The sequence below is a fragment of the Pistacia vera genome, unplaced genomic scaffold, assembly GCF_008641045.1.
Source record: "Pistacia vera cultivar Batoury unplaced genomic scaffold, PisVer_v2 Contig530, whole genome shotgun sequence".
In the NCBI taxonomy this organism is placed as follows: Eukaryota; Viridiplantae; Streptophyta; class Magnoliopsida; order Sapindales; family Anacardiaceae; genus Pistacia; species Pistacia vera.
The window spans coordinates 162,204-293,335 of record NW_022196369.1 but is presented as its reverse complement, the minus strand read 5'-3'; the positions used below and the strand labels follow the sequence as shown (position 1 = coordinate 293,335).

At 33.8% G+C, this 131,132-nt stretch overlaps 6 protein-coding genes, 1 long non-coding RNA gene, 1 other non-coding gene and 1 pseudogene across 10 annotated transcripts; 5 read left to right on the top strand and 4 right to left on the bottom strand.

The window, feature by feature from the left end:
* Positions 1-10,895: 10,895 nt before the first annotated feature.
* Positions 10,896-13,642, bottom strand: LOC116107254 (lipid phosphate phosphatase 2-like). Of its 3 annotated transcripts, none has more exons than XM_031393549.1 (9): positions 13,512-13,642; positions 13,207-13,292; positions 12,879-13,109; positions 12,694-12,781; positions 12,496-12,605; positions 11,936-12,029; positions 11,653-11,841; positions 11,474-11,533; positions 10,896-11,278 (listed from the first exon to the last, which is right to left on the bottom strand). In XM_031393549.1, exons 2-9 carry the CDS (start codon positions 13,240-13,242, stop codon positions 11,085-11,087), a joined length of 1,002 nt encoding a protein of 333 aa, XP_031249409.1. In that variant the 5' UTR covers positions 13,243-13,292; positions 13,512-13,642; the 3' UTR covers positions 10,896-11,084. The 3 variants fall into 3 exon arrangements, with proteins under 3 accessions (XP_031249409.1, XP_031249410.1, XP_031249411.1); XM_031393550.1 differs by having other exon boundaries at positions 11,474-11,552; positions 11,705-11,841; XM_031393551.1 differs by having other exon boundaries at positions 11,705-11,841.
* A 5,225-nt stretch (positions 13,643-18,867) lies between these two features.
* On the bottom strand, positions 18,868-20,426 carry LOC116107253. The gene is made up of 2 exons (XM_031393548.1): positions 20,099-20,426; positions 18,868-19,343 (listed from the first exon to the last, which is right to left on the bottom strand). The coding sequence occupies exons 1-2, from the start codon at positions 20,424-20,426 to the stop codon at positions 18,868-18,870; spliced, it is 804 nt and encodes a 267-aa protein (XP_031249408.1).
* Positions 20,427-26,371: 5,945 nt separating this feature from the next.
* Positions 26,372-29,368, top strand: LOC116107243. The gene is made up of 3 exons (XR_004124422.1): positions 26,372-26,705; positions 28,190-28,412; positions 29,281-29,368. It is a non-coding gene; the product is annotated as an uncharacterized LOC116107243 (long non-coding RNA).
* Positions 29,369-31,951: 2,583 nt separating this feature from the next.
* LOC116107252 (disease resistance protein RPM1-like) lies at positions 31,952-35,452 on the top strand. Its single transcript, XM_031393547.1, has 2 exons — positions 31,952-34,770; positions 35,409-35,452. Exon 1 carries the CDS (start codon positions 31,952-31,954, stop codon positions 33,362-33,364), a length of 1,413 nt encoding a protein of 470 aa, XP_031249407.1. The 3' UTR covers positions 33,365-34,770; positions 35,409-35,452.
* On the top strand, positions 33,448-34,398 carry LOC116107250 (disease resistance protein RPM1-like). The gene has a single exon (XM_031393546.1). It carries the CDS (start codon positions 33,448-33,450, stop codon positions 34,396-34,398), a length of 951 nt encoding a protein of 316 aa, XP_031249406.1.
* A 24,607-nt stretch (positions 35,453-60,059) lies between the features above and the next one.
* LOC116107249 (disease resistance protein RPP8-like) lies at positions 60,060-73,066 on the top strand. Its single transcript, XM_031393545.1, has 3 exons — positions 60,060-60,108; positions 60,303-61,241; positions 72,450-73,066. The coding sequence occupies exons 2-3, from the start codon at positions 60,335-60,337 to the stop codon at positions 73,064-73,066; spliced, it is 1,524 nt and encodes a 507-aa protein (XP_031249405.1). The 5' UTR covers positions 60,060-60,108; positions 60,303-60,334.
* Positions 73,067-90,849: 17,783 nt separating this feature from the next.
* LOC116107260 lies at positions 90,850-93,676 on the bottom strand (annotated as a pseudogene).
* A 5,300-nt stretch (positions 93,677-98,976) lies between these two features.
* Positions 98,977-100,948, bottom strand: LOC116107248 (7-deoxyloganetin glucosyltransferase-like). Its single transcript, XM_031393544.1, has 2 exons — positions 100,432-100,948; positions 98,977-99,914 (listed from the first exon to the last, which is right to left on the bottom strand). The coding sequence occupies exons 1-2, from the start codon at positions 100,928-100,930 to the stop codon at positions 98,977-98,979; spliced, it is 1,437 nt and encodes a 478-aa protein (XP_031249404.1). The 5' UTR covers positions 100,931-100,948.
* A 10,228-nt stretch (positions 100,949-111,176) lies between these two features.
* Positions 111,177-111,283, top strand: LOC116107265. The gene has a single exon (XR_004124425.1). It is a non-coding gene; the product is annotated as a small nucleolar RNA R71 (small nucleolar RNA).
* Positions 111,284-131,132: the final 19,849 nt, after the last annotated feature.

Here is a 131,132-nt window from a genome sequence, read left to right as displayed (position 1 = left end):
TCAATGTATATTATATGTCGAAGGTTTGTATTAAAAAATGGGGAGTTGAATCACAGCTTTCAATGGAGATCACCAGATTGATGTTACTGATGACATGTTGGGTGGAAGAAGATTATGGATAATTTTGGTTCATTATTTTGATACTTTTTAGAATAATATTTTGAAAAAAGTTAAATTAGGTGAGTATTACGATGTGGGATATGGAAATTAACAAAAATATCTTCTATATTTGTTTATTTACTAAACACCCATATAATAAAATATTAAAAGTTAACAAAAATACCCCCAATCTACTCATTAAATACGGACAGCCGGCCACCACCGAAGGGTGGTCGGAGTCGTCGTATCGGTGCATGATCGGCTGGATCTTGCTCGTCGATGGATCTGGTTGGAAAAGGCCAGATCTACAGCCAAAGATCTAGCCATTAATGGCCAGATCTAGCCATTGATAGCCAGATCTAGCCGCATTTGGTTGTCACCAGATCTTTGGCCGTAGCCAGTCGTCAACAACGGCCATGTCTTAGCCGTCGTTGACGACTGGCTACGGCCAAAGATCTGGCCTTTTTCGGCCAGATCCGCCGTGGATCTGGCCGGAAAAGGCTAGATCGACACACTACTAGCCAGATTCGGCCAGTAGTGCACCATTATACCAGATTCCAGCCAGCTTCCGACAGTGGTGGCCAGAATCTGGTAAATGTGGGTTGTTGGGGTGTTTTTGTAAATTTTTTAAATAAATTTGGGAGTGTTTAGTTAAATTAATAAATTTAGGGGGATTTAAAAGAAATTGAATAATATGAAATAATATTTTGAGAATAAGCCAATTTTACTGTTTAACTTTATTGGAAAAACCCAAAATACTATTTAAAATAGTGAATCAAACAGAGCCTATATATCCCTCAAGCCCATTATATAGGGCTTGATCATGTCCAAACCCAAACAAGACAAGGACCTATTACAATCCCAGACAAAAGTGACTATAATACCATAATAATGTGATCTTAAATAGAATTTACTTTTAAAATCTAACTCAATAAATGAGAAAACCCAACCATATATATGCATATAAATAAATTTATTATAATCATCAAATTTCAAAACGGTTTTTCGTTTAACGATTATACATACAGTCAATCAACGAGAATAAGTGGTATTAATACACACAATTGTTATTGATTAGTTATGGCCTATGGGCATGCGTTCGTAGAACCTTGTCTTAGCAAGGAGATCTAATATTTTGTAAATTATTTACTCTACTAAAATTATAGTGGAAACCGGCCAAGCTCATATTTATTATTAATCAAAACATTGTATCTCACAATCAAATAGTTAAGAGTTACAAGCAAAGGCTGGCTGCCGTATGCAATAATATTATACTTACATTGGTTGTCTAGCTATAGGCCACTGTAGTTTATTACAACAATAATGGATATCAATCAATTCATTGGTAAGATATATAGAGTCGGAACGAGAAATTTATTTGGGGGCTAAAAGTAATGTTCAATGAATGAGGGGACCAACTGGAAGTTACATTTATGGGGGTTAAAGGTAATTCAAGAACTTTAGGGGTACAAATGAGATTCAAAATGTATAGTGACTAAATTGTAATTTTCACAAATGTTTAGTGAGCCATTAAAATTTATGTTGTTATGAATTAGTAAATATTATCAAATTGTTTTTTTACTGTATATTTACACCTAATGACAGGGAGATTTATGTTATTTCCACAAGCTCAAGAGGATTTTGTACTATATTATAACTTGGGGGATTAATGTATTGACTCTATAATATACATTGATCTTGCTCGTTGATTAAGACGAACCGAGATCCTACAAATTTTTTTTCATAATTTGCATGTGAAAATACCAATCGCATCCCGAAAATCTTCTTTTATTTTGGCCTTCGCATTTGTTGAATTTGACATTTTGACACCCTTAAAATACAACTTCCAAATTGCTTTTTTTTCCTCTGTCCCCCACATTTGTTAAACATTACACTTTGAACCCCAAATTCAATTTCCTGGCTCTGCCTCTACATACTTAATTGCTTATTGTGCCAAAAACCGATTTAGATCATTATTATACTTGAATTAGATGCCATGAATACAAGATTTTTACACCTTTAAGAATCACAAAACCTTGAAGAATTCAATTAACCTCTTCAACATTACAATAAATCACACAAACAATATTAATGAATTTAGCTGCTTTTATTGAAAGTGCTTCCCGCTTATAACAATTCATCACCACTGCTTGATTGTCTTGTAGCTGCCAACTTCTTATACATCTCCATCACCAATCTGCTGTCAACAACTTCTTCACTGGAAGAAACCAAAGCAAAATGTCGAGCTTTCGCCACTCTTCTTCCTCCCAAAAACCCTCCAATACTATTAGGGTTCACCACCTTCTTCGCTACACTGATCATTATATCAACGTACTTATCATGGAACTTGGCCAAGTATTTAATGGGCGTTGAAACAATCTTGCAATGCAGCTTCGGGGTTCTTCTTCTTATTCTCCATAGCCGGCGAGTCGAATTAATTCTACACCCTCCAAGCCTGGAAATCTTTAGCTTCTTTTTGTTGAGCTGATGAGTTGGTGATGATGATGATGATGATGATGAAGTACTGTCGAGTCTCTGGTACTTTCTTCTGCGTAAGAATCTCTTCAAGTTTTCGTAATAAGCAAGAGGAAGAATCTCCATTGTTAATGTTGTTTGTGTTATTGAGAGATTTGTGAAGACAGGAGATGAGGTTGAGGGGGTTTATATGGGAGAAAATTTTATTGGGAGTTTGAATGCAAGCTTGTAGTTATCGATAATTAAAAAATGGAGAATTTTGTCTTTCTAAATTTAGGGCTAATTAAGTAATAAAAACATTTTAATTAGAAATATTAATTCTAACTAGAAATATATGGAGGGAGCTATGAAGAATAATACGAGAAAATATATATTTTCAACCTCACATTTAGTAGAATTTGTAACTAAAGTGTCGAAACTAATTACGCACACTGTCAATGGAAAAACCCACTTAAACGGCGATATTCAAATAAAGAATCAAACTTAAGACCGTTGCACTTATCCACCCCTATCTTCAATTCGCACATAACTATATAGACTACCACATATAGGTGCATTTTTAATTTTTTCTTTTTAGAAGTTTACCATATTACTTAAGGATCAAAACATTATTAAATCGACATTGTAAAATTGATTTCCTTCTTAATGACAGAAAGAAGAATAGGCTTTTTTAAAAAAAATATGGACTAATTCGGAACGGTGAATGTCGACGGACTAGTCAATTGGTTCAATTAAATGTCATTAACAAATAAATCCCAGATATAAAAACAAATTGAAGAACTTCAAGACCCTAAGGAAGCCCGAACAAGAGATAATAAGAGAATAAAAATGACACCTAAATTCTTAAAAGGACATTCCCAAAAACTAACAATGTTTCATTGTGAACTGTCTATATGTAATTAAATTTGGACAATTTCAAAGCGAATTAAAATCTATTATTATAAATTGAAAGAAAGCGTATGTGTTACAATCCATAGGAGACTCTTTCTTAATGATTGTGATGGAGGTGAGATATCGTACTATAAATGGAATCGACGAATCAGTCACCAAAATAATAAGGAACAAAAATGGATCAATAGGTTATGTAATAATGTAATTGAATCAGGTTTGTTTATAATTTTTTAATCTCCCATTCATTTTTATATTTTATTAAATTGCCTGCAATCGGATTGTCAAAAAATTATGAAGGATTCTACCAAAGCCACCCAAATCAATCAAATGTAAAAAACTGTACAAAATTAGTAAGGAAAATAGATCTGACGAAGACACGGTTCAGATTTCATGAGCGGAAAATTTGATCAAACATCTGGTGATATAAAGGAGTATTTTGTTCTACTGATATCAAACCTGGTATTTTATGTCCATTCTTATTACAGTGGCATTGGACGAAAAGAATTGATATGTCAGCGTCTCCTTCCATCTTCCGTTCATGCATGATAATCGGGCTAGTGTCCTGAGTAGTGGATCTTGACATTTCCCTCCGGGGTTGAGATTCGACACATACGCTTTCAAGCTCCGATGCATGGTTACATCAAGACGGCTGTGGAGTTGTTTGAACCCCATTTCGAGATTCCGACAACATCTGGAAATATGCAAAAAAGGTCCCAACCTACATTTCCAAACGGGTAGCATGGGTATTAGGCTCAATCCTAAGGACAAAGCATTGGAAGCAAAACAGCCTATTTTCTCAAGCAATCTGAGTGTCAATTTACAGAGGTCAAAGTAACAACATGCAATATAGAATGAGCTAAAGATGAAAAGACATACCATCCGAATCATATGGCGGGTGGAAAAGGAATTGCAAGTAACATAATGGTAGGAGACTGTTATCCCTGTATAAAGGAATGCAAGAAATTCACTGTGAGAGAGTGTATGTATTCCGAAAACAGTTTTGGTTTCTATTGAAAAATAAATAAATAAACAAGAAAATTAAAAGAGAGAGAGAGAGAAAAGAGGAAAGAAAATGGCAAATAAGCAGACCTATAAATTGCTCCCCAAAGACATCTTGCCAAATGATGCCACAATAGTCATCGACTCGAGAAAAGGCTACCATAAGCAGCACAAGTAAAGGTAGAAAAGTAAAGACAGAGCTTTGCGACATGGCCCTTACGATCAAAAACACCGGATTTTCCCGACAAGTACAATGCAAGAAAACAAGGCCGGCAAAGGCCCTGCATAGTTACAGTCAGATTCCTCTGGTTATTATTTCGCGTAGTAAGAGGAACTGAAAATTGATAACATAAATAAACCCACCATATGAAATAAGCAATTCCTTCGATAAAAAATCAAATGTAAGTGTATAAAAATGAAATAAATCTCCTATACACAATAACATTGTCCAAAAAAATTGTCTGTTAACAACTTTTGATGTTCTTCAGCATCTCAGTGCATGAGAATTAGAACAAACAGAGGATCCATGAATGAACCTGGAATTGATCATTCTAGAACCAAATAATTCGCACAAATTTGAAGGGATACTTCTATATTGCAAAAACTATTAATTAGCATGTTTAGCATCTAAGTACATGGTAATGAAATCGGAAGAGATAAGATTATCTCTATTACAGATAAACGACAAACTGATATATCATTTAAGGAAGAGGCAAAAATAAATTAATAATCCACCATTCTTCAAAATGTAAAACGCTTTGGAAATTGAAAAAAGGACAAAACAAGGAACATAAGCTCTCACAAAGTAATGAACTGCTTACAAGAAGTAGTCCCTTGGAAAACTTTTGTGTCCTTCCTTAATAACACTCTTATCTCCAGTACCACTAACATTCTTTGTGACAGGATCATAATCTGGAAATGGACATGGACAAGTTATTTGAAATAGTTAGAGCTAATAAAAACATAAAGAACAGACTACTTTGAACTTGAATTAAACAATCTAAATAAAAACTAGCAAAGTGAAGAATCAGAGGAACCACCCCTGTGCATTTGGGAAACAGCGCCAAAGAAGTCTGGGCGAGGGTCGACCAACACCATCTTTAATTGATCAGTTATAACACCAGTTATAAGCGTAGAAACAGAAGGCCTGAAACACATGTTACCGTTGATTAAATCTATGACCAAATATCAAAACATAAAAAAACTGAGGTGCCCAGACTAATAAAAATCGAAAAAGAAGGTACCTAATATGGATTGTGAAGATCTAGACATCCTTCTGAAGGAATAGTACGCATTAATGATAATACAAGGGAGCACAATTCCAATCATCTGTTACAGAAATGAAATAATATTAAGATGTTTTAGTCTTGTCATTAAATTTAAATGGCATGAAAATTCCAGATGAAGGAAATTCATCCAATTTATTTCTAGAGCCAAGAAATACAGGAAACAGCCCAAAAGGGAACAGTGTTTGGTTTCATAGGTATGTCAGGTCTGCCATCATATCCTTTCGACAAAGCGTGTGAATGGTCTATGACATTCAAAACGATCTCTATATGCACAAGAGTATAGAATCAGCCAGTCATACAGTATCCGAGATTTGACGTCCATGGGATCTTACAGTTGAACCCAATACATCTCTGGCATTTTTAATAAGCTGGAGGGGCAGAAAAAAAGAAAAGGAAAAGACTTATCAGATTAGCATTATACGAAAATTTGAAGCACAAGTAATAAAAAAAAATTCTTCCCTAAGCTAACAGAACATCACAGTAAATAAAAAAAGTAATAGTCAATGCAATAAGATTAAAGCAATTCGTTGAAGCATAGACAGATATTTGGAATATATTTTGATATCCTATATAACAGACGATACACTAGGTGTGTATTTTGGTAGTCAGAAATTGTAGAACACAAATTCCAGCAGATGGCTAAGGGATTTGAATCTTGGGTCAAGGTAAAACCACTCAATCCACTCTTCAGGGCACAGCAGTCTAAACACTTAACAGATGCATTATTTTCTGGTACAAACCAAAGTACAATTAATCATTACACGTATGCAAAGCATACCATATTGCGAGCTTACCAAGGATGTGTTGCAACTTTGCATTATTAACTCTAACTTTTCACTAAGACTACATTCTACGAGCTCGAGGTCCCATGAGACAAAACCAATGGAAACAATACAAGAACCTTCAAAAAATTTCAACTCTTTCCCCTAATATGAGAATTGCATAAATAAGGCATTGAAATACTTAAGAAACTAAGAAAATATAAGCTGGACCAATATCCACGTTGAGCTGGATTTTAATGCAAACCAAATCCAAAGCCAAATAGTACAAGTAGAAGCCTGTGACACCAAGGTTGTCAACTCACTAAAAGGTCATAACATCCCATGATAAAGTATGGAATGCACCACTATAAAAGATTCTTAAAATTATTCCATCCAAGCTTAACTAGATCTCTAAGTTCACCACTGAATAGACTAACGTTTATGGGACTTACTCATACCACAACTTCCAATCTAAACCATGGTATGGAAAGAAGACATACTCACAAAATCTGATATACGTACAACATCAATTATATCTTTTTAAGCTGACAAAAGAAAACTTGCTTCCGCAAAGATGGAGCAAATTCAATGAACACAGAAAACGTACCAACTATTTTCAAAAGAAAAATGGTTTGCAAACAGCATTTCAACTAAAGATCGTTCCCATAGTCCAACACCAGAAATAAGACAGGGAGAAAGAAGGAATTACTCTAAGCAATCTAAAATTACCAATCCAGCAAGAATGTGATTCCATCAATTAAGCAACTATGCTTGCACCCTCAGGAAGGAAAGACACAGTAGACCCAGAAACTTTACAAACACAAACCACACATTTTTTTTTTGGAGTAGGGTGGGCATAACTATGAATATAAGACAGCACTCAGCTAAAGTAACTTATATAATTGAAACAGAAAACCACACACTGCATTTACATGAACAGATATGATTACTTAGCTAAAGTTTAGTTGAGATCATAATGCTCAGCTTAGTTAATCCCTGAAACTAAAACACGATAATTAGAGTTCCTCTGTCACTTTATAATTTTACTATCTCATGGCAAACTAAACAGCTTGAATTAGCTACTTATCCCATAAGCAATAAAATTTTCCACATACCCAACAACTCCTTTCCCACAACATCAAACAACATGTTAACAGAACGGAATATAACTTTTAGTGTAATAACATATCAAAAGCAGGAAGCAACCACTGAAGACAATCAACACAAGCATGAAAACAAACGTTAAAGTTTAAACTTCTAGTTCGCAACAAAACGACTATTATCCCCAAACAACTCAACTTTGACCGAAAAGTCAACATCTTAAAACAAAAATTAAGCGCCATAAAGACAAATACTTTATATAACTCTTTAGATCACCAATTCATAAATCACAAACAAAACTAAAAACTCAAAGTACAGAAAGCAAAAAGTTAGGGTTCTACAAGAAAATTTAGCGAATACGTCCGTATCGAACCTAAAAGGTAACAAACAGAAGCAAAAATAAACGAAATAAAAATTGACCTCCAAACATAATAATACAAACCTAAAAACTCAGAATTCACCTCCTTTTCATTTTCCTCAACATTCTCGGTAAACAAACAGCCACAAACAGAGATTAAAATCACAATCACACCACTGTTTCCGTTACTATTTCTGTTTTTCTTTCCAAACAAAACAACAAAATAGCATATTTTTCTTTTCTTTCTTAATTTTCCTCCACTTTCTCAGCAAGCAAAACACACATTACCTCTAAAACATCAAACAAAATATCAAAAAAAAAAAAAAAAAACGCTTCAACTCCGCGGCTCCATAGTAAGTTTGAAACTGGAGTGCAAAACAAAAAAAAAAATGAAAACAAAAAAACAAATTGAATCTAAAGAAGCATGAGAGGATTAGTTCAGAAAATGGAGTGACCTGTAAACTGTAAAGTGAAGCAGCTCAGAGTTTTGAAATGAATTTTGAAAATTGAGTGGCGAGTTTTTGAGTAAAGATAATACGGATTATCCAGCGAGTGAAAAACGAAAAAAAGAAAAAAGCGCGTGTTGTGTAATATTATATTTTATACTTAAAAAGAACAAAAAGAAATACGTGGACGACTGGACGTTGGACCATACCATAAAACAAAAAAATAAAGACAAAATTATTAGTGAAAAGTAATTATGTTTTTTACAAACTAAATTAATTTAGTATTTTGAACTTAATTATTTTTTCTTGAGCCTTGTGAGTTAGTTTATTTTAATTAAACTAATTTCAAATATTTATTAATTTTTTTTGGTTATATGAGAACAAATATTTGTTGGAATTCATTTAAAATTAACATTTTAGGTAAATAAAAGTTGTTAGAATTAATTTCTAAATCAGAGAAAAATACGACTGATTTGTTAAGAAATGGTAATAAAAAAACTCTAAATAATAATTTTTATTTATAAATATCACTTTTATTAGTCAACAAAATAATGGGTACTTTCAATTTGGTTGATTTAAGAGGCTAGCCTCTCTACTAATAATGGGACAAGCCGACAAGGTCTAATCATATTATTTTCTAGCCAATTATTATCATTTATTTGGAAAAATAAAATAAAATAAAATCTAAATTTGCGGTGGATATAAGAAGAGAATTTATTGGTTTATACACACATGTGGAGGAGATCAATATTTGCAAAAGCAAAATGTCCTTTTCTTTCATATATTTAAAATCCAATTAACATCATTAATCTTGAATCATAGAATTTTTTGACCTTCAAAATGCATTATCAATAACACTTTCCACTTAATTTTTTTTGTACTTTGTGGGTAACTGGGGTCAATTGTCAAGACTCAAGACTTTCTTATTCCTTGCTTGTTCTTGCAATTTTCTTCTTTATTTCTCGGGATTCAATCCCTTTGACAAAAAGGTCAGGCAGCTACTCGACACTTCTGTGGATCAGAAACAAATCTCTATCTATTTGTTCTTTAGTCAAAGTTATATGAAAATTTCCGGTTACGAGCAGTTAAATTACCGACAAAATACAAAATCAAAGCTCATGACCAATTAGACTTCTGAATACTAGTTTACACTTCAAAAAACCGGATTAACAAAATGTATAATTAAAGTTGGTGATCTGCCGCATACCCAATTTGCGTTTAAATGAAATCATGACGTGTTATGCGTAAAATCCGGAGAGGATAATTCTTTATTAGGAGAGAAGATATTTAGATTGACTCAATTTAAAAAAAAATGATATTAGTCAAAGATCATACAACTTCTTAATTCTATGTATTTGAATCTTATCTCAATTTTATCATGTAAATAGGTGTTATATAAACTCATTATAACTTATTTTTAAGGGGGATTGGGCAATTATTTTAAACAATTTTTCCTAAGAATTATACTGTTCCTTATAAACTCTCAAAAACAATAAAATACAGTGGACGTAGACTGTTAACCTGACTGAACCACTTTAAAAATCTCTTTATTTTGTACCAACAGTCGATCTTTATATATAATTATATATTTAACTTCTAAAATGATTAGGTTAGAAATTAATAAGGAAATGGAGGTTTCAAATTGTTTCTTAAAAGGAATCATTTCCTAAAGGAAAAAGATAAAAGAAATAATATGATTCAATTCTAAGAAAAATAGATGCTTTAAATTGAAATTAAAGCCACTTGTTTGTTGGTAAGCATAGGCTTGTATCATTAAAAATCAGAAAATTTTAGCGATGACAGCTCATTTGAGATCATAAAAACAAAAAAAAAAAAACAAAACAAAAGTTATTTTAGTAATATTATAATAATATAATCAAGGAAAATGTTACATTATCGAGGTAACAATAATTAAGGATTTTAATACACTATGTTATTGGGATGACGTTATAATCAGCAAGAAGGAAGCATGGAGGCCCATTGATGTCTTTTCAACATAAACATTGGGTGGCCAGAACCACGTTGCAATGTTAGGATTTCAAATATTTCAATTATTTTAGTGTATGACTTGGATTCAATTATAGAATGAATTGATGGTAAAGCTTATCTAGGGAAGTTTTATCTCAAAATATAGTCACAACTGATGAAATCTACCTGGCTAATTAGCATAGTTTGATTGGTAAGTTATTAATATATAAATAAGTCAATCAAATTGAAATAGGAAAAGGTCTATCCAAGTGTCACCGGCCTAGAGTTTAACGTAGTAGAACGGCCCGTGTGACATCCCCGACATCACACTTGAACATGATATTGCAGAATAAGGTTGTGACATAAGGGAAACCAAATAGATAGTGAAATACATGTTCTTTGATTTTTTTTTTTTTTTTTTTTTTTATGCGGATTTCTCGATTAAAGATTAATTGTACTCATGATTATAGTTACGTGTTTAAGTGTTTTAGATAATTTACTAGGGGGGTTAAATAAAATTATCAAAATTAAAATCTATTTTTACAAAGTTAAAGCCCTAAAATAGTATACAATCAACACTAAGAAATTGTGGAATCATGAGCTAATTAAGTAAAAAAATAATAACAAAAGAGATAAACAATAAGAAGCTACCCAGAGAATTAAACCCAAAGCTAAAAATAAACAATTACATGATCTATCACCTCCTTCCTGCCTCCATTGCATCTATTGTTGTTCTTGAAGGGCTTTCAACATGTAATGGCATAAACGAATTACCATTTTGATTCACAACATTCTCCCTTGACCGAATAGCGAGCCCATTTACTGGAAGAACCGTGCTTCCATTACTGTTTGACTCCTCTCGCGCCCGAAAATATGCGTAAGGTCCCCATCCTGGGCAAACAGATTAGGCAGAATTCAAAACAATTGTGTTATATATATATGGAGAAAAGCAAGAAAAATATGAGCAATTCATTGTTTAGACAGCAATCCTGAAATCTGCACTTTTGAAACAGTTGATTATGTTTTGCTACTTTAGTCATCAGAACTAAAGGTCTCATGTCCGGTTTCTACGAAGATTAATCTTACCTTCATCATGATATGGAGGTGGGAAGAATTGTAGATAGCAAATGCTCGCCACAACCAGCCCTGCAAAAAGTATAAACTCCTATTTATCAGTGTTACTTTGATTGAAATATTTTGTCTTTTAACGTTATCAGATAATAATAAAACATCTTCAAAAGAGTGAGCTTGGTACTAAAACAGACCTATAATGCCACCAGCAAACACATCTTGCCAATGGTGCCAATAGTCACTCACTCGAGAAACAGCAACCAGAGCTGCGAGGAGGAGAGGAAGAAGAACAAGGCAAAGCTTTGCCACATGCCCTCTTTGATCAAATGCCTTGATTTTTCCTGACAAGTACACTGAGAGGAAACCTAATCCTGCAAAGGACCCTGTATAGCAAAATCCAGATTTTGTTTCAACTATGAATTTCACAGCATTTTCAAAGCAAAATGTTGCATTAAACTAGTGCCAAAACTTGCTTACATGAAGTATGCCCACTTGGAAAACTCTTGTGTCCCTCTTTTATTTCACTTTCTTTGCCATGACATAGCACATCTCCAAACCGTCCACCAAAATTCTGGAAAAAAGAGTAAATAAAACTTAGCATAACTCAAGAATCACAAAGTACATAACAGAGAATAGTCCGTCTTTCCTACAGACCTCGTTAATTGGTCAATGGTAGCTAATGGTTAGCTACGTACCATCATCTAACTCTAAAAGGTATCTCTTGTAGACCTCATTGGTTGATCGATGTAGCTATCGGTTAGTTACCATCAACTAATATTAGAAAAACAAAAATCTAGATTGAACTTTCTGAATTGAAGACTCTGAAATTTGGTATTTTATTGTTAGCTATCATAGGTAACCGAGGTCCTAGGAAAAATAATGCTTATGTGCATCCGATGCACGTACAACCATCCAATAAAAATGAGTCACGTTATCATGTATGTATGACATCCATTCTCTCATTGGATAGTTATACGTGCGTTGGATACAAGGAAGAATTGTTCCTGCAGGGAGAAAGTCTGAGGCAATTTTTTTACCTCAATTCCATCAGGAAAGCAGCGCCAAAAGAAATTGGGGCGAGGGCGGCCGGTTGCAACTTTAATTGCATCAGTAATAACCCCAGTAATCAGCACAGCATAAAGAAGGCCTGCACAAGATAAAAAATTTCATGAGTCAAAAGGAATTGACACATTTCAACAAATAAAATGACTGCAAAATTTGCTTGAAATTATCACCTAAAATGCCGTGGTGCAGATCATACACACATCTCCTACGAGAATAAATTATCAGGAAAATAAGTATTGGCATCAAAACTGCATAAATCTGTCCATCAAAATCCCCAAACAAAAGAAAAATGGATGTCAACACTTTACATTATTCATGAAAATTTCTGGGAAATTCAAAAGAAAATTTAACTTACAGGCACAGCCCAAACGGGCACTGTGTTATCTTTCATCGGATATTTGAAATCCGCCATCATGTCCTTCCCCACAAACCGGTAAAATGGATGAATAAGATTCAGAATGATATCGGTAACGCCCAGAACAACCAATATGATCCAATCATGCATATGGGTTTTCGCCACTCTGGATCCATGACTTCTTATTGTATGTGAACCAAGATCAATCTCTCTCATTCCTCCTCCTCCTCCCTTCATCACAACACATCAAATTCAAGAAAATCAGACAAAGATTCTCAGTTTGAAAATAGATTATCACTAAAATATGACTATTAAAATAAGAACTAACCAGAAAGAAGCTTCGAAAATTTGGTAACCAAGCCATGGATGAGAATTGAAAGCCAGCCGTTCACAGCAACAACCGTCCAAAATTCTCTGAAAAACAAAATAAACCGAAAAATAAAAACGGGATAAATAGGATGTAACGTTGAAACAAGAAACAAAAAAAGGATAATCTAAAATTAATTAATAAAAATAGTTTTCACGAACCACGTTACAGTTTTGAATATTAAATACGATATGAACACAGACTGATAGCAATGAAAATAGTATTTTATTATTAAAAATAAAATAATTAAAAAAAGAAAAACGAACCAGGGTTTGGTGTGAAACCGAAAAAGGGAAGCACAGGAGAAGAAGGAAAGAACATAAACGGAACTCAGAGATGACTCAGTCAGTGACTCGGTGAGTTGCATGCACGAGTAAAATATTTTATTTGTTTATTGTTTGAAACTGAGAGAAATGGCGCCGGTTATCGGGTTTTGAACTTTTGATTAGGGGGTTGAAATGGTCAAACTAATGCGTTGACTGGGGTGGGTGGGGGATTGGTTAATCTTCACCGTCTGATTGTTTGACTTTTGTCACGCCAAATTTGACGATTTAAAACTACCCTTCGGATACTCCAAGTTGGAACTTCCACTTCCTCCAGAAACTGAATACAAGTAAAAACGACGTGCCGTTTCACTTTTAGTAAAGATAGACTTGTTGACAGACTTGATGTTTCACTTGGGATCTTTTTCTTCTTAGTAGATTCTGTACGTTTGATTCTAAAAATTGTGAATCTAAGTGATGATCAAAGGGTTAATATTGAAGAGAGAATTACAGCTTGAAAGAGCAAGTCAGTTGCAAAGAAATTTCTAAGATTATATTACTACATGTCGGATGATCCATTTTGTTTTTTCGTTTTTCGTTTTCTATTTGTTTTTTTATGCGTATAATATACGATCTTAATAAACTATTTATCGTACAAGACTCCAGGTATTACTATTTAAAATATACACTTTGTATTTATTTACATGTTTGGGCTGTAATACGTTAATTAATAAGGATATTATAATACATAATCTGTTTATAAGAATCGGATGCCTTCAAATTGTAGTATTTTTGTAATATGTTAAAATAAATAAAACAAAACTTTTAATATTGTAACATCTGCTCCCTACTACTATCTTATAATATATACTATGCAAATTATAAATATACATAGCGTATAGAAGATAGTGGGCTCAAACTTTTCTTTACTCATAAATTATAATTCTTTACATAAACAAAATACTATGTATTAAAAACTTTCTACTTAATACAAAATATCATAACTAGTGGACAGTAGTGTCAATACTCTCCGCTCCTCGACGTCTATCCGACCACTACTCCTATTTCCTGCAAAACAGGGAAGAATAATGGGGTGAGCATAACAATGCTCAGTAAGTAAATCCTCTACTACATGTCCCCGCAACTCACTCTTTGGTTCTTTCCTTACTCTACCGTTCTTCTATTTCTAATTCTCACTGTTTTTCTCTTTCTTTCTAATACTTTTATTCTCCTTTCACTCTGTTCTGCTCTTTTTATTCTTTATTTCTCTCTGTTCTTATTCTCTTTTCTCCTTCTCTTATTCTTACTCACCATAAAGGAAAATCATGGTTCTCTCTTAGTCTCATCATACTCACCATGAAGGAAAATCATGGTTCTCTCTTATTCTCATCATACTCTCACTAACCATGGAAGAAATCATGGTGCATGCATGTATGAGATATACATGCAATTAATGCAAAAGAACTGCATGTTTCTTTCTTCTACTCTCTATTCTTACTAGCTCAAACTCTCTCATTCTTTCTCATACTCTCTCTTTCTATCTCATTCTTTCTCAAGCTTTCTCATTCTTTAATTATCTATATTATCTCCTTCTCATTTCTCATAATTCTTTTCTACTAACTCTCTCTTTGAATTATGTCACGGCCCCATCTTACCGAAGGCACGATCGGGACTTCTCCCGCTCTACGTGACTTCTACTGATTCTCTTTCTGTCTCTCTTTCTCATAACTCTTCTCTGTTAACTTTCTGTTATAGGTTACGGCCTCATCTTACCGGAGGCACGGCTAGGTACTCATCTCACTCTTCGTGACCTTACTCATTGTCTCTCTTTATTCTTTCTTATGTTTGCTCATTCTTCCTCATTTGCATGTCACGACCTCATCTTACCGGAGACACAGCCGGGTGGAGATCACGAAGCACCAACCCACTCTTCGTGACTTCTACTTATTCTCTGCCGATCGGACTCGGTCATGCATGGATTCGAAACCCTTGGCCAAGTGAGTGTATTCTCTCTCTCTCTGAATGTCACGGCCCCATCTTACCGGAGACACGGCTGGAACCTCATGTTCCACTCTTCGTGACGGTCACGGCCCCATCTAACCAGAGGCACGGCTAGGGATCACAAAGCACCCACTCTCGTGACTTTACTCATCACTCACGGGTTCCCCATCGTACAACCTACTCTATTCTCTTCTTTTACTCTTAGAGTAGTTTATTCACAAAGATCTCTACTCTTGCTCAAGCTAATACTCATCTCTTTCTCAAACTAGTACTCATAGTATAGCTTAACTCTTAGAGTAGTCTATTTACAAAGTTCTCTACTCTTTCTTAATCTATTACTCATAGTGTAACTTATACTCAAAATTCTCTACTCTTTCCCAAGCTACTTCTTAAATGCACAATTAATGCATATGGATGGCTCATGCTCATTAATGCACTCATGAAATGCCAACATGCAATGTTGCAAGAATTAAGGTTCTCTACTCATACTCATGCTTCTCTTAGGCATTTCATCAAACAACTCATGTGTATACAAAAACTCTACTTTATTGAGAACTCTATTTCTCTCTTAGGCCATCCCAAAATGGGAGGAAATTCTCTTGCATGATCTCATTCCCTGTCAAGGAAACATACTCCCAAAAATCTACTCCAACTTCTTCCAATCTCAATCAAACTCAACTCATCATCATGCAAGTAGAACACTTCTCATAACTCAAATATATTCACAATCAACATAAATAGCTACTCATATCATCTCAATCTCTCCACAAGCATAATATAAACACGCATAAAGAAATCTCTACTCAATAGATTCCTTAAATATCAACTTGAGTTGGATTTACTTACCTCATACTTGAGTAGTCTTCACTAAAACTCTCTACTCTTGTTGGACCTTAGCTTTCCCTTATTTCCTAAGCATAAACTTAGTAAGAACTTAACCCTTACATAAATAAAACTCATATCTAAAGTAACGATTCTTACCTCTTCTTTCTTAGGATCAATTCTTTGTCAAATTCTAACTCAAAACTCTCAAAAATCCCTTGGAAAATTGAGTGAGGAATTGAGAGAAAATGAAGGATGAAGAGGCGGTGGAAATGGGTGAAATGGAGGGGTTTAGAGAACTAAACTCTTATTAGCTCATATAATATATACTCTTTCCCATTTTGCCCTTACTCTTTCTTGAAATTCCACCTTTATCCTTTAATTCTTTACAAACTCACGCCTATTTTACACTATTCTCCATGAAATTTCCTTGCATTTTACTCCCCACTTTCCGTCGCCCCGGTGAAGAATTACAGAACCAACACCGCCAACACAAAGCTAACGTCGCCGCGGCGAAGCTTCTTCCTCGCTCCGGCGAAGGCTGCAACTCCAAAATCCGTCAAGTCTTGATCAATTAAAGGGTAAACACTCAACCAAACCCAAAACATAAACTCAACCAAGGGCCAACCAAACAATATGAATAATATACAAACTCATTTTAGAGCAATTCAATAAACTTTTAGGCCATACCATAAATAATGGCTACGTATCTCAACTGAGGCGTTACAAATATAAATTTTACTGAATTCATAACTTGCTAGTAGCTGATGGAAACACACTTATCCATGATTTTTATTTATTTAAATGTATATTTAATTGATACTTTTGAATGTATTATAGTTCTAAGTTTGAGTTAATAGGGTAATTACTAGATTTTAGTTTGAGGATTTCGAAAAATTAGTTAAAGTATTTATAAATTTCGTATTATTTAAAAAAAAGAAAAAACGGTGGCGTGTGATAATTGTTTAAGGGGAAACATCGTTATTGAACAGGCTGACCATGGGTGGACCAGAAGCGAACCACGCGTAATTCAGATCTGCTACCTTTGCTTGCTGGAACCGCACAAAGCCTTGTTATTAACAGGGAAAATTCCAACAATACTAAAAGCCAACCCTCATATGCTGACAATTACATCAATTTGATATTTGATTTGGTGAACACATTCACAGAATCATTTTCCCTCTTCCTTTGCGTGTTAGATTTTCATTTGTAAATTCTAATTATGCAAATCCAAGACAACCCAACATGTTAATTTGCCATTAAGGTTAAACAAACAAAGTTTAATTGAGTATCTTTTAAGTACACAAATCGAGTCTAGATGAAGTGGAGATTGAATTGAATCATTAAGAAAGTGTTAATTATAATCATAAATTAATGTATTTATTAATTTTTTTATTTACCCATTTTGTTGGGATTTTACTGTCATTCGAATTCCACTTAAAAGGTTAGTAATTAAAAGCAAAAAGTGAAAAAAATAGGATTGAAATGAAAACTATTTGCATCAAAGTGGAACTGTTGCATTTGATCATTAAGAATTGAAAGTGGAGCAAGTAATATTCAGCATTAATGGTGGTGGGGTAAGTTAATTTAGTTGATGCAAATCGAAGAGTTAGTACAAGAAACAGTTTAATTTATAATTGGATTCCTTAAGTTGTGTTTATGATGTCCCATTTCTTGTTCCTTAGCTTTCAGTACAGCAGATTGGTAGGCCCTTAACAAATCAGTTCATTCGGTTCCGTTTTGAGTCATCTGGGGACCATTTCAGTTTGTTTACCAAATATTAACCGAAAAAATAGGCACCCAACAAACCCTCATCGGAAATGGTTGGTATGCCTAAAACCCAAAACCTAAAACCCTAAATCTAAGAATTTGAAAGTTGAAACATGTTGATGTTTAATTTTGACACCAACGACTCGCACGTGCAAAGTGTTAAGAGAGTCCTAAAAATTACACGTGATGGATTCATGAAATTTGAATCTGGAGTTGAGATTATATATGTTTGCATAAACATAAATAAATGATTGACAAGAGAGGTTTTTATAGTGGTTCAGATGCAGTGGCGGAGCCAGGATTTTTGCCCGAGAGGGCCTCCACGGCTCCGCTATTATTTGCCAAACAACTAGTGAAAACTTTTAAAAAACCACCAAACCTTAAGTAAAAGAGTTTACAACAACCACAACCCACAAAAAATATTCCACACAAATTTAGGGGTCAATCACAACTCTAACACAAGTAAAATACATAAAAGTTTACAAAGAGATAGATTAAAATCACCAGAGAAGCAATCAAACTTCATATTGTATAACTCCAAATCCAGACGTTAATATCAAAACTCAACCGTCTAGATTAAAGACCCACACATCCTCTGCGTATTGACCAAAAAATCAAGTTAGAATGGTATACCTAAAGATTTAAATATATGAATATTGATTGTTTAAATATGAAAGTAAGTTAGAATGGTATACCTGAAGATCTTCAATTTAACACGATTTTCCACTTTGATATATTCTGAAAGTGTTCAATGATATCTTTATTTTCACTTGTAGCAAAAACTTCCTTTTTCAATGTAAACCACCAAGCAATTGTTCATCCAGTCGTCTCCCATTCGATTACGTAAACTATTTTTCACAAGATTCATTGCAGAGAATACCCTTTCAACTGTTGCAGTAGCCACAGGCAAAACCAATGCTAATTTAATAAGCAAGAAAACTTTGTTGTAAGCAACATCTTTCTTAAACTCAACCATTTTTTTAGCAAGGTCGGCAATCCCTTCGAGATGAGTGAAATTGGCGTTGGTGCTAACATCCTCATAATAGTTTTCAAGTTGATCATCGAGCAACCAAATATCGTGTTGAGGAAAATCGGCAGGATAGAACTTTGCAAATTCAAGTAATCTATCTTTGTTAAATGCAACAAAAGAATTACTTGGATCAAGAGATGACATACATTGAAACAACCTCATATTTACTTCATCAAAACGATTATTGAGTCCTTCTTGAATGTTATCCAAAACTGTATACATCAATTCTACCTTAAAATGATGTTTATTTATAATTGGGGAATCCCCCGTTTTGTCCTCCCAAAGTTATCTTCCATATTCTCCAAGATTGGTATGTCATTATCTTTGCACATATCAGAAGCTTCTTTTAACAATATGTCGAAGCAAGTGTCTTCATTTCTCATTTTATGCAATCGACGCTTCGAAATTTGTACAAATTGTATGGCATTAAGAAGATCTTGATCTTTTCTTTATAATGCTTGTGATAGTTCATTTGTGATTCCGAATACTCTTTTCATTAAGAATAACAAAAAGACGAATTCAAAATTCTCCATGATTCGTAATAAACTCCTTGCTTGACTTTTGTTTTGCCAATCGTCTCCTTTAATCTCAATCACCCTAAGCACATCAACAACAGAAGAAAATAAATTTATGACACTATGAATTGTCCCTATATGTGAACTCCAACATGTATCTCCTGGTCGTTTAATAGTGCATTCTTGATTCAAACCTCATCCCATATGAAGATCAACATTAGAAATCAAAGATATCACATTTTCATATTGTTTATCATGTAGAAGATCTCTGCGCTTACAAGATGCCGCTATAGTGTTTGATAACATAGAAAGAGATTGAAAAAATTCACCCAATGTCGAATGGTTACTTACAACTTTGACCAGCGCCAGTTGGAGTTGATGAGAGAAATAATGAATGTAGAAAGCTGGTTTATTTTCTCTCAATATCAAAATCTTCAAACCATTGAACTCACCTCTCATATTGCTTACTCCATCGTAACCTTGCCCCCGTAAACTTGTCAAACTCAATCCATGCTTTACAAAAAAATGATCTATTGCAATTTTCAAAGACTTTACAGAAGTATTCTTAACATGCACAACCCCGATAAAACGTTCAATAACACAACCTATTTTGTCCACATAGCGAAAAACAATAGCCATTTGTTCTTTCACTGCCACATCACGAGATTCATCAACTAGTAAAGAGAATGGTTGTTTAACTCTCACAATTTCTGCAATAATTTTCTTAGTAGTCAAATGAGCACAAACACTAGTTAATTCCCTTTGGATGTTGGGGGCCATAATTTGATGGTTTTTCGGAGCATTTTCTAGTACAACTTTTTTTATGTCGTCATTATAATTGGATAGAAGCTTCAATAGTTCTATAAAGTTACCTTGATTTTCAGATTCAACCGACTCATCATGACCACAAAATGTCAATCCTTGATGTAAAAGAAATCTAATGCAATCAATTGATGCATTCAAGCGAATGCGATAGTCCAATTTGGCCTTTTTTGACACGCAAACAAGATTTACATCAATGTGTTGCCTTTGGTTTATCAAATCAACACACTTGGCATGACATTGGCTATGAGTACTAAAATGATCTCTAACATGTTTTTTTCACTTTCGCTTTATCTTTCCAATTATTAAATCTCTTACTCACAAAAACTTCACCACCTGCTTGGTCACCATAATCAGTTTTGAAAAGATAACAATTTAAATAAAAGATGCAATCTTTTGCCACACTATATTCCATCCAACTTGGACCTTCTTTGTACCACTCTGGTATAAACCTATGATTTTTATCTTCGAAAAGAGTGAAAGGAAAGTTTTGATCTTTAGGTTGGCAAGGACCTTTCAACAAGTATGTTCTTCGAACTTCCTATTTTTGCTTGTCAGTACAACAAATCTCGTTAATTGGTATCTTCAATCCTGGATCAGTTTCAAGCTCATCTAAATTGAACATCTCGACCGAAGGTTGAGCTTCTTTTACTTGGTGTTGTTGTTGCTGATGTGGGACTTCTTTTTCTAATGGGATTTGATTAACCTCAATATTAATAAAGTCTCCATCAACAATTTCTGCTGGAATTTTCTTTAATTTCTTTAAATAATTGGATGTCATAGCTATCAAATAAAAAAAAAAAAAGATAATATAATACATGTAAAGAAAGACCAATGAAACTTTAATTAATAAAATTACAAAGACTGACTTATCACGTTTTTAGATGTAACAATTAATCTAATTAAAATATTATTTTAAAAATTAATTAATCATTTTATTGTGTTCATTTTCTTATATTTAAAATCATTTTAGTGAAATTTAAAAACTTATATAATTTGTTAATCAATTTTTTGACTTATTTAAATTATACGCATAGATCAACTAGATTTAATTTAATTACTATTAGAGCATACTTAGTCAACTAATCACATTATAAAATAATAAAAATATTATTATTAATATATTAATGATTGGTGTAAATCAAGCTGTCCTCTAATTATATAAAATATTAATTTTATAAATGTATTTTTGATATCTAAAGTCACAAATTAATAATAAAGTTTTCAACCAATTACAAAATCAAACAAACACAAAATAAACTCACAAGATTTATACTTTTTCTCATCAGAATAAAAAACCTCCATAAAAACAAATATGATTTAACCCTAAAATAAACTAAATTAAAATAAGTAATATACATACCTAAAACTGATAAAGCATAAAATAGTCTTCAAAAGTTGTAACTTCAACTGAGCCAGTAAGACAAAGAGAAAGAGAGGCGCACTCACTAAATAAAATTAGGGATACAAAAATTGTGATTTTATAGAGATTGGCCGCATATGGCAACTAGTGGGCCTCACAATATTTATGACGGATGAGCTGCTGCATTAACATATTATAGCATTTAGTTTGATTGTGGATCATATGTATTGTACCTTTTTGATATAAAAATCATTAATTATAAATATTTGCAATTTTTTTTCAAAATCTGAGGCCTACCCTCAAGGATGTTGGATCCACCCCTGTTCGGATGCTTAAAGCAAATTCTGTATTCACTGTTATTTTATTATTCTCTGAATATTTCTATGATATTGCCTATAAGACATACAAAGATGAAGAAATACTTTACTTAAAGAGAGAAATAATGAAGCTCAAATATTTGTCTAGCTCTCATCTGGCCAGCCTCTCTTTTTCGTGAAGATAGGTGCCAATTTATACACCTTTGAGATCAATATAATAAGTGTTTTTGCAAGTTGCCTTGACACATAGAGAGCTCTCATCCGACCTTATCTTAAAATGAGATAGGGTTGGTATAAAATATCTCTGAAGCGGTATGAGCTTGCTTGACAGTTAGTATATTTTATCTTTTAGGCACTTATTAAGCTGACATCAGTGTGACTTTTTAGGCACAACAAAACACTCCAGGCTTTTTCACGTGGGGGCTCTTTCAGATTTGTCACTGTCACACTTTAACTAAGAAGGGCTTAATGAAAATCTCTTTTCTCCAGCATCACTTGTCTTGTAGAGTCTCTATTCAGGAAAGGAGAATCTAATACGTCATTTTGGTGTAAAAACACCAAAATGACGCAAATTTGAAGTCCAACCCACCGCTATTTTCTGCGCCAAATGGATGTGGAGCTACAGTGCCACGCCAAATTTGGTGCAGCACTGTAGCTCCACACCAAATTAGGGTGGCACTGTAGCACCATTAATTTTTTTTTTTTTAATTTTGTTAAGTTAATTTGATTATTAAATGTTACACCAAATTTGATTGTTATTTATATTAATATTTATATAATAAATTCATAATAATGATATAATTCAAAAAATGATGAAAAATTAAAAATAAAACTTTATTCAATACAAATACTAAACTACAATAACTCAAAATAAAAATTAACACAAATTTAAAAACACTAAAATTAAAAGAACAGATGGAAGCGTCAACTCCCGAAGTTGAAATTGTCGTAGATGAAAATATTCGATTTCAAAATTTTCTTGCTCGACATAGACAAATCAACAATACATAGGCTCACCATGTTTTTGAAATGCATTAATTGATCATTTGTGGGAAGAATATACTAATTTAGAAAATTAAATTACTATCAATATGGAATTTTACTTTTGTGTTGTTGTTGTCTTTTTTTTTTTTATCATTTTATATTAGATGTAGTGTTTTTCTATATTAATTGTAATGTTTATTTGATTAAATAAATACTTAATTTTATTAAATTAGTATAATTTTCAAAGTAATTATTATTTAATAAAAATATCATTCATAATCCTTTAATTAATAAGATATTAAATTTTATAATATATTATATATATATATATATATATCTATATATATATATATATATATATAATATATAATGAGTGAAATAGATTAATTATTGGTTATTACAATAAAAGAAAAAAAGAGAATATTCTAAAAAATATTCATTTTGGTGTAATATTTGGTGCAATGGGTTGGAGATGCAATAGTGTTTTACACCAAAAATCACATCAATTTGATGTGAAACTTGCACCAATTTGGTACAATGGGTTAGAGATGGTCTTAGACACTATTAGTCTTCACCAAGATACACCGCACAAATTAAGTACACATGTTTTACGTCAATTGAGCAACATGTATTTGAATTTTTATACTTATAACAATCAAATCAATTATTTAAATCAACATATTTTTTTAGGTGTGTTTGTTTGGTTATTTGGAATAGTATTTTCGGAATATTATTGGTAGGTAGAGTTGGATGATTTTACAAGGTAAAATTTAAAAATTAACAAAAACAAAACTCCTAAGTTTGTTAATTTAACTAAACACCCCAATATATAATTTTTTTTGTAAAATGACAAAAACAGCCCCACCCATCCATAGTTGCCAGATTCTGGCCACCACAGCCAAAATTTGGCGTTACGATAGACGATCGACAGGATCTGGCCAATCGTGCGCCGATCTAGCCGTTTCGGCTAGATCCACCACGGATCTGGCTAGAAAATACCAGATCGGCGCATTACAAGATAGTTCCAACTGGTAATGCACCGTTGTGAAAGATTTCGGCCACCACCGACGGTGGTTGCCGGAATTTGGCAACTATGGGTGGGTGGGGGTGTTTTTGTCAATTAACAAACCTAGGGGGTTTAAAAAAGTTTCTTAATTGAGGATATGATTTTAAAAATAGGGAAACAAATGTGCATTTATATTTGGAATAGGGACAACATAGTGGTGAAATAATGAAACAAACACAGGTGCATTTGTTTTCCAATTTTTTTCCTATCATATTCTTATCCTATCTAAAATACACATTTGTTTCATATTCTGAAAATACTATTATATTTTATTCAATTATTGTTAAACCCCCTAGGTTTATTAATTTAACTAAACATCCAAAAAAAGTTTAGAAATTGACAAAAACACCTCCACCAACCCACACTTGCTAGATTTCGGCCACCACCGTCAGAAAATGGCCAGAATCTGGTATAATGACGCACTACCGGCTGGATCTGGCCGGTAGTGCACCAATCTAGTCTTTTTCTGACCAGATTTATGGCCAAATATCTGGCCGTTGACAACCAGATCTTTGACCGTAACTAGTATCACTACAACATTATAGACATATAGCTACGAAAATTAGCTGCAGAAAGGAAAACTGTAGCAAATACATATTTACAGCTACAAAAGTCAATATTTATAGCTAATTGAAATAATTTTAGTGATAAGATTTCCTCCCTCGAAGCTAATATTCATCTCTTGCTTTAACTTATTAAAATCGTGGCAATAACTAGTCATCTAGCTACAATATATTAGTTATGGTTCAATAATGTAGCTAATTAATGTATTTAGCTATAAACATTTAATTTACATGGCATATAGTATCATTATCGGTTACGAGTTTAACTATATAGCTATTATTTATGAATTAGCTATAAAATATTGAAATTTATAGCTAATTAAGGTATTTAGCTATACAAATTTTATTTTCATGGTAGTAACAATATTATAGTATCATTATTAGCTACTAGTTTAAATATATAGCTAATATATGTGTGTATTAGCTATAAATTATTTGAATTTGTAGCGAAATAAAGAATGTGAAAAGTAATCTGCTATAATTCTTATAGTATGCTGCTATAGATATTCTAATTTATCCCATGAGTACTTATATTTTTATTACTTGTGAATTAATCACATAGCTAAGGTTAATAATAAATTATAACCTTCAACCAATAGCTAGCTTAAAAGAACTTTTTCCAACTTATCAAGTTTAGTTTCAATACAATTTAAATATGCCGAGCAAAATATTAGACTCTCTTCCATAATGTACCCTTCTGCAGTAGAACCTTCTGGTTGACTTTTATTACGAACATAACGCTTCAATTTTCCTAAGAACCTATACAAACGTTTCTTCAACTAATTAATAACTTATTATAACCACACATTAATAAAATTTAAAAAAAAAATGTAGATATATGAATTAATGAAAACAAAATATTGCTATCCCTTTGGCTATCCATTTGAGTGTCTAATGCTCAGCTTGTTCTATATACTCATCTGCTACACGTTCCACATCAGTAATCAATAAGTTGGAGATCAATTTGCAAGTTCGTTCTATGAACAAAAAATAAAGAATTCATTACGGAGCTTAGCAATGGTAAGATTTAAGTGGCTCTCATCTCCTTATGATTTAATAAATTGTTTAATAAATCATTCTCAATGTATCAATTGCAATTGATTTAAACCACTCGGAATTTAATTCACAATATATTATCGTATTGTTTAAAATAAGAATATAAATTTGCTTATAAAAATTGAATTTAGTGAATCACATGAGACTATGGTTGGCTTGTGTAACAACCCCACTATGTAAAGATTATTTATCTTATTCATCATTTATCATTCAAATTATTTATCTTAAATATGTAGAATTTAATTTTCTTCATCATAATTTATGTAATTTATCTTTTAAATGTGAATAATTTGATAAATAATTTATATACATTACTAATTATAAGATTAATTTAATAAGATAAATTGTTTAACCTTAGTTATGGTTAACCTTATTATTATTTAATTAGGTTAAGTCTATTGTTGTTGTTTCAATTAAAAATTATATTTACACTTCAAATAAGATAAAGATTATATTTTTTCCCTCCTTAATTTTCATATTGCGCCTTTTATTTTTATTTTTTTGGTAAGGTTTTTTTCTTAAAGTGTTTAATATAAAACAAGGAGCAATGACTAAAACCTTTGGAAGAATTCCCAGGCAAGATTCAGTCTTCAAATGTCAGTTTTTCTATTTCCTTTCAATTAGGTTTTAATCCTTTGATCTAAATTACCATAAATTAGGTTCTATTCCACCGAGCTTCTTGACACCCAAATTTGTAATTCAAATTGCAAATGCACCACTTAAAATCGAATTAAATTTCTCTTTGTTGTCATAAACCTCATAGCCATCTTTTCGTTAAACCCTACACAAGTAGCTACTTCCGCATCTTAGATTCACATTCGAATTTTCACTCATCTCCATTTAAAGACAAGAAACTCAGAAAAGAACCCAATTTCGTCGATTGTATAGGTATGCATTTCTTTCCAAATCTAAAAATTTCTTTTTTTCCCTCTCTCTTTAGTTGTTTCTTAGTTACGAATTCTTCGTGGGTTTATGTTGACTTTGCTAGATATTCGGAAATTGGAAGCTGGGTGATGAGTTGCGTTAATTTTTGGAAGTTTGCAAAGAACTTTTTATGTGTTTGATGAAATGCCTCTGAGAGAAGAGTTTTGATGGTTATGATTTAGAAGTTATTAGTTTGAATCTTTAATACATTTTTTGGGTGTTTATTTATCTTTTTAGTGTTAGAACGAACTAAAGAGAATGAAATTCCTTCGATAATTGAACCAGCAAATTATGAGATTTTGATAACTTTTAACAAGTCAAAGTTAATAATGTACCTTTATTTTTTATTTTTTTTGCTGTGGAAATATATAGTTTTGGATAGAAAAGTAGGGGGCTGTAGAACTGGTTGAATGATATATTTACTGAAGGAGTATTGAATTTCTTTGTGCTAGAACAAATTAGAGAGAGTTATTTTATTTTTCTATGATTGTTGTGTTTTCAAGCAGTTTCTGATTCTTTGGTTATAATTCTTGCTCTCGATGATTTGAGTAATTTTGTGATGAACAATTTGGTTCTTGAATTATATTAAAAGAATACGAGATTTTGTGTGATTACTATTTTTCAAGAACATTGTATCCTATTGATTATAGAAAAATCTTTGAATTTCATGTAGAAGTGGGTTTTGCATAGGAGGGTTGCCCATATTAATTAGCTCTTTCTTTGGTTTAAGGGAAAATTGAGAGAAAATAAAAGTAAACGAATGGTGAAGTTTTATGTCTTCTGCATTTTTTTTTTTTTTTTTTTGTATAGAGAATAGGTTTTTATAGTGGATGAAATATGTTGCATGATTTAGTGAGTTGAATAATAAAAAGAGCTATGGCTCCGTTTGGTTCACAATTTTGTGTTTTTGGGAAAAGTTTTATGAAAAAAGTTAAAAAAAAAGTTGAATTGGGCGGGTATTACGATGTAGGATTTACAAATTGCTAAAATACCTCCTATGTTTGTTTTTTTACAAAACACCCCTTATAATAAAACATTAAAAGTTAACAAAAACACCCCAAATCCACCCTCAAATACGGACAGTCGACCACCACCGACGGAGGGTGGCCGGAGTCACCGTAACAAAAACATTAAAAATATTTAGGGGTATTTAATTGAAAAAAAAAATTTAGAAGGTTTAAAAAATATTGAATAAAGTTGAATAATATTGTGAGTTTTTGGGTATTTTACTGTTTAACTTTTTTGGGAATACTAAAAGTAGTATTCCCAAAATCTAACCAAACGAAGCCTATGTGTTTTTTGGTAGAAACTTTAGGTGAAATCATTACTGATAGACTAAATGTTCAAGAGTATCCGCTATATAATTTTGTAAGATAATTGCTTTAGAGTTCTTCAGCGAAAGACTTCTTATGTATATGTTGTTCTTTTATTCTCTTTCTTATTTGCAGTTCTTTAAATGTAGTTGGTAGACAAAGATCCAAGCAGGGCAGTTTCAATGTTCTAGGCTGCTATAAATGATGGGGACCAAGTTAATAGTGCTCTGAAAGACATGGCAGTTGTGATGAAACAGTTTGATCAGATAAGGCAATTGAGGCGATCAAATCTTTTTGTCATCTCTGCCCTTATGATTCTCAGGAATCTCTTGACAATGTTCTTATCAAACTTTACAAAGTAAACTATCATTCTTTTACCCTAATTTCTTTACATTTTACTAGCGCTTTTCTTTCATTTTCTGATTTAAGTAGTTGCTGCTGGAAGTATAAGACTACTAGTGGAGGTTGGGTAAATCTGACTGCTTTTGATTTGAGGCATATGTGTGTCATGTTTGATAAGATTTTTTTCCTTCCTTAATCTTCCATTTACATCAATTATTATCTGTAATTTATCGGAAAAGTATAATTCAGATTTAGGAGGGGGTTAAGGGATCTTCATAACACTTACCACTTTTTATCTGCTCCAAAGAGGATCTCGGTGAGACAAAAAAGTTAATTGATTTGTTTTGTAACTTTTTACATCTAACCAAGATTTTTTGAATCCATAAGCAAGTATTTATCATTCAATATGAGATTAGAATGAAAGTAGATGAAGAACTACTTAATGGTTTCTTAAAGCATATGTGAGTAATATTTTGATGTCTTCACTACACTTCAAAGGATCCATGCTTTATATGAAGAAACTGAACTAGGCTTAAAGTAATGTAGTATCTCACTACAAGTTTGGATTTTAGGAAATTGTAAAGGCAAGGCATTAGTTTCTTTTTCCTAACTGTGAAAGAGCAATGTGACTATTTAATGAGTATTGAAAATTTAATTGGAATAGTGGATAGATTAAGTTTGCAAATGCACACGAAGCTTTATGGGGAATTGTGGAACTAAGAAGCATGAATTTACTTCTTGTGACATGCAGCTGAATCAAGCAGTGTCAATGAGGCTATGATAAATCTCACTATTCTTATTTTAACCTCTTTGCAACTACTTCTGAAAAAAAAAAAAAAAATCATGTTAATATTCAATATTTATTTATTTGTTTGTTTTGGCAGAGGTCTGGAAAATTGCAGAAGTGTAGAAATGCTACGGTGCAAATTGAAAAAGATAGGAGAAGGTATAGCTTTTGGATATGATGAAGGGAGTTTAAATGCGTGTCATCTGGACCAAGAGCAACTTCACAGTTTTCTCCACTTTCGTGTTCGACAATAATTGGAGGAAACATATGATCTTGAAAACCAAAGTGGAAGGTCTGGTTTTGCTGTTACGATAAGGAACATTGGGCTAGTTTGATGATATAAAACAAGTTCATGATGATATGTATCTTTGCTGGTATGAAACAAGTACAAACAACTAGAGGAAGCAAATGAGAATTAGAAGAAGTAAAAAGGCAAATGGAGGAGATGAATAGACGATGGGAAGAGAATTTCATGATGACGCTTACAACTCAAGGTCAAGAATCTTCAACAAAGAACCAAATCCCTTATGATGAAATTGTAAGTTATTTGAAAATTTTATATATACTATGAAAACCAATTTTCTTTACATTAATAAAAGTGATAACAATGATTACATTAGTCTATATGATTAATATTATTATTTTTTTTTTTCAACTTTGATTTGCAGGTTTGTGTAAATTCTTAAATGGGCAAGAAAGGTGTTTATGACATTGAAACATTCATATTTTGTTAAAAAAAAAAAAAAATTAGTTGATGACATTTTAAATTACTAGGATGAAGGATTTTATGAATAGACAATTATTTGGTTGAAAATGACTTTATTAATGTTTATTTTTTATATTATATATTTTTTTAAGACGTCATATTACTATTTAATATAAAAATTACTATAAATTTGTAATTATTATTAAATTTGTTAATTATAGTAATATTTGTTACAATTAATTTTAATCGAAGCAATAAATTATATATTCTTGATATAAATTATTTGTCCATTCAAATAATTATAATATTTAGTTACAAATTAAAGTATTCATAGCAAGCAATTTCAATATTTAGCTATTAACATATTATGTTCATATCATATCTTTTCATATATAAATATGATTTTTATATGTTCAAGCAAATAATTTAATATTTAGCTACCAATTTTTTATACGTGTCGAATAATTTTTTTATTTAGCTCGAATTCAATGGTTACGTACAGTGGCGGATTTACTTATGACGAGGGGACCACGCCCCCACTCAAACTTTAAAAACCTTACAGATTGTATAGATATTTATATTTAGTTGTATTTTCCCCCTATAAGACTTTGACATTTTGCCCCCACAATTTTTTTGTTTATTTTTTGCCCCCATCGAGTGAAATTCCTGGTCCGCCACTGGTTACGTAGCTAAAATGTCTATATATTTGCCACAAGTATTATTGTTGTAACAGGAATTTTCAAGCTTTTAGTTATAAATTTATATTTATGTAGCTAAATGCAAACATAGCTATACAATCTATTCGTCATGGCTATAAGGCAAAGCTTTTGCTACAAATTTTTATTCTTATGACAAAAACAATTAAGTTTTTAGTTACTATTAATCTATCTATAGCAAAATATATAACTGTTAGCTATGTAAGTAAAATTCATACTTTTAACTACAATGAATGTCATAGCTAGAAATGCGTAATGTTCGACGTATTTCAACGATGACTATATCTTTGGCCGTCATTGACAATCAAACGTGGGTCAGATCCACATAGATCTGACTGGAAATTGTCATATTGGCGCACGATCGTCATGTCCAATTGGTCATGCGCCGATACGGCAACTCCAGCCATCCTTTAACGGTGATGGTCGATTGCCCATATTTAATGGGTAGGTAAGGGTGTTTTTATTAATTTTAATATTTTATTATAGGGTTGTTTAGTAAATTAACAAACTTAAGGAGTGTTTTTTTTTTAACTTTTAAATCATACCTTGTAATAACCATCCATTTTATTTTTTTTCAATATTATTATAAAAAATATCAACTAAACTAATGAACCAAATGCCTTGTGCAGCCATGCATACAGTCAAAAGATTTAGTTTATTTATTAATTTTTTTTTTGAAAAATCTTTAAATGGACGATAATTTCCCATATTATTTTTAATCTTAGCCATTGGATTATAGGTTAAGCATCACTCAACGGGCTTTCATAGTACCAAACTTTCTCTCCCCATCCACATCTTTCGTCATTAAATAATCCGTCAAATCTTGAACATCTTCAAGGCACTTTTGCCTTCTGCAATGACTGGAATACAGTAATCAAGAAAATTAAAGGGTTTAACTACTAATACATCTTCTAAAAGTTTTTTAATTACTAATTAATAAGTCTATTTTACACCAGCTGTTTACAACTAAGAGAAAAAAAATATTTTCCCTTACAAGTTCCAACCAATTCCCACGTCCTGAAAACTAATATTTCTAAGTTAAACAACCGATAATAGTTTGAATTCTATTTGGTTGTTGAGAAAATTTTGAAGGTGCCAGTTTTCTGCTGTTTTCGCAAAGGTAATCAATTAAACTTAGCTTCTTTGGTAGTTATAATTTATGAAGCAAATATTTTAACTCAATTTATTGTTGAACTGATATGCTTATTTATCATGAATTTTGACAATTATATATTTCATAACAAAATCATTGTAGTTTTGAACAAGATATTTTAGTTTACCATGAATTTTAGAAACTTTTCATATCAAATGCAGTGAGTAACAAGAAAAAAGGTGAGATAGGAGATATGGCAGAGTTTACAGTGAACTTTGCTATAGAAACCTTGGGTTCATTGCTTGTCCAAGAAACCAAGTTGTTGAGAAGTGTAAAGAAAGAAGTTGAAAGCATCAAAAGAGAATTAGAGATCATCAGATCTTTTCTCAGGGATGCAGATACAAGGGCAATAGCTGAAGAAGAAGGAGAAAGCAATGGAGGTGTCGTAAGTACTTGGGCAAAACAAGTAAGGGAAGAAGCTTATCACATTGAAGACGTCATAGATGAGTACATATTTAATGAAGCGAAGCACCATGAACATGATGGCAAAGGTCTCACTGTTTTTCTTCATAAAATGTGTTGCTTCATGAATGAAATTAAGGTGCGTCATGGAATTTCATCTGAGATTAAAGATATCAAATCATCACTTGTTGATATACAGAGAAGAGCAGAACACTATAACTTGAGGCACATAGATCAAGGAGATGTTGTTCCACACGACTCTCAAGTTGGTTCCTTTTTCATCCAAGACGCTGAAGTTGTGGGCATTGAATCTACTATAGACCAATTGATTGGTTTGGCGGTAAGTGGAACATCCAACCGTTCAGTGGTTGGACTTGTGGGCAAAGGAGGTCTTGGTAAGACAACTCTTGCCGGGAAAATTTATAAGAATGATACAGTGAAGAAGCATTTCGATTGCCAAGCTTGGATCACGGTTGGAAAAGAATGCACCAAAATGGATATACTAAGGAAAACTATACAAGAATTTGATCGTGTGACAGGGTTTACTCATGGAGAGATGGATAAAATGGAAGAGAATGATATGCTCACCGCACTGGATAGACAATTAAAGGACAAGTGTTACATAGTTGTGTTCGATGACGTGTGGAAAACTGATTTTTGGGGATATATAGAGTATGCTTTAATTGAGAACAACAAAGGCAGTAGGATTATTCTCACAACCAGAAACAGGGGCATTGTTGATTTGATTCCTTTTGTTAATGTCCATAGGCTACAACCCTTGCCTTCAGATAAGGCATTTGAACTTTTTTGTAGAAAGGCTTTTGGTCCTCAGGGGTGTTGTTCCCCCAATTTGGAGAAAATATCTCATGACATCCTTAAAAAATGTGGAGGTTTACCACTAGCAATTGTTGCAGTAGGTGGTCTTCTCTCAAACAAGAACAAGGTTGCTTTTGAATGGAAAAAGTTACTTGATAACTTGGGGTCACAGTTGGGAAGCAATTCCCATCTAAAAGATTGCAACAAAGTTTTATTAGAAGGTTATTATGGTCTACCTCACCATCTAAAATCTTGTTTGTTGTATTTTGGTTTCTTTCCAGAAAGCTACTCAATCAATTGTGCAAGACTGATCCGTCTATGGATTGCTGAAGGCTTTGTCCCATACTCCAAACGCCGCACATCTGAACAGTTGCTCAAGAATTCTTGATTGATCTCATTAACAGAAGCTTGGTACAAGTAGTAAAGACGAATTTCATTGGAAGACCTAGATATTGTCGAGTCCATGATCTAATGCATGAGATTATCCTTAGAAAGACCGAATATTTGGGCTTCTCTCATATTGTGAACAAAGAACACTCAAATCTCTTTGGCAAAATTCGACGTATTTCAATACAAGGAAGTGTTGATAATGTTCTCGAGAGCATCAACAACTCAAAGATACGTTCTGTTTCCGTTTTCAATGTTGATAGGATGCGTAACTCTTTCATGACAAGACTTGTTTTGGATTTTAAGCTGATAAAAGTGCTAGATTTTGAAAATGGCCCTATAGAGTATCTTCCTGAAGGAGTGGGAAACCTGTTCCATTTGCACTACTTAAGTGTGAAAAATACAAAAGTAAAAGTACTTCCCAAGTCCATCGGTAAGCTTCTCAACCTAAAGACCTTGAATTTAAAACATTCTCTTGTCACTGAGCTTCCAAGTGAGATCAATAATCTAAAAAAATTGCGTTATCTACTAGTGTACCGTTTCGACAGAAGTGGTAATTATGAATATGTAAAAATACCAAAGGGGTTTGGCCTTTTATTGGATTTGCAGAAGCTAGGTTTTGTGGAAGCTAACTTTGAAGTACTCAGAGAGCTTAGGAAGCTAAGGCATATGAGAAAGCTTGGAGTTAGGCTGAAAACTGGAAATGGAAAGGATCTTTGTGCTTGCATTGCAAATATGGAAAAACTTGAATCTCTGATTGTACAGTCGACAAGTAGAGACGGAGTTCTTGATATAGAATCTATGGCTTCTCCACCTCATTGTCTTCAACGCCTCTATTTAACAGGAAATATGAAGAAGCTGCCAGACTGGATATTTAAACTTAAATGTATAATCAGAATTAGTTTGAACTTGTCAGGGTTAACTGATGATCCCATAAGAGTCCTTCAAACCCTGCCTAATTTATTGGACCTTAGGCTATGGGACACATGCCATGATAACAATTTCATTTCAAAGAAGATTGGTTTCCACAACTGAAAATTTTGTTCCTCTTTGACTTTAAAGAAGTGGAATCCATGATTATAGACAAAGGTGCAATGCCTAACCTTGAAGATCTGCGTATAGGACCATGCCCTCGATTGAAAGAGATTCCACATGGAATTGAACATCTAAGAAACCTAAGGATTCTTGTGTTTCATCTTATGTTGAAAGAAATTTGTTATATGATAAAAGATGTGAAGTGGAAGAAAGTTACCCAACAGATACCGGAAGTCCGTATCAATTTCAAAATGGAAGGAAAACTATTTTATTACACTACTAAGTATCTCTCATCTGTCTTGCCTATGGATTTTGAGCGATTTATTGAAGAACTGGAGCGAAATAACGAGTCCTCTCATATGTGAACAACAGGTATCTTGTTTAAATTATAAGACTTAATGTGATTTTGATTTTATATCTTCTATTAACCTATAAAAGGAAAAATCTTATAATTTTTTCATGGCAATGATTTAGGGTGTGTTTTGACTTTTCACTTAATAGAAAAAATATAATTTTGTAATTTACTTATAAAATCTAAATTATTTTTTTTCATGAATACACAAGTCTAATTATCATAATAAATGTAAACTTAAATAAAAATATTAAAAGAACTCTTATAATTTATTATATTAATTTTTTTTTAAATTACCTTAATTATTTGATTAAGTTCCCGTTGCCGACTCCGGTACCAACAGTTGCGAACCTCGTCGTCGAATTTTTTTTGGCGATATTAGGTAACAATATTGCTATCAAAATAATTCAATTTTAACAACCTATCTATATCTATATTTACCTTTAGCAATATATGCAATGTCTAGTCGGGATCTAATGAAGAAAGTTCAGGTGGTTGCACTTTCTAGGTTAGATCCAAGCCAAATGTAATCATTTTTCTAATTTAAAATTATATAGATAAATAGATCGTTTAGAAATGAACTTCTAACACATATTATATGATTTTTTGTTATCCTATAAATAATTAAGGCTTGTGTTTTTTCTATTATCATTAACAGGAGATGTATCTTGGATTGTGAGAAGATAATGATTAAATTGTCCTTCACATGAATAAACAAGGTAATTCTAAGATTTTATACACTTCTTTCTTGTGAATGATGTAGTACTAGTAGCGATAACTGGCAATGTGTGATTGTTGTATTCTCTGGATAATGATAGTAGAGATGGAAGTATTAACTTGCAGTTGTTCATCAATTTCATTGTGTAATGCATAAAATACATTTGATTTGATTTGCTAATGTTGTTGTAATGGTTGTTATGGTTGTTTGTGAACAATGAAGGTAAAAATGAATAGGATCACACCGAAAACTATACTAGTTGAGAGAGACATAAACTGTTTTTTTCCTTTTTTCTTTTTTCTCATAGGAGAGAGACATCAACTACTAAAGCACATAAATCAGTTGAGTAAACTCAGATATTATTTGGTATTCGTTGGATGGTCCTTGATAATTATAAAAATCCCAAAAGACTGCATTGTGTTAAACATGTAGGATTTCCCAAAAGCACAGAGCAAAAAGCTTGCTTTCCAAAAGCACTTACTTTCCAAAAAGAAGGCAGAAAAGAGCACCACAATGATTCATAGCACTAAGTTTAGTTTAATGTAAGAAACAAATTTCAGCACACAAAAAAGAAAATCAATCTTATTAAGCACCACAATGATTCAATCTTATTAAAATCACACTAATAATTTACTCACATTGAGCAGGTTTCTTTCCCTCTTACTCAAAAATGTAGAGACAAAATGTAAGAAAATGATTCACCTGAACCAAAGCTTTACTGATTGCTTCTTAAAGGATGTGGGCTTCCATTTAGGGTTCAATGGTTGTGCGTATTGGAGATTTTAAGCTAAAAATTTGATAAAACCAATGATTTTTACTAGATTTTTATGAATGAAGATGATTAGAGTAGGGTATTTTGTTTAATGAGTAGGTTGGTGAGTTGAAAATGCTTTAGTGTAGGGTGGGTTCCTTGACATAACGAAAATTGTGTTAGAAAGAAGGCTTGGAGCTGAAATTTTGTTAAGAAGCAAATTGAAAAAGTGGCGTGAATTGGAGAAGATGGGTGAAGAGTTGGCGTGAATTGGAGAAGATGAGTGAGAGGGTGGCGTGAATTGGAGAAGATGAGTGATAAGGTAGGGGGCAGGGAATTTTGTTTGGCGGGTAGACAAATTTTTTCCCGGTTAAAGTTTGGAAAATAAAATTGTTATTTATTTTGATTTAGTAACACTTTTAAGTGTTACATATTTTAATTAATGAAATCAATATGATTCAATACACGCAAATTGCCTACTGGTCGGGACGCGCTACCCCCTGCACCCCTACCCATTGACCGAGCAACGAGACTCCCGAATGCTATAGTGTGACTCTTATTGTTGAAGTGGTGGACAACTCCAACACTTGGGAGACGAAACGACACCAAAAAGTGACGAAATCACACCAAAGATTAAGGTGAAGAGTCAAGACAGTGAAATGGTTTTTCAAGCGAGATTTCGAGTCAACCAAGCTTACGGAAGGTGGATCTAACCTTAGGGGTATGGACCAGCCCTAGGATGTCTAGAAGTTGCCAAAAAAACTAAGAAATTAAAGTCATCAAGAAGATGAATGGTCACAAATAGAGGAAGCTTAATGGTCGTTGGATCCAGGAATGTGTTACGTGATGACGGCCAGCATTGGAGAAGGAAAATGGTCATCGAAGGTGGAAGTTGGATGGTCTCCGGAAAATGGATGAGAATGGGTGGACGTTTTTGGCTTTGCATTTAACCTTCCATCTTCCTTGTATACTATTTGTAAAAACATTTGTTTGGTCCCTACATGAATGAGATGTACACAAGTAAACCCAAATAGTAAATTTGACCCCTAAACAATAAAAATGAGACAAACAATCTCATTCATATTGGCGGAATAATATTTTGTTTTCGGTAAATAATTTTGTTTATGGTAACATTATAAAATGTTACTGTATTTGATTATTTGGTACATTATAAAAAAGTTACTATATTATTAGGTTTATTGTAACACTTTAAAAATGCTACTGTAGATATATTTTCCATAACATTTAAGAAGAAAAGTTACCATTGATAAAAAAATGTGTTACAAAAAGTTAAAGTGTTACATATAAAAATTGTTATCGTAACATTAAAATCAAGTGTACTATAGATAGTTACGATAACACTTTAGGAAAAGTGCTACTATCAGTGTTACCGTAGGCCATTTTTGTATAGTGGCACCCTGTGCAAGCCATGCATAAGTCAAAAGATTAGTTTATTTATTAATTTATTTTTTTGAAAAATCTTTGAAAATGGACGATAATTTCCCATATTATTTTAATCTAGCCATTGGATTATAGGTTAAGCATCAAGCTCAACTGGGCTTTCAAAGTGCCTTGACAGTGCAAAAGTGAACATCTTCAAGGCACTTTTGCCTTCTGCAATGATGGAATCAGGTAATCAAGACAAATTAAAAGGGTTTAACTATAATACATCTTCTAAAAGTTTTTTAATTACTAATTAATAAGTCATTTTACACCAGTGTTTACAACTAAGAGAAAAAAATACTTTTCCTTACAAGTTCAACCAATTCAGTCCTGAAAACTATATTTCTAAGTTAAACAACGATAATAGTTTGAATTCTTTGGGTGCTGAGAAAATTTTGAAGGTGCCAGTTTTCTGCTGTTTTCGCAAAGGTAATCAATTAAACTTAGCTCTTTTGGTAGTTATAATTATGAAGCAATATTTAACTCAATTTATTGTTGAACTGATATGCTTATTTATCATGAATTTTGACAATTATATATTTCATAACAAAATCATTGTAGTTTTGAACAAGATATTTTAGTTTACCATGATTTTAGAAACTTTTCTATCAAATGCAGTGAGTAACAAGAAAAAAAGTGAGATAGAGAATGGCAGAGTTTACAGTGAACTGCTATAGAAACCTTGGGTTCTTGCTTGTCCAAGAAACCAAGTTGTTGAGAAGTGTAAGAAAGAAGAGTTGAACATCAAAAGAGATTAGAGATCATCAGATCTTTTCTCCGGGATGCAGATACAAGGGCAATAGCGAAGAAGAAGGAGAAAGCAATGGAGGTGTCGTAAGTACTTGGGAAAACAAGTAAGGGAAGAAGCTTATCACATTGAAGACGTCATGATGAGTACTATAATGAAGCGAAGCACCATGAACATGATGGCAAAGTCTCACTGTTTTTTCATAAAATGTTTTGCTTCATGAATGAAATTAAGGTGCGTCATGGAATTTCATCTGAGATTAAAGATATCAAATCATCACTTGTTGATATACAGAGAAGAGCAACACTTAACTTGAGGCACATAGATCAAGGAGATGTTGTTCCACACGACTCTCAGTTGGTTCCTTTTTCATCCAAGACGCGTGAAGTTGTGGGCATTGAATCTACTATAGACCAATTGATTGGTTTTTGGGTAAGTGGAACATCAACCGTTCAGTGGTTGGACTTGTGGGCAAGGAGGTCTTGGTAAGACAACTCTTGCCGGGAAAATTTAAAGAATGATACAGTGAAGAAGCATTTCGATTGCCAAGCTTGGATCACGGTTGGAAAAGAATGCACCAAAATGGATATACTAAGGAAAACTATACAAGAATTTGATCGTGTGACAGGGTTTCTATGGAGAGATGGATAAAATGGAAGAGAATGATTGCTCCCGCACTGATAGACAATTAAAGGACAAGTGTACAGGTTGTGTTCGAGACGTGTGGAAAACTGATTTTTGGGGATATATAGAGTATGCTTTAATTGAGAACAACAAAGGAGTAGGATTATTTCACAACCGAAAAAGGGGCATTGTTATGATTCCTTTTGTTAATGTCCATAGGCTACAACCCTTGCCTTCAGATAAGGCATTTGAACTTTTGTAGAAAGGCTTTTGGTCCTCAGGGGTGTTGTTCCCCCAATTTGGAGAAACTTCTCATGACATCCTAAAAAATGTGGTGGTTTACCACTAGCAATTGTTGCAGTAGGTGGTCTTCTCTCAAACAAGACAAGGTTGCTTTTGAATGGAAAAAGTTACTTGATAACTTGGGGTCACAGTTGGGAAGCAATCCCATCTAAAAGATTGCAACAAAGTTTTATTAACAATACATGAATAATTATAGGTAAACATGGCAAAATATTATGAAAACAACAAAACATAAGTTGAATGTAACCAACATAATATGCAAATTCCATTGAACAATAAAATAATGCTTACTCTTCGAATACTTAATGGTTGTAGCTTATTAACTCCAATCCTTCTTGGTACCTTCAATGCTTTCCACAGGTTTAGCTGGAATTTCTTCTACCTGTCCCACAAAAGAGTGAAAATAAATGAATTTCTAATTTGGTGTATACACAAATATAAACAATCAGAGAATTTTACTCACAGTACTCAGCCGTATCTCATTGTTGCTTTGAATCGCAATCGCCTCCTCAATCTGCAAGATCTCAGATTCTATTGTATAAACTCGCTCCAAGACCTCTGGAGTGCTCACAAATAGACTCCCATATCGAATTCTGGCATAAGAAAGTCAATGTAGCACCAATTTGACTCCAAAAATTCTAAAAGAGTGACAAATTCAGCACTCAGAGCACATACGACTGCAAATTCAATGACCAGTTCAACAATGAATGTAGCTCACATTGAGAACTCTACTAGTTCAGAGAGACATAAACTGTTCTTTCCTTTTTTCTTTTTTCTCATAGGAGAGAGACATCAACTATTAAAGCACATAAATCAGTTGAGCAAACTCAAATATTTTTTGGGATTCGTTGGATGGTCCTTGATAATTATAAAAATCCCAAAAGACTGCATTGTGGCCTTGTTAATTTTGCAAACTGCAAACTGCAGTCTGCAGTTTACAAACTGCAGCTGCCAAAACCGTAGACTGCAGTTTGCAAACTGCGGACGCTGAACATTATAGTAAGATATATATCTTATTTTACAATACCTTCAATGCTTTCCATAGATTTAGCTGGAATTTCTTCTACCTGTCCCACAAAAGAGTGAAAATAAATGAATTTTTGATCTAATGTATACACAAATATTGAAAATCAGAGAATTTTACTCACGGTACTCAGCCCTATCTCATTGTTGCTTTGAATCGTAATCGCCTCCTCAATCTGCAAGATCTCAGATTCTATTGTATAAACTCGCTCCAAGACCTCTGGAGTGCTCACAAACCTAGGAAAAACAAAATATAATAGACTCCCATATCGAATTCTGGCATAATAAAGTCAATGTAGCACCAATTTGACTCCAAAAATTCTAAAAAAGTGACAAATTCAGCACTCAGAGCACATACGACTGCAAATTCAATGACCAGTTCAACAATGAATGTAGCTCACACCGAAAAAAACTCTACTAGTTTAGAGAGACATAAACTGGTTTTTTCTTTTTTTTTTTTCTCATAGGAGAGAGACATCAACTACTAAAGCACATAAATCAGTTGAGTAAACTCAGATATTATTTGGTATTCGTTGGATGGTCCTTGATAATTATAAAATCAAAAAGACTGCATTGTGTAAACATGTAGGATTTCCCAAAAGCACAGAGCAAAAAGCTTGCTTTCCCAAAAGCACTTAACTTTCCAAAACAGAAGGCAGAAAAAGAGCACCACATGATTCATAGCACTAAGTTTAGTTTAATGTTAAGTAAAACAACTTTAGCACACACAAAAGAATAAATCAATCTTATTAAGCACCCACTGATTCAATCTTATTAAAATCACACTAATATTTACTCACTTGAGCAGGTTTCTTTCCCCTCTTACTCAAAAATGTAGAGAAAAAAATGTAAGAAAATGAGTCACCTGACCAAAGCTTTACTGATTTGCTTTAAAGGATGTGGTTCCATTTAGGGTTCAATAGGTTGTGCGTATTGGAGTAGAGCTAAAAATTTGATAAAACCAATGATTTACTAGGTTAGAGATGAAGATGATTAAGAGTAGGGTATTTGTTTAATGAGTAGGTTGGATGAGTGAAAATGCTTTAGGTGTAGGGTGGGTTCATGACATACGAAAATTGTGTTAGAAAGAAGCTTGGAGCTGAAATTTTAGTCAAGAAGCAAAATTGAAAAGTGGCGTGAATTGGAGAAGATGGGTGAAGAGTTGGCGTGAATTGGAGAAGACGTGAAGATGGTGGCGTGAATTGGAAAGATGAGTGAATAAGGTAGGGGGCAGGGAATTTTGTTTGGCGTGTAGACAAATTTTTCCGGTTAAAGTTTAGGAAAATAAAATTGTTATTATTTTGATTAGTCACTTTTAAGGTTCATATTTTAATTTAATGAAATCAATATGATTTCAATACACGCAAATGGCATACTGGTCGGGAACGCGTACCCCTGCACCCCTACCCATTCGAGCAACGAGATCCCGAATGCATATGTGTGACCTCTTATTGTTGAAGTGGTGGACAACTCCAACAATTGGGAGACGAAACGACACCACAAAAAGTGACGAAATCACACCAAGAGATTAAGGTGAAGATGCAAGACAGTGAAATGGCTTTTTCAAGCGAGGATTTCGAGTCAACCCGCTTACGGAAGGTGGATCTAACATTAGGGAGTATGGACCAGCCCTAGGTGTCTAGAAGTTGCCAAAAAACTAAGAAATTAAAGTCATCAAGAAGATGAGATGGTCACAAAATGAGGAAAGCTTAATGGGTCGTTGGAATCCCGGAATGTGTTACGGATGACGGCCAGCCATTGGAGAGAAATGGTCATCGAAGGTGGAAGTTGGATGGTCTCGGAAAATGGATGAAGATGGGTGGAGGTTTTTGGCTTTGCATTTAACCTTCATCTTCTTGTATACTATTTGTAAAAACATTTGTTTGGTCCCTACATGAGATGGATGTAACAAAGTAAACCCCAAATAGTAAATTTGACCCCTAAACAATAAAAATGAGACAAAATCAACTCATCATATTGGCGGAAATATTTGTTTCCGGTAAATAATTGGTTTATGGTAACACTTATAAAATGTTACTGTATTTTGATTATTTGGAACATTATAAAAAAGTTACTATTATTAGGTTTATTGTAACACTTTAAAAATGCTAGTAGATATATTTCCATAACATTTAAGAAGAAAAGTTACCATTGATAAAAAATGTGTTACAAAAAGTTAAAGTGTTACATATAAAAAATTGTATAGTAACATTAACATAAGTGTTACTATAGATAGTCTACGATAAAACTTTAAGGAAAAGTGCTACTACCAGTGTTACCGTAGGCCATTTTTGTTATAGGGGACTTGTGCAAGCATGCATAAGTCAAAAGATTTAGTTTATTTATTAATTTATTTTTTGAAAAATCTTGAAAATGGACGATAATTTTCCAATTATTTTTAATCTAGCATGGATTATAGTTAAGCATCACGGCTCCACTTGCTTCAAATCCTTGAATCAGTCAATGACATCTTCAAGGCACTTTTGCTTCTGCAATGACTGGAATACAGGTATCAAGCAAAATAAAAGGGTTAACTACTAATACATCTTCTAAAGTTTTTTAATTACTAATTAATAAGTCTATTTTACACCAGCTGTTTACAACAAGAGAAAAAAAATACTTTTCCTACAAGTTCAACCAATTCCACGTCCTGAAAACTGATATTTCTAAGTTAAACAACTGATAATAGTTTGAATTCTTTTGGTGTGAGGAAATTTGAAGGTGCCAGTTTTCTGCTGTTTTCGCAAGGTAATCAATAAACTTGCTTCTTGGTAGTTATAATTATTGAAGCAAATATTTTAACTCAATATTGTTGAACTGATATGCTTATTTATCTGAATTTTGACATTATATATTCATAACAAAATCATTGTAGTTTGACAAGATATTTTAGTTTACCATGAATTTTAGAAATTTTCATATCAAATGCAGTGAGTAACAAGAAAAAGGTGAGTGGAAGAGATATGGCAGAGTTACAGTGAACTTTGCTATAGAAACCTTGGGTTCTTGCTTGTCCAAGAAACCAAGTTGTTGAGAAGTGTAAAGAAAGAAGTTGAAAGCATCAAAAGAGAATTAGAGATCATCAGATCTTTTCTCAGGGATGCAGATCAAGGGCAGCAGCTGAAGAAGAGGAGAAAGCAATGGAGGTGTCGTAAGTACTTGGGAAAACAAGTAAGGGAAGAAGCTTATCACATTGAAGACGTCATAGATGAGTACATATTAATGAAGCGAAGCACATGAACATGATGGCAAAGGTCTCACTGTTTTTTCATAAAATGTGTTGCTTCATGAATGAATAAGGTGCGTCATGGAATTTCATCTGAGATTAAAGTATCAAATCATCACTTGTTGATATACAGAGAAGAGGAAACTATAACTTGAGGCACATAGATCAAGGAGAGTGTGTTCCACACGACTCTCAGTTGGTTCCTTTTTCATCCAAGACGCTGAAGTTGTGGGCATTGAATCTACTATAGACCCATTGATTGGTTGGGTAAGTGGAACATCCAACGTTCAGTGGTTGGACTTGTGGGCAAGGAGGTCTTGGTAAGACAACTCTTGCCGGGAAAATTTATAAGAATGATACAGTGAAGAAGATTTCGATTGCCAAGCTTGGATCACGGTTGGAAAAGAATGCACCAAAATGGATACTAAGGAAAACTATACAAGAATTTGATCGTGTGACCGGGTTCTCTGGAGAGAGGATATAAAATGGAAGAGAATGTTGCTCCCGCACTGATGACATTAAAGGACAAGTGTTCATGTTGTGTCGATGACGTGTGGAAACTGATTTTTGGGGATATATAGAGTATGCTTTAATTGAGAACAACAAAGGAGTAGGATTATTCTCACAACCAGAAACAGGGGCTGTTGTTATGATTCCTTTTGTTAATGTCCATAGGCTACAACCCTTGCCTTCAGATAGGCATTTGAACTTTTTGTAGAAAGGCTTTTGGTCCTCAGGGGTGTTGTTCCCCAATTTGGAGAAACTTCTCATGACATCCTTAAAAAATGTGGGGTTACCACTAGCAATTGGCAGTAGGGGGTCTTCTCTCAAACAAGAACAAGGTTGCTTTTGAATGGAAAAAGTTACTTGATAACTTGGGGTCACAGTTGGGAAGCAATTCCCATCTAAAAGATTGCAACAAAGTTTTAAGAAGGTTATTATGGTCTACCTCACCATCTAAAATCTTGTTTGTTGTATTTTGGTTTCTTTCCAGAAAGCTACTCAATCAATTGTGCAAGACTGCCGTCTTGGATTGCTGAAGGCTTTGTCCCATACTCCAAACGCCGCACATCTGAACAGTTGCTCAAGAATCTGATTGATCTATTAACAGAAGCTTGGTTCAAGTAGTAAAGACGATTTCATTGGAAGAACTAGTATTGTCGAGGCCATGATCTAATGCATGAGATTATTCTAGAAAGAAGAATATTTGGGCTTCTCTCATATTGTGAACAAAGAACACTCAAATCTCTTTGGCAAAATTCGACGTATTTCAATACAAGGAAGTGGTGATAATGTTCTGAGAGCATCAACACTCAAAGATACGTTCTGTTTCCGTTTTCAATGTTGATAGGATGCGTAACTCTTTCATGACAAGCTTGTTTGATTTTAAGCTGATAAAAGTGCTAGATTTTGAAAATGGCCCCTAGAGTATCTTCCTGAAGGAGTGGAAACCTGTTCCATTTGCACTACTTAAGTGTGAAAAATACAAAAGAAAAGTACTTCCCAAGTCCATCGGTAAGCTTCTCAACCTAAGACCTTGAATTTAAACATTCTGTCACTGAGCTTCCAAGTGAGATCAATAATCTAAAAAAATTGCGTTATCTACTAGTGTACCGTTGACAGAAGTGGTAATTAGAAGTAAAAAATACCAAGGGGTTTGGCTTTTATTGGATTTGCAGAAGCAGGTTTTGTGGAAGCTAACTTTGAAGTACTCAGAGAGCTTAGGAAGCTAAGGCAATAGAAAGCTTGAGGTTAGGCTGAAAACTGGAAATGGAAAGATCTTTGTGCTTGCATTGCAAATATGGAAAAACTTGAATCTGGTTGTACAGTCGACAAGTAGAGCGAAGTCTTGATATGAATCTATGGCTTCTCCACCTCATTGTCTTCAACGCCTCTATTTACAGGAAATATGAAGAAGGTGCCAGACTGGATATTAAACTAATGTATAATCAGAATTAGTTTGAACTTGTCAGGGTTAATGAGATCCCATAAGAGTCCTTCAAACCCTGCCTAATTTATTGGACCTTGGCTAGGGACACATGCATGATAACAATTTCATTTCAAAGAAGATTGGTTTCCACAACTGAAAATTTGTTCCTCTTTGACTTTAAAGAGTGGAATCCATGATTATAGACACAAGGTGGCAATGCCTAACCTTGAAGATTGCGTATGGAACATGCCCTCGATTGAAGAGAGTCACATGGAATTGAACATCTAAGAAACCTAAGGATTCTTGTGTTTCATCTTATGTGAAAGAAATTTGTTATATGATAAAGATGTGAAGTGGAAGAAAGTTACCCAACAGATACCGGAAGTCCGTATCAATTTCAAAATGGAAGGAAAACTATTTATACAATACTAAGTCTCTTCATCTGTCTTGCCTATGGATTTGAGCGGATTTTTGAAGAACTGGAGCGAAAAACGGTCCTCTCATATGTGAACAACAAGTATCTGTTAAATTATAAGACTTAATGTGATTGATTTTATATCTTCTATTAACCTATAAAAGGAAAAATCTTATAATTTTTCCGGCAATGTTAGGGTGTGTTTTGACTTTTCACTAATAGAAAAAATATAATTTTTTTGAATTTACTATAAAATCTAAATTATTTTTTCATGAATACACAAGTCTAATATCTAATAAATGTAAACTTAAAAAAAATATATTAAAGAACTTTATAATTATTATATTAATTTTTTAAATTACCTTAATATTTGATTAAGTTCCCTTGCACTCGTACCAACAGTTGTGAACCGCTCGTCTAATTTTTTTGGCGATATTAGGTAACAATATGCTATCAAAATAATTCAATTTTAAAATCTATCTATATCATATTACCTTTAGCCATATAGCAATGTTGTCGGATCTAATGAAGAAAGTTCAAGGTGGTTGCACTTTCTAGGTTAGTCCAAGCCAAAGTAATCATTTTCTAATTTAAAATTTATAGATATAGATCGTTTAGAGAACTTCTAACACATATATTAGATTTTTTGTTATCCTATAAATACTAAGGCTTGTGTTTTTTCTATTATCATAACAGGAGATGTATCTTGGATTGTGAGAAGATAATGATTAAATTGTCTTTCCATGAATAAACAAGGTAATTCTAAGATTTTATACACTTCTTTCGTGAATGAGTAGTAATGTGCGATAACTGGCAATGTGTGATTGTTGTCTTCGGAAATGTAGTAGAGATGGATAGTATTAACTTGCAGTTGTTCATCAATTTCATTGTTAATGCATAAAATACATTTGATTTGATTTGCTATGTGTGTAATGGTTGTTATGGTTGTTTGTGAATAATATGATAAAATAAAAAAAAGAATAATACTAATTGCAAGGCTATAAAGGAAAATAATGTGATTCTAAAGAATGATAAAAAAAAAAATGAGTCCCCACCACGAATGGACTATTTAAGAAGATTATTAATAATAATAAAAAGAAAAGCTATTGTTTATTTTATTTTATTTTTGAAAAATCTTTGGAAAATGGGCGATAATTTCCCATGATATTATTAAGCTTAGCCATTGGGTTTTAGGTTAGGCATCAAGCCCAACTTTGGGCTTTTATAGTAGATAACTTGAAGGCCCATTTCAACAAAAAATTATTCTATCGAATAGATGTTGTTACTCTTCTCTTCATCACAATTATTTCTTCTGAGTCAAAATTGTGGCCCCCACCGCCATAAATAACAGGAGTCACCGTTATGGCTGTCACCACCGCCGTCTTATGTCACTAATTTTGGTGGTAAGAAAGTCTCCTCCCACCATTATAGTACTAAAATCCAATAATAATATAATGATTGATTAGGGACAATTCTTTTTGGGTATTATAAAATATAAATGAATAAACAAACTCTTTTTTATTGTGACCCTGCACCACCACTATTCTCTTCCCAGAATATCACTCATCAAAATCCCTCAAACTCTACTCCCGTCAACCCTGTCAATCGCGAGTAATCGAACAATTAGGGTTTGTGCGACCCCACAACACCACCATTCTCTTTTCCGATCACCACTTGATTACCACATTTGGTTGTTAAGTAATATAAGATTTTGGTAATCTTTCAAAACCAATAGTATTTACTGTTGTTAATATATGAGGTAATTTGATTACGTCTATTTTCTTAGGAATTTTAAGATTACTTGGTAATCTTATTTTTATTACAATTTTACCCCTTATTAATAATTTTTTTAGACAATAATGTCCTTATTTTGAAATTAATTTACATTAATCTGTCATTACAATTGTATCATTATTTAATTAAATTTTTAGACGATAATGCCCTTATATATTGCAGGCCACCTAAGATCACTACCGTCTACCAACCACCATCGCCGGCAGTTCCAACCACCACCAGCCTCCAAAAGTGGTCGTTGTGCACTGATATGGCCATAGATCTAGTGGGAAATGTCCAGATCTATGGCTTCTGGCCGTTAACAACGACCAGAACTCTGGCTGATAATAACAACCAGAACTTTGGCTGTTAATGATGGTTGGTTTTGGTAGTAGATTTGGCCACTTTCGACCAGATCCATGACGGATCTGGCCGAAAATAGCCATATCGGCATACGGCCGAACAGATCCGGCCATTCGTGCATTATTACAGCCACTTCCATTGCCTCTGGCAGTGGTGGCAGGCGGCCAATAGTGGCTTAAGGTGGGTGAGGATGTTTTTGTTAAGTTTGAAACTTTTTTCATTGTTGGTGTGTTTTAGCAATATCTCAAACGTAGGGGTTAAAAAAATTATCCAAAAAATAATATTATATCAATATTTTAAAAAGAGAGCAATTTAGTAAATTATATTATACACCTACCAATTTATTCCTCCCAACCAAACATATTAATGTAACATACCCACCAATTTATTTCAACCAACCAAACACATTTTCCTAAATATTCTCAGTAATCTATCTTTCCATTAATATAACATTCTCAGTAATATAACATTCCCTGAACCAAACACACCTTAAAAGTCTGTGGGTGGAAAAATATCGTTAAGTCATTATTTGGGTGGGAAAAAGTCGTTAACTCATTATAAATTTAATAAATAAATTATGTGAAATATTTTTTAGTAAAAGTAGAATAATATGATTAAAATAAAATAAAAGAATAATACTAATTGCAAGGCTATAAAGGAAAATAATGTGATTCTAGAGAATAATATATAATAATGAAAAAAATACTAATTGCTATAAATTAAAGTAAAACACTTTAACTTGACACCAATTGACTAATAACAATGAACCCCTTTTCAGAAAAAAATAAATAAATAAATAAATTCTTTTCATATTATTAAAAAATATATCAAAATAATCAATTAATTAAAAAAAAAAAAAGCATTTTCTCAATGGTCAATTCATGAAGAATCAAAATCAATATTTGCTTAGAATTATTCCACCTAAATGAAATATTAATCACGTCATGTTTATCTAAAATATTTAGAGAAATAAATAAATTAAAGTGTCCTAGGAATATTTCATTTGTCCTATAATGAAACTATAGGTTAAAAATAAAATCTAAGTGGTCTCCACTAGCTACCACTAGTGGAAGATTTTGTAATTACTTCATTGACAAAAAAAAAAAAAAGAATAAATAAATAAATCAAGATGTTATTATCATTAGATGAGTTGCATTCAAAGCAAAGTCTTAGCTTCTATTATTGCTTATAAATTAATTTTATTTAATTATTCATAACTTTACGATATTATATCTATACGTTATCGATAACTTTTTGATATCTATACGTTATCGATAACTCAAAAAAGTTATCGAGACACTCTAAAGAGTCTTGACAACATATTAAATTTCGAAAAATTAACTCAAAATATGAAATCATGTATGATATAGACTTTAAATATATTAAAAAAAAAAATGTTTGATAGAAATAAGTGGAAATGTCTCTTGGCCTGGGTTTGATTCCTCATATGAGTATCCGCGATTTAAGTGAGAGGTTATGGGGTAAGTTGCTACGTTAGTCTTTTCTGAGAATTAGTTAAGATGTGCGTAAACTAGTTCGAATACCTTGATTACAAAAAAAAAAAAAGTTGAAATGTCTCGAAAATATATTTTTAAATATAATGCTAAAAACTAGCGTATGATGAAAAAACGACCAAAAACTGTTTTAATATTTTTATAGCTTTTATTATGAATATTAAGAAAAACAAATTCAAAATTTTGAATCGTGAGATTATTTTTAGATCACAAATTAAACCACCTTTAATTAATTAGTCAAAAAGAGGGAAGTTAATTGAAATCACCAATGGAGCTAATTTGGAACTTATTCTAGTTTATCTTAAGGCCAACTTGAAGAGCATCTAAAGATTTAATTCCTCTTAGGATCAAAGTTATTATTATTATCATTATTACTTTATTATTGCAAATAGAAACAAAAAATGAAGTGTTGGAGCTGACTCGACAATAGTGCCGTGTTTGCTTTGTTAATTTCTTTTTTCTCAAAAGTGCTTTTATGCTTGTACACTCAAATACCAAATACAAGTAGCAAAATTGGAAGAATGAAAAGGACTTTCAGAACCAAGAACGGATTGGTCGAGTAATAAAGGCTTGGGGGTTTCAGATTCGAATTATAATAATGGTTGGTAATATTGTTGGTCATGGATCGCAGGACTTACCCTTTTTCGAAAGCTTTGTTCGGGGTTGAAGAATTAATCGAGATGTGTGTAAGTTGGGTAGGACACCCTCAATAACCAAAAAAAAAAAAACACTTTCAGACTCAAGTACTTCTAAATTATGATTGCTTTATTAATTTATCGTGTCACTTAATTACAATTAAAGTTTTATAGAAAAAAATATATTAATTATACCAAAATTTTGTATTCAAAATAAATAAAATCTAAAATCTTTTTATATATACATAAATTTAGTTACCTAAAATGCCCTATATGATAATAAATTTAAATAAAATGTTAAAATTAGATTTTTAATTTATTTCATTTAAAATATTTTTAAACTGCATAATCTTATTAATAATTAATGCAATTTCCAGCGCCCATAAAGTTTTTTTAGCGATATTCGATAAGAAAGTTGGTATCAAAATGATCGTATGTATTCATACTCTATCTATCTTGCAATTTTATTTTTTTTATCAAACAGATGCTGAATTGACCAAGATATGTTGGCAAAAGTTCGATTGCTGCACTTTCTCCGTCAGGTCTCAACCAAATCTTACATTTATTTCAGTTGAAATCTATGTAAGTAGATAGATCATTTGAAAATGATCATTTTAATATCAATTTTACTTCTTTCATGTATGAAAAAAGTTTTTGGTCACTTGTGGCAGATTCCGGCCACCGTTGAGCAAAATTCTCTTCTACATTGTTTTTTAAAGTGAGAAAACTAAATGTTAAACCCAATATTAACAGAGAAAATTAAAGGTTAAACTGAATTTAATTAAGAAAATTAGGTGAGAAACAAAAGAGTTGAGCTGGCATAATGGTTATTTAAATAATTTTCATTAAAAGTAGTTTTGACGGCATCTCGGGGCCCTAAAAGAGAAATAAAAATAACAAATATGTAATTCATTTGCTCTTCCTCTCAGGTTGATTAGCTGTTTCCTAAAGTGCTCACAATCTCCCACATTTCTTATAATCTGTTTTCTGAAAACACTTTTTCTTTTTCTGAAATCACTTTTACCACGCCACACTGTCTGCATGCATAATGTTAAATTTTGATCAAATTAACGTTAGTCAACATTTACATGATGACGTCATGATTGTTCCTTGTATTGTCGATTGTTGGGCACACGTTTTTAAGGATATAAATTGATGTAATTTTTTGTATAAAATATTTTTCCATTTTTAATCCATTACATCAAATATTATACAAAAAAATATTCTTTAAAATATTATCTTTCTTTTTCTTTTTATTAATAATCAATAATTAATCTGTTTTACTCTATATATATATTATAGTATTTCAGTAGATTATAAAAAATATTTTTTTATAATCTACCAGAATACTAAATTGTTATTTTAGTTTATATTGTATTTTCTTTTAATTTTAGTGTTTTTAAATTAGTGCTAATTTTTATTTTGAGTTATTGTAGTTTAATAATTGCATTGAATAAAGTTTTGTTTTTAATTTTTTGAATTATATAATTATTATGAATTTATTATTATAAATAATAATCAAATTAACATAAATATAAATAACAAAAAAAATTTATAGTATTTGAACAGTGCCACGCCAAATTGGTGTGCATGAATAGTGCTACACCAAATTTGGCGTGATACTGTGCGTTTACACCAAATTGGTGTAATGTTTGGTGCTGGGTTGGAGGTCATCTTTCACATTTCACACTAAAATGGCATTGGATTGGAGATGCCGTAAGGTTGTGCATACAAATGGTGTGGGAGAATGTCACGATCTTATTTCGCAATGCCGTGACAAAAGCATAAAGTGTAGAGAGCGTATGAGGTTGAAGGGTTTCGCGAAGCATTTACGTGGGGTGTGACAGTTGAGACATCAAGTATGTTTCGTCTTGACACATTAGCAATGCTTTATAAGTTTTTTTAGGAGGGAGGTGTCAGTGAAAGGGGAGTGCAGGAGTTCTTAGGAGTTGTTCTTCATAGTCGACGATGAAGAATAGATTAGACCATTCTTGCATAAGCTGATCGCTTAAATATTATGAGTTTATAGTTACTTTTTCGATAAAGTTTATGTTAGTCAGCATTTAAACAAAGATACCAACTATTGTTTACTATTTTCCTTTGTCGACTATTTCAAGTTTAAAGTTTGTTGTTATAAATCTATTATTAAAAAAAAAACAATTGGAAAGAATGCACCAAAATGGATATACTAAGGAAAACTATACAAGAATTTGATCGTGTGACAGGGTTTACCATGGAGAGATGGATAAATGGAAGAGAATGATATGCTCACCGCACTGGATAGACAATTAAAGGACAAGTGTTACATAGTTGTGTTCGATGACGTGTGGAAAACTGATTTTTGGGGATATATAGAGTATGCTTTAATTGAGAACAACAAAGGCAGTAGGATTATCTCAAACCAGAAACAGGGGCATTGTTGATTTGATTCCTTTTGTTAATGTCATAGGCTACAACCCTTGCTTCAGATAAGGCATTTGAACTTTTTGTAGAAAGGCTTTTGGTCCTCAGGGGTGTGTTCCCCAATTTGGAGAAACTATCTCATGACATCCTTAAAAAATGTGGTGGGGTTACCACTAGCAATTGTTGCAGTAGGTGGTCTTCTCTCAAACAAGAACAAGGTTGCTTTTGAATGGAAAAGGTTACTTGATAACTGGGGTCACAGTTGGGAAGCAATTCCCATCTAAAAGATTGCAACAAAGTTTTATTAGAAGGTTTTATGGTCTACCTCACCATCTAAAATCTGTTTGTTGTATTTTGGTTTCTTTCCAGAAAGCTACTCAATCAATTGTGCAAGACTGATCGTATGGATTGCTGAAGGCTTTGTCCCATATCCAAACGCCGCACATCTGAACAGTTGCTCAAGAATTCTTGATTGATCTCATTAACAGAAGCTTGGTACAAGTAGTAAAGACGGATTTCATGGAAGACCTAGATATTGTCGGTCATGATCTAATGCATGAGAATCCTTAGAAAGACCGAATATTTGGGCTTCTCTCATATTGTGAACAAAGAACACTCAAATCTCTTTGGCAAAATTCGACGTATTTCAATACAAGGAAGTGTTGATAATGTTCTCGAGAGCATCAAAACTCAAAGATACGTTCTGTTTCTGTTTTCAATGTTGATAGGATGGTAACTCTTTCATGACAAGACTGTTTCAGATTTTAAGCTGATAAAAGTGCTAGATTTTGAAATGGCCCTATAGAGTATCTTCCTGAAGGAGTGGGAAACCTGTTCCATTTGCACTACTAAGTGTGAAAAATACAAGAGTAAAAGTACTTCCCAAGTCCATCGGTAAGCTTCTCAACCTAAAGACCTTGAATTTAAAACTTCTCTTGTCACTGAGCTTCCAAGTGAGATCAATAATCTAAAAAATTGCGTTATCTACTAGTGTACCGTTTCGACAGAAGTGGTAATTATGAATATAAAATACCAAAGGGGTTTGGCCTTTTATTGGATTTGCAGAAGCTAGGTTTTGGGAAGCTAACTTTGAAGTACCAGAGAGCTTAGGAAGCTAAGGCATATGAGAAGCTTGGAGTTAGGCTGAAAACTGGAAATGGAAAGGATCTTTGTGCTTGCATTGCAAATTGGAAAAACTGAATCTTTGGTTGTACAGTCGACAAGTAGAGACGAAGTTCTTGATATAGAATCTATGGCTTCTCCACCTCATTGTCTTCAACGCTCTATTTAACAGGAAATATGAAGAATTGCCAGACTGGATATTTAAACTTGAATGTATAATCAGAATTAGTTTGAACTTGTCAGGTTAAATGATGATCCCATAAGAGTCCTTCAAACCCTGCCTAATTATTGGACCTTAGGCTATGGGACACATGTCATGATAAGCAATTTCATTTCAAAGAAGATTGGTTTCCACAACTGAAATTTTGTTCCTCTTTGACTTTAAGAAGTGGAATCCATGATTATAGACAAAGGTGCAATGCCTAACCTTGAAGATTTGCGTATTGGACCATGCCCTCGATTGAAAGAGATTCCATATGGAATTGAACATCTAAGAAACCTAAGGATCTTGTGTTTCATCTTATGTTGAAAGAAATTTGTTATATGATAAAAGATGTGAAGTGGAAGAAAGTTACCCAACAGATACCGAAGTCCGTATCATTTCAAAATGGAAGGAAAACTATTTATTACACTACTAAGTATCTCTCATCTGTCTTGCCTATGATTTGAGCGATTTATGAAGAACTGGAGCGAAAGAACGGGTCCTCTCATATGTGACAACAGGTATCTGTTTAAATTATAAGACTTAATGTGTTTTGATTTTATATCTTCTATTAACCTATAAAAGGAAAAATCTTATAATTTTCATGGCAATGATTTAGGGTGTGTTTGACTTTTCACTAATAGAAAAAATATAATTTTAATTATTTAAAATCTAAATTATTTTTTTCATGAATACACAAGTCTAATTATCATAATAAATGTAAACTTAAATAAAAATATTAAAAGAACTCTTATATTTATTATATTAATTTTTTTTTAAATTACCTAATTATTTGATTAAGTTCCCGTTGCCGACTCCGGTACCAACAGTTGCGAACCTCGTCGTCGAATTTTTTTTGGCGATATTAGGTAACAATATAGCTATCAAATAATTCAATTTAATAATCTATCTATATCTACAATTACCTTTAGCAATATATGCAATGTTTTGTCGGACTAATGAAGAAGTTCAAGTGGTTGCACTTTCTAGGTTAGATCAAGCCAAATGTAATCATTTTTCCAATTAAATTATATAGATAGATAGATCGTTTAGAGATGAACTTCTAACACATATTAATGCTTTAGACCCAAATATTTGGAGAAGTATGATTTTTTGTTATCCTATAAATAACTAAGGCTTGTGTTTTTTCTATTATCATAAACAGGAGATGTATCTGGATTGTGAGAAGATAATGATTAAATTGTCCTCCCTCCGCATAAATAAGCGAGGTAATTCTAAGATTTTATACACTTCTTTCTTGTGAATGATGTAGTACTAGTAGCGATAACTGGCAATGTGTGATTGTTGCATTCTTGGATAATGCTAGTAGAGATGTAAGTATTAACTTGCAGTTGTTCATCATTTCATTGTGTAATGCATAAAATACATTTGATTGATTTGCTTATGTTGTTGTAATGGTTGTTATGGTTGTTTGTGAATACATGGTGCCCACAATTTGTAACATAAGGGAATCCCAGAAGCTACATTTATCTATATATCTTCAAATCAAGGCAGTGAGGCACATTGTACTCCACATTCACCATTTATTAGTGTCAATGAATTGTACTAAAACCCAATAATATATAATGATTTATAAATTTAATAAATAAACAAATAAAATATGTGAAATATTTTTAGTAATAGAATAATATGATTAAAATAAAATAAAAGAATAATACTAATTGCAAGGCTACAAAGGAAAATAATGTGATTCTAAAGAATGATAAAAAAATTGAGTCATGAATTGACTATTAAGAAGATTATTAATAATAATAAAAAGAAAGCTATTGTTTATTTTATTTTATTTTTGCAAAATCTTTGGAAAATGGCGATAATTTCCCATGATATATTAAGCTTAGCCAGGGTTTTAGGTTAGGCATCAAGCCCAACTTGGGCCTTATAGTAGATAACTTGAAGCCCATTTCAACAAAAAATTATTCTATCGAATAGATGTTGTACTCTTCTCTTCATCCACATTATTTCTTCTGAGTCAAAATTGTGGCCCCACCGCATAAATAACAGGAGTCACCGTTATGGCGTCACCACCGCCGTCTTGTGTCACTAATTTTGGTGGTAAGAAAGTCTCCTCCCACCATTATAGTACTAAAATCCAATAATAATATAATGTTGATTAGGGACATTCTTTTGGGTATTATAAAATATAAATGAATAAACAAACTCTTTTTATGTGACCCTGCACCACCACTATTCTCTTCCAGAATATCACTCATCAAAATCCCTAAACTCTACTCCCGTCAACCCTGTCAATCGCGAGTAATCGAACAATTAGGGTTTGTGCGACCCCACAACACCACCATTCTCTTTTCCGATCACCACTGATTACCACATTTGGTTGTTAAGTAATATAAGATTTGGTAATCTTTCAAAACCAATAGTATTACTGTTGTTAATAATGAGGTAATTTGATTACGTCTATTTTTTAGGAATTTTAAGATTACTTGGTAATCTTATTTTTATTACAATTTTACCCCTTATTAATAATTTTTTAGACAATAATGTCCTTATTTTGAAAATAATTTACATTAATCTGTCATTACAATTGTATCATTATTTAATTAAATTTTTAGACGATATGCCCTTATATATTGCAGGCCACCTAAGATCAACTACGCTTACCAACCACCATCATCGGCAGTGGCCAACCACCACCAGCCTCCAAAAGTGGTCGTTGTGCACTGATATGGCCATAGATCTAGTGGGAAATGTCCAGATCTATGGCTTCTGGCCGTTAACAACGACCAGAACTCTGGCTGATAATAACAACCAGAACTTTGGCTGTAATGATGGTTGGTTTTGGTAGTAGATTTGGCCACTTTCGACCAGATCCATGACGGATCTGGCCGAAAATAGCCATATCGGCATACGGCCGAACAGATCCGGCCATTCGTGCATTATTACAGCCACTTCCATTGCCTCTGGCAGTGGTGCAGGCGGCCAATAGTGGTTAAGGTGGGTGAGGATGTTTTTGTTAAGTTTGAAACTTTTTTCATGTTGGTGGTGTTTAGCAATATCTCAAACGTAGGGGTTAAAAAAATTATCCAAAAAATAATATTTATCAATATTTTAAAAAGAGAGCAATAGTAAATTATATTATACACCTACCAATTTATTCCTCCAACCAAACATATTAATGTAACATACCCACCAATTTATTCAACCAACCAAACACATTTTCCTAAATATTCTCAGTAATCTATCTTTCCATTAATATACATTCCCAGTAATACAACATTCTCTGACCAAACAAACTTAAAAGTCTGTGGGTGGAAAAATATCGTTAAGTCATTTTTGGGTGGGAAAAGTCGTTAACTCATTATAATTTAATAAATAAATTATGTGAAATATTTTTTAGTAAAAGTAGAATAATATGATTAAAATAAAATAAAAGAATAATACATTGCAAGGCTATAAAGGAAAATAATGTGATTCTAGAGAATAAATATTATAATGAAAAAAAATACTAATTGCTATAAATTAAAGTAAAACACTTTATCTTGACACCAATTGACTAATAACAATGAACCCCTTTCAGAAAAAAAAAATAAAAAATAAATTCTTTTCATATTATTAAAAAATATATCAAAATAATCAATTAATTAAAAAAAAAAAAGCATTTTCTCAATGGTCAATTCATGAAGAATCAAATCAATATTGCTTAGATTATTCCACCTAAATGAAATATTAATCACGTCATGTTTATCTAAATATTTAGAGAAATAAATAAATTAAAGTGTCCTAGGAATATTTCATTTGTCCTATAATGAAACTATAGGTTAAAAGTAAAATCTAAGTGGTCTCCACTAGCTACCACTAGCGAAGATTTTGTAATTACTCATTGACAAAAAAAATAGAATAAATAAATAAATCAAGATGTTATTACATTAGATGAGTTGCATTCAAAGCAAAGTCTTAGCTTCTATTATTGCTTAAAATTAATTTTATTTAATTATTCATAACTTTACGATATTATCTATACGTTATCGATAACTTTTTGATATCTATACGTATCGATAACTCAAAAAAGTTATCGAGACACTCTAAAGAGTCTTGACAACATATTAAATTTCGAAAAATTAACTCAAAATATGAAATCATGTATGATATAGACTTTAAATATATTAAAAAAAAAAATGTTTGATAGAAATAAGTGGAAATGGTCTTGGCCTGGGTTTGATTCCTCATATGAGTATCCGCGATTAAGTGAGAGGTTATGGGGTAAGTTGCTACGTTAGTCTTTTCTGAGAATAGTAGATGTGCGTAAACTAGTTCGAATACCTTGATTACAAAAAAAAAAAAAGTTGAAATGTCTCGAAAATATATTTTTAATATAATGCTAAAAACTAGCGTATGATGAAAAAACGACCAAAAACTGTTTTAATATTTTTATAGCTTTATTATGAATATTAAGAAAAACAAATTCAAAATTTTGAATCGTGAGATTATTTTTAGATCACAAATTAAAACACCTTTAATTAATTAGTCAAAAGAGGGAAGTATTGAAATCACCAATGGAGCTAATTTGGAACTTATTCTAGTTTATCTTTAGGGCCAATCCATTACAAATAATTATAATATTTAGTTACAAATTAAAAGTATTCATAGCAAGCAATTTCAATATTTAGCTATTAACATATTATGTTCATATCAATATCTTTTCATATATAAATATGATTTTTATATGTTCATAGCAAATAATTTAATATTTAGCTACCAATTTATTATACATGTGTCGAATAATTTTTTTATTTAGCTACGAATTCAATGGTTACGTACAGTGGCGGATTTACTTAATGACGAGGGGGACCACGGCCCCCACTCAAACTTTAAAAACCTTACAGATTGTATAGATATTTATATTTAGTTGTATTTTACCCCCTATAAGACTTTGACATTTTGCCCCCACAAATTTTTTTTGTTTATTTTTTGCCCCCATCGAGTGAAATTCCTGGATCCGCCACTGGTTACGTAGCTAAAATGTCTATATATTTGCCACAAGTATTATTGTTGTAACAGGAATTTTCAAGCTTTTAGTTATAAATTTATATTTATGTAGCTAAAATGCAAACATAGCTATACAATCTATTCGTCATGGCTATAAAGGCAAAGCTTTTGCTACAAATTTTTATTCTTATGACAAAAACAATTAAGTTTTTAGTTACATATTAATCTTATCTATAGCAAAAAATATAAACTGTTAGCTATGTAAGTAAAATTCATACTTTTAACTACAATGAATGTCATAGCTAGAAATGCGTAATGTTCGACGTATTTCAACGATGACTATATCTTTGGCCGTCATTGACAATCAAACGTGGTCAGATCCACGATAGATCTGACTGGAAATTGTCATATTGGCGCACGATCGGTCATGTCCAATTGGTCATGCGCCGATACGGCAACTCCAGCCATCCTTTAACGGTGATGGTCGATTGCCCATATTTAATGGGTAGGTAAGGGTGTTTTTATTAATTTTTAATATTTTATTATAGGGTTGTTTAGTAAATTAACAAACTTAAAGGAGTGTTTTTTTTTTAACTTTTAAATCATACCTTGTAATAACCATCCAATTTTATTTTTTTTCAAAATATTATTATAAAAAATATCATACTAATACTAATGAACCAAATGCACCTTGTGCAAGCCATGCATACAGTCAAAAGATTTAGTTTATTTATTAATTTATTTTTTTGAAAAATCTTTAGAAAATGGACGATAATTTCCCATATTATTTTTAATCTTAGCCATTGGATTATAGGTTAAGCATCAAGCTCAACTTGGGCTTTCATAGTACCAAACTTTCTCTCCCCCATCCACATCTTTCGTCATTAAATAATCCAGTCAAATCTTGAACATCTTCAAGGCACTTTTGCCTTCTGCAATGACTGGAATACAGGTAATCAAGACAAATTAAAAGGGTTTAACTACTAATACATCTTCTAAAAGTTTTTTAATTACTAATTAATAAGTCTATTTTACACCAGCTGTTTACAACTAAGAGAAAAAAATACTTTCTCTTACAAGTTTCAACCAATTCCCACGTCCTGAAAACTGATATTTCTAAGTTAAACAACAGATAATAGTTTGAATTCTATTTGGTGGCTGAGAAAATTTTGAAGGTGCCAGTTTTCTGCTGTTTTCGCCAAGGTAATCAATTAAACTTAGCTTCTTTGGTAGTTATAATTTATGAAGCAAATATTTCAACTCAATTTATTGTTGAACTGATATGCTTATTTATCATGAATTTTGACGATTATATATTTCATAACAAAATCATTGTAGTTTTGAACAAGATATTTTAGTTTACCATGAATTTTAGAAACTTTTCATATCAAATGCAGTGAGTAACAAGAAAAAAGGTGAGATATGAGATATGGCAGAGTTTACAGTGAACTTTGCTATAGAAACCTTGGGTTCCTTGCTTGTCCAAGAAACCAAGTTGTTGAGAAGTGTAAAGAAAGAAGTTGAAAGCATCAAAAGAGAATTAGAGATCATCAGATCTTTTCTCAGGGATGCAGATACAAGGGCAGCAGCTGAAGAAGAAGGAGAAAGCAATGGAGGTGTCGTAAGTACTTGGGTAAAACAAGTAAGGGAAGAAGCTTATCACATTGAAGACGTCATAGATGAGTACATACTTAATGAAGCGAAGCATCATGAACATGATGGCAAAGGTCTCACTGTTTTTCTTCATAAAATGTGTTGCTTCATGAATGAAATTAAGGTGCGTCATGGAATTTCATCTGAGATTAAAGATATCAAATCATCACTTGTTGATATACAGAGAAGAGCGGAACACTATAACTTGAGGCACATAGATCAAGGAGATGTTGTTCCACACGACTCTCGAGTTGGTTCCTTTTTCATCCAAGACGCTGAAGTTGTGGGCATTGAATCTACTATAGACCAATTGATTGGTTTGTTGGTAAGTGGAACATCCAACCGTTCAGTGGTTGGACTTGTGGGCAAAGGAGGTCTTGGTAAGACAACTCTTGCCGGGAAAATTTATAAGAATGATACAGTGAAGAAGCATTTCGATTGCCAAGCTTGGATCACGGTTGGAAAAGAATGCACCAAAATGGATATACTAAGGAAAACTATACAAGAATTTGATCGTGTGACAGGGTTTACTCATGGAGAGATGGATAAAATGGAAGAGAATGATATGCTCACCGCACTAGATAGACAATTAAAGGACAAGTGTTGCATGGTTGTGTTCGATGACGTGTGGAAAACTGATTTTTGGGGATATATAGAGTATGCTTTAATTGAGAACAACAAAGGTAGTAGGATTATTCTCACAACCAGAAACAGGGGCATTGTTATCGGATTCCTTTTGTTAATGTCCATAGGCTACAACCCTTGCCTTCAGATAAGGCATTTGAACTTTTTTGTAGAAAGGCTTTTGGTCCTCAGGGGTGTTGTTCCCCCAATTTGGAGAGGAAATTGGTTAATGACATCATTTAAAAACATGTGGTAGGTTTCCAATGAATGTTGCAGTAGGTGGTATTTGATCAAACACAGAACAAGGTTGCTTTTGAATGGAAAAGTTACTTGATAACTGGGGTCACAGTTGGGAAGCAATCCATCTAAAAGATTGCAAAAGTTTTATTAGAGGTTATATGCTGCTCCTCACATCTAAAATCTGTTTGTTGTATTTGGTTTCTTTCCAGAAAGCGACTCAACAATTGTGCAAGGAAGATCCGTCTATGGTTGATTGATGAAGGCTTTGTCCATACTCCAAACGCCGCACACTGAACAGTTGCTCAAGAATCTTGATTGATCTCATTAACAGAAGTTGGTCAAGTAGTAAAGCGATTTCATTGGAAGACCTAGTATTGTCGAGTCACATGATCAATGCATGAGATTATTCTTAGAAGACACGAATATTGGGCTTCTTCTATTGTGAAAAAGCAACACTCAAATCTCTTGGCAAATTCGACGTATTTCAATACAGGAAGTGTTGATACATGTTCGCAGAGCATCAACACTCAAAAGATACGTCTGTTTTCTGTTTCAATGTTGTATAGGATGCGAACTCTTTCATGAAAGACTTGTTTGATTTAAGCTGATTGAAAAGGTGCTAGATTTTGAAAATGGCCCTATCTCTATCTTCCTGAAGGATGGGTAAACTTATCCATTTGTCACTACTTAAGTGTGAAAAATAAAAGTAAAGTACTTCCAGTCCATCGGAAGTTATCTCAACGCAAAGACCTGAATTTAAACATCTCTTGGTCACTGAGCTTCAAGTGACGATCAATAATCTAAAAAAATTGCTGTGCTACTAGGTACCGGTTCGCAGCAGTGGTGAATACGAATTGAAAAATACAAGAGGGGTTTGGCCTTTATTGGATTTGCGAAGTAGGGTTTGGTGTGAAGCTAATCTTTGAAGTACTCAGAGAGCGTTATGCGCTAAGCATACTCGAGAAAGTTGGAGTTAGGCTGACAACTGGAAATGGAAAAAGTCTTCTGTGCTGCATGGCAAATAGGAAAAACTGAATCTCTGATGGGTTAGCAGTCGACAATAGAGACGGAAGTTCTGTGATTAGAATCTAGGTTCGTCCACCTCATTGTCTTCAACTCCTCTATTTAACAGGAAATATGGAAGCTTTGCCAGATCTGGATATTTTAAAATTAATGTATAAATCAGAATTAGTTTGAACTGGTCAGGGTTAACAGATGATCCCATAAGCAGTCCTTCAAACCACTGCCTATATTATTGGGAACCTTCAGGCTATGGGACACATGCATGATAAGCAATTTCGTTAAAGAATTGGTTTCAACAAACTGCAAATTTTGTTCCTCTTTGACTTTAAAGAGTGGATCCAGTTATTATAGACAAAGTTGCAATGCCTAACCTTGAAGATCTTGCCTAAGACATGCCCCGATTGAAAGAGATTCCATATGGAATTGAACTTAAGAAACCTAAGAATTTTCTTTGGTTTTCTCTATGGGTTGCAAGAAAATTGTGTTATATGATAAACGATTGTGAAGTGGCAAAGTCCAACAATACCGGAGTAGTCCGTTCTCAATTTCAAAAGGAAGGAAATACATTTTATACCTACAGTATCTCTCATCTGTCTTGCCTATATTTGAGCGATTTAATTGAAGACGGTGCGAAAAACGAGTACCTCTCATATGTGAACAAACTAAGGTTATCTGTTAAATTATAGAACTTCAGTGATCTTGATTTATATCTCATTAACCTAGAAAAGGAAAAAATCGTATTATTTGTTCATGGCACATGATGTAGGGTGTGTTTTGACTTTTAATTAAAAAAATATGACTTTTGTAATTTACTTATAAAATCAAATTATTTTTTTCTGATACACAGTCTAATTATCATAATAAATGTAAACTTAAATAAATATATGTTAAAGAACTCTTATATTTATTATATTATTTTTATTTTAAATTACCTTAATTATTTGATTAAGTTCCACGTTGCCGAACTCTAGGTACCAACGCCTTGAACCTCTTCGTCGAATTTTTTTTTGGCGATTAGGTAACGATTAGCTATCAAAATAATTCAATTTTACAACTCTATCTATATCTATCATTTCCTTGCAATATTGCAATGTTAGTCGGGTCTAATAGAAGAAGTTCAGAGTGGTTGCCTTTCTAGGTTAGGAATCCAAGCCAAAGTAATCATTTTTCAATTTAAAATTAATGGTCGTATGTAAGATGACTTAGACGACACTATAATCTTTAAACCAAAATTTGAATAATGGCTTTTTTTTGTTCACCTATAAATAATTAGGCTTGTGTTTTTTCCTATAATGATTAAACAGAGATGTATCTTGGATTGGTAGAAGATAATGATTAATTGTCCTTCAGCACGTGAATAAACAGCAAGTAATTTAAATTTATCACACTTCTTTCTTGGAATGATGTATATACTGGTGCGATACTGGCTAGTGTGTATGTATCTTCTGGATAATGTGAGTAGGAGGTTCAAGTTATTAACATTGCATGTTGTTCATCATTTCATGTGTAATGCTAAAATACATGCTTGATTGCTTTGTGTTGGTGTTAGTTTGTATACTGTGCTTTGTATCAGGCAGATATATTTTCTTTCAATCAAGGAGTGGCTTGTCTGGTTACATCATTGATGGTATATGGTCTACATAATGAAATGATTTGTTAAAATACTAATTGTGAATATTTAGTATAGATATATATAATAAAATACAAGGAATAATACTAATTGCAAGGCTACAAAGGAAAAATAAGTGTGATTCTAAAAGATGATAAAAAAATTGAGTCAGAAGTGACATTTAGAGATTATTAATAATAAACAAGAAAAGCTTTGTTTTTTTACTTTTATTTTTTGACAAATCTTGTGGAAAATGGGCGATAATTTCCCATGATATTATTAAGCTTAGCCTTGGGTTTGTAGGTTAGCATCAAACCCATTTGGGCTTTATAGTAGAATGAAGACTGGAAGCACTTTCACAAAAAAATTATCTATCGAATGCGATGTTTTTACTCTTCTCTATCACACAATTATTCTTCTGAGTCAAATGTGGCGGCCCCACCGCCATAAAATAACAGAAGGCACCGTTATTGGCTGTCACAACCGCCGTCTTTGGCCAATTTTGGCTGGTAATGAAAGTATCCTCCCACCATTATTAGACTACAATCATAATAATATAATGATTATTCAGGGGACAATATCTTGTTGGTATTATAAAATAAGAAAGTAAACTAAACTTTTATTGTCCTCACCCCAATTCCGTCACCAATAATCCTATAATTGCAACTTCTACTCCGATTTTCACTGTCATATCGATAATTCGTATACAATTATGAGTTTTGGTGACCCCACAACACCACCTCTCTTCCCGTTTCACTCATCAAAATCTCAACTTACTGTAGACAAGTCACACCAATAACGATTAGGGTTTGGGCCCGCACAATTCTCTTCACGATCAATATTCATTTGATTTATAATTGATTGTTAATCTTCCAAAACCAATAGTATTTACTGTTTTAATATATGAGTATATTTGATTACGTCCCATTTTCTTAGGTAATTTAAGATTACTTGGTAATCTTATTTTTGTACAATTTTACCCCTTATTATATAATTTTTTTGGCAATAATAGTCCTTATGTTTGAAAATTAATTTACATAATCTCATTACAATTGTCCCTATCATTTAATTAAATTTTAGACGATAATGCCCTATATATTATAGGGCATCCAAGATCCTCGTTTACCACCACTCACGGCCATACCACAGCAAGCTCCAAGTTGTCGTGGCCTGATATGGACATAGATCTAGTGGACATGTCCAGATGCATGGCTTCTGCCCTTACACGATAGAGAATTGGCTGATTAATTACGACCAGTAACTTTGAGCTGTTAATGATGGTCCTTGTTTGGTATTGTAGATTTGGCCACTTTCGACAATCCATGAGGATCTGACCGAAAATGGCCATTATCGAGCATAACGACCGAAACAGATCTCCCATAAAGAACCATTCGTTATCCAGCCACTTATCCGCCTCTGGCAAGTGGTTGCATGGCGCCATCGTGGCTTAAGGTGGAGTGACGAGTTGGTTGTTAAGTTTTAAAAACTTTTTCATGTAAGGGTGGTTTTAGCAATATTAACGTGAGGTTAACAAAATTAATCAAAAACAATATTATATAATATTAATTCAAAGAGAGCATAGTAAATTCATAATTATACCGCCCAATTTATTCCTCTCCACCAAACAAGTATTATTAAACATAACCACCAATTTATTTCAGTCAAACCAAACACTTTTCTAACAATCTCAGAATCTATATTTTTCCATTAATATAACTTCCCAGTAAATAACATTACCTGAACCAAAGAACACCTTAAAAAGTCTGTGGGTGGAAAAATTCATTAAGTCATTATTTGTAGGAAAAAGTCGTTATCATTACTAAATTTAATGGAAATAATATGTGCAATATTTTTGTAGTAAAAGAGAATACATATGATTAAAAATAAAATAAAAGGAATAATATAAGAAGGCTATAAAGGAAAATAATTGATTTGAGAATAATATATAACTAATGAAAAAAATACTAATTGACTATAATTAAGTAAAACACTTTAGCTTGACCACCAATTGACTAATAACAATGAACCCCCTTTCAGAAAAAAAAAAACCACAAAACTAAATAAATAAATTTCTTTTCAATAGTTAAAAATATATCAAACAATCCAATTCAATTAAAAATAAAAACAACAAAAGCTATTTCTCAATGGGCAATTCTGAAGAATCAAATCAAATATTTCGCTTAGAATTACATTCCACCTAAATGAAATATTCTCAACGTTCATGTTTATCAAAAAATTTAGAGAAATAAATACTTAAAGTGTCTAGAATTTGTCATTTGTTCCTATAATGAAACTAAGCGTTACAAGTAAAATCTAAAGTGGTCTCCGACTAGCTACCACTCACTAGTCGAAGATTTTGTAATTACGTCATTGACAAAAAAAAAAGAAAAATAATAAAGCAAGATTGTTATTAGTCATTAGATAAGTTTGCATTCAAGCAGTCTTCGTTCTACTATTGCTTATAAAGTATTTTTATTAATTTATTCAATAACATTACGAATTCAACTTATCTACTTTTTTATCTATACGTTATCGAAAGCTCAAAAGTTATCGAGACCTCTAAAGATTCTGACAACAATCATCTCGAAAATTACTCAAACTAGATAAATCATGTATGATATGGACTTTAAAATATATTATTACAAAAAAATTTTGATAGAAATAAGTGGAAGATGTTCTTGGCTCTTGGTTTTGATTCCTCTACTGATACGCGATTTAATGAGAGGTTATGGACGGTAGTATGCTATGCTTAGTCTTTCATGAGAATAGGTAAGATGTGCGAACTATCAAAACAAATTAAACACAAAAAAACAAACAAAAAAAAAAAAATATTTATTAAAAAAAAAAAAAAGTTGAAGTCTCAATAAATTATTTTGTAAATATTAATGCTAACAATAGTGCGATGATGAAAAACGCCAAAAACTTTTTAACTATTTTTATATGTTATTCTATTAAGAAAAACAAATTCAAAATTTGAACTCGTGAGATTATTTTCAGACAAAAAATTAAACCACCTTTAATGAATAGTCCAAAAAGCGGAAGTTAATTGAAATCACCAATGAGAGCTAATTTGGAACTGATTCTAGGTTTATCTTAGGCCAAATTGAAGTCATCTAAAGATTTAATTCCTCTTAGGATCAAAGTATTATTATTATCATTAATTATTTTCACAATAGAACAAAAATGAGTGTTTGCGAGCTGATCGACATAGTGCCCGTGTTTGGCTGTTATTCTTTTTTCTCAAAGTTGCTTTTGATGCTGACACTCAAATACAAATACAAGTAGCAAATTGTAAGAATGAAAAGACTTTCAGAAAACCCAAGAACGGTTTACTCTCTTTGCGGTTCAGATTCGAACTGGTAATATTATGGTTTAGACCTCAGAGTTTTGTGTCACGTGAGCAGATTCCGGCAGCGGAGCAAACACTCTCTTATATCACTATTTTTAAAGTGAGAAAATTAATGTTAAAACCCAATATTAACAGATATAAAATTAAGGTTTCAACTGAATTTTAATTAAGAAAACTAGGTGGAGGGAAACAAAAGGTTGAGAGTGGCATACAGGTTTTTAATATTTCATTAAAAGTAAGTTTGACGGCATGCGTGGGCCTAAAAGTAGAAATAAATAACAGATATATTGTAAATTCAGTTGCTACCTTCTCTCAGATGAGTAGCTGTTTCCTTCAAGTGCTACAATTCTCCCACATTTCTTTTATAATTCTGTTTCTGAAAAACTTTACCCGCCACACCACTCTGTTGCATGATGACGTCCATGAGTGTTACTTGTATGCGATTGTTTACCATTACACTGTCTATCTGTGACCACGGGCACGAAAACTTTGACATTTGTTCGGCGGACGTTTTCAAGAATGATATGCAAAAAATCATTTTCAACCATACATATCAAATTGCTGCAAGTTTGATATCAAATTAATGTAACTTTATGTGTAAAACATTATTACATTTTTAATCTATTGTATTAAATGTTACATTAAAAATAATATTTTTTAGAATATTTTTTTTATTAATAATCAATAATTAATCTATTTCATTAATTATATATATATTACTTTAAAAATTATACTAATTTAATAAAATTAAACATGTATTTAATCAAATAAACATTATATTTAATATAAAAAAAATATTACATCTAATATAAAATGCCACCAATATATATATATTATTCCGATAAATTATAAATAATCTATCGGGATACTAAATTATTATTTTAGTTTATGTTGTATTTTTTTTTTAATTTTCGTGTTTTTAAATTAGTGTTAATTTTTATTTTGAGTTATTGTAGTTTAATATTTGCATTGAATAAAGTTTTGTTTTTAATTTTTCATCATTTTTTGAATTATATAATTATTATGAATTTATTATTATAAATAATAATCAAATTAACATAAATACAAATAAAAAAAAATTATATTATTTGAACAGTGCCACGCCAAATTTAACAGTGCTACACCAAATTTGGCATGACACTATGCATTTATACCAAATTGGTGTAATGTTTGACGCTGGCTTGGAGGTCATCTTTCATTCCATTTTTGTGTTTTTACACCAAAATGACGTTGGGTTGGAGATGCCCTAAGGGTATGCATACAAATGGTGTGGGAGAATGTCACGATCTTATTCCTTAATGTCGTGACAAAAGCAGAAAGTGTAGAGAGTGTATGAGGTTGAAGGGTTTCGCAAAGCATTTACATGGGGTGTGACAGTTGAGACGTCAAGTGTGTTTCGTCTTGACACATTGGCAATGTTGTATATGATATTTTAGGAGGGAGGTGCCAGTGAAAGGAGAGTGCATGAGTTCTTAGGAGTTGTTCTTCATAGTCGACGATGAAGAATAGATTAGACCATCCTTGCACAAACCAATTGCTTAAATATTATGAGTTTATAGTTACTTTTTCGATAAAGTTTATGTTAGTCAGCATTTAAACAAAGATACCAACTATTGTTTACTATTTTCCTTTGTCGACTATTTCAAGTTTAAAGTTTGTTGTTATAAATCTATTATTAAAAAAAAAAAAAGGTAATTTTGTTCTTAATTGAAGAAATATTACACGTAAAAAATACTTATTTAAAATTTCTATTCAAAGTCTTGGTCAATTTTATGTAATTTTTTTTTTTTTGTTGCTAATTTCAAATAAAGATTAGGAATAATTAATCTCTTATTATAGCAAACAAATTTTGAATTAATAATATTATCCAATTAATGGCAACTAATTGATTGGTAGTTTACCTTAATATAGTATTGTTCAATGTTGACAGGGTTATGCATGCTTCACTTATTTCATAAACAATTTAAGATAAAGTTTTAAGCTATTAATTAATCATCATAACATAAATAATGATACATAAAAATAAATATTAAATTTATCGTGACACATAATAAATAATAAATAGTAGAGAATAAATAATTTAGAAATACGATAACATAAAATAATAAGTTCAAAATTGACTTTATTATAAGAAATTAGGTAAAAAGTTTTGTTATTTTCTCCAAGGGAATATTATTGGCNATAAATAAATAAATCAAGATGTTATTATCATTAGATGAGTTGCATTCAAAGCAAAGTCTTAGCTTCTACTATTGCTTATAAATTAATTTTATTTAATTTTTCATAACATTACGATATCATATCTATACGTTATCGATAACTCAAAAAAGTTATCGAGACACTCTAAAAAGTCTTGACAACATATCAAATTCCGAAAAATTAACTCAAAATATGAAATCATGTATGATATGGACTTTAAATATATTTAAAAAAAATGTTTGATAGAAATAAGTTAAGATGTCTCTTGGCTCAGGTTTGATTCCTCATATGAGTATCTGCGATTTAAGTGGGGGGTTGTGACGGTAGGTCACTATGCTAGTCTTTCATGAGAATTAGTTAAGATGTGCGTAAACTAATTTGAACACCTTGATTAAAAAAAAAAAAAAGTTGAAATGTCTCATAAATCTATTTTTAAATATAATGCTAAAAACTAGTGCATGATGAAAAAACGACCAAAAACTATTTTAATATTTTTATTATGAATATTAAGAAAAACAAATTCAAAATTTTGAATCGTGAGATTATTTTCAGATCAAAAATTAAACCACCTTTAATGAATTAGTCAAAAAGAGGGAAGTTAATTGAAATCACCAATGAAGCTAATTTGGAACTTATTCTAGTTTATCTTAAGGCCAACTTGAAGAGCATCTAAAGATTTAATTCCTCTTAGGATCAAAGTTATTATTATTATCATTATTACTTTATTATTGCAAATAGAAACAAAAAATGAAGTGTTTGCGCTGACTCGACAATAGTGCCGTGTTTGCTTTCTTTTTCTCAAAAGTGCTTTTGTGCTTGCACACTCAAATACCAAATACAAGTAGCAAAATTGGAAGAATGAAAAAGACTTTCAGAACCAAGAACGGTTTACTCTCTTTGCGGTCTCAGATTCGAATCTGTTAATATTATTGGTTATAGACCTCAGAGTTTTTGGTCACGTGTAGCAGATTCCGGCCAGCGTTGAGCAAAACTCTCTTCTATAATATTTTAAAGTGAGAAAATTAAATGTTAAACCCAATATTAACAGATAAAATTTAAGGTTAAACTGAATTTAATTAAGAAAACTAGGTGAGATGAGAAACAAAAGAGTTGAGCTGGCAAAATGTTTATTTAATTAATTTTCATTAAAAGTAGTTTTGACGGCATCTCGGGGCCCTAAAATAGAAATAAAAATAACAGATATATTGTAATTCAGTTGCTCCTTNTTATCCTTTAATAATATATTTATTACGATAATCAACAAAAAAAAAAAAAAAAATAAAAATTATATGTTCATTGAAGTTTGTCACCATCCATAAATTCTGTCTATTTTTCTTTTTTCTTTTTATGGTTACTACTAGATTCCACTACAGTATCACAAGCAATATCTGATTGGTTTCCATCACTGTTGACTTTTACTGATCTTAATTTATTTTATGAATTTGTATTTTTAACATTATATTATGTTAGATAAGTTGAGAAAATAAATACTTAATTCTTATAAATATATTGTTGTGTATATGAAAATGTTAATATATATGTTATATTATTGATAGATAAAATCAACAAATATTTAATTTTAAAGAAATTATATATATTCTTGTAAATAAAAATATCAGGTCTAAAAATAAAAAGAGTAAAACCATAATTATACAAATCTTTTCATAGTTAATAAAGAGTAAAAATACATTGCAAACACTCCACTCCTTCATAAAACAATTAACAAGATCATGAAGATCCAACATCTTGAAATGGACACACCAAAAATAATCATTAACAACGGAATTAATGAAACGACATTTTATTGATGAGAAGGATACCTATTTTTGACTCTTAGCACTTTGCTTTGTAATAATTGAAGTCATTAGAGTTAATTAATTATAAATATCTAGAGATTGTTAGGTAATTATTTAAAAAAAAAAAAAAAAAAAAGGAGGGGAAGGAAGTCCTCTAAAAGGTTGCCAAGTTTAGAGTGTGTCTAGAAGATTATGAAACTAAAACTAGAAAAGAGAAGATAAGGCCTCCAGGACTCAGTTGAGTAGCTTTCATGCCTCGGTTCAATTCAAAGAATGGTATGAACAAATTTTATTTAATAAAATCTCATTTTTCTCCTTTTTGTAAACTTTAACAATTTGACTTCTTGTCTCAGCTACAATTCTAAGTTAAACAGCTGATAGTTTGAATTTTGTTTGGTGGCTCAGACAATTTTGAAGGTGTCAGTTTTCTGTTGTTTATGCAAATTTTTTTGTTTGTTTGTTATCTTTTCTTTTATTCTGAAAATGTAATTAAGTTTTAACTTTTTATTTTTATTTTTATTGAATTGACAGGCTTCTATAAACAAAGAAGAACCACGTTCTATTTTCTTAGATCACATTCAAATATCATCTAATCAATTAAAGTTAGTTTCTTTGGTAGTTATATGAATTTCATAACAAAATCATTGTAGTTTTGAATAAGATATTTTACAATTAATTTGTTGCAAAACTGACTGCAAGTTAGTTACTGAATGCATTCTATTATAAGTATTGTAGAAATAGATTAGCTAGTTATTAATTTATGCTGGATTAGATTATTAATTGTGTTTTTAGTTTAGGACATAGGGATACATGCTTTTTTAAAATTTTATTAAGCAAACCTTGATAATATGAAGAAAAAAAATTCATATATTGATAGAAAATTTTAAATAAATTTAATAAATCATATTGTGATTTCCCTATTAATAGCGAAACATAAATTTTAGAAACATTTGATATCAATGCAGTGAGTAACAAGAAAAATAAGTGAGATATGAGATATGGCAGAGTTTACAGTGAACTTTTCTATACTTGGGTTCCTTGCTTGTCCAAGAAACCAAGTTGTTAAGAAGTGTAAAGAAAGAAGTTGAAAGCATCAAAAGAGAATTGGAGATCATCAGATCTTTCCTCAAGGATGCAGATACAAGGGCAGCAGCCGAAGAAGAAGGAGAAAGCAATGGAGGTGGCATGAGTACTTGGGTAAAACAAGTAAGAGAAGAAGCTTATCACATTGAAGACGTCATAGATGAGTATGTACTTAATAAGGCAAAGCATCATGAGCATGATGGCAAAGGTCTCACTGGTTTCCTTCGTAAAATGTGTTGCTTCATGAAGGAACTTAAGGTGTGTCATGAAATTTCATCTAAGATTAAAGATATCAAATCATCACTTGCTGATATACAGAGAAGAGCGGAATACTATAACTTGAGGCACATAGATCAAGGAGATGTTATATTGCACGACTCTCGAGTTGGTTCCTTTTTCATCCAAGGCGATGAAGTTGTGGGCATCGAATCTATCAGAGAACAATTGATTGGTTTGTTGGTAAGTGGAACATCCAACCGTTCAGTGGTTGTAGTTGTGGGCGAAGGAGGACTTGGCAGGACCATTCTTGCCGGGAAAATTTATAACAATAATATAGTGAAGAAGCATTTTGATTACCAGGCTTAGATTACAGTTGGGAAAGAATGCACCAAAATAGACATACTAAGGAAAACAATACAAGAATTTGACCATGTGACATGGTCTACTCATGGAGAGATGGACAAAATGGAAGAGAATGATCTACTCGCCACACTGGGGAGAAATAGGGGTGTAAACGAGCCGAGCTTTTGAATTATCGAGCTCGGCTCGTTTACAACAATGTCGAGCTCGAGTTCGAGCTCGAGCCTGACGAGCCTCAAAATTGAGACTCGAGCTCGATCAAACCACCATTTATCCGTGTTTGATCGAGCCAAGTTCCCCTTTTTTACAACAATCTGCCTGCGTACAACATTTCATATTAACATCCAATGTTGAATTAACCATGACAGTTCCGAGCATTACAAAATGTCTATTACCTTACAAAATCAAAAAACAGTTCTGAATATATACAAATAACATTCTTAGGAGTACATATACAATCCACCAATCAAAATCACTATCCACCAGTAGGACTGCAGTAGGCCTGTGTTCGATGAAAACCACAATTTCCCCCTGCCTCTAGAAAATGTTNCCATTGAGGGATCGCATATCTCTGCATATCATTAAATCCCTCCTCCTCAACAACAGTAAATGGATGCTCATGCATAAGCACCCAATTGGCAACTAGTTCTCTCATATTAACCATTTCAAATTTCCCAATGGTAAGAATAGGGACAAGATTATCAGTTACACCACTTGTACCCATATCTCCTGCTTGCGCCTGGAAAAACCTTTGTTGTTGCTTTTGGAAAAGAATTCGCCTTACACAACTATTCAAATGTCTTGAAAGGTGAGTAGTGCTCCCACTAACCGTTATTGCAAGTTTTGCCTTGCAATGGATGCACTCAGTCTTTTTGGTATTGTCAGGTAGAATCACCTCCTTAAAATCATTCCAAACCACAAATGTTTTTGCTCTTTTTTTTTCTTGCAAATGGGTTAACATCAGCCTCTTTATTAACATCAGTTGCGGTTGTTTCAGTGGTAGGTCTGCTTTCATTTGGAGTGCTGCTTGTGTCTTCTGTACGCTGCAATGCTGAAGAGAAGATCTCTATTGGAGTGGTAGTGGGTTCAGAAATCCCGGGACTAGAAGTGGATGTCATATCTAAACAAATACATAAAAGTGTAAAACATATTTAAGTCAAAAGTTCCAAATACATAAAAGTATAAAACATATTTAAGTCAACAGTTCTTAAAGTATAAGTATATATATAAACAAAAGTAAATGGCACATGGTGTTGGCAGAAAAAGTGATCCTTGGTCACACAATTTAAGGTTGGCAAAGAGGGGCCTACGGGTTCTTTTTTATTCATCTACACTTATGCTTATCACATATTCACATGGTGTTTCAGTTTGTTGACCATGTCAACATTTTTTACTTAACACGCAGTCACGCACTGATCACATTCACATGAAGCACATGTAGACAAATAACATATCAATATATCATTCACATGAAGCACGTGTAGACAAAACAAATGGGCAAAGGAACTGTAATATAAATGGCCAAAGGAATGCCCAGAATACCAAAAACAAAAATGACAAACAAAAGACTAAAAGAGAAACTCACGAGTTTGTGGAAAGTCTGGAAACACACTCATGAGTTTGGGTTTCTAGCCAGCAAACAAAGTTCAACAAGGGCGCAAGGCTGTGGTCGTGGCACTGTGGAGTTGTGATACGGTGTTTGGGTTAGACTTTGGAGTCTTTATTATGGGTTTAGATGGTGAATGGGTGTTATGGGTTTGGGTGCCACGACATGGTAGTGGTCGTGGAGCGGCGAAGCGTGGTTTTGGTGTTTGGGTTTGGAGTCTTTAGATGGCGAATGGGTGTTATGGGTTTGGAGTCTTTAGACGGCGAATGGGTGTTATGGGTTTGGTTTAACATGGTGAGTTCGTGGTCGTGGGCGGCGGAGCATGATTTCTAGTTGGAAAAATAGAGTGTGAATGGTAGCTGTTCTGGTTATGGAGTGTGAACTGTGAATGGAGATGGAAAGTGATAGCTTTTTGGTTTTAGGAGTGACAAGTGACAACTGACAAGGGGTTAATGGGTTATGTTAAAAATAAACTATGGTTTAAATGTGGGTTTTAAAATTCGCGCGCACTTAAAGGCTCACGAGCCCAAACGATCTCAAAAAGCTCGTTTGGGCTCGCGATCCCCAAAAAGCTCGCGAACTTTCGAGTTGAGTACCCCTAGGCTCGGTACTCGGCTCGTATAATATACGAGCCACTCGGGCTTGAGATCGGCTCGAATTTTTTGAGCCAAGCCACGGCTCGTGTCGAGCCGAGCTCGAGTAGCTCGGCTCGTGGACACCCCTAGGATCAACTGATGATCCCATAAGAGTCCTTCAAGCCCTGCCTAATTTGTTGGAGCTTAGGCTATGGGACACATGCCATGATGAGCAATTACATTTCAAAGAAGGTTGGTTTCCAAAACTAAAAAAATTGTTCCTTTTTTACTTTAAAGGAGTGGAATTGATGATTATAGACCAAGTTGCAATGCCTAACCTAGAAGACTTAAGTATCTAATTGGAATTGAGCATCTAAGAAAACTTAAGTATCTTTTGTTTTGTCTTATGTTGAAAGAAATTTGGTATATGATAAAAGACGAGAAGTGGAAGAAAGTTACCCCACATATACCTAAAGTCTGTGTCAGATTTATGAAAGCAAGAAAAGAAGTTCAGTTACCTATTTAATATCTCTCGGATGTCTTGCCTATGCATTTTGAGCAATATATTGAAGAAGTGGAGCAAAGGGTCAAGTCCTCTTATCCGTGAACAATAGGTATTCCATTTAAATTACATAAGACTTATCTTTTATCAAACTATAAAAGGAAAATCTTATAATTTTTTTCATGGCAATGACTTAGGGTGTGTTTTGACTTTTCAATTAATAGAAAAAGTATAATTTTGTAATTTACTTCTAAAATCTGATTTTTTTTTTTTTCTAAAATAATTCAATTTTAACGATCTATCTATCTATACAATTATTTTTAGCAATATATGCACTGTTTGGCTGGGATCTGACGGAGAGAGATTGGGTGGCCGCTTACTAGTTAGATTCCAGCCAAACACAATCATTCTTTTAGTTTAAAATTATATGGACAGATAGATCCTTTAGAGATAGATAATTTTAATATCAATTTTGTTATTGTAACATGGTGAAAAATTCTCCAGTTACAAGAAACTGACATTTACTTTCGGATACTGGTGACTAGTTGATGAATTTCTAACGCATTTTAACACTTTAGAACCGAATATCAAGTGAAGTATGATTTTTTGTTATCCTATAAATAACTAAGGCTTATGTTTTTTCTATTATCACGAATAGAAGATGCATCTTGGATTGTGAGAACATCATCATTAAATTGTCATCCACATGAATAAACCAGGTGATTCCAAGATTTTATGTACTTTTTTCTTGTGAATGGTAGAGTATTGGTGGCGATATCTAGCAATGTGTGATTCTTGTATTGTCTAGGTAATGCTAGTAGAGATGAAGTATTACTTGCAGTTGTTCATCAATTTCCTTGTGCAATATGTAAAATACAATTGATTTGCTGTTGTTATTGTAATGGTTGTTTAATTCCTTGTCTTGAGATTTTTCTCTTTCAACGGAAGTTTATTGGTGGCTACTTCCATTTGAAGTTCAAGAAAGTATGACACCTCTATCAATAGTAAACAACTCTCCTGATATTCCATTTGTTTCTTTGCTTTGCAGTCATTTTATTTAGATGTAGTTATTCATAAAATTGTTTGATCAATATCTAAAATGAACCAATATTGAAATAAAATAATTTTATTAAATAATTAAAATATTGTTAACAATTTTATGAGAGTTAGACAGAAATAAAAGAAATATGGAGAACCCATTAGCATATCTGGTCTTTCCTAGGTAAACAAATGAGGACCAAATTACAATATTATCACATCTCGATCATTAGGACTTGGGTTATGGTGATTCTTCAAATGCTAATTGGAGTTCCATGGCTAAGTTGAGGTAGGTGGTCATCTTGGAGTCTCCAGCCTGGTAGGAGCCTTGGAGCTGATTCACGACCAATTATGAATAAGACTTGACTTCAGGTTTCTTGACCCTTAATTCCTTTGCAAGAGAGAGACCGACTATCAATGCTTCATATTCGGCTTCGTTGTTAGTTGCCTTGAAGCCGCACCGAATGGATAAGTGAGGGCAAGTCCTAATCCACTGCCATTGATATTGCTTAAGCTATCTATCAAGAGGGCCACCTGGATGACGCCTGATCTGTCAAGCATAAAAGCTCTTTCTCCGCTTGAATTGAAGTGTTAGGTATGAAGTCAGCAATGAAGTCAGCTAACACTTGAGACTTGATGGTGGTGCGTGGTTGGAAAGAAACGTCGAACTCGTTCAACTCCATTGTCCATTGAATGACTCGACCCGAGAGCTTTGGTTTATGGAGGATCTTCTTAAGGGAAAAAGAAGTCAAGACCATGATCGGGTGGCATTGGAAGTACGACCTTAACTTCCTTGAGGCGGTGATCAAAGCGAATGCAAGCTTCTCACGTTGGTTGTAGCGAGTTTGGGCGTCAAGTAGGGACTTGCTGGTGTTGTAGACAGGTAGCTGCTTTCCTTCTTCTTCATGGATCAGTACGGCTGAGTTGGCTGAATCAGGTATGGCTAAGTAGGTGAAGAGTCGTTCTCTTAGTTTTTGGCTTGGAGAGTAATGGAGGCGAAGTCAAGTACTTTTTGAGTTGTGCCAATGCTTCTTAGTCCATTCAAACTTCCTGGATTTTCTAAGGGAGGCAAAAAAGGGGTGGCACTTCTCGGCTGACTTGGAAATGAATCAGCTCAATGCAGCTACCCCTCCAATGAGACGTTGGACATCCTTGATACAAGTAGGTAAGGGGAGCACCACATAAATCTGATCAGGGTTGGCCTTATTGTCACGTTGAGTAACCATGTAACTAAGGGACTTCTTGGAGGAGATACTGAATGAACACTTAACTGAATTCAGCTTCATGTTGTATTTCCTTAGCACCTCGAATGCTTGCTTAAAGTGGTCAAGACGATGTTCGGCCATCAATGACTTCATCAACATGTTGTCGATGTACACTTCCATGGTGTCTTCTAATAGGTCGGCAAACATCATGTTCATAAGTTGTTGGTAGATGGCCTCGAAGTTCTTTAGGCCAAACAGAATTACCTTGTAGCAATATATACTTCTCTAAGTGATGAAGGCAATCCCCTCTTGGTTGTTTGAATGCATAAGTATCTGATTGTAGCCCAAAAAGGCATCCATGAAATTGTAGCTCATGCCTAGCGATAACATCAACCAACATGTTGATGTGAGGGAGAAGGAAGAAGTCTTTGGGACAAGCCTTGTTCAGGTCTGTGAAATCGATGTAGACTCTCCACTTCTCATTCTTCTTCTAAATGACCATTATGTTTGCCAACTAGTTGGGGTACTGCACTTCTTGAACCAAACCGTTACTTAGAAACTTCTCTACCTTCTCATTGATCACCGGTTCTACTCAGGAGCTAACTTTCTTCTCTTTTGTTTCACAAGAGGATGGTTTGGTTTGACATTTTAACTGATGAACACTTGTTTCGAGGCTGATCCCTGTCATATCTGAATGAGACTAAGTAAAGAAGTCTTGGTTCTCCTTAAGAAAGTCTATAAGCTTCCTTTGGATGTTAGGTCTGAGTTGGCTTCTCACTTAAGTCTTTTGGTCCGGATGGTCGGGGTGAATCTTGCACTTGTTTAACTCTTCCATAGTCGATTGGTCTAACTTGGATCTTCCAGTCGAATGGGACTATAGTTGCTACAAAATCCCACACTTAGCTTTGAAAGCATTTTGATAGCAATCCCTTGAAGCTTTTTGATCCCTTATATCTTCTTACTCCCCATTTTGTAGGGAACTAGATGGTTTGATAAAAGGTTGAGGGAATGGACTGCATGCCATGGATCCATGGCCAACCGAAGATCACATTGTAAGGAAAAGGGGCTTCTAGTATCATGAAGGTGGTCTTGAGGTTGATCCTGCCCACGTAGACTAGAAGGGCTATCTCCCAATAGTATACTTCTACTTCGAACTGAAGCCAATGAGGAGGGTGGATCGACGAATGATGTTGGATTCATTGATACCCATGACCTTGAGTGCTTCAAGGAATAGAATGTTGGCTAAGGAGCTGGGATCCCCAAGGATTCTCTTGAAAAGGATGTTGGCGATTTGGGGGGTAATGACAAGTTCATTGTGGTGGGGATTGATGAGGTTCACTATTTCATTGTCAAAGAATTTGATGGTCAGATTGATTGGCACCTGTGAGGATGGTTGGGGTGAGCGGGCTATAGATTGACTGTGGCTCGAGTGTGACGTTTAGCCTAGCAGTAGCTCACTCGACTCACTTCCTAGCCGCTTGAGATTATATGGCACATCCCTTTTGGGTTGGTTCTTTTGGTGGGGGTGTGACTTGGTGATCCTTTTCCCTTTATCAGTTAAGAAATCTCAGAGATGACCCATCTATAGTAGCTCTACGACCTTGAGTCAGGGAGCAATACAGTCAGCGGTGACATGGCCTTGTCCCCATGGTACTTGCACCACTTAGTGGTGTCTCATTTGGCCTTAGTGTATTTTATCTTCGTTGGCCATCTGACGACCTTCCCCATCTCGTTCATGACGACTACTACCTCAACCGGTTCAATATTTAGATTGTATTAGGGCATTTTGTATTGGTTGACAAGGATGGATGCTCTTTCGGAGTGTTGAGCTAGATGGCGATCAATTGGGCACCTATTGTTTCAGTTAGGAGCTCTTCTTAGTTGAGGGTATGACTCTGTGGGACGAAGATCTTCAAATGTCGAATGTTTGGCTTGGTTCACTTCATCTTCCTCCCACCTAATCTCAACCAAAGCCCGAGCTAGGACTTCTTCCATAGTGGAGCAATTAAACTTAGTAAGTTCTTTGTAGAGCTCAATATCAGTGAAGAGTCCCTTCTTGAAGGGGTCAACTGCCATCTCTTGGTTACAATATGGGATAGAGATCTTCTCCTTGTTGAAAAGGCCCACATAATCCCGCAATGCTTCTCCACTGTGCTAACGAACTTTATAAAAGTCACCAAAGAGTTTCTAACTACTGGCGAACTGTTCAATGAAGGTGTCCATGAGCTGAGTGAAGGAGTCAATAGAGTTGTTGGGTATGTTGGTGTACCATTAGAGGGTTGATCCCATGATGCTAGAGCTGAAACTCTTACATATGCATGCTTTACAGAGATCACGGGGAATGGCGATAGTGAACATCCTTTGTTTGTAAGAGGCTATATGGTCATCTAGGTCGGTGGCTCCATCTTAGAGTTTCATGTTGGTGAAAGTGAACTTACGAGGCATCTTTATAAAGGCTATGGCATCTATGAAGGGTGAGTCAGCATAACTTTGGGGTTGGCTCTTCTTGAGGGGTGTGGGCATGCTAGGGATGTGTTAGATCATGAATTCCATCTCAGATAGCTGCTTGGCTCAAGCTTGCTTAAAGAGGGTTGCCATAGGGGTCTAGAGACTTGTGTTTTGTAGGTGGGGGAACACATTGGGTTGATATGTATGGCCGAGTCAAACAGGAGTGAGTGGTGGGATTGATCGACTACCAAATGTAAAGGTTGTGTTTGTGAGAGGGTGACGGGTGTGTTTAGCTGGTGTTGTTGGAGTGGGGTAGTTTGGGTGAGTGTTTTGGTGGCCAAGAAATTGATGGGTTAGGTGATCTCTACTTAGGTTGGCTTAGCTAAGGGCATTGTGGTGGTTGAAGCTGAGTAGAGATAGGATTTGTTTGTCAAAGTGCTATGATCCAGGGTGTTGAATAGTTGTCTAGGATGAACGGGAAGGCGAGAGGAAGAGGCATGTTGTTGACTCAATGTTCAATCTAAAGAGTAGAATTGGTTTACCTTATCCTGAAGGGCTTGGTTTTCCACACGGATGACAGCGTTTTGAGCTTTTAGGGTTTGGTACTTGTCGTTGCTCTCTTGCACAAGTGTAGTAAGAGCTGTAATTTGAGCCTCGACATCAGGCATTGAGGTTTCAATACTTCCAGTCATGATGGCTGAACAAAGGGAGTAAGAACGAAATGAGCCGGTTGTTTTGAGTCGAATAATTGTCAAGGCCTTAGGTGGGCACCAAACTATAGACGGTAAAATTTATGGTTGATTAAGAAAGGACAAATCTTGTGAGAAGCAAGTTATTGACAATTTGATGGACCTGCACAAAGAGGGAAAGGGAACGTGAACGCTTGGGTGACATTGACATGGTGTCTACAGTAGGCATTCCGATGCTTAAGTCAGTGAGATTGAAGGTATTTAGTGAGGGCTGAGAGTGGGAAGGGTTTATCGTAATAATGCGGCTAGGGCTAGACTAACACAAAGTGGGTGGAGCACAACTTTGCGGTGGTTAAGGGTGGTGAAATCAGTTGGAACTAAGCTTCACGATAGGGAAAGGCGGTGATTCTTGATGCGTTGTTACTACAACATGCAATATAGCAAGTGCACTAGTCGCACAAAGTAATAAAGTGATGAGTGAGTATCGTTCTCACGAGGATAGTGTTACTAAGTACCAATTTCTCTAATTTAAGTCCTAATTGAACCAACAATAAATTAGATTGATCGAAAATTAACAAACTAAATATAAATTAACAAAATATAAATGAATGATAATGAAATTAAAACAAAACCTAACAACTTAACTAATTAAACAATGCTAAAAAAATGCTACGTGGTTGATTTCACCTAGATACACTAACCCAAATCATAGAATATATTATCCAAGTTCTAATTCCTTGATTGAAAATCAAATTCCCTAAGTTGAAAACATACATTCTCAGGCTAAATTTTCCTACTTATCCCTATTAAGCTTCCGCACCTAACAAAATGAAGATCAATAGTTCAAAGTCTTTTAAGCTTTATGGAATTCTATCTGGATTTCATAGATCACTAAACCTATCTCTAGCGTTTGCTTAATCTACAGTATTTAACCAAAGAGGCACAATCACAAATCACTTCTCAGTTTCATTGTGAACAACACACATTTGAATAGTGATCAAGCATCCAAAAGTCATTAAGCAAAGAGATAAACACTCAATCATGAAATTAAAACTCAAAGTAAATCAATTCGTATAAATTTGAATCATTGTATAAAGGTTACATCAAACCCTAGCTAAACAACTCAGTTCATACTCAAAAACAAAATAAAACAACAAAAACAAACTAAATCAAGATTCATCATTGAAAAACAAGCAAAAGATGGAGAAATCTTCTCTAATTTGAAGCCCAAATCTTCAATAATCTTCTCCTTCCAAGAGCTGCCTTCCAAATGACGAACCAAGACCCTTTTCTCTTCTTTTTCACTCTAAATTTATACCTCTCTCACTTAAGGATGAAGCCCTAGCAATCCAAAACGCGTTGTTTTATTTTTACAGTTGATGCAGGTTTCGCCGCGGTGAAGCTTTTTCCTTGCCACGGCGAGAATCTTTCGGGCCAAATTTGAGCATGATAGAGTCTGAATCTGGAAATGTGTTAAACATATGAATTATATCCCTTTCAATTATATTTCTACAAGTTTAAGAATCAGTACAATCTGAGGTCTACAGCTCAAGTTATGGTAAAATACTGAAGCACGTCCAAAGACGTTTTTCTTCAGTTCCTAGCGTACTTTTCACGACTTCAAGCCAAGTTTTCACCCTTGTCCAGTCAGAATTAGGAAAAACCCAAAACATGAAAGTTGTAGCTCTTCTTCTTAGCTTTCCAAAGCTTCTAAATTCAGGTCATTCCAAGTTTTCAAGCTCAAGTTACATAATTTATGCTCAAAACTGTCATTTATGCTCAAAATCATCGTTTAGGCATGCAAAGACAAATTAATAGCATTAGGTAGCAATTATGGCCCAAATTGTATAAAAAGTATCCTAAATCCTATCAAAATTCAATGCAAAATCATAGGGTAAAATAGGATTATCAATTCTTGAGAGCAAGAATTTAAGAACTAAGAGCTATGGGTTATTTTTGAATGAATAATGAGAGATCTAGTCTCTATTTATATAATGAACTAAAGAGGTTGGAGTCCTAGGAGAACTCTGAGTCCTACTTGGTAGATGAGTCTAAATCAAGAAGGAAATATTATCTCTTGCCTTTATCATATTAGACTTACTACTTCAAGTAAGATTATGGATCTTGACCACTGTAGAAATTAAATAGGATTTTGATTCCTATTTTGGGACTACTGTAGGCTAATGGGCTGGAACTTAATTTGGCTCAACTTGTAGGATAACCCAAATCATAGAGTGGTCAGTTCACAAGGTGGATTTAAGCGTAGGCCCAACCAGAATTAGGCTAAGACAGTAGGTTGTAGTATGCTTATTTCGTTATTGGCCCTCGTCAGGCCCAATACGATTATTGGCCTATACAATGATGAAATAGAGTTTAGCCCCAAAACTTTGTAAAAAATTATGGTAAACTGAAAACTCAGCCCAAAATCTTACTTGAGTCAATGAGTATGGACTGTATGGTTGTTGTTTTACAAACGTTCAACAAGTTGCTAAGTGCTTGATTTTGCAGGCAAACTCAACTAACTTCAACCCCACCAACAGTGTTAAAACATCAAAAGGAACAAAAAATAAAAATAAAGAGCATAAATTGAAGTTCAAGAATTTTTCATAAATATACATAAGGCCGAACGACTTGCGCATACCCAAGGTTTGCAGTAACAACAAATTGGTACCTAAAAAGTTTGGAAACGACAAATAGGTACCTTCCGTCATGTGCTGTTAGTGATTTCTGTATGTTAATGGTGAAAAGACTAAAATGCCCTTAAAAGTTTGATATTTTAGTTTTTTGTAAATTTAAAAATTTCTAAAAAACCCCCTAGATTTGCTAATTTAACTAAACACCCCCATATATAAAAAGTTTGTTAAATGATAAAAAAAACCCCACCACCGCCGGAAACTGGCCGGGAAATTACGTTACGACACAGACCCATCGGATATGTGTCGTAACATGTTGATTTGGCCGTCGAGCCAACAGATGGAGTTTTGCGGCCTCGACGGCCAGATCTAGCCTTTTCTGGCCAGATCTACAGTTAGATCTGGTTGTCGTGGCCGCAAAACTCCATCTGCGGTGTCGATAGCCAGATCTGGCCATAGATCTGGCCTTTTCTGGCTAGATCAGCCATGGATCTGGCCAGAAAAGGCCAAATCGACGCGTTACGACACAGATCCAACGAGTCTGTGTCGTAACACAATTTTCGACTAGATTCTAGCGGTGGTCGGAATCTGGCACTGTAGGTGGTGAGGGTGTTTTTTTCATTTAACAAACTTTTTATATATGGGGGTGTTTAGTTAAATTAGCAAACCTAGGGGGTTTTTTAGAAACTTTTAAATTTATAAAAAACTAAAATATCAAACTTTCAAGGGCATTTTAGTCTTTTCACTGTTAACAAACAGAAATCCCTAACAGCACATGACGGAAGGTACCTGTTTGTCGTTTCCAAATCTTTTAGGTACCACTTTGTCGTTGCGGAAAACCTTGGGTATGCGCAAGTCGTTTGGCCTATACATAAAGTAAAAAGCAAAAAAAGATAAGGGTTGGTCTAGCTGGATCCTGTGTGGTAGGTTTATTAATCATTTGTCAAGTTGCTAAATCAACCAAAGCTATACTGATGAGAGTTTAAAGAAAAAAAAATCAAATATATTAAGTCATTATAATAAAAAAAGGTAAGATAAAGATAAGATAAATCTATTAAGTCATTATTAATGAAAAACTTCCATTGAAACTTGAAGAAAGTATAAGCCTTTTTTTTGGAACCCCTTCTGCCAATCAAAAACAAGTCCCCTATTTTACCCTGTTTCCCTAGATTTAGTTGGTTTTTCCTATGAAACTACATCTACATAAAATAGTTTTGCAGCTGAATAAACTATTGTGAATATTGGTGCTTTGGTTGATCTTATGATATGCAACTAATATTAGACTATGTTGTTTTATTACAAATGGCTTTGAGATGACAATTTGTTTAAGAGGAGCTTGAGTGGCCTGCTTTCCTGGTGGTGGCATAAGTGGTGTTGGTGGTGAAAGGAGGGCTGGAGGTGGAGGCAGTGTAAGTGGTGATGAATGTAAAAGGGGTGGAAGAGGTGGAGGTGGAGGTGGGAGGGAATTCATGTGGAGACTAAATTGCTTTGGAGAAAACAACTTATGAGTTAAGTAATGAGAAAAAAGGTGGAGAGTAAGGAGGTGGTTTGTTTAAATAAATATGTTAGTGGGCTAAAGAAAGTGATATTAAAAAAGAAGCTTTTGATTAAGGGGCAGTGGGACCAATGTGTTATTTTTTAGAGTTGCAAAAGGAAATGCAGGTAGATCTAAAGTTGGCAGATTATATATGTTAGTTTGAATTTGCTTTTTGGCTTTTGAAATTGCAGAAGTTGCTTAATTATATACTCCTCTGCAAAAGTCCTTAAGTGCTTATTGTTGGAGTTATGAATATGTTGTTGAATAGATTATATAAAGAGAAAATTGTACTTGCTGAGGCCATAAATGAAGTTATCAAGGGCTCATGAATAAGAAAGATGTGATCAATATGCAACCTATAAGTTATCCTATCAGCGATTAGTGAAGCAAATATTCACCAAACAAATTGGAAAAACAATGGAGGTGTATATTGACGACATGGTTGTCAAGTCAAAGGTCGCCAAAAGCAACATCGAGCACCTGGGGGAAATGTTCAGCATCTATATAAAATACTGAATGAGACTCAATCCTCTGAAGTGTGCTTTCAGAGTAAGCTCGGGGAAGTTTCTAGGTTTTCTTGTAAATTAGCTAGGTGTCAAAGCCAACCCGGACAAGATTCAAGCGCTCTTGAACATGAAGAGCCTAGCTGGTGTAAAGTAGGTTCAGAGTTTAATAGGGCGAGTGGCCGCACTAAGTAGATTCATTTCCTGAGGTACAAACAGGTGCCTATCTTTCTTTGAGACATTGAAAGGGAACAAGTGTTTCAAATGGACTGAGGAGTGGGAGAAAGCATTCCAGGAGTTGAAGAAGCACTTAAGACAACCTCCTTTGCTATCAAAGCCCATCCAAGGTGAGCCCCTTTTGTTGTACTTGTCTGTATCTAAGTCCCCAATTAGTGTGACTTTGGTACGCGAAGAAGGGGGAGTGCAGTGGCTGGTGTATTATGTGAGCAACTGGTTGCTCGACGTCGAGACAAGCTATCCAAAAACGGAGAAACTCGCCTATGCACTCATTGTAGCCGCTTGGAAGTTGCGGCCCTATTTTCAGGCACACTCCCTTCATGTTCTGACCAACTTCCCACTGAGAAAGATAATGCAAAAGCCCGAGGCATCAGACAGATTAATTTAGCGGAATATAGAGTTTAGCCAGCATGACATCAAATACATCTCAAGAACCGCAATTAAAGGACAAACTTTGGTTGACTTTATCTTATAGTTCTCATATCAACCCAAGAGAGAAAAAAGCCAGCCAGAAGTGAGCATCTCAGAAGGAACAAGCCGGTCGAGCTGAAGCTCGACGATCTATGGTAGTGGACTTTGCATATGGACAAGTCCTCAAATGAAAAAAGGGACGAGAGCCGAGCTCTTGCTCGAAAGTCTTGAAGGGAAGCCAATCTAAGCAGCAGTCTGATTTGTGTTTGCCGCCTTGAACAATGAGGCAGAGTATGAAGCTATGCTCTAGTCATTTTGAAAAGCAAGTAATGATGTATGAGTATCTGATTTGTGTTTGCACACTCGGACTGAATATGACCATACTCCTCACACTCAAAACATTTTATTCCTTTGCTTTTCTTTTTATTTTCTCTCGAAAATATTTTCAAGAAGACACCTTGACCAAATTGGTCTGAATTTTTTTTAACAAAGGGTTGTTTTCCGTTATTACCCTCACTCAATTTTCTCATATTCTTCTTCAAGAACTTTGCGAATTTTTTATTAGCAAATCACACTCATAATCTTCTATATCACTAGTATCAAAATCACCAGAAGGTTCAAAGATTACCTCATGTTTCAGGGCAAGGCTTTTACCTGATTTCTTATCTCATCGTTTCAGGTTTAGCTTAAAGGTTTGCAAGAATCCAATCAGTTCATCCTGCTACATCTCATCAAGGTTACGACATTTTTCAATAGAGGTGGCCTTAGATGTGAATCTCTTGCGTACAGAGCAACACTTTCCTAATAAGTTCGATCAGCATCAGTATATATTTTACCCAAAGCAAAACATTAATTTGCAACATCACACAATCTGCCATGAAAATCAAAAATTTTGTTTCACCATCATGCATAACAAGATTTTCATAGTCAGTTATTAATCTTCTAAGCTTAGTCTTTTTTACAATGTTTGTTCCTTCATTTTTTACTAGGAGTCTATCCCATGCATCCTTAGCCATTTCATAGTTTGCTATATTTTTCATTTGATTAATACTAATAGCATTAAAAATAGCATAAAGAGCTTTTGAGTTAAAATTAGACTCTTCTAACTTAGCCTTAGTCCATTGATCTATGGCTTTTCCTTTGCTTCCACTTGCTTCTTCAACTTTAGGTTCTTTCCAACCAACATTACAAGCCCTCCAAGCCCTCTTATCAATGGATTTCAAAAAGGCACGCATCCTAGATCTCCAAAAAGCATAATCGATTCCCTCTAACAAGGGTGGTCTATTGGTAGACCCTCCTTCACTAAACAAACTTATAGTAAACAGAACATCAAAGGTCGTCACAAAGGATTGATGTGATCACACACAAGCATGCAAAATAAAAGTAATCACAGTTAGAAAACACAAGACAGATGTGGTGACACAGAACACAAATGTGGTCACACAAGGTCTGTAGCAAGAAAAACTGTAAAAAAAATTAAAAAAAAAAAAAAAAAAAAGGTAAGGATCTACTGAAATAACTCTTCATAACACGCTCTGATACCAATTGAAAGTTTTAAACCACTATCATGTTGATTAAAACTTATGCGGAATGTAATAATTTGTTTAAGAAGTGCTTAATGAGTTGTTTAACGAATTATCAACATGTGTAAATCATGCACAACAGAAAATCAAGAACACAATCATTTTTACATGTTTTGGCAACTTGCCTACATCCATGAGATCAAGTCCAAAAGAACCTAATCCACTATAAAATAATTATATGTTCAATTTTAAAGACAAGAATTAGTATCAGTTGTAAAACTCCATGTTTAGACAACACTTCAATCTTGGCTCTTTGGTTGAACTTCAAACCACCATAGCTAGCTTCTCTTCCATGAGACCACTTGGTCACGCCTTGAGCTCCTCTTAAGTTTCAACGATGAAGGATTACTTCGACAAAGCTAGCTCGAACACGTCCAATCATCAACACAATACAACATTCCAAGAAACAAACTCACACAAAGCAAGAAGTTAATCAAAGGTAAATTTAAGCCTACCAAAGCATAAGGAAACCAGCATTAAAGAACTAAAAAACCTCACAAAAATATTCAGAGAGAGCAGAGGTATAATTTGGCTTCCTTAAAAAAGTCACAATAATAAAAAGAAAATATATATACATGTGACAAGGATTGGGAAACAAGAAAAAATCCTTTTTAGATTTGTCTTCTTAGCTAAGGATTCCTGAATTCATAATCTTCTTTTAAGAAAATCATTCTTGAACTTATAATCTCCTTTTAAGAAAATGATTCTTGAAATCATAATCTTCTTTTAGGAAAAAGATTCTTGAGATCTTAATTGTTTCCTGTTTGCAATTATAAACAATTTTCAATGTGATCTACATATTCTCAATGCCACAATTGTTTGAATTAATTGTAAATACGTCTCGGACATGAAGAGTACGTTGAACACTTACGTCATTCGCCCATACAACAGAGAGTAGATAAGGAAAATTCTGCAAACATAAAATTAGTTAGAAAATTATACAAACAACACTTACAGATGATGGGAGAGGGGGGAAAGATAGCCTTGCACCAATAGTCAGTTGCTATGGTTGATGGAAGGGGAAATTGTCTTGACTTTTCTTTCAAAGACCTTCTCATGTTTTCATCATCTGATTTGGGTGATACTGTAGCACACTTGGGAGCCAACACTATTTCTGTATTTATTTGTTCAAGGCACTACAAAATTCAAATAACACTTTCTTATCACTACTTTCTTGAAGATATATAGCATATGCATAGCGCCTTGCAGATGATGAAAACATGAGAAGGTCTTTGAAAGAAAAGTCAATCCGCATTTCGAAAAAGCGTAAAAGCAAACACTGAAAAGCAACAAACGAAGCTAAAGCGAAAGGTATAATTTGATGCCATTTTGGTACGCAAAATCACAAACAACTATTGCTGTTATATGACATCTTACCTAAAGTTTTCTCATTTATATGATTATGAAGATTGCTAAAGGTCTGCAGTGAACAGTCAAAGACGAAGCTCCCATCTTCCGTTCCTGTTAAATTTTTAGGTACATAAAATTAGTCGGCGGTAAGTCAACTGCAGTTTCCATTGTCTTTACATGGTTTGAAAATTTAGTGACAATGATAAAATCATGAGTCAAATTCAATAATTACATTTAACGGTTGAATAAGACGTTTCTGAGAAGACATTCAAGTGGTGACTGTTAGGTTGTAAAATTAGTTATTGCAGTTTTGAATTCGAGAGAGGAACTTTTGAGTAGATGAACAAATAATGTCTGCAGTTCTGAACTTTATTTGATTCCGAAGGATTTTAAAATCATGATATATGAGAAGTTTCAAAATGAGAATTTATTGTCTTTTTCAAATACAAACTGTTAGTTGATTATTAACTGATTGTTAATTTACTTGAAACCGTTAGCTAGCTTCTCTTCCATGAGACCACTTGGTCACACGTGAACTCCTCTCAAGTTTCAACGATGAAGGATTACTTTGGCAAAGCTAGCTTGAACACGTCCAATCATCAACACGGTACAACGTTTGAAAAAACAAACTCATGCAAAGCAAGAAGTTAATCAAAGGTAAATTTAAGCCTACCAAAGCATAAGGAAACCGTCATTAAAGAACTAAAAAAATCTCACAAAAATATTCAGAGAGAGCAGAGGTATAATTTGACTTCCTTAAAAAAGTCAAAATAATAAAAGAAAAATATATATACATGTGACAAGGATTGAGAAACAAGAAAAAATCCTTTTTAGATTTGTCTTCTTAGAAAAGGGTTTCCGAATTCATAATCTTCTTTTAAGAAAATGATTCTTGAACTTATAATCTCATTTTAAGAAAAGGATTTTTGAAATCATAATCTCCTTTTAAGAAAATGATTCTTGAAATCATAATATTCTTTTAGGAAAATGATTCTTAAGATCTTAATGGAATAAAATCTTTTCTAGCTCACATTAATATATAACGTCCACATAAAACTTTCCACAACCAGAAATATAATCACATTTAATTAAGATAGGTACGATAGGCAAGAATATTAAAATAAGTGTTAGACGTGTTGTGATCACTGCAATTATATTGTGACCACCTTTAAACTGAACCTAAATAGACTGTGCACTAATTTGAATGAATAAATTGACAAAACAAAATACTTACATATGCTAATGAAGACATATCTTCTTACTCTATGTCTTAACAATATTAAAACAATAGTAATGTTATATATACAAACTATTTCCTATAAACAATATTAAAAAGAGATTACATAGCAAACATACAGGGTTGCCATATCAATTTATAAGAAATAATTTATTTAAATAGTTTGTATATATAACATTATTCTTTTAAGTACACATAAAAGCCAAAAAAAACTTGGCTTAATTTAAAAAACAAACAAATTTAAACATCTAAATTAAATAAAATTAGACTTAAATTTAGGCTTTAAGACCAAAAAACAAACAACCCCTTACATTTATTCCTCCGGACTGTTACACTGTGGCAATCAAACTAGAGCGGGTAAAAGTGGATCCATCTTTCAAACATCTCGTAACTTTCTCTGCCTTTCCATTCCGTAGGAGAGTGACCTGATCCCTGTACAAAATATACATATAACATTATGGTTTCACAATTAAATTAAACAAATGAAATGGTTTTTACAACGCGTTCTTACCTTTGAAGTGGCATAAGTTAGTCGATATCCATAATTTGAATACTTCATCGTGTACCTAAATCGAAGATGCATTGCCATATATAATTATAGAATGAATTGATTTCATATTGAATCAAATTAAAAAAAGTTGAAAAGATTAGATTGTAAGAAGTCTGCAGACTTATAAACTTACCCTGCAACTTGACCACCAACATACCACGGTCGCCAATCTTCATCCAAACTTATTCCGAGTTCAGATAGCCAATATTCTGTTGATATATGTGGAATAACTAGATCATGATCACCACTGCATTAAGAATTAGGCTTAAGTCAACAGAATGTTCTTATAGGTTATTTGAAATCAGTTGAAGTCATGGATAAACAGAAAATGTAAATTGTAGAAGATAACCTGTAAAGTAAAATTTGCGGCCAGTTTTGGTAAGATTTTTTTGGTAGTCAAAGGCCTTCCCAAGATCATACACATATGTACCAGAAGCGAAGGTTTGGTTGCACCTACGCCACTCCTGAATTGTTCCCTGTTTACAATTATAAACAATTTTCAATGTGATCTACATATTCTCAATGCCACAATTGTTTGAATTAATTGTAAATACCTCTCGGACATGAAGAGCACGTTGAACACTTATGTCATTCGCCCATACAGCAGAGAGTAGATAAGGAAAATTCTGCAAACATAAAATTAGTTAGAAAATTATACAAACAACACTTACAGATGATGGGAGAAGGGGGAAAGATAACCTTGCACCAATAGTCAGTTGCTATGGTTGATGGAAGGGGAAATTGTCTTGACTTTTCTTTCAAAGACCTTCTCATGTTTTCATCATCTGATTTGGGTGATACTGTAGCACACTTGGGAGCCAACACCATTTCTGTATTTATTTGTTCAAGGCACTACAAAATTCAAATAACACTTTCTTGAAGATATATAGAATAGCGCCTCGCAATAAATCATGTGAATATGAGAAAATAAAAAAAAAATAAAAAAAGTTTGATCACCCATCTGACCTCATCGATTATTTCCATATCCTCGAGGCATTCCCCACTGGAGGTACTAGAATCCACGTAGAAGAAATCACCATCGCAATTGTTTTTGGCTGACTGTGAACAGAAGAAGACAATTTTAAATTTTCTGCTCAGATTTAGTTTAGTGATCATGAAACATATTAGCAGAGAACTAAATAGAGGTTAAAGCCTTATAAAAATTAGAATATTTATGTCTTTTCAGTTGGAAATCACCTCGTACAAACTCTTGGATAATATTCCCAGCTGATGAGCTAATGGTACTTTATCATTTCCTTCAAGTTCACCATCTGTATGTGGTGATCCACTTATAATCCCCTGATTAATTCATAAATAACAAGAAGATTTAGTTTATAATTTACAAGTATGATTCATCATTGATGTAACGAACCAAATAGGCTAAACCACGGTATGTGTTCTAGAGCATTACGACTAGATTTATTGATGGCTCCTCTCCAGCTTCATTATCTGCAAATTAAGCCATAAATAAAAAACTAAAAAACAGCTTTAAGCGATTATATCACTACTTGGCTTGAAATTGATTAAAAAATAATAATAATAATAATTACCGTCCAATATTCTTTGTGCGATGATTGGAGCAAGTATGCCAGAATAAGAGTCAGTAGCGATAAAAAATCGGTTTGGGATGAACTGAGGATGCTCACTCAACCACTGCATTGAGTTCAAAAATTTGATGAATTAGTACACAAACTTTTATGGTGTTTCCGTAACTCCTATTTTCACAAAAGACAACTTATTTTGTGAAAAATTCCTTCACCTTTCTTATAAATACATGAGATTGATTCACTGATTCTAAGTCTGAGATACTGTAATCCGATGCATTTGTTGAATAGGAATAACCAGAGCCAACAGGGACATCCGCAAATATTATACTGGCACTCTGCAAAATTATCACCATCATACAATCATAATATATCATTTCCCTACCATCAGTCGTCCACATATTGTTTAAATTTTGTACCTTTGTCCATGTGTAGGGGTACAAATGTAACGTTGGCAAGCCACCAGTGTAATAAGCATCATCAAATTGTAGTGGTCCTGAAAAAATAGTAGACATAGTCTGCAATTAAATTTTATGGTCCTTAACATATTATAGGTGGCATGCATTGCAGAACAATATCTGAAAATACCAGTTTGGAAGAGGAAGCCATTCAAAGCAGCACAACCAGGGCCTCCAACTATATAATAAAGAACAGGATCCACTTCAGGATTTCCTTGTGACTCCACAAACAAGTAGAAGAGTTCTGAATTCCCCACGCTAACATATCTGAGTTTGCAAAATCTCCCATATCAGTAGTTACAAATATAAGTTAAAATGCAAGTAAAAAATGAAAAAAAAACTGACCCAGTTTCAAGTTTGAAAGGTAAAACACCGGGAAAGCCTGGTAAGGTCCGAACTATTGAGCCACAATCCGCATTTCGAAAAAGCGTAGAAACAAACACTGAAAAGAAACAAACGAAGCTAAAGCGAAAGGTGTACTTTGATGCCATTGTGTATGCAAAATCACAAAACAACTATCGCTGTCATATGATATCTTACCTAAAGTTATCTCATTTATATGATTATGAAGATTGCTAAAGGACTGCAGTGAACAGTAAAAGATGAAGCTCCCATCTTCCGTTCCAGTTAAATTTTTAGGTACATAAAATTAGTTGGCGGTAAGTCAACTGCACTTTCCATTGTCTTTAAATTTGTGTAACGTTACTTATATATATAATTCCATAGCGAAAGTCGTTTATAAAAGTATTTATTAATGGATTTCAAAATTTATAATTAATAATTTTCAAATTCTTTATTATTTATAATTTTAATTATTTTCTGTAAATAAAAAAAATATTTTATAAAACATGGGCTCTTTCCTTGGTGCGGGTTTGGATTTAAAAAAAAAAAAAACCCTGGACAAGCTTGGGTGAGCCCAACCCGGGCCGGACGTATTTACATCCCTTGTTTTGCCCCTTATTATAGTACACGGAAACGACAAGGATGAAAATGATATTCTCTTTCAAAAGTAATTGTCAGACTTCCCAATTTCATGTATCAAATTTTGCTCTTTAAACACGAGATTCATCATTCAAACTTCTGGTCCTTTTGGTTTGGTACTTTTCCAGCTTACAACCCATCTCTTAGTCTAAGTGGTTCGTTTACTTTTTATTTTAAAGAATATATTTCATATAAATAAAGAGAATCTTTATTAATTTTTAAATATAAAAAATAAAATTTTTATTTAAATCTAATAGATTATTTAAATTTTAGGAAAGAGAATATGTTTTTTCAAAAAAAGAAAAAGAAAGATAAATAATAAATAAAATACATAAAATATCTTACCTAAAGTTATCTCATTTATATGATTACGAAGATTGCTCAAGGTCTGCAGTGAACTGTAAAAGATAAAGCTCCCATCTTCTGTTCCAGTTAAATTTTTAGGTACATAAAATTAGTCGGCGGTAAGTCGACTGCAGTTTCCATTTTCTTTACATGGTTTGAAAATTTATTAAGAATGATAAAATCATGAGTCAAATTCAATAATTACATCAACGGTTGAATAAGACGTTCCTGAGAAGACATTCAAGTGGTGACTGTTAGGCTGTAAAATTAGTTATTGCAGTTGTGAATTCGAGCGAGGAACTTTTGAGTAGAAAAACAGTTAATGTCTGCAGTTCTGAACTTTATTTGGTTCCAAAGGATTTTAAAATCATGATATATGAGAAGTTTTGAAATTGAGAATTTATTCTTTTTCAAATACAAACTGTTAATTGATTATTAACTGATTGTTAATTTACTTGAAAAACGCATTACATAAAGAGTAAACGACATATTCCGGTTTGAATTCACCTGAAATAAGTAAGGATCTACTAAAATAACTCTTCATAACATGCTTTGATACCAATTAAAACTTTTAAACTATTATCATGTTGATTAAAACTTATGCGGAATGTACTGACATGTTTAAGAAGTGTTTAATAAGTTGTTTAACGAATTATCAACATGTGTAAATCATGCACAACAAAAAATAAAGAACATAATTATCTTTACATGGTTTGACAACTTGCTTACATCTATAGGACCAAGTCCAGAAAAAGCTAATCTATTATGAAATAATTATCTATTCAATTACAAAGACAAGAATAAGTATCAGTTGTAAAACTCCCTATTTAGACAACACTTCAATCTTGGCTCTTTGGTTGAACCTCAAACCACCAAAGCTAGCTTCTCTTCCACGAGACCACTTGGTCACACTTGAGCTCCTCTCAAGTTTCAACGATGAAAGATTACTTCGGCAAAGCTAGCTCGAACACGTCCAATCATCAACATGGTACAACGTTCCAAAAAACAAACTCACGCAAAACAAGAAGTTAATCAAAGGTAAATTTAAGGCTACCAAAGCATAAGGAAACCATCATTAAAGAACTAAAAAAACCTCATAAAAATGTTTAGAGAGAGTAGAGGTATAATTTGGTTTTCTTAGAAAAGTCACAATAATAAAATGAAAATATATATACATGTGACAAGGATTGGGAAACAAGAAGGAATCCTTTTTAGTTTTGTCTTCTTAGAAAAGGGTTTTCAAATTCATAATCTTCTTTTAAGAAAATGATTCTTTGAACTTATAATCTCCTTTTAAGAAAAGGATTTTTGAAATCATAATCTCCTTTTAAGAAAATGATTCTTGAAATCATAATCTTCTTTTAGGAAAATGATTCTTAAGATCTTAATGAAATAAAATCTTTTCTAGCTCACATTAATATATAACGTCTACATAAAACTTTCCATAACTAGAAATATAATCAAATTTAATTAATGTAGGTACGATATGCAAGAATGCTAAAACAAAATCTGACAGACGTATTGTGATCATTGCAATTCTATTGTGACCACCTTTAAACCGGACCTAAATAGATTCTGTGCTAATCCGAATGAATAAATTGACAAAACAAAATACTTACATATATCTTCTTACTCCATGTCTTAACAATATTAAAACAGAGTAATGATATATATACAAACTACATATGTAAACTATTTATACAAAATATTTCCTACAAACAATATTAAAAAGAGATTACATGGCAAACATACAGGTTGCCACATCAATTTGTGAAAAATAATTTGTATAAATAGTTTATATATATAATATTAAATTTTAGGAGAGAGAATATATATATTTTTTTAAAAAAGCTTAATAGAAAAGATAAATAATAAATAAAATACGTAGAATATCTCTGAGCAATTTATTTCTTACTACATCTTAGAAAAGGAAGAGCCAAGGGGAGAAAAAGCAACAATCCTTGGCATATTATACTACGGGCTATAACTAGCTAGCTTAGCGGGACTAGCTTGAATGGATTGCCTTACCTAAAGTTATCCCATTTAATGGTCTGCGTTGAACAGTAAAAGATGAAGCTCCCATCTTCCGTTCCAGTTAAACTTTTAGGTACATAAAATTAGGTGGCTGTAAGTCAACTTCACTTTCCATTGTCTTTAAATTTGTGTAACGTTACTTACATATATAATTCCATAGCGAAAGTCGTTTATAAAATTATTTATTAATGGATTTCAGAATCTATAATTAATAATTTTCAAATTCTTTATTATTAATAATTTTAATTATTTTATGTAAATAAAAAAAATATTTTATAAAACATGGGCTCTTTCCTTGGTACGGGCTTGGATTTTCAAAAAATACCCTGGACAAGCTCGGGTGAGCCCAACCCGGGCCGGACATATTTACATCCCTTGTTTTGCCCCTTATTATACATCAAAACCACAAGGATGAAAATGATATTCTCTTTCAAAAGTAATTGTCGACTTCCCAAATTCATATATCAAATTTTGCACTTTAAACACAAGACTCATCATTCAAATCTTCCAGTAATTTCGGTTGGCTACTTTTCCAGCTTACAACTCATCTCTTAGTCTAAGTGGTTCCTTTGCTTTTTATTTTAAAAACATTTTTTACATAAATAAAAAATATCTTTGTTAATTTTTAAATATAAAAATAAATTGTTTATTCAAATTTAATAAACTCTTTAAAGTATGTTTTTTCAAAAAAAAAAAAAAAACTTAATATGAGAGATAAATAATAAATAAAATACATAGAAACTTGTAATTTATTTTTTAAAATTAATATAAAGAGTGAAATTTAACTCTATAGCTAAACTCATTCTTTAAATTATATTTAAAGAATAAAAAGTCTATTAAACTCTTGTTTTTATGAATAAACGAGTCATATAAAAAATAATTCGGAGATGCTCTAATAGTCTAATTTAATTAGAAATATCATCAATTAGGCTACAAAGTTTTTAGATTTTTTATATAAGAGGATAAAAGCAACAAATTATTTGCCGTTAACTTTTACAAAAAGTGAAAAATGATGCTCTTTGACTTTTTTTCTTTTTTCTATTTTTGAAGTTAATTTAGTACTTAAATTCTAAATTTAAAAATGTTAAAATAACTATTAAAAAAAAAAGACCAAAGCATTTTTTTAAAGGAAATTAATTTTTTTAATAAATTAAAAATAAAAAAATAAAGGAAAAATAATAATAGCTTTTTTTAGTTTCTTAAAACAAAATTTAAAATTTTGTTGTTTTTTATTTTTTTAATTTGATTTTTTATATAAAAAAAGAACAATTTAAATCTTTTTTATTTTTTAATTTCTAATGTTGATTATTTATTTTATAAAAAGAATAGTTTAAACTTGTTCAATTACGTCTTTATCCTATATAAAGTTATGTGTAATACTAAATAACTTGTTATTGTCCATTAATTGAAGGATTTAGAACTTTTGTTCTCTAAAAAAAGTCTCTACATTCATTGATAATATCCCTTTCAATTATTGTTTTAATTTTTTTTTCTCTTTTTTTATTTATTTATTTCATTCATTTAATAATATTTGTGAAATTTCAAGAGATACATACCTTTGATGGCTTTTAAATTTATTAACGAAATTTGAGTTACGGTTTGTACCTAATTTTCAACAGATGATTGGTTTTAAAATTAGTAAAATTTTAGGTACCTAAATTTCACTTTACAGAATTTATGTACTTCTAATTGAGAGCTACACAGGCAAATATATCAAATTATTTGAAAGAAGAAAGTGTATGCTTTTATATACCTAAGAAAGTTTGCTTAAGGCATCCTACCAATTTGGTCTAACTCTTTAATGTTTAATTATATTTTTTTACTAATAAATATAATTATTTTATCTATCTAAAATTTGGAGTTTTAGCCATATTCGGGTCTAGCAGCGAGATGGGCCTTGGTTGGGCTTTTTGGCCAGCCTTAACTCTAATACTGTATAGCATGATGATATTAATTAGAACTTAACGTCTCATATTATTAAAACTAACTACCGACTGGGCTCCGGCGACTCGAGTGATTGAAGTTTTCTGAATTTCAATTCCTTCTATTTAAGTGTTAGAAAGTGTTTTTTTTTTTCCTTCCCTTAAATATGCAATATTAAATACATATGAATAAAATATTCACCATTAAAAAATATATATAAATCTAAAAACATTAAGGACAAAAAATGAGAAAAGAAGGAAAGAAGTGAAATCAAGTGAATTGAAGGAGAAGAGTAAAAATTTGCATCAAAATTCTTACTTACAATTGTTTTTCACCTATTTTTAAAACATTTCAATCATAATTTCGTTATCAAAACCATATGCAGTTTTCAGATTATGTATATATACAGTCCATTATGAAATAATTTAGAATAAAGATAGATTGACAAAAAACTATTATGAAATAATTTAGAATAAAGATAGATTGGCAAACAAGTCTGATCTATAATGATCTATATTGATTGAAAATTACAAGCCAATGGCGGCAAATTGAAGCTCTTTAACTAACATTTCACAGTTATTATAAGAAGAACCACCTGGTTTTACGGCTACTTGAGCTCTCTTTTTCCACTCTCCAGCCCTTTTCCTCATCTCCTTTCCTTTCTCTCCCTCCATCAACTGCCTCACTATTTCCACCACTTTTTCCCTTTTCACATCACCATCAATCTCCATCCCAATTCCCCATTTGCTGCATGAATAGTGACAATTTGTCTGCTGCTCAGCGAAAAATGGCCAACAAATCAATGGCACGCCCTCGCAAATGCTTTCCAACGTAGAATTCCATCCACAATGCGTCAAAAATCCTCCCACTGATGGATGACCAAGAACTTTCTCTTGTTCACACCACTCCACAAGTAAACCTCTATCCCTTGTCGCCTCCTTGAACTCTTTTGATATCACCTCTTCTCCGGCATCAACAAGATTAGGCCTAATCACCCACAAGAATTCGTAGTTACTATTCGCAAGTCCCCAAGCGAACTCCCTCAGTTGTTCCGGCGTCATTATTATTAGGCTTCCGTAGTTCACATAAACTACAGAATTTGCTTCTTTTTTGTCCAACCACTCTAAGCATTTCGAGTCTTCTTTCCATAAATTTGCTTCAATTGGCTCCAGGTTTGTATCCAGACGTTGTTGGTGTAGCATTGACAGTGGGCCAATGGTGTAAAGATGGAGGAATTTGGTTTTGATAACATCTAAAGATTCTTGTTCCAGATCGTCGAATGTGTTAAGGATTAGACCCTTGGCTTTCATTGAATTGTTTATTGATTCGAGGTTGTAGTTGAACATTGTATCGTTGGGATCCGTGGTTCGAATGAAAGTCGGAAGATCTTTCAATCTAACCCCGGCCATAGCAGGAATCCAGTCAATGACAGTGTCAAGATATCCATTGGTTAAGCAACTCTCATCTGCATATGTTGAAACAACTATCAATTTCTTCATGTCCTAGAACAACAATAACAACTTACACTACTAGAAAAACCTGACTGGACCGACGCCAGAATCTGAGCACTGGTGAAGTGCAATACGCCTGATGCCATTATGGCGTCAAGATACTATTACACTACCCCAACTCTATCGGCGTTGAGGTAGAGGTATTACTAATAGGAATATGGATTAATTGATATACGGTGACGATATGAACGGTGCTGGCATATGAATTCTAAACCCCAATGTCACTTGTGTCGGGGTATTGGCTTTGTCCGACATTTTCTCCGGCACAATACAGTTATTTTACGTTATATTTATTATTGCGCCAAAGTATATATAAAAGGCGACAAAGAAATTGGCTATGCCAGCGTTAGTTCTGCGTCGCCGTAGTCGGTGTTTCTAGTGGTACTATATATTGTTACAAATCTATCTTTTTCATCCCAATTAATTCTACTATTTAGAATGAAGAGAAATAAGAAGTGCTAATTAAAATACCTTTTAAAGGAAAATAGCCTCTATTCTTGAGCTCTTCAAAGTGAAGATAACCCAACATGCCACACCCACTAGGTGTAAAGAGAATCATCTCAGGGATGCCAAATTCTTGTGCAGCCTCTAAAGTGAAACTCATGACACCATCAGCGATTATGCAACTGACAGGGGGCGCATCGGTGGAAGAATTGAGCTTTGTTATAAGGTCTCGAAACGAACGTAGCCCGTGAGTTGGCATCGTTATGCATAAGTCTGGGAGGTTCAAAATACCTCGCGGATTTGTTGATGGCAACCCATCTGAAATTGTTTCAAACCGGAAATCGGGTAAGCCCTTGAGAGAATTTGGACCTCTAGAGTTGAGCAAACGATGGAGGTTGAATTCAGTGTGGACGAAAGTGATATGAAAGCCTTTGAGATGAAGGAGTTTTGCTAGTTTTAGCATAGGATTAATGTGACCTTGAGCTGGAAGAGGTATGCAAACAGCATGAACCTTCGGGGACTCCATTAATTTCACTTCTACCTACTTGAGAAACGAGAAAATAAAGAGACAATAATAACACAGTACTAGAAAAAACAAAATAACTGTTTATGTCAGTGGAGATAAGAGGGAATCCCACCAATGCAATTAGGTCAAACATTGCCGGCCTAATTTGTTTAATTAAACCAAAGCCTATTATCTATTAAAAATTCTTTCAAAAGCGACCAAGTAATATGAACCATTGGAGAATAAACAACAGAAAAAGTCAAGAGGGAATAATATCTTATTTCAACATAAAAGAGACACTAAATATTTTGTTAGCATAACTCAATTTTAATTATGTCCTAATGTTTAGATTGTTGTAATTTTTTTTTTAATTATTATCTCTCCTATAAGGTTTCTAGGATTTTCTTTCGTGGTATCTAAAATAATAGGAATTAGTATCGATTCATTTAATTCTAATAAAAATAATAATCTGTTCATAGTTCATATCTGGAAAAAGTACTTTATTCCTATTGTTGCTGAAAATAATATTTTAATCAATTATACTTTTAACTATTCTCATGTCAAATTAAAACTATACAAAAGATTTTTCTTAGGAGGAGTTGGTACTCCAACCACTCATAATTTGACACATGTAATATTTAATTAAAAAAATAGAAGATCAAATTAAAATAAATCATGAAATAGAGGACTAAATTGAAATAAATAAATTTTAGATAGCTCCAGGTTTTCTTTTGTTTTCCAATCGACAGAAACATAAGATATTGTTGATGTGATAATTCGTACCAACTAGAGATACCTGGCCAGTCCTAGAGGAGACCAGACAAGATGTGCACGTGATTATGGATAACCAGCAAGGTCACCAAAGTGATGTAACAAAGTAAAAAACAAGAGAAATTTTATAATGGTTTAACGGTTATGAAAACCAAACCTACATCCACTATCATGTTATTATTTCAGGGTATTACAGGGTCTAATGAGTAGGGGTGTTCAAAAAAACCAGTTGGAACCGGAACCGACGGGTACCTTGAGTTTGGTTCCGGTTCCTACCCAAAACCAATCATCAATGGGTAGGTTTCGGTTCCAAATTTTTGGAACCGTTACTGTACGGTTCAGGTTCTGGTTCCTATAGTTAGGAATCGGAACCGGAACCAGGAACCCAGGAACCGAGACTAATATAAAATAAAATTAAATATTAGGGGGGTTAATAAAAACTTTTGTAGAAAAAATAATGTGAATACATTTATATTTATATTTCATAACATTTAAAGTAAGTTGGTTTGACTTTTGAGAATCTACCTTTACAAAGTAATGGAGTTTGTAATTTTGAATTTATAATTTGTAATTTTATTTTTGTTAACAAGTGCCAGGTGGGGGGGTATTTGTAAGTTTTTAAGGGTATTTTTGCTATTTTAAAAACTTTTGGGGGGTCATAAATTTTACAGGGTACCCAGAACCAGAACCAGAACCGTTGTTACAGGTTCTGGTTCTTGGTACCTAGGAACCGGAACCGTCGATTCCAGTTCTGGTTCCAAATTTCAAGGAACAGTTGGTTCCGGTTCCTTCAAAAAGTGCAGGGTACTCGGAACCAAACACCCCTCGTAATGAGGTTACAAAAGAATGACTGCAAGACTTGGCTCTGGGGACCTATTATGTCTAACTCTCTCTAAAAATATCAAATTGTTTATCTCCTAAACTTTACTACCACTGGAATTGTCCCTTGAAACGGAGGCTGTAGGCTCCTTTTATATCCATCTCATCTGACAGTGGTTGAGTGGGTGTTACAGGGTAGCTTGCATGCATAATCCTCCAAATTAGGATCAGAGTCAATATAACCCATGCTTGTGGTAGTCCAGGCCATGGAAATGGCAGTTTAACCCATAATTATGCAATAATCACCTAATGGTGAAAGTCAAGCGCAACAGGGTGACATGTGGGAGGATCCTGATCGTCGAGCTTTGATGTACTCTAGGGACACACGACACAAATCTGACTATTTGAAAATTGGGCATAACATTACCCCCTCGTTTTTGAAGTGCGTTTCAGACTTTGAAAACTTTTCTTCAGTGATTTGGAGCGTCATATGGGAGCATGAGTTTTGATGCTTGCTAGCTCCGCGAGCTATAACTCCTTTGCCAATTAATCCGTGCGACATGTCATGCTTGATGTCTTTTCTCCTGCCTTGATAAGTCATAACAACTGTCTTCTCGTTGTAACTTTGATGGCATAATGAATGGTTGTGTGTTGGTCTCCTTTCCCTAGGCATTCCGGTTCCTTGGGAATGACAACAGTTGGAAGAACAAAGCAGAGCCCGTACCTGTTCTATAGGTGTTAGGAAACGACGATAATGATGATAGTGGACAATTGGCTTTACAGTCTGTCTATAAATATGGTGGCTATTACTAGAGTAATCATCCTCACCATTCACTTCTTCCTTAGGCAAAATATTTGTTGTTCTCCCTGCTTGACGGCTTTTCCTAAGGTTTTTGAAATTACTCACCAAGGTTGGCATGTCGTTTTTTTTTGTTTTTGTTGTTGCTATTTGCGCTTTTGTAACTTTGCTGACCGCGTTTACTTTTTATGTAGATGTCTTTCATAAACAATTCTCATGCTTGCGACGAGAGGGAAAGAGGTAACGGCAGGTTCCTTCCTACCATTTTTTCGGATCGCGGTGGGGAGGTCAATCCTAACTGGTTCACCTTGACTAGGGTAGGACTTCGAGTGTGATTCCTGATCTTTAGAGTCAGGCCACACTTTCCGAACAGCTTCGGAGGGCAGAGAAGGAGTTTGCACAGTTAAGGAATGTTGCAACTTCAGCACACGCTAGTCACCGAAAAGAGTTGGATGATTTGCGTTGTGTTCTTCATGACAAGAACAAGCACACCACCTTCCTTGGGAGGAACTCATTGGGCTAATCGCTGAGAACGTGAGTGTTCGTTTTTGTGATGCTGGTTATTCAAAGAAGAAGAGAGATGAAAACTAAAAACTGGACACACTTTTTCATTAGACAAAAACTGCATATAACATACTTCAATTACTATTTCAACAACCAGCAGACCACTTTTCCTTAATCTCAGCTAAGCCACATAAAAGGCTAACTACTTCATTACAAAAGCTGAGCCATTAAACAAAGGATTAACATTAAACTACAATACATCTAAAGTTACTAAAAGGAGAAGCACTCCCATGCAGNCGAACAGCTTCGGAGGGCAGAGAAGGAGTTTGCACAGTTAAGGAATGTTGCAACTTTAGCACACGCTAGTCACCGAAAAGAGTTGGATGATTTGCGTCGTGTTTTTCATGACAAGAACAAGCACACCGCCTTCCTTTGGGAGGAACTCATTAGGCTGATCACAGAGAACGTGAGGTTGGCTCGACTTGTTGCGGCACATTGGGAAGCAGAGTCCAAAGGATTCCATCTCTTCCCACGAGGATTAGTGTCCACCTAGACGGTCAACTTTCTATACTTTCCCTCTATAATTGAGGGTTAATATCTGCCCAAATGTCAATTGGTACATTCTTGTCCGTGAGATTCCCGACTAGCTGTGCGAATGTGCCCTCTTCATCTAGGAATTGTTCCATTCCTTTTTCAAGGAGGCTCTTCTAGTGAGCTAGGTAAACGCGGGGCTGTCCTTTTCCATTCCCCTCCCCTCATCTTGGCCTCTCCTCCCATCACTTTACGTCTTGGAGAAATCTTGGCAGGTCCCATGTCTTATGCCGGACCTTAGGAGGTTTGTTTAGCGGCTTATTCTATGGTAACGTCTTGTGGAGTTTCTGTTGCTTCATTTCCATTTCCTTTGGGTCTGCTTCCAACAGACCCTAGGTCAGGCGGCGGGCTTACGTGGAACTCCTGGTAAGTCCACTGAGCTTCTCTTTTCTTGGACGTTGCTTCTGAAGTCTCCCATGGATCACTTTGGCGGTATTTTCATCGAAGATTCTTCTCTTGTAGGGTCATGGAATGCATAGAGGCCTCAAGATCTGTTGCAAATACTGAGGGTGTGAGGGTGAATCCTAGAATTTGTTGAAATTTGTTGTATATCGTTCTTTTGTATTTGTATTCCTTTCTTTGTTGCGAATTGTCTTGTATGAATCGACCTAATGGCCCCCTTTTTATACATATATATACACTTATTGTTGATTCTTTGTGTAACTTTGTTGTTCTCGCGTGTTTTTTTTATTTTGAATGTTCTGCATGCTCTAGGTTGTAAAGTATCATTCTTCTCTTGAAATTGTTGATTGCTCAAAATTATTGAACCGAGAGTTGAATTGCGAGCTTTAAATGTTGTTCTACCTTGCATGTCGTTCCAGATTCTAAGAATTTTTTACACAAACTTCATTCAGATCGCACCCAGGTCATGTCGCTAAATACCTGCATGACATCACATTTGATCATTAACCCCCTAGTTTTTGGAGGGCAAACTCAGGCTTCAAAAACTTATCCAATGTATTTGGTGCGGTATGTTTGATGAATGCGACTTTTCATTGGGCACGAATTATGAGCTGTCACATCACTTCTGTGTAGTGCCTTGTCAAATATAAGGTTCCATCTTTTTGAATGTGGGAGTTGATGGCACTTGGGCAGAGGTGTATCCACTATGCTTCCAATCATTATAAGGCATTGGGAATGTCGAATGGTTATTGCCCCCTCACTTGCGTTTGTGTATCTATTTCCTGGGATTTCTTTGGTTTTGTGTAGCGTTGATTTGAGAAGCAAGGTTTGTGCAAATGGTTTCGGGTGGGAATGACAATCGTGGTAGCGAGACTGGGTGGTTGGAGCAAATGCGGGAGTTCCGTCACTGCTGGGGTCAGGCCTTCCCGACGTCCCAGGGAAGAGGATGAAGTTAGCTCCATTCCTGTGCCACATGATGCTGAGCAGGTGTTGTGATTTTTGCAAGTGTACAAAATCGTGCAAGTAATAAAGTGTAAGTATACAGATGTCGAACCCAAGGGAATTACTACTATCAATTACCAAAATAAACTAGTCTATTAGTATTTGATTAATCCAAATTTTATCAAGAAAAATCAAATTAAAAATAATCAATTGAAATTAAATTAAAAAACTGAAAAGAAAAAAACTAAATATATCTTTGGTTTTAATGCAAGATGACTAGACCTAAGGCATAGATTTCACACCAACTCTTATTCATATGTATTGATAACTTATGCTAATTTCATTAAGCTCTTCCTAAAGGTCAAACTCCCTAACTTTCTAATAATTTTCTCTTAAACAATTATCAAATTAACTCTTAATTACTAACTCAAATTATCTCTAATCATATTTAAGTAATTGGAGATCATTATACTTTATGGGGTTTACCAAAACCTCACAAATCACGGTAACATATCTCTAGCGTTCGCTCAATCTATGGCTTTACTACTATAGACCAACTAAGTATCATTTCTCGATCTCAACTAAATCATTCAATTCTTGGGCCCTTAAGAACCAAAAGCATTAGGCATTATAATAAAACTTAGGAAGAAATCTTAATAAAAATCAACATAAATAAATCAATACATAATCAAGAGATTGGGCTACATCTTAGCCCTAGAAAATAAAATTAGTTCATAGCAAATATAAAAGAAACAAACATCTTTATTAAAATAAGAAACACGAGTTCAAGAAAGAAATAAGAAGAACTTCTCTTTGATGTGACTCCAAAAGCTTCAGAAAATATGTTGCTTTTTCTTCTCTAGCCATTGGTCCTCCTCTAATTTTCTCCAAGACTCCCTTAAAACAATGCTAAAAGACTTATATTTATATCCCCCAAGGGTTAGGGTTTTGTTTCTCTTAATTCTACTTAGTTTATAACTCTTAAACCCTATTTTCATAGTCAAAAACGAAAAATAAAAATTCAGCTATCGTGAGTATGCCATGGCATTATGCCACGGCATGGTCGATTCTGGTATTTGCTATGCTATGGCACAGTGCCGAGGCATGGTGTCCAAGTCCTCTTCTTCAGTTCAATTCTTGCATCATTCCTCAACACTTGGGAGATGGTAATTTTTTAGACCAATAACGATGGAATCTGGAAAAGTGGTAAACAAATGAAATGTAGCCCTTTGAATTAGATTTCCAACGGTTCAAAAATTGTCTTAATACAAAGTCTACAGCTCGAGTTATTGTTGAAACACCAAAGCATGCTCAAACTGGAGCGTAATCTATAATCTTCTCTTCAACTTCAAAACTCCATGACTTCTTTAAATCAACTCCGATTCTTGATATGTTTGTTTATACTCATCACTCATTCTGTTGTTGACATGATTTTTCATCGGAGGGTAACATTTGACACTAATAACTTGAATACTCAAAAACACCCGTGATCCTATAAAAGACATCTATAAAATAATTAAGTTAAATTGCATATATTAAGCCTAATTTCTCACAAATGATCCCTATAAACCACTAAGTAAATGTGTATTTTTATCACAACCCCTAACCAGATTCTTGCTAGTTCCTAACAAGCTAAGCAATAAAAACATGTCTTCTACCTTGAAAATGAAAAACAAAATAAAACCTATATCTAAACTATCCTAAATCACTTCCGTAGATTGTCACAGTTGCATTTAGCATATGCAACAAGCCTTTAAACCCCTAGGTGCCCTAGTTGGATGAGTTGTAGTCTCGTGAGGGTTTCCAGCAATAATACCCACAAACATTAACACTAAACTTAACCTAGACCCCAAAAATAAAAACAAAGACTAACAAAAATTCTTGGATCAATTCATAAAGTTGTCTAAAAAATCGCATATACACATAACAAAATAGAATAATTAAAAATCACCTAAACCCACAGACTATGCAAACATCAATTCCATTTTTGTTATCAACCTTAGAACATCCATACAACCTCAAACCATGAGTCTAAAAACCTAGATAATTTTATGCATAACATTCACAGACAAAATTTTGATGTCGAGTATTCAGGTTATGACTCAAATATGAATCATGGAATCAAACTCCATGGGCTCACTTTTCAAACCACTCTCCACTAATGTAGAATTGCACACTATTTTAGATCAATAGGTCTTTGTAAAAGTTGTAACATTAGGCCAGGGTATCGGTTCATGAAAGAAAGGCAAGGAAAATAGACAAAAACCAAAAAAATAAGAGACTTAAATCTTCATTCCTTCACATCTAAATCAAACAAACATGTATACACCTCCCCTTTTTTGCTCAACATCTACCCAACCTTCTTCGAGCTTCTCTTTTCAACACTAAAACAATCCCTGTTTTTCTTCACAATCTCACACCTTCACAATGCTTTTCAATACTCATTTTTTTCATATCAATTTGTTTCTTCCTTTTTCTTTCAATTTTTCTTTTCTTTTCTTCTTGCTTTTTTTTTTTTTTTTTTTTTTTTTTTTTTAAATTTCATAGTAGGAAGAAAGCACAAACAACTCCACCTTAACATTGTAACTCCCCACAACCCCCAACATATTTCTTCTAATAATTTCAGGTTGTGACAAATTCTCACCAATTCCTACCCTCATTTGTCTACATTCTCTTCCCAAGCTTTATACTCGGATTAAGTCTCTTAAAAAAATGGGTAAGGATGTGTTTTCGGCTCATAATCAAGGTAGGTTATAATAAGTTTAAAGGAAAAAAAACAAGGCTTACATGTGTTTAAAAAGGCTCAAGGGGTTAACTAGTGACAATTTAATAAATGGTTGGCTTGAAAGGCTCAATCTATCCAAAAACAGCCTAAATCATTTCCCAAGTAATGTGAATCCTAGGATTTCGCCTCAAGTGATTCTCAAGTGAGTTCTGGAGTTTGTTGAGATTGCAAATGAAAAATTCACACATGAAACTTCTCTAAGCATTTAGACTAACCAACCTTCGTACCACAAAGCATTAGAAACTAAACGTAATTAACTTGCACAATCATTCGTAAGTAAAGATAAAATTTAACGTCTCCTACATGTTACATGTTATTGCAACCATATTAATACTATCACCAACATACAAATTAATCCAAGAAACTAAACAAAATTAAAAACAAAACACAAAAATTTCCACATAAATCCATAAATTCGAAAATTTTGGGAAGAAACTTCCCTTACTCCTAACCTAAAAATCTACATTGTCCCCGATGTACAAATGTAAACAAAAGGAAAAAGAGAAAAAGAAAATTAGTGAAGAGCACCAACTTGTTTCATTCCTTTGTTGCTATTTAATCTTGTCAAAACAAAGAAATTTATGGTGCACCATATCAGCCACACACATCACTCATTAAATTTATGATTTAGAGTAACAAACACAAAATCACTATTATTATTCAAAAAAAAAAAAAAAAACCCTTAAACACACCTAAAATCTAACATCTACAAAAATAACAATTTAATGAATAAAAGAAAAAGAAGAAGAATTCAAAATAAAATAAAATAAACAACTTAGGTTGCCTCCCAGAAGCGCTTGGTTAAAGTTGTAAGCTTGACTATTCGTTCTCTTCAATCTGGATCATCAAGGAGAATTACAACCCATTCATCTTCAAATCCACCATCTTCATAAGGTTTTAATCGTTGACCATGCACCCTCTCATTCTCAATTTCAGCCTCCATAATCCTAGAGTTGGCTAAACAATTTTCTAAGGGTGGGCTTGGGTAGTTTTCTTCTAATGGTTTACCCACTGTCTCATCAACAATGCTAATCTTAAAACAAGACTCTACCTTGGATGGGTATTTCATAGCATCAAACAAATTAAATTCTACTTGTTCATCCTTTACCCTCAAGATTAGTTTCCTTGATGACTATCTATCAATGTTCTACCTGTAGCTAGAAAAGGTCTTCCTAAAATTAGAGGCATCTCCCAATCTTCTTCTATATCTAATACAATAAAATCTACCAAGAAAATCATTTTCTCTACTTTTATTAAGACATCTTCTACTAGTCCCCTAGGATATTTTATGGACCTATCCGCTAATTGAAGGTGAACCATGGTTGGTCTATAAATAAAAAAAGGCATCAAATTCACACTAGCTCCAAGATCGCATAAAACCTTATCAAAATGTAAACTACCAATAGTGCATGGAATCATAGAACTCCCTAGATCTCTGAGTTTTGGTGGTAGTTTTTTGAAAAGTAGCGCCCTACACTCTTCGGTAAGCATAATCGCCTCATGTTCTTCAAACCTCCTTTTGTGTGTAAGGATCTCCTTTAAGAACTTGGCATACTTAAGCATTTGCTCTAACATATCTAGAAAAGGAATATTTATGTGTAAGCTACGAAACATATCGATAAACTTACCAAATTGCTTGTCCAATCTCTGTTTCTGTACTTTGTGAGGGTATAGAATGGTTGTTTATCATTTGTCGCAACATGGGGAGTTTTGTCAGATTTTGCCCCTATGCTGAGGCACTATGCCGCGACACTCTTGCTCATGTCCTCCTCTGTGCCGTAACACTCTTGGTTTTGGTTTCTTCTATGTTGTGGCACTGTGCCGTGGCATGGTCACTTTGGTCCACTTTTTTCCATTTCGAGTTTTTAACCTATTTCTCCTTCTCCGCTTAATTCCTTCAACTCTTTACCACTTCTCAGCATGATAACATTGAGTTGCTCATTTGGATTCTTCTTAGTATCACTTAGAAACATTCCTTGAATTTTTCCGACTAAGATACTATGTATTTGTCTCATTTAAGTCTTAAGGTTCCGTATAGAAGCGGATTGATTTTGCAACAAGACTTCATATTGCTGAAGTTGAGCTTCATTCTTGCCAAATCTTTTACCCGATTCCTCCACAAACTTTGTAAGCGCATTCTCCATGTTGGATTTCTTCTCTTGAGGTTGGAAGGCTGGTGGTGGTTTGTGCTCATTGTTGTTGCTCCACGAAAAGTTTGGATGATTGCGTCATGCTAGAGTACTGTATGTGCTAGAGTACGGATTCCCTTGCCCTCGTTGAAAATTGTTGACATAGTTAGCTTGTTTCGGCTGAGCAAATGGATTCCCTCCTTGAAAATCCATTAATAAATGATTCCTTGCACAAAGTTCACAAGTTAGAGAAGATGATTCAATAGCATTTACCTTCAGAGCAACTTTTAATTGCTTTTGGATGGTTGCAAGTTAAATAGCCAATGCGGTGTAGCCATTAACTTCATGCACTCTTGTTGCTTTCCCTGTTAAATTTCTCTTTGAAGGCCTCATGTAGTTATTGCTCGCCATCACCTCAATCAGATTATAGGTTTCCTCCGGTGTTTTGTTATTCTAAGCTCCCCCACTTGTAGCATCTATCATAGCTTGTATATTCAGTAGCAACCCACTTGTGAGCATATTGGTAACCTATGGTGAGGACATCTCTGTAAGAGGTCCTTATACCTCTCCCAAGGTTCATAAAGTGACTCCATATCTTCTTGGAAAAAATTAGTGATGTCACTCCTCATCTTGGCAGATTTGACTGATGGGAAATATTTCATCAGGAACGCTTGAACTAACTCATCCCAAGTAGTGATACTTCCAGGTCGTAGAGAAATTAACCAAGCGTTAACTTTATCCCAAAGAGAATGGGAAGAGCCTCAGCCTAATTGAATCGTCAGATACCCCATCATGTCTAAATGTACGTATCATATAGCTCCAGAAATTTGCTATATGCAAATTAGGATCGTCCCTAGATAACCCTGCGAATTGTACTGAATATTGTATCATCTGTATAATGGTTGGCTTTATTTCAAAATTATTAGTTTGAACTGGTGGTCTCCTAATGCTTGAATAACACCCTTCAATAGTAGGACTAGAGTAGTCCTTCAACGCTCTTTGAGTAACCACTGTTCCACCAGCCACATTATCCCTTTCTGCATCATTCCCGTGGACTTCCTCATTATTGTTTCTGTGATTATCTCCTCTTGTCAAATCAGCCATTGAATTGGATTCTTGTGTGCTAGCTTGTCTCCTAATTACTTTTCTCAACTTTCTAATTGTTCTTTCGATCTTAGAATTGTAAGAATTAGGATCAGCGCCTTTTGAGCATAAGTTCTTCAGGATCTAAAAATCAACTGCAAAATAGAATAAAAAATTTAAAACAAAAATAAAAGAAATCAAATTGGCAACTAAATAGCTCGTAATGATATTGATAAAAAAAATTAATTCCCCGATAATGGCATTAAAAACTTGTGATTTTCGCAAGTATACGAAATTGTACAACTAATAAAGTGTAAGTATACAGATGTTGAATTGAAGGGAATTACTACTATCAATTACCAAATTAAACTATCCTATTACTATTTGATTAATCCAAATTTTATCAAGAAAAATCTAAATTAAAAATAAACAATTGAAATTAAATAAGAAAACAACTAAATAAATCTTTGGATTTAATGCAAGTTGACTAGACCTAGGGCATGGATTTCACACCAACCCTTATTCATATGTATTGATAACTTATGCTAATTTCAATAAGCTCTTCCTAAAGATCAAACTCCCTAAATTTTCAATAATTTTCTCTCGAACAATTATCAAATTAACTCCTAATTACTAACCCAAATTATCTCTAATAAGATTTAAGCAATTAGAGATCATTACACTCTATGGAGTTTACCAAAACCTTAGAAATCGCTGTAACCTATCTCTAGCATTCGCTCAATCTATGGTTTTACTATCGTAGACCAACTAAGAATCATCTCTTGATCTTAACTTAGTCTATTAATTCATTCAGTTCTTGGGCCCTCAAGAATCAAAAGCATTAGGTATAATAATAAAACTTCGGAAGAAATTAGAAGAACTTCTCTTTGATGTGACTTCAAAAGCTTCAAAATATCTGTTGCTTTTTCTTCTCTAGCCGTTGGTCCTCCTCTAATTTTCTCTGAGACTCCCTTAAAACAATGCTAAAAGACTTATCTTTATATGCCCTAAGGGTTAGGGTTTTGTTTCTCTTAATTCTACTCAATTCAAGACTCTTAAGCCCTATTTTCATAGTAAAAAACGGAAAATAAAAATCTAGCTATCGTGAGTGTGCCATGGCACTGTGCCACGACATGGTTGATTCTAGAATTTGCTATGCTATGGCACAGAGTCGTGGCATGCTGTCTAGGTCCTCTTCTTCAGTTCAAATCATGCATCATTCCTCCACACTCCGGATGGTATTTTTGAGCCCAATAACAATGGAATCTAGAAAAGTGGTAAACATATGAAATGTGGCCCTTTGAATCCGATTTCCAACGGTCCAAAAATCATCTTAATACAAAGTCTACAACTCGAGTTATTGTTGAAACACCGAGCCATGTTCAAACTGGAGCATAATCTAGAATCTTCTCTTCAACTTCAAAACTCCATGACTTCTTCAATTCAACTCCGATTCTTGATCTGTTTGTTTCTATTCATCTCTCATTACGTTGCTGACATGATTCTTCATCCATGGGTAACATTTAGCACTAATAATATGAAAAATACTCAAACACACCCGTGATCTCATAACAGACATTATAAAATAATTAAGTTAAATTGCATAAATTAAGCCTAATTTCTCACAAATAATCCCCATAAACCACTAAGTAAATATGTGTTTTCAAGCTCTTATCAGCAAGACACATCGGCGGCGAGAGCTAGGGCAGGCGTAGGATTGTGGCACCATACGCCAACAGGCGGATTAGAAATAACAGGAACTGGATGCATTCTGCTATGCATACCGCTAGAGGCTCATCCTTCGTTCATGTAGAGGTTGTGCTGAATACTCCAAAGGAGGCTATGGTGTCCTTCCTGGAACATCTGTGCAAGCCTATGAGTTCCCTCATTGATTGTGGTACATCAAGGGAGTGGGAGGAGGATAAACTCCGCTACAAAGCTGATTTGCTAAGGAAGGTGGCCACTAACTAGGCCCGGGTATGTTGTGTTTTTTTTTTTTTTATGTTATTTAATAGGCCACCTCAAGCATAGAGGTATGATCATATTTATCTTGCTTAGGGATTTGAAATACATTTAATGTGCATGCTAGTGTATGGCTATGGTAGCTGACTAGACAGTCTATGACCCTTGCTTTTATGAATCGATGAGCAGGCTATCTCGATTGATGAAGTGCACGTGGCATTAAGGCAACGGTTCAGATTTCATCCTAGTTGGGGTGTATCTCTTATAAATGTAGCTTGAAATCATGACTCATCGCTTCGTTTGAGTTTTCTATCAGAGTGGTTTTCTGCAACCATTCTTTCTAGTGCCAAAATGTTGATGTGATAATTCGTATCAACTAGAGATACCCGATCAACCCCGAAGGGGATCGATCAAGATGTGCGCATGATTATGAATAACTAGCAAGGTCGTCGAAGTGACGTAACAAAATAAAGAACAAGAGAGATTTATAGCAGTTCAACGGTTATGGAAACCAAACCTACTTCCACTGTCATGTTAATATTTTGGGGTATTACAAGGTCTAATGAAGTTACAAAAGGAACGACCATGAGACTAATGAATTTGGCTCTGGCAACCTATTCTCTCTAACTCTCTTTAAAAAGATCAAAGTGTTTATCTCCTGAACTTTACTACCATTGGAATTGTCCCTTGAAACGAAGGTCACGGGCTCCTTTTATACTCATCTTGTCTGACAATTGTTGAAAGTAGGTGTTACGGGGTTTCTTACACGCATAATATTGCTAATTAGGATCTGAGTCAGTATAACCCATTCTTGTGGTAGTTCGGGCCATGGTAATGGCAAGTTAACCCATACTTATGGTAGTACTCACCTTATGGTGGAAGTCAAGTGCCAACGGGGTGACACATGGGAGGATCCTGATCGTTGGGCTTTGATGTACTCTAAGGACATGCAGCGCAAATCTAACCATCCAAAAATTGGCATAATAGATATAGTTAGTATGCCACGGAACAAGGTGTAGGCAACCGTGGACTAGTGGTGCGCCGACAAGCAAGCACGGTAGCAAGTTGCCTACTTGCTCACAGGGTACTACATGAACAATAGTATGCCTTGATTACATAGCCAAGGTGTAGTATAATGGTAGAAAATTCAACAAGTGACTAGTAAAAGGAGGCTGAGGCGGTGGTAGAGGTGGAGGTGGAGGTGGTAACGATATAAATTTATCATTAAAAGTTTTAACTTTTTGTTTGGTTTTATGTTTACTATTATTATTAGGGGTGTTCAAAAGCGGTTAACCGCTTTTTTGAACCGAACCGGTTTTTCAGTTCGAAAAAATTCTCGAACCGAAACCGAACCAGTTTTCTCTTTTTTTTTTTATAAAACTTTTTTTTTCCTAAATTAAATTGTAAATATAAACAATACATATCCAAATAAAAATTAAACATTCATACATATCCATTGACCACTACTAATAATACATTAAAAATATTATTATTTTTTTATTTAATATATAATATATTATATTTTTTTATTTAATATATAATATTTATTATATATATTTTTGTAAAACCAGTTCAAAAAACCGGTTTCAGTTAACAACTTTTTATTTTTTCCCGAACCAGAAATCCGGTTTTTTGAATTTTTCAAATCGTAACCAAACCATTTTTTCGGTTAACCGGTTTTTCGGTTCGATTTTTGCAATTTTTTTAACACCCCTAAGTATTATACTTTAGGGAGGCTAAGGTTGTCTTAACTAGAAAAGGGAGGTTGAGTTGGTGGTGGAGGTGGTTACTAGAAAAGGGACATTGATCGGCGGTGGTGGAGATGGAGATGGTGAGATTCTTTCTTCACACAAGGTAAGGCACAAAAATTAATGTATCCATGTCATTTATGAAAAAATAAATTAACAAATGTCAATTGTGATCCATTTGTTTAAGTTTTTAGAATAGTATTCTATTCTGAATGTGATTTAATCAAATAGGATAAGATTTTGAGAATGTGTTTGGTACATTTTTGGAAAAAAAATTCTAAAAATATTTAGATTATTTTTAACCCGCAACATTTGTTAATTTAGCTAAACAGGCCCCACAATAAAAGTTAATAAATTAACAAAAATACCCCCACCCACCCAACTGTTACCGATAGTCGGCCACCACTGCCAGACGATGGCCATAAGCCACTTGAATTGTGCATGACCTACTGGATCTAGCCGGTCGTGCACCGATCTGACTTTTTTCGATCAAATCCACCATGGTAGTAGCTACTGAAGCTAAATATCAAGCCATGGCAGTAGTTGTTGCTGAATCTACTTGGATTTGCTCACTTTTGAAAGATCTCAGAGCATCCCAATATAAGCCTACATCACTCTTTTGTGATAATCTCTTCACGCTTCATGACTACCAATCCAGTCTTGCATGGGAGAACGAAGCACGTTGAAGTAGATTATTACTTTGTAAAGGAAAAGGTTGCTTTAAAGTCTCTTCCCACTCGATATGTTCCCACGAATGAGCAGGTCACTGACATTTCACTAAACCCCTTTCATGACCAATGTTCTTGTCTCTTCATAGCAAACTTGGTTTGATCGCCTCAAGTTTGAAGGGGAATGTTGATAGACCAGTTTAAACTGAAGATATGCATTCATATGTATCTAGAATAAAAACGATATCAAAATATCAAGAAAAAGTCAAGAAGGATCTTCCGAATATCAGGGGAGCAACCTGATTCTTCTCATGTTCAGTTTCTTATACTCCTTGTTATTGTCAATTGATTGTGTATATAAACACACGTTCATGTTGCAAAATTTAGATTGGTATCAAAGCAGTTGTGTATTCCTACCTCTCCAATGGTAACCAACACGACCTATCCCTTTCTTGAACAGGTGAATGTGGTGAACTTTGTCACAATCAAACTGAAAGAGAATAATTATCTCTCTTGGGTGACTCAATTCAAATCACTGGTGAGACACTAGAAATTACACAATTTTCTCACAGGAGAAGTGGCAAAACCTGCTGAGTTTATTGATCAAGATGGACAATAGACTACAAATCCTTTGTGTGTGGTACGGGAACAAACGGATGGTCTTCTCAAATCTTGGATCATTAGGACTCTTTCAAAAAAAAAATTGGGCTGTATTTTTGAGCTCGAAACAGCAGCTGAAGTATGGTCGACTCTAACAGAACAGTTCTTTAAACACATTGAAGCTCGACAGTTCGATTTGCTATCAAAACTTCATAGTTTACAGAAGGGGAAGAATTCACTTACAACCTATCTAGGGGAATTTACAATCTTATGTAATCAAATGTCAACGATTGGAAAGTCGCTTTTAGACTCAACAAAAACTCATTGACCCCTAGAGGGTCTTGGATGAGAATACGAGACGTTTTGCACCATCACTTTCAAACCTCCAATTCCAGCCCATGCCAACGTGATTTCTCAACTCAAATCTTTTGATCATCGTCTTCATTGCAACACCACAACACAAGATGAAAAAGCTATCTTTGTCAACCAAAATAATAGCAATCAAGGAGCAGGACGTGGTGGAGGGCAAGGAAGACGTCAAAATGGCAACGGGTATTGTAATTTCTCACATAATGCTCAAGGGTCTTATCAAACTGGCTAATGTGGAGGCTATAGAGAACGCGTGAGTCAATCATCATATCGGGAATTCAACTCTATGGGACAAGGCTTCATCCAAACTACACAATCTAATCAATCCGATGATGGTAATAGACAAACTTTTAACATAAATCAGTCTCTTGTTTGTCAAATTTGTGATAAAAAAAGGTCATTATGCCCTTCAATGCTCAAAATGATTTGATCACTCGTATCAAGTTGAGAGGATTCTAAAGGCTCTTGTAGCAGAACATATGAACGATCCTATAGAAAGAGAATGGATACCCAATATAGGTGTTATCTCACACATCACAAATGATGTTGGTAAGATCTCTTCTCCTGTCACCTACTTCGGATCAAACTTTATAATGGTTGGAAATGGACAAAATATTCACATTTCACATGTTGGTAATTGCATTGTTCCTGAAGGAAATTGTCCTTTACCGCTTAAATCTGTTCTAGTTGCACCCTCAATCAGGAAAAACTTGTTATCTGTCAGCAAATTAACTTTTGATTACCCTTGCTATTTTGAATTTAACAAAAATGATATTTTCATTAAGGATTCGAGGAATCATGAAGTTCTAACTTCGGTTCTAGAAGAGGTGGTTTGTACATATTGACCAGATCTCCACACCATGCTCTTTATTCCATAAGACAACAAACCATGGATAAAGAAACATGGCATTACAGACTTGGTCATCCCAATGTTGGTATTTTGAATCATCTCAAGAATAACAATAAGATTTCTGTCAAAAGGTCAATTAAGGTTTTCTAGATAGTTGCCAGATTACAAAAAAAGTGTTAAATTACCCTTTAAATCTTCTATAAATAAGACCTTTATGCCATTGGAAAAAGTACATAGTGATCTATGGGGTCCTGGCCAGTTGCATCCTTTCAAGGTTTTAAATATTATGTTGTCTTTGTGGATGATTTTACTAAGTTTGCTTGGATTTACCCATTGAAAAAGAAGTTGGATTTTTATGACATTTTTGTGAAGTTTAAACTTATGGTTGAAAAACAATTTAATCATAGTTTAAAAATACTCCAATCTGACAACGAATGTGAATACACTAGCCACGCCTTAAATGATTTTTTGACTACAAATGTCATTGTTCACAAGTTGTCATGTCCATATACACCAGAGCAAAATGGTGTAGCCGAATGCAAGCATTGCCATATTATTGAAATAGGACTAACAATGATGTCTTAGGCAAAAATTCCAATGAGGTATTGGGCTGAGATTTTTACAAATGCCATCTATCTGATCAATCATTTACCAATACCAAACTTAGACTTTAAGTCTCCTTATGAGTTGCTTTATAATACACCTTTTTGTGTACTATTGGGTGTTGTTGCTATTCGTATTTGCAAGATTATCGCGACAACAAGTTCTCACCAAGGTCCCTAGTTTGTGTGTTCTTGGGATATAACACAAAGCACAAGGGATATCATTGTCTCGACCCCTCTAGTGGAAAACTCTTTATCTCTTGGCATGTTATTTTTAATGAGAAGTGTTTTGCTTTTGGAGATCAAAATTCTCAATACTCTTATTCATGTGAAATCAATAAAGATTTTTCTATTGCTTCAGTCCTAGACTCTGAAAAATTCAGTTTACATATCAATCCTTCAACCACGTTTACAACAGGTCGTTCAACATCACTTGGGCCAGCCCAAGTTGTTACCAGATTCTCCTCCAATACACCAATAGTTCAATCTTTATCAAGGCAATCTGCCACATCTTGGCATGCACCCTTCACCATGAATCAGTCTCCACATAAATCACATGAGCAACTCATTCCCAACAACTATGACAATCCCACCTCAGGCTACTACACAATCAAAATTTTGGTTTGTCACAAAGTCTGAATATTTCTCCAATCTGTAGAAATGTGAGACTTATGCCTTCTTCTTCTATTCCTGCAACTAATGCCGCATCATCCCAACTTCCTTCATCTCAAATCCCTTCACCTACAAGTTCTGTGGCTCCTCAAATTTTTGATTTGACACAACTGCTACAATAATCCATCCTATGACAACTCATAGTAAAGCCGACATTCACAAGCCAAAGTCGAAGTATGCTCTTACTGTTCTTCATGACATTCCAGTTGTTCCTTCATCAATCTTTGCCGCTATTTTTCATCCCAAATCGGCGCATGACCAGCTAAATCCAGCCAGTCATGCGTTATTCTGGCGACTTTCAACCACCGTTTAGCAGTGATGGCCGGCTGTCGACAATAATTGGGTGGGTGGGGGTGTTTTTTTTTCAATTCATAAACTTTTATTGAGAAATGTAATTGTTAAATGTTTTAAGTTGAATAGAATATGATTGGATTTTAAATTAAATAGTCAATATTAAAGCAAATATGTATTTCACTAGATTTGATAGGATAGTAGAATAGGATAGAGTTTAAAAAGTGTACCAAAACAGGGGGTAACATATCCATGTCATTTATGAAAAATTAAATTAATAATTTTAATTGACAAATTTCAATTGTGAGTATGGTCAGAGGTACCACTTAGTGATCTGAGTTGGTACCTCTAATGTAGTGTAGATACTCTTTCTTAGTCTATTTCTGAAGATTTTCTTAGTGGATAATACTTTATGCTCTCATACAATATGATGTGTTTGAAAATGATTGTATGATTTTAAATTAAAAATTAATTAAATAATTGAAATGAGATTACATGTTAAATATGTAGGGTTTTTCATCAGTTTGTAAGGACTAGTTTGTATAGATAATTTGTATATGTAACAATTCGATGTTAGTTATTTACTATTAATCAATTCTACATAATATTTATTGTTTATAATTTTAGATTCTACCATAAAAGAGTTAATACAAAAGAATAAAAATTATTTAATAAAATATTTATTTTTATTTCATAATGTAAAAATACCATTCTTTTTCTTATAAGTTTTCTTTAAGTTAAAAATGAAAGAAAAAACTAATATTTATTTTTCATTTAAAAAGATATAATTATAAAATTAGCTTTCACTTTATTTTAAATATCAAAACAAGTATTTTATTGTTGAAATAAGATTATACTAGATAAGTGTAATCTTTTCCGAAGAGGTGATAATGTCAAGAGACTTGGCTAACGATTTCTAAATCTAAAGGAAGAAGTTTCACTTTCAGAAATTATTGAGGTAACGTGTTATTTATTTGATTATTTCAACTATAAATTATGAAAAGACTAACAATTATTAAAGTTAGCATAACAAAACTGAGAGTTAACGACTTTTTTCCACCTAAAAAATGGCTTAATGACACTTTTCCACCGTCAGACTTTTAAAATACCACTTTACCACTAAAAAAATATATTCTTTTTAATAATTTCCATTAAATACATTGTGTGGACGAAAATACCCCCACCAAAGGTTAATCCCCAATTGTCAGCGACTGCAACGCACCTCAGCCAAATTTCAGCACCAGAAATCGGTGGTGTTAGGAAAGCAATTAGGGTCTGGAAACTTGGGGTTTTGTAAGGGAGGGCTGATGAGCCTGTGGTGGTGCCAAGAGCGATTTTGGCCACCAGAATCGACTGAAATCTAGCTTGAACAAAGAGAGGCGCATGTTAGCAAGGGGCAATGCATGTTAGCAACATCACAATCGAAGGTTTTGGCCTTTTTGAACTCGATTCCGGTGTCCAAAATCACTTCTAAGACCACCTATAGACTCCTCACAATCTCTTGTACAAAACCCTCACCTCCTTTTCACTCCATATCTCCCCTTTTCATTAGTTTTTGCACTTTGTTTTTCTTCCCTTAATCGCCATTTCCAAACCCAATTTTGGCCAACGCTTTGACCACCAAAATCCAATCTACCATTGCCAAAAGACTCACTAGCCTCTCTACTACAAAAGTCCTAGTAAGCCGGACCATGCTCACTCACCATTTGCTAAGGGCAACCGGAAAAAATGCTGGTGAAATTGCGAAAAAACCCTAGGGAAGGAGGCTTCAACTGGCAATGTTAGGGAAGCAATTGGGGTCGGGAAACTTGGGGGTTTTGATGAGGGCACAACAGTGAGTGGAATGGCAAGGCAAGGGATGATTTCTGGCGGAGAGGGTGGCCGTAAAAAGGTTGAGAAATTGATGAAGATGGCTGGTGTTTTAGGAGTAATAGATAAAGCCAAAAGACCATCCTACTCTCACTTATAACAAACTTTTGACCATCTTACCCTTCCTCACAACATAAATTACTAATGGTGGGTAGTAAAGTGGTATTTTAAAAAGCTGGGGTGGGAAAGTGTCATTAAACCATATATTGGGTGGGAAAAAGTCGTTAACTCTAAAAACTGAAGATATAATTTTTAATATCGAAAAGGAGACACTTTTATTTAGAGAATTGAATGATCTGTTTTAGATTTCAACTATTAATTAGTATGAAAAATGGAATACATATTTGTAGTTTAATATTACTCTAAAATAAAATGTTTATATAATACCTACAAAATATTATTGAATAATTGATTGTATGAAATTGTATGAAAAATTCACAATAAAAACTAATTATTTTTCTTAGCTCAATCAATTGGAACCTTATATATATGTATTAAGTGAGTATGTGATTGAAAGTAGGGAAATTATATTAAATGGTGGAGATTAATTGATGATATATACTGTAGGGTGAGAGTCGGGAGAACAACATATTTCCACCCAATGTTTGGTCAAACGACACTTTTGAAAGAACCATGAAGAGGTGGCGGAACAATTGATGGCAAGCATGTAAACAAGGCATGCAAGCATAGTTATAGATTAAAGGATTCAAAAAAACGCAAATAGAGTATAAATAAACATTGTACGTTCTCCTAGTGCTTAGGTTTGATGAAGCCAAGATTCGAAAGGATGAATCTGCCACACTTTAACACCACCTTGAGAGAATGAGGGAGAGGCTGAACCTAAGAGAGAGAGCTTGAGATTTTTCTTTAGGTGAAAAATGAACTAACTCATCTAAAAGGCAGCTTTTGCATTTATATATACATGGGTCAATATTTAATTACCTCTTTTCACTTATATGCCCTAATAAAATCTTATTTTAAAATGAGCCCAAGCATTTAGTAATTTGGCCTTTGAATAATCAATATTATTCAAAGGCCCATGTAAACTACACTAGTTTACATTAACAACCCATAAGTTTACCTTTTAACCCTTTAACTCTTAAAAGGTTATTTCTAGTCCATATCATTTATCTTAACGTTTTAGGATATCTTAATTAAATCCAATTAATTATTGCTTGACCATTTTAACCTTTAAAATGTCATGAATAATTTTCTATATAACAATTGCTATAGAAATTTTGTCATTACCCTCAATCGGAAGGTGCTAGTCCTCTTCGGATAATCCTTTCTCTCTCTTGTCATTCTCTAACTTCACAAGGCTATTGGTGTGACCATGTAAGTCCATCATGGATTAGCCGTGAGCCAGTTCTGAATCAATCCAGAAACCTAACTTTTCAGTCTTCTTGAGTTGAATTAATGGTGCGTTTGGTTCGGGGAATGTTTATTGCTCAAAAGGTAGGATTACCTCTGAGATAGATCACCTTGAAAATTACAGGAGAATGTTATACCAATATGTTTGGTTAGATTAGTGGGTATAAATAATTAAGATGTTTGGTTGGGAAGAATAAAATATTATAGACAGAGAATGCAAGAAGCTGAGTCTATAAAGGAGTATGTTGATCAACTCTTGAATGTAGTCAACAAGATTAGGCTACTTGGTGAAGAATTTACTGATAAAAGAATTGTAGAGAAAGTGCTTATGAGTCTCTTTGAAACATTTGAATCAAATATTTCATCCTTGGAGGACTCTAAGGATCTGTCCCAAATCTCCTTGTCTGAGTTTGTTCATGCTTTACAAGTTCAAGAACAAAGGAGATTGCTAAAACAAGAAGAGAGCAGTGAGGGAGCAATGATGGTTACACACAAAGGTAAATCAGTTCAGGGAGGAAATAAGAAATATGCTGGAGATAAAAAGGGGAAAAAAATTCTAATAATTAGTGGGGAAAGAATGGAGCAAGAAGAACATATCCTCCATATTACAAGAAGAAAAACAATGCGGAGAATCACTGCTGGTTTGGACCTGGCATACAATGCAGGTCCTGCAAACAGCTTGGCCATATAGAGAAAGTTTGCGAGAACAAAGCAAACCAGCCACAATAGCAAGCACAAGTTATAGAGAACCAGCAACAAAGTCAAGAGCCGGAACATTTTTTTGTGGCTTCCTGCTATGCAACTCACACCTACACTTGGTTAATTGATAATGGCTACACTAACCATATGACACCAGACCTGAACAATTTCGTGCATTTGGATCAATCACACCAGTCCAAAGTGAGGATTAGGAAATGGAGACTTTGTAAAGGTCAAAGGAAGAGGTGAAGTTTTTGTCTAGACCCCCAATAGGTACTAAATACATTTCCAATATTTTGTATGTGTATGAAATCAGTCAAAGTCCACTAAGTGTAAGACAGATGTTAGAGAAACATTACTCTTTGCATTTTCAAAATGTCATGTACTATATTAGATACTGATGGTAGTAAGTTGATGAGGGTGAATATGATGGGAAATGCTTTCCTATTGAGTGGAAAAAACCAGAATTCTAGGCCTTATCTACTAGTATAGATGAATCTGAATTATGGCATAAAATGTTTGGCCATTTTCATTACAGTGCCTTAAAGAAATTAAGCACAAAAATTTGGTTCAAAACATACCAAAGATAGAAGAAATGAGGAGTCTATGTAGTGCCTGCCAACTTAGCAAACCTAGCAGGAAACCATTTTCAGTAAATCATGCATGGAAAGCTATTGAAAAATTGCAACTCATACATACTAATGTGTGTGGTCCAATCCAAACTCCATCCTTGAGTGGAAGCAAATACTTCATCTTGTTCATAGATGACTTTTCGAAAATGACCTGGGTTTACTTCTTAAAACAGAAAAATGAAGTGACTACCATATTCAGAAAATTTAAGCTGTTAGTAGAGAATCAAATTGGTTTAAGTATAAAATCAGTTATAAGTGACAATGGCACAGAATATACCTCAAATGAATTTAAAGAAATATGTAAGGGAGCTGGAATCAAGCATCAATTAAGCAGTCCATACACTCCACTAAAAGTGGAGTCAGTGAAAGAAAGAATATGACTTTCATGGAGATGGCCAGATGCATGATGTTTGAAAAGAAGCTACCAACATCATTTTGGGTAGAAGTTTTTAACACGGGAATTTAACAGCTCAATAGGCTACCAACTAAGGCTCTTAACAACCAAATTCCATTTGAAGCTTGGTATGGAGTTAAACCAATGGTGGAGAACCTTAAAGTCTTTGGTAGCATTTGTTATGCGCATGTTCCAACCAACAAAAGAATCAAGCTTGATGAAAAAGATAAAGCAAGAATCTTAATTGGTTATACCAACTAATCCAAAGCTTATAGAGTCTTTAATCCAAAGACTAAGAAGATTCCAATTAGTAGAGATGTGAAAGTAGATGAGATTTTTGTTTGGAATTGGGAAAAGAAAGAAATTGAAGTAGAAACAAGGTTGCAGCAAAGAAAGTACTTGGGAAACAGAATGATGAAGAAGAAGGTTCAAATGCAAAAGAGGAAATCTCAGTTAAAGGCATTAGGCCTTTATTTTAGGTATATGAAAGATGTAATGTTGCAGTAATAGAGCCTACAAGGTACTCTAAAACTACAAAATCAAAAGAATGGATCGCTACAATGAAGGATGAGTTTACCATGATTGAAAAGAATAAAACATGGAGCTTGGTTGACGGGCCATCAGATAGGAAGATCATTCAAGTTACATGGATCTTGAAGACTAAATTGAACCCTGATGGATCAATCAACAAACATAAAGCAAGACTTGTAGCCAAGGGCTATGCACAGCAATATGGAGTAGATTTTTCAGACACATTTGCTCCAATTGCTAGGCATGACACAATCAAACTTCTCTTGGCTTTGGAAACTCAGTTCTGGTGGAAAATCTTTTAACTTGATGTTAAATCAGCCTTTCTAAATGGCTGGTTAGATGAAGAACTCTATGTAGAGTAGACTGAAGGATTCTAAGTTGAGGGGTCTGAGAACAAAGTCCATCTCCTAAAGAAGGCTTTGTATGGATAAAAAGCAAGCCTCTAGGGCCTAGTATAGTAGAATTAATCAGTATCTATGTAGGTTGGGGTATACAAGAAGTCCTAATGAGCTTACTTGCTATGTGAGAGAGTTAGATGATGGTTTGATTATGGTCTCTTTGTATGTTGATTACTTATTGGTAACTGGAAACAATCCTGATCAAGTGCAGCAATTCAAGGAAGTAATGCAAAACGAGTTTGAAATGACAAATTTGGGAGAGATGACCTTTTTTCTTGGAATGGAGATCAATCAATCATCAAATGGCATCTTTGTATGTCAAAAGAAATGCACCAATGAGATTCTAAAGAAGCTTAATATGGAGAATTGCAAGTCTGTCGATACACCTTTGGTGCAAACTCAAAAGCTTTGCAAGGAGGATGGTACAAGCAAAACAGATGAATCTGTATACAGAAGCTTAGGTAGCTTGCTGTATTTGACAGCAACCGGACCTGGTCTCATGTATGCCTCTAGTCTCCTTTCTAGGTTCATGAATGAGCCAAGTGAAATCTATTTTAAAGTAGCCAAAAGAGTGTTAAGGTATGTTAAAGGAAGTGCAAACCTTGGGATGTGGTTTAGAAGGTCTAAAAATTCAATCTAGTCGGCTATACAGATAGTGATTAGGTTGGATCAGTAGATGACATGAGGAGCATTTCTGGCTATGTGTTTTTCTTGAATTTAGGACTATTCAGTTGGTTGTCCAAGAAGTAGGAAACAGTTGCTCAGTCAACTACAAAAGTAGATTACATCTCTGTAGCAGCTGCTATGAACCAAACAATTTGGCTAAGGAAAATCTTGAAGGATATGAAACTGGAACAGTGTGATCCTACTGTAATATCCTATGATAATTAGCTAACAGTTGCTATGGCAAAGAATCCCATTCTTTCATGGTCGAACTAAGCATATAAAAATTAAGTTTCATGCTGTGAGGGAAGTTGAGCAAAGTAAGGAAATTGAACTGATACATTGCAGAAGTGAGGAACAAGTGGTTGACATAATGACTAAAGCTCTGAACAAATCCAAGTTTGAAGAGCTAAGGACCATTTTAATGTAATGTACTTACCGATGATTAAGGACCATTTTAATGTAATGTACTTATTGAACATTTTAATTCCTTTACCAAATGATTTAAAACTTAAGCGGAATGGGTTGCTATGTTGATTTTAAGAGTCCATTAAACGTAAACATAAAGCAATAACATAAACATAAAATAAAACACACAAGATTTTTACATGGTTCGGCAAAATGTCTACATCTATGGGACCAAGTCTAGAATGAAGCTAATCCACTAGGTTCACTTTATAGTTTAATTACAAAGTTAGAGATTAAGCCTTAGTTGCTAAAACCCCCCTGTTTTGCAACACTTCAATCTCTACCCTTTGGTTAAACAACGTACAACCATAGCTAGCTACAAAAACACCCAAACAGCTGGTTGATCTTGAGCTCCTCTTAAGGGTCAGAATGAAGGCACACTTTGGTTGCAGAAGCTCAACACGTTTCTCACATCAGCTACGAATAACATGTAGAAAGCAAGGACATATTTTGGGTGCTTGAGTGAAGGTATTTATAAGCTTTACCTAAGCATAGAAACCTAACAAAAGCAAAGAAAAAATTCAGAGAATTTCAATACATATTTCAAAGTAAATATCAAGCTTTAGAAATGTAGAAGAGATGGTCTAATTTATAAAGGATGCAAGGGACATGTGGCTACAATCTAAGATGGGATAAAAAGAGCATATTCTTTTATTCTAGATGCCACCTATCCCATGGAATAAAAACTTTCTAGCACATTGCATCACAAATTGACAGGTGTTATGGACCACATAAAAAGTAAAAGGACAGCTCACTATATTTTTATGAAAACACGTGTTACTCAAATTTTTAGCCAGATACAAGGTGATCACTTTAACTTAGAGGTGCTCACCCGATACTGCAGATAAGCAACATAAGAGAAGGTGGTTACCTTAAACACGAGGTGGTCATACTGGAAGTTTAAACAAGAATGATTGTGCAAAATTCAAAGTGAAGTGTTCATACCATGACTAGTGTTACACCACCAAAATCATAAGTTGACAAAAATAACTTACACTTGCTTTAGTTAAGTTTGAATGATTGAGGTTCATTGTTTGTAAAATATCCGCTACAAGTTTAGGTGTAACAATAGACAATACTTTTGTATAAATTCAGTTTATGTTAATGAAATGTGTAGATAAGATCATAGCAAAAATCTCTCTCTACAAATACTTTTTCTTTGTATTTTCTAGCAAAACCCAACAATTACGCAAGGAGTGGGATGTTTGTGGCTAGGGACATAGGGAAGGCCCAGCCAGGGCCATCAGCTTTCCCTCCAACTCCAACTTATAATCTATATAATAAGGTAAAGAAACATGAAAAAACTAAAAGGAAAAGAAATGGGGAAGACTTGGACCAAAGTTAAGGAGTGTAAATGTTGACTCTGACAACACTAAGAGAAGAAAGGGTGAATGTGAAACAATTTAACTTAATATTTATTTAATAAAAATGAGGACGTCACGTGGCCCATCTTCCTTTTTTTTATTCTCTCTTCTAATATTAAAATACAAATAAATAAAATTTAATTACTTTTTAAATTTGATTTATTTTAGTAAAGGTTAATGAAAACAAAATTTGATAACACCCCAAGATGGAGAGCGTAGAGGTTTAAGTTAAGAGAAGTGAATTGATTTGTATAATAATTATGGCAGGGGCTTTATAGTGGGGGTAGCTCAGCTCGAGAAAAGCTCGAGTGGCTTGTTTGCTGAGTCGAACAGAGATCAAGCTTCCTGATACTCAGCTCGATCAACTTACCAGCTTCAGCAAGCTCGAATCTTAGAAGGGGGTATATGTACTTTATCAGTTTGTAAAAATAACAAACATGCACTAAACCCTAATCCCAAACTCACCCTTGCTATCTTTTCTGCCGACCCGCCACACCAGCGACCCTCTTCTCCTTCGCGTCGTAAAGTCTTGCGACTGCGACTAGCCGCACCTAGCCACTCCACCATCAACAGCCACCTCCATGTACCCCCCATCATTCCTCACCTATCGATCCCCACTAGAGGTGTATACAAGCTGAGCCTAGCCAAGTATCTGTTGGCTCGAGCTCCGCTCATGAGCTATAGTTGCGAGTTTGATTTTGAGCTTGAGCTCAATTGAGCTTAAAAGCTTGAGCTCGAAAGTCAAAATGTACACTTGAGCTCAAGCCTGCTTGAACTCGTGAGCCGCTTTTGTATAGAGGAGCTCCAGATGAAGATGGCCAGAACTTGGGGGAATGTCGCCATACAAATTCGTTTTCGAAGCAAATTTGAACATCAGGCCATTCAAATTCACAACGTCTACCATATGTCTCTCTCTGTCTTCTTCCCCTTTCCTCACTTCCTGCTTGCTATGCTAACCCTTATTTCTTCTTCTTCTTCTTCTTCTTTTTTCCTTTTTTCAAAATAGTCGAACAAATAAGACTCTTTAGTCTCTGCACACTCTTGGAAACAAAATAAAGGCAACTCAAAATCTGGATTTCTTTCTATTCTTAGTAGCCACCAGGTTTCCAACTAATATTAGAGATTAATAATTGTTCCTCAGGATGTTAGAGATTAATAATTGCTCCTCAAGATGTTTGTAGAAATGATCGAATGAAATTTGAAACTTCATCTTTAACTATACTTGTTCCATCATCCCTAATACTGACTAAACCTTCAATAACTTCTTCTTCAGCATCTTCTTTGTCCACTAAATTTTAATGAAAGAGAGGAAAAAAGGAAACAAATTATTGATGTATTGATTGTAATCAGTAGTCAATAGCTTAAGTTCAGTTGTTAAGTTAGTTAAATAAGTCTAAACAGGTGATTGCACAGCTTATTCAGCTAGAATGGTTACCAAGTAATTTGGGTTTAGATGAGGTTAACTATGGTAAGGTTAAAGTAATACCATGGTTTAGTTAAATGTTAGTTTAGTTATTAAAAGTAGTCGACGATTGTAAGTAAAGGGTGTGACTAAAATTCATGCTTGAATAAAATTCCAGAAAACTCTTTTCTCTCTGTTCCGTTCTGCTGTATTTCTTTTTCATTATGTTACATGGTATCAGAGGAACAGGTTCGAATGTCTTCACCAATCAAGCAAATTAGAAATAGAAGCTAATCACTAGAGGTTGTTTGAGAACACGTTAGTTCTACCTCAGTCTACGATTTTTTCTTTCGATCTGAATTTGTCAAGATTTTGCAGTAGCCAGTAAGAATGGAGAATGTCCACGGAGAATCAACAATCAGTACAATAGATTCAAATTCACCACTTTATATTCATCCTTGAGATACACCTCGTTCAGTTTTGGTTCAGAACAGTTAATTGGTATTGAGAACTATGGAATTTGGAGTCGAGCTATGATGGTTTCACTACGAGCAAAGAATAAGTTAGGGTTCGTGGATGGTACTTGTAAAAAGTCCAGTTTTAACTCTCTTCTACATGCACAATGGGAACGATGCAATTCACTAGTCTTGGCTTGGATTTTTAACACGGTTTCAAAGGAGATTTTCAATGGGATTGTGTATTCAATAAATGCTTCTCAAGTGTGGCAAGATCTACAGGAGCAGTATAACAAAGTAACTGGAACAAGAGTTTATGCAATTCATAGCGAAATTGCAAATCTGGTTCAATGAACAAATACAATTGTTGTCTATTATAATAAACTCAAGTCATTGTGGGATGAATTGAATTCGTTAGTTTGCTTGCCTCATCTAGATAGCAATTCTGCGAAAGCTTATCTTGATCACCTTAACCAGCAAAAATTGCTACAATTCTTGATGGGGTTAAATGACTCTTATTCTATGGTACAGAGTCAAATACTACTTATGTCTCCTCTTTCCTCTGTGAAACAAGCTTATTCCGTGGTGAATCAGGATGAAAGCCAAAAAAAAATTTCTGGAATGAACACTAACTCAGAGGTTTCAGCTGCCTTATATGTTCAAAATAATCAGAGGGGACTAGGTCAGAATTTGAATTATAAAGGAAAGAAACCGTATATAAAGTGTGAACATTGCCATTTACCAGGACATAAGAAAGACACTTGCTACGAGCTTCACGGATATCCAGCCGATTTTCAATTTACCAAAGTGAAATCTGGAACAAAAACTAAAGCAAACCATGCACAATCCACGAATTCAATCACATAAAATACACAATCTGGCATGAATCTTGGGAATGTTTTGTCATCAGAACAGTATAATCAACTGCTGCAGTTGCTTGGAAAAGAAAATGTGGCAGCACCAGTAGCTAATCTAGCAGGTAGTTTTACTTCTTTCTATTCCTGTTATGATACAAATAGTTGGATCTTAGATTCGGGTGCCACTGATCATATGACACATGATTTCTTTAGTCTTGAATCTCCTATTGAAATAACATCATCTTCAAATACTTTAGTTAGCCTTCCCAATGGTACAAAGACTAATATCAAACACACTAGTTCTATTAAGTTGGATAATGACATCTGTCTTGAAAATGTATTGCATTTACCAGAGTTTAAGTATAATCTTTTGTCAGTGTCAAAGTTGAATGCTTCAAAAAAATATTCAGCCACGTTTTATCCTAATTTTTGTTTAATTCAGGATCTTTGGAGTGGCAAGTTTAAGGGGATTGGTAAACATAGCCAAGGATTATACTATTTCGTGCCCATTTCAAAAATAAACTCAAATGTAT

Bases quoted from the DNA above. Each gene is read 5' to 3' on its own strand.
- LOC116107253 (XM_031393548.1), bottom strand. From the start codon at position 20,426: ATGGCCCCCAACATCCAAAGGGAATTAACTAGTGTTTGTGCTCATTTG. The intron at 19,344-20,098 runs GTGAGTTCAATG...TGATGTATACAG, and splicing joins TGGAGTAAGCAATATGAGAG to TTTTGGATAACATTCAAGAA.
- LOC116107252 (XM_031393547.1), top strand. From the start codon at position 31,952: ATGGCAGAGTTTACAGTGAACTTTGCTATAGAAACCTTGGGTTCATTG.
- LOC116107254 (XM_031393549.1), bottom strand. From the start codon at position 13,242: ATGGCTTGGTTACCAAATTTTCGAAGCTTCTTTCTG. The intron at 12,606-12,693 runs GTGATAATTTCA...TATCTTGTGCAG, and splicing joins TCTGCACCACGGCATTTTAG to GCCTTCTTTATGCTGTGCTG. The intron at 11,534-11,652 runs GTCTGTTTTAGT...TACTTTTTGCAG, and splicing joins GTTTGCTGGTGGCATTATAG to GGCTGGTTGTGGCGAGCATT.
- LOC116107250 (XM_031393546.1), top strand. From the start codon at position 33,448: ATGCATGAGATTATCCTTAGAAAGACCGAATATTTGGGCTTCTCTCAT.
- LOC116107248 (XM_031393544.1), bottom strand. From the start codon at position 100,930: ATGGAGTCCCCGAAGGTTCATGCTGTTTGCATACCTCTTCCAGCTCAA. The intron at 99,915-100,431 runs GTATTTTAATTA...CAACATATGCAG, and splicing joins AGGCTATTTTCCTTTAAAAG to ATGAGAGTTGCTTAACCAAT.
- LOC116107249 (XM_031393545.1), top strand. From the start codon at position 60,335: ATGGCAGAGTTTACAGTGAACTTTGCTATAGAAACCTTGGGTTCCTTG. The intron at 61,242-72,449 runs GTAGTAGGATTA...TGCTTGTCCAAG, and splicing joins TTTAATTGAGAACAACAAAG to AAACCAAGTTGTTAAGAAGT.